General features: G+C 40.5%; 5 protein-coding genes across 12 annotated transcripts; 3 read left to right on the top strand and 2 right to left on the bottom strand.

Moving 5' to 3' along the window:
- Positions 1-5,030: 5,030 nt before the first annotated feature.
- Positions 5,031-13,892, bottom strand: LOC147255857 (troponin C, slow skeletal and cardiac muscles-like). Of its 2 annotated transcripts, none has more exons than XM_086212657.1 (6): positions 13,780-13,892; positions 11,521-11,551; positions 9,436-9,582; positions 8,278-8,392; positions 7,855-7,991; positions 5,031-6,019 (listed from the first exon to the last, which is right to left on the bottom strand). In XM_086212657.1, exons 1-6 carry the CDS (start codon positions 13,801-13,803, stop codon positions 5,988-5,990), a joined length of 486 nt encoding a protein of 161 aa, XP_086068783.1. In that variant the 5' UTR covers positions 13,804-13,892; the 3' UTR covers positions 5,031-5,987. The 2 variants fall into 2 exon arrangements, with proteins under 2 accessions (XP_086068783.1, XP_086068784.1); XM_086212658.1 differs by lacking the exon at positions 13,780-13,892 and adding an exon at positions 11,966-12,023 and having other exon boundaries at positions 9,436-9,550.
- A 5,059-nt stretch (positions 13,893-18,951) lies between these two features.
- On the top strand, positions 18,952-29,460 carry LOC147255856 (death effector domain-containing protein-like). Its single transcript, XM_086213885.1, has 5 exons — positions 18,952-19,269; positions 21,563-22,203; positions 24,391-24,495; positions 24,653-24,790; positions 26,187-29,460. The coding sequence occupies exons 2-5, from the start codon at positions 21,642-21,644 to the stop codon at positions 26,588-26,590; spliced, it is 1,209 nt and encodes a 402-aa protein (XP_086070011.1). The 5' UTR covers positions 18,952-19,269; positions 21,563-21,641; the 3' UTR covers positions 26,591-29,460.
- Positions 29,461-38,525: 9,065 nt separating this feature from the next.
- LOC147255855 (voltage-gated potassium channel subunit beta-2-like) lies at positions 38,526-65,693 on the bottom strand. Its single transcript, XM_086213884.1, has 15 exons — positions 65,567-65,693; positions 59,163-59,503; positions 52,673-52,716; positions 51,369-51,406; positions 50,708-50,787; positions 50,103-50,147; positions 47,038-47,082; positions 45,979-46,022; positions 45,757-45,843; positions 45,348-45,433; positions 45,110-45,230; positions 43,983-44,077; positions 43,064-43,184; positions 42,754-42,842; positions 38,526-42,421 (listed from the first exon to the last, which is right to left on the bottom strand). Exons 1-15 carry the CDS (start codon positions 65,615-65,617, stop codon positions 42,332-42,334), a joined length of 1,377 nt encoding a protein of 458 aa, XP_086070010.1. The 5' UTR covers positions 65,618-65,693; the 3' UTR covers positions 38,526-42,331.
- Positions 65,694-69,614: 3,921 nt separating this feature from the next.
- Positions 69,615-116,950, top strand: LOC147255854 (DENN domain-containing protein 2D-like). 4 transcript variants are annotated; one of them, XM_086213878.1, is made up of 17 exons: positions 69,617-69,814; positions 71,250-71,316; positions 71,440-71,526; positions 71,697-71,756; positions 88,709-88,756; positions 88,926-89,021; positions 101,101-101,276; positions 102,000-102,112; positions 102,227-102,296; positions 103,339-103,416; positions 108,631-108,771; positions 109,802-109,950; positions 111,918-112,089; positions 112,231-112,281; positions 112,436-112,517; positions 112,593-112,838; positions 113,738-116,950. In XM_086213878.1, exons 2-17 carry the CDS (start codon positions 71,253-71,255, stop codon positions 113,803-113,805), a joined length of 1,701 nt encoding a protein of 566 aa, XP_086070004.1. In that variant the 5' UTR covers positions 69,617-69,814; positions 71,250-71,252; the 3' UTR covers positions 113,806-116,950. The 4 variants fall into 4 exon arrangements, with proteins under 4 accessions (XP_086070003.1, XP_086070002.1, XP_086070004.1 ...); XM_086213877.1 differs by having other exon boundaries at positions 69,615-69,814; positions 71,703-71,756; positions 112,436-112,838; XM_086213876.1 differs by having other exon boundaries at positions 69,615-69,814; positions 112,436-112,838.
- A 110-nt stretch (positions 116,951-117,060) lies between these two features.
- Positions 117,061-141,275, top strand: LOC147255853 (serine/threonine-protein kinase 38). 4 transcript variants are annotated; one of them, XM_086213883.1, is made up of 14 exons: positions 117,061-117,125; positions 119,836-119,973; positions 122,194-122,245; positions 124,826-124,948; positions 127,488-127,571; positions 127,659-127,782; positions 129,078-129,232; positions 129,459-129,561; positions 129,953-130,014; positions 133,068-133,185; positions 133,275-133,398; positions 136,258-136,353; positions 137,950-138,044; positions 138,128-141,275. In XM_086213883.1, the coding sequence occupies exons 2-14, from the start codon at positions 119,843-119,845 to the stop codon at positions 138,262-138,264; spliced, it is 1,404 nt and encodes a 467-aa protein (XP_086070009.1). In that variant the 5' UTR covers positions 117,061-117,125; positions 119,836-119,842; the 3' UTR covers positions 138,265-141,275. The 4 variants fall into 4 exon arrangements, with proteins under 4 accessions (XP_086070009.1, XP_086070006.1, XP_086070007.1 ...); XM_086213880.1 differs by having other exon boundaries at positions 129,459-129,570; XM_086213881.1 differs by lacking the exon at positions 117,061-117,125 and adding an exon at positions 117,442-117,568 and having other exon boundaries at positions 129,459-129,570.
- The last annotated feature ends 2,904 nt before the right edge of the window (positions 141,276-144,179 follow it).

Genomic DNA, 144,179 nt, shown 5'->3' with positions numbered 1-144,179 from the left:
CAGGAGAATGGAGTAAGATCTGTTAGACCTCTCAGTGCCCTGTGATTTTTTTCTGTTTGGATGCAAGATGGTGATTCAGTATTGATGCGTGCACCCACAAAACATTGGCCTAAAACATTGTTGTGAGCATTAACATCCCCCTTGTATTCTTATCCACGAATGAGAGCAGAGAAGCTGTCACTAATTATGGAAGTTCCCAAGCACATTAACATGTTATGGTTCTTTGAGATGTCACATCTTCTCAATGGGCGAATCATGTGGCTGACTAAGCACAAGCAGATGGTGCCATGGGCCAGCAATCAATCATCAGTCAGTGCAAATTAGCTTCACTCCTGAGAGGGGTTGGTTGAAGTGGCAAGGGCTACCACCTGCATTGAACTGAAAGCTCAGCATGTACGCCATGTGTCAACCACTAGCAAAGCTGTTAGAAGGCTATGTCTAGCCATTGTTTTACCTGCAGTTGGTCAAGGTCAAGAAAAGGTTTTAGGTACAACTCACATCTCATGAATGGTACTGGAGACATAGCCCATTTGTGAGATTAAGAGAGTGCAGCTCTGATGGTCAAATAAAATGTATTTGTATTGATTATCTCTGTGTGCATTGGATGAACAATACATTTATTTGTTGCCCTTATAAGAAAAAAGAAAACAAATTGCCATCTAAAAGCAGCAGAAAAGGTTTGTTTTGTCAGTACCTATTTCTACCTCAAGTTGAAGCCTATGTTAAATGACAGTGTCACAAGTTGTCTACAGAGGTGTAAAAAGTTCTTGGAAAAAAATGGAAAAGTACAAGTTTGAGTAGGTTAAAAAACTAACCCTGTTTAATTGACACTCCGGCAGAACAATTTGCGCAAGATATTATCTAGAATGTCTAATGAAATCGTTTGTGTGTGGGGGGATAGGTTTATTCATACACTACCATGTGTGACATTAACGTTACTAGCAGTGTTAGCTTGTACATAATGTCAGCTAACGAAATATGAAGGCTAAAATTATATTTTATCAGTAATTATTATATATTTATACTCCAGGCACATGAAATGACATTGGCAGCAAATAACTTTACTTAATTCACTTACCTCAAATTGTTTCGTAAGGTTCTTGAGGGATTTTTTAACAGCCTCTATTTTGTGCAGCTTGGAATGCTCAAGAGGCACTTCATTTGGTAAGTTTTGGCATTTTCCCCATCCGTAAGTAGCCAAACATTGATGAAAGGTATGACCACGGTGACAGTCGTCTTCGACCAAAGGAGCTGTTGGTGTGTTAACGGCTCCCATGTCAACATTACCTGCAGAGGTAGTCATGTTGATCATCCACAACCCACCCTTACCTCTAATCTTTGCGAGAACAGCTTACATTGTTCTTCTAGTCCTCTCAGACATGCATGATTAATTAAGTTGTAACAAGTAACAAGGTGGCAAATGTCAAACTAATGGAGTAAAAGTGTTTTTTTTTTACTTTGAAATGTAGTAGAGTAAAATTAAGTCCTGCTTCAGAAAACAAACTCAAGATTCTCAAAAATACTACTTAAGAAGTGTAACAAAGTACATCTACTTTGTTACTATCCACCTCTGGTTAACTGATATATCAAAAAAGTGACAGAAGTCACTGTCTTATTTCAGCAGAATGTCCGTGGTTAGTTCAAACACTGTGCAGAGCAGCTTATGGTTATTCTTTTTCAGTTGAGTATCATAGACATGTTGTCTTACAAGAATATATTGCAGTGTGCACTTCAGCTAGTCCAAGTCAGTTCAGGTTACATCCCAACTCTCGCTTGGTCTTAAGTTTATTTCAAGCTACGCAAAGATACCTGCTGTTGACTGGTGACATCGCAGATCCTGAGGTGCTGTTCAATACCAACAGCAAAAGTAAAAAGTTAAACAGTTAAAATATTGGAAGATGGATATAATATCCACCCAAAATTAGGATTATGAATGATTAAATTGTGCATATGACAAATACCTTTGGGCGAGAGGCGTGGTACACCCTGGACGGGTCACCAGTCCATCGTAGGGCCAACGTACATAGCCAGACAAACATTCACACTCACAGCCACACCTTGTTACATCCAACATTGTCTATTCCCAGTGTCTCCTCCCCTCCTTGTGTGTGTTCCCTCCTTCCTCCTCAGGGGCGGGTCCCAAACGCTGGCTGCTGCTGGTAGGCACGCCTGAAACTCATCTGCTCATCACACTCCTGCTTATATGCTCCGGTTCTCCATACACTCATCGCCAGATCTTTACAGTCTACCACGCGGTAAATGCATCAGGCCCATTGAGAACTTTTTTGATCTCTTGCTTCCCCGAGCTTTTTGTCACCTGTGTTTCCTGCCTCACGTCCTCACTCTGCTCTCCTGCCTTCCCAGATTCCCCGGCCATGCCAACCAGCAGCCATTCGGACCCGCTCCCTCCCTGACCTCAATCTTCCCTGTGCCTCATCCTGGACCCCCTCCTCCGTCTCTCCCTGCCGTCACCTGTCCCTCTGAACCTCCAGCAGCCCCTCCCCTTCCTCGGCAGCTCACAACTCCTCCAGTTCCTCACTCCCTCCGCCATTAACATCCCTGTGTTTACAAATAAACTGTGATTTTGAGTTAACCAGTGCCTGCCTGCTTGGTCCACCTGCCTCCTGTCGCTACACACTGACGGTCAATTTAGAGTATACATTTAGCCTAGTCACCATTTGTATGTCTTTGGACTGTGGGAGGAAGCCGGAGTGCCCAGAGAGTATCCACGCAGGCACAGGGAGAACATGCAAACTTCACATAGAAAGATCCCGTGCTGGAGCCGGGACTCGAACCCGGAACCTTCTTGCTGTGAGGCAACAGTGCTAGCCACTGCACCACCTCGCTACCCTGGATAGCATAGACTGTCCTGAAAAAAACAAAAAAAACAAGATATAGCACGTAGAGATTGACCATACTGACCAAGATAATTGCTCAAAAGCAAAGGATGTAAAATTACCCCAATCCGCTTACTTTGGGCTTGGGGCCCAAACAAGTAGTAAAGGTTTGCTGGGAAAGCCTGGTAGAAGAACCTGTCAGGTTGATTTTCAACTCCCTCCTCTGGCAGAGCTTTGACCGGGGGGGCAGTGGGGTACATTGAGTCTGAATGGACCATGTTCCACTCTGCCATCGTTGAGGCAGCTGTGCAGTGAAGCAACTCCATGGTGGCAAAGCTCTGAGGGTGGATGATATCCATTATGGGTATCTCAAGGCTCTGGATGTTGTGGGGCTGTCTTGGTTGACACATCTCTGCAACATTGCGTGGACGTCGGGGGCAGTTCCTTTGGAGTGGCAGACCGGGGTGGTGGTCCCCATCTTTAAGAAAGGGGACCAGAGTGTGTGTTCCAACTATCGAGGGATCACACTCCTCCGCCTCCCTGGAAAGGTCTATGCCAGGGTACTGGAGACGAGGGTCAGTGCAATAGTCGAACCTCAGATCGAGGAGGAGCAATGTGGTTTTCATCAGCTGTCTCTTCACCCTTGCTAGGGTGCTGGCAGGGGCATGGGAGTTTGTCCAACCAGTCCACAAGTGCTTTGTGGATTTGGAGAAGGCAATGACTGTGTTCCCAGGAGCACTGGGGGGTACTCCGGGATTATGGGGTGGATGGCCCCTTTCAAAGGGCCATTCAGTCCTTCTCCCAGAGGAGTCAGCATCTGGTTCGCATGGCTGGCAGTACAATGGACTTGTTCCCAGTGAGGGTTGGACTCCGCCAAGGCTGCCCTTTGTCTGTTCTGTTCTGTTTATAACTTTTATGGACACAATTTCTCTGCACAGCCAGGTGGTGGAGGGTGTAGAGTTTGGTGCCGGGAGGATGTCGTCTCTGCTTTTTGCGGATGACGTGGTTGTCTGAGCTCCATAAGGCCACGACCTCCAGTTCGCAGCTGAAAGTGAAGCGGCAGGGATGAGAATCAGCACCTCCAAATCTGAGGCCATGGTCCTTAGCCAGTAAAGGGTGGCCTGTCCACTCCAGGTCAGCGGGGGGGGGGTGGTCCTGCATCAAGAGGAGGAGTTTAAGTATCTTGGGATCTTGTTCACGAGTGAGGGTAGGATGGAGCGGGAGATTGACAGATTGACAAGCGGATTGGGTTTTAAACCAGTCTGCTGTGGTAAAGAGGGAAGCTTTCGATTTACCGGTCAATCTACATTCCAACCCTCACCTATGCTATGGTCATGAGCTTTGGGTAATGACTGGAAGAACAAGATCGCGAATACAAGCGACCGAAATGAGTTTCCTCCACAGGGTGGCTGGGCTCTTCCTTAGAAATAGGGAGAGAAGCTCAGTCATTCAGGAGGGACTCAGAGTAAAGCCGCTGCTGCTCCATGTCGAGAGGAGTCAGTTGAGGTGGTTCGGGCAGGTGGTGAGGATGCCTCCTGGGCGCCTCCCTCAGAATGTTTTCCAGGCATTTCCGAGCAGGAGGGGGCCTTGGGACCAACCCAGGACACACTGGAGGGATTATATTTCTTGGCTGGCCTGGGAACGCCTCGGGATTCCTCCAGAAGAGCTGTTGGAAGCAGCTGGGGAGAGGACAGTCTGGACCTCCTTGCTGAGGCTGCTGCCCCCTTGACCCGGACCAACTGGGTAAGTGGAAGATGACGACGACGACGCTTGGGGCTCTAAGGGTTAAGCTTTTTCCTTGGGGGAGTTGCTATACAGTACAGAGAAAGTATAGAGTGAAAATATTACTTATAGTGCTTTTTCTAACTGTTGTTTAAATATTTCATCATAGCTAATAATGCATCAAAATCCTATTTTATTCTAAACTGAATTAATTTTATAGTGCTACAGATTACCTGCCTGAATATTATACACTACAGACTTGGACAATGTCTTTATGTTATGGACTGAGCTACACAAACTCACCCCATGATCCTTTTGAGTTTATTGGGAATAATGTGAAAAATTTACATTTCCTCACCAATTCTGTTATATCAGTCCAAAAAATTACAAGTTTTTTTAAACTTGTAGAGACCTACCTTGACACCAGTGTAATGTTTCATGGATGAGACAGAAACATTGACAGTAGTATCACTTGAGGTTTATTAATGCAAGAACAAGCAGTGGCATTACAGTCTGTGCAATAATCTATAGTCAGACGGACATTCGCCCTGGTGAAGATACACACTACAAGGGAGGGCAACTCATGCCCCTCAGCCCAACCAATAACTGTTAGGTATTCTGGCCTTCCTGTTTTTAATGCCACTGCGAAGCTTCAGTTGATGGATTGACAGTGGAATCAGAAGAAATTGTCAACTCTTAGATGTTTTAGAGTCACGCTAAAGATCGACGTATTAATTAGTAGTATATTTGTATTCGTATCGCAGTCTTTCAATACTTGATACTAATTTGGCCCACTTTATATTTATATAGTACATTTTAAGTGTACTTTAAGTGTAAAAAAATAAGTAAACATGATGTACACAACTGCCTCTTATAGTTGTATTAAGTAAATTGGATTTTGGACTGAAAGTATACAATTGGATTGAGACATATGCTGCTAAATTACTCGTTACAATTGTAGCTCACATCCTAGTTTGTTAAAGGATACTTTGACATTTACCTCCCCATCCAAAAACAAACCAAGCCTATTTTTTTTTGCAGAAACTCACTTTACGAACAATAGTTGATATAAAAGTGAAACACTTTAATTTTTGAGTTTTTAATTACTAAAAAAATATACTCAAAAAGTAAACAAAAATAATGTCACAGTAACCAGTTTCTAGAGAAGTGAGATTTACAGTTTCCCAATCTGCAGTCTTGTACAAATAGCTGTTGGGTTTTAATTTTATCTATTAATGTAATATATAGTGTCATAAATTTATTACTACATTATACTACAGACCAAATATGCAATTCTGCAAAGTCGTTTATTGAAAATAGTCACATATGACAATTTGATTCACTATCAGAAATAAAGCAATTTGCTATCAATCAGACTCCTATTCGGAAAGTAAGGATGTTGCATTGTGAGGGCTCCAGCTGAATCCTTTATTCAACACCTTTCATGAACTCCAGGAACTCTGCCAGAGAGAAAATATGCAGTTAAATGCTTCGACAAGACATTGAAAAAAGCATTTTTCCTTTAGTGAGTCATGGTACAGGCTAAATGACTGCAGTTAGTCACAGGTATTTATCTACCATAGTTCTGATTGGCAGTGAAGGGAAATGAGTTGTAAATTTTAAAATGTAAATTTTAACCTTATTTCCACCACAGTGCTATGACATGTTTTCCTGCCGACAGACATGGCACCTGTCCAGCATAGTGCTGGTAAACCAGAGCAAACATTAGCATGACATTTCATGATGTCAAATAATATGCTCCAAGGTTTAAGATACAAACACATTGTATTTTCTGATTGTATAGCAATACATAATGTATCCTCAAGTGTCTTTGATACCCCTTTCACACTGAAAAACACGTGTCAACGCGAGTTTTTGGACCCACGTTTGCTCGGCATTAGGGCACATTCAAGCTTCCAGAAGACCCAGGTCTGAACTCCCGCTGTGAGGGCTGTGTGCCTGTGTTTTTCTCTCTTGTACATCATCGCACTGACAGCGTCACCATTTCACACAAACGTGCGCCGGAACACTGAGAGGTAAACAAACAACAACGTGGACGTCTCCACGTCAAACGTTAGCGTTGCCGTTGCATGCATTGCGATGTTGTCTCTTTTGCAAAGCATACAAACTCGGCACAGATTGGAAAATGTCAGAGCGCTAAAGCAGCAAAGGGGCATGGAGTTTTTGGCTCGTCTGGAAGGGAGCCGAAGAAGCAGGCGAAGCCTGACAGGCGGCACAGTGACAAAATCAGAATGCGACAGGAAGGTCGCGTGAAACCTGAGACGACGCGGGTTGCCTTTTTCACACCGCAGGCCAAGCTGAGCCACTAAATACCCCGGTCACTTGGCGAGTCGGTCGACGCAGGTCGAAATGCCGAGTCGACCCTTTCAGAGTGCCGAAAAACCTGTGTTGACCTGTGTTTTTGGTGCAGTGTGAAAGGGGCTTGACAGACACATAGGTTTAAAACTCCCAAATGAACACTGTGTCTATATAAGTTGCATTTGGCTTGACATTAATGTGGGAATGTCAGCAAGAGGTTGGAGCTGAGATGAGTTTCTCATTTCTGTCGAAACACTACCAACACTTAAATAGTGACCATAAATGGTTTACAGCAGAAAGCAATACCCCTTTAGAAGTTAGATGTAAGGGGATATTTGAAAAGAAAAGCATTAATTACCAAGCAAGGCTTGCAGTCATGCAATGCAGAAAAGCAAAGTGTGTCTTTAATACAAGAGCTTTATGTACTGTTACCAAGTAACTCTAATGTCTCTATAGCGATCACGGAACTAAAACTATATAGATATATTTATACGTATATATATGTACAGTAATATAACAGTATAAGAGTAATATAATATATAAATAAACTTAACTTTTTCTGTTTCATATTCATAATGGATCTTGCACTATTGGTAGTGGAAATTTGTGGGGACAAATTCACAAAGAATTTTACAATGCAATATAACCCCAGCAGCTAACTTTTACTTTTAGAAACGTCAGCTTTTGAAGTTTGGTTCTGTCTTTGTGGAAATAATGACAAGAAAATGCTCACAATTCATTTTTTCAGTTTCATATTCAGAAAAATGTATTTATCCCCGTGAGGGGTAATTAAGGAGTAGCAATGTATTTTGTTCTGTAGTTTGGATAACTATACCTTAACTAGCTACCTAACTTACCTAAGTTATCCTGCAAACCAAGATAGGTTTGCAAATCCAACTTTTGACATAATTGCAAGCAAAATTCAATTATTGAGTGTTTTATGAAGAGAGTGTTACTATTAGGTTGATTTCTGTACCATCATAGTCAATCTTGCCATCGTTGTTTTTGTCTCCATCTTTCATCAGCTCTTCAATGTCATCTTCTGTGATGGCCTCTCCAGTAGACTCCAGCATGGCCTTCAGCTCCTCTAAGTCTATGTAACCATCCCCATTCCTAAACACAAGATTAAGAAATTCAATCTTAAACTCGTGTGAAACATTTCACCCTTTTCACCCGTCCAACTAAGGTGGAAAAAAAGTTGGACACTAAACTGTTCTCAGAGTACCGTGCCGTACTTGTTTGTCATACTGATTTTTTGCTATTAGTCAAAGTCAACGTAATGCTTCAATTGACAACTAAATAACCATATTTAACACAATCATTCAGTCTGCTACTAGTACTCTGTGTTAATTTCTTTACATTGTGCAGCATGTTTGGATAAATTCAAAGACAAACCTACTTGTCAAACATCCGGAAAAGTTCTGCCAATTCCTCTTCTGATTTTCCTTTGCTCTCCTCCTTCATGCAGCGGACCATCATAACTAAGAATTCATCAAAGTCTACTGTGCCACTGCCTGTGACATACAAAAATGTAATATGTTAGGTGATGTAATGCCCCTCTAGTTACTTATATTTTATTGAAGTCATTTAAGACTTTGCTATCAGTCTCGTGAATTGATGTAGCATCTAGTTGTAACTTGTCATTAACTGTAGTGTTGTGTCCTGAGTGAAATATTCATATTCAAAACTACATCATTTGGTTTCAATGGGGCACCAATACCTTCAAACTAAACATATGTGGTGTGCTTTTTCTGCATTCTGGAAATGACACAATGGTGAAAAAGTATTGAGTTTAAGGCATCTACTTGGGATATAGGCTAAATCCCCTTACTGGGTTAAATATTTGCTTTCAGGGTCAAGCTATCATTTTGCAAATTATGGCACAGGTTTCACTGTTGCCTGTTCTGTTGTAACTATTTTGGCTAGAAAATGGTTATTGGTTGGATAAATTATTCATGATGTCATGCAGTAAATTATTCTTTTCATAATTTGATTCATTTGGCCTGATAACATTTGTAAATACATAAGAGCTGCATGATAATATTATTTATATACATTCAGTTTAAATGAGGGCTAACCTGAAGTAGCAATCTATGCAGTGGCCTGCTCCATTGTGGCTGCTGCAGCCAAATTGAGATTGATTTGTTGTTTAAAGCATCATATATGCCCTTTGAAATTATAAATTTCACCACCACAATCTGATCCATTTCATCTAATAACATTTAGAAAGTCTTGAAGAGCTACGCTACTAAGTTGTTTATCCATAGTCAAGATATCAGAGGGTTAACTGAAGGTTGCCAGCTCAGTCAGCAAAAGCGTCTTTGCTGCGCAGAAATGTTGGCACATACAAAAAAATAATCCTTGTAATGTGAAATGCAGGGATATTCCTGGCAGTGATGTTGATGACATTATGAGAACTAGATGGCAAGGGCTAGAATCCTTGTTCATTTTGTCTATTCTTAAATTATAGACAGTAAATTGCACAATTCTTTAAACAACTTGGAACTGTTCCTGATCTATGGGCATCGATATCACTGGCTTAACAGTGCTAACATACCATCTTCATCCACCTCATCAATCATCTCCTGCAGCTCTTCAGGAGTGGGATTTTGCCCCAGCATCCTCATCACCTTCCCCAACTCCTTGGTGCTGATGCAGCCATCCTCTGCATCCTGGATGAAGATATCAAAGGCAGCCTTGAACTCTAGAAGAGACATACGGACCGTTACTGTCTGACAATGTGATTAGTGGTTAAGTTACTCACTCATACAAACAGAAATGCATGTCCTAACTTTAATGTCGTAATTCTACATGACACTCAAATAATGCATCCACAACTATGACAAAAAGGCACATTCTCAAAAGCTACTACAGTGGTCCCTCGCTATAACGTAGTTTACCTTTAGCAGCCTCGCAGTTTCACTGATTTTTTTTAGTGCAATTTTGAATGCTTTTTTTTTTTTACAGCGCATTGTGTTCTGCGTCCTGATTGGCTGTAGACCATTGTCAATCAATCAGAATGCGTTCAGTTTGCCAAATTTACATAAATCTTTGATCGCTAGCAGTGTGACTCTGAAGTGCTGTACTGTATGCTTGCGATTTGTCTCCCCAAGAAACCCCATAAATGTCAACTAAATGTTGTGCACCGTACAAGCACCCCCTCTGCACCCCTCATCTCTTCCCCATTTCTCATAGCAATAGCATTTTCCTGAGCAAGTGTTTTTTAGAGGCTAACCTAACCAGACTTAAGCACTGATACATCATAAAACATCATTTTTGTTTAAGAAATGACTTTCCTTTTAACAGGGTGTATTATCAGTATTGATACAGGATATGTCAAACTATTGACATGTAATTTAGACGTATGCTTCCCCCGGGGACTGTCAAACTGTCCGTGAGCAACATACTGAACCCCTAATTGCTCCTGATGAATAGGTTGGCTCTTTGCATGGCAGCCTCCGCCATCAGTGTGTGAGTGTGTGTGAGCCAACATTGCTAAGCGCTTTGAGAACTGCTTTGGTAGAGAGGCAATGGGATATTACCTGCATTCTATCATCTACAAGAAAATGACAGACTGGAACAATCTTACATGTGGATTTCTTTCATCCTTCCCACTTGAAGAAAAATAATACATGAGTTTGTACGCGTCAAAAAATGGTACACATTTTGTTTTAACCACCACATACATTAATCAGATCACCAGATTAAACTGGGACAAAATTACTTGTGATCATTTTTACACATTCCCCCATGATCTACTGCAGAAATCATATTCCATCACAGGTAAATGAATACCACTTTTCTTGCTAACAAAAAAAAAAACAAAACAAAACACTAATAAAAGCTGTAGGGGAACTTGGGACTTATAGTGCCCATAAAACTACAAGTAGTCACTGACATTTTTGAGCAACAAATTAAGGGTTAGGGTCCTGTCAAGAATTATTTTTCCAAAACTCTTTGTATTTCAATCACATTTGAAGAATATAGGGATATCCACCTTTCCTGCCTCAATGCATATTCATATGTACAGTATAACGGACCCATATCCCAAAGTAAATTTTTCAAAAAAAGCTCATTATTTTGGTTTATCTCGTGAATTATAAACTATCTGAATAAAATTAAATATTTTTAATGAGTGTGGTATGGTGTGAAGATACAACTTTGATTAATGTTCATCTGACAAAAAAAAAGCAAGAATCAATTTGAGGGTATTTGTAGAACCGCTAGAGGGCGTTAAAAGACCATGCATGGGCCCTGCAATCTAGAAACACTTGGTTAGACCAAGAATGAATTCAAAATGACAGCCAGAATCTTTAACAGATTCCCTAATATTCCCTCGTAAAAGTGCTGTGAATGAATGTTGAGGAAAGTGCAATTTCCCTGGCGGAACGTCATAAAGGGATTAATAAAGTAGTCTGTCTGTCTGTCTGTCTGTCTGTCTGTCAGTCTAACCCATATACACAAGAAGCAACAGTGTATGCATATTTTATTTTTTTCATTTTTGAATTGTGAGGGAAAATTGTGGAAGTCAATAATGCAATTCAGTAGCAGAACGTCTTCTTTATATACTATCGCAGTAGTTGTTCTGGTCCGTTATTGTATAAATGTACTATATCAGCAATAACTGCAGGACTTTCCTCACCATTTTTTTGCTCCTCTGTCAAATTCTCAACCTGAAGAACAAAAGACACAGAACACAGAGACATTTACATGATGTTTTGACAAGTAGATTGGATTTTAAACTCCATGGCTGTACTAAACGAATTATTGTATTTATTTTATGATTAACAAAACATAAGGCCCTAATTATTCATGCTACATGTACTTTGTAACCATTCTTAGCTGCTCAGCTCCACTGACATGCTATTGATTGTTGAATTGATAACAATGTATGGAGTCAATCAATCTGCCTCTCTAAAGTATTATTTTGGTTCCATTATGTATGCATTGTCAAAGATGTATTTCTGTTTAATGTCAGATATAAAATAGACTCTTGAAGTGAGTCCCAAATCGTATACTGCAATCGCATTCCATACTGCATACTTAAAAGTTTCAAATTGACTATACTAAGCATACTATGTACTCACTCGGGCAGTACACCAGTTTCGAGGGTGCAGTGCTGTCCCAAATCGGACACTGCCGCGCAGAGCACTCACCGGAAATGACGACATGATGTCTTCTTCTACGCCGATATGTGATCGGCTCACACCGCATCAGCATCAGCTAATTACCGCCACCTTTGGCCTGCGCTTGTTTGTCAATTGTTGAAGCAGTAAAACAGCAAACTGAACGCTCATCGCGCACGTTGTTACGCCACAATCGGCCGCCATTTTTATCGATGAAATAAGTGCGGCGAGTGTCCACAGTCGCATACTCAAAACCTTGATCGGTTTGAGTAGGTCATCCGGGTACTTTTCATACTCAATGTTTGCATACTATCCATATTTTTTTCCATTTTGAGTTGAGTAGACTCAAAATTTTAAGTATGTAGTATGGAAGTATGCGATTTGGGACACACCTTTAGTTAGGACTGTTTTTGTAGACCTTTCCACGTGTGGAGGGTATCCATAGACCTTTAAAAATCTACTTGATCAAATGAAATTATTTTTAAAAGTACTGTTGGTTTATTTCATGCCTTTTGTAGGGTGTAATGTTCTAATTTACCAGAAGATGGCAGTATAATCAAAATCCCACAGCTGTGTGTGTGAGAAAACTTTCTATGGCAGAGCTTTTCTGGCTACAAAAGTTTGATTTATGTTGCAAAAGGCTTTTAGCTTGGCAGCTAACTTTAAGACATATGCACACTATTAAAAATTATGTGGCTATAGCCTTGTGCATTAGTTATCTTTTTTTGCCTGTAGGTTAAACTGAACCAGTTATTTTTGTGGAATTTAATTTAATTGACAGGAGATCCTTTGATCACCCTGTGATTCTCTTAGTGCACAATGACTGCAATGCACTGCAGTCATTGTTATGGAATTTTTATTCTTTTTTGGGGGTGGGTGGGGGTGTCTGTTCTTATTCTGTCCGGCTGATCTTTGTTCTACTGTCAGTCAGTATGCCCAACTCCAGCAGTATAATACATATATACAAACAGTATAATATACAAGTAATGCGTTTTTTTTTTTTTAAAGAAAATGATTGGTTAACACAGGAGATTGTGCATTAATTCAGAGATAATCTCAAACCACTACAATTTGGTTACAGTCCAGATTTGGAGCCCATCCACATGTAGGCTCCATCGTAATTATTTGAATATTTTCACATTTCTTTCAGAAAGCTAACTGTTATACTGTATATTTTCTGTAATAGTCTCAGAGAAGAAAACAATTCTTCTTACAAAAAAATTAAATCAAATGTTTTTAACCACGGAATATTCACTCCTCCTGTTTCCTAATACTTCAATTATCAGCCAAAAATACATGGCCACAGTGTCCTACACATAATTTGAAATGAAATGTTCATATCACCTTGACCTCTTGAAATATATATTACTTACATCAATGAATAAATATTCTTCATCTCAAAATGGCAATTTTGCTACAGTCCTTCTGTTCTGCATGTTGTGTAAGTTCTGTTCTTCAGAGTAATACCAAAACAATTGGATCAATCTTTGATATTCACAGCAAATTGTTGCTTCAAGGTTAATCGCTACTGCAGGACAGTCACGATTGATTATCATATAGTGTTGGGTGTTCTTGTCCTACCATTGATGAACTCTACAGTAACTCTGCTCCTCTAGTTCAAAGTCAACAACTGTCATTATAGCCCCAAATTTGATCAAATGGATCACAGTTAGCAGATGCCTGCCTGATCATTTTATATGAGGTTTTTTGTATAATTGCATATTTCAGAAATTGTCATCAGAGAGAGGAATGTACTTGGCCTTATCTGTACTCACCGCTGCTTTATATACATCATCCATGGCTGCTGGGCTGTCCCTGCCTCTGATACACTGCTGTACTCAGATAGAGGACAAAGACTAACAGCTGCAGTGCTTTAGCCTTTACTGTCAGAGGAGTGTGACATAAAAAAGCCCTTGACCCATCCCACAAAATTCAAGAGCAAGAGGGGGAGTGGTAATAGACCAAAGAAGAGAAAAAAGAAAGAGAGGGAGATCTATAAATGGGAAACAACAGAAGCCACCTGACAATAGTGGAACACTGACTGAAGCGCCACTCTAAGTGTAGACAAGCTGGAATTACAAACTGTCTCTGTGTTCAGCTGAGGATGTACTTAGACATGACCTCATTCTCATCTGACTAGTACTTTACATGGTATACTTTTATTGTCAGACTTCATCTACGGTATACTGCCCTTTCAAAAACAAATATGGTATTTTAAATCTGGTCAAACTTAGGTAAGATACAAGCTGTGTAACTATATACAATACTGTGATATGTGTGAAACTTCAAGCTAGAGACAGTCAAATTAAAAGAGCAATGCTAAGTTAAAGATAACATGATGCAGCATGCTGAGAATTGATTTGGCCATAACTAAAATTAGTAATGCAGTCAAATTTTTAAAAAAACAAAGCAAAAGTTGGATAGTAAATGTCTAAAATGATGTTTATCAGAGTCTGTTATGTTATGTCTGATATGTACTCTGTCTAGATTAGTACAGTATTTTGACTCTGATTTGTGGTTATTTCAGGTGCAGAAGTACAGGGAAGCAGAAGTTTTTGTCTATGGTCCTCACCTCTGGAACAGCCTGCCACAGAAGCAGAGGGTGTCAAAGTCACACAGCATTTTCTTAATCCATTCATCTATCATCGTTTGCTGTACTACAGGGTTCTACTGTACCTTTTATTAACTGCGCTGTCATTTTCCTGGATTGGAGTTCATTATACTGTGTTGCCTTACTTTACTTTTTGAGCCCATTGTATTGTAATTTTGTAGAAAAGCTCTAACTGATTGAAACTGATGAGAACCATTGATGGAAACGTTCTGTTGATGGACACTTAGCTTAATCTTGTGCATTCCCTCAAGATTGCTAAATTGCATCATATAAATCTTTTGTAACAGCTGTGAAAACAAATTTCACATTTTTATCAGGTGGGGGGGCTCTCTGGCAAAGAGGTGTCTCAGAGAATATGTATTTATGCTGATGTTGATATTGCAGATGACATATTCGCTACTATTTGTTTCAGTAACAAGCATTTTGATGAGAAGCCATTCAATTTTGTTCAATAATTGTAACTCAGATTCAGTTTGTTCAGACTGTAACATTTACTGGTGTAATATGAGCTTGTCAGAGCTCTCTGCTGGGCAAACCATGCACTCCACTCTTAATAAATCACTTTAACATGTCGTTTGCCTGTCTGTACGTATTTTTTTACGTTTTTTCTAATCCCTTGACAGCTAACCATGCCAATATGTCTGTAATAAGCTAATAGCAGCAGTAATGGACTCATTATTCCATCTTACATGATCCTCATGGGACAAAGTAAAGACTCTAAGATAAGAATTACATTACAAAGAATGTTTGTTAAGGTCAATCATATCGATTTCCCCATAAACACATAAGCCCTCCATATTGCAACAATCTGAAGAGTAGCGACCCTGGTCAGATTGAAGGTGAGGTGTTCATGTACTATGAAATGTTTAGTTTACATATCTACACATCATTTTCTTTTTTGTGTCATGGATATAGAGTTGAGTTAGATGCCTTGGTGATAATAGAGACACAGTTATGGCTATTTTGAATGTCTTGTGCCCTTGACTAGAAATAGTAGTCCTTTAGCAATGGGGAGGGAGGGAGGGACTATGGTGATAAATCTCCTTTGTAAGGCTAACACTATGCAGGACGGACAACTAACACCTGTCAATGTGCAGCAGCTGTAGAGTAAGATCAGAGGTCATGCTTCTGATTTTAGCTCTGGTAGCTATGATAGAGAGTGACACTTTTGCTAATCTATTTTCAAAATGTATTGACAAAAGTCAGTACAAACAGTAGGAGCTCACATGTTAATATTGTTTCGGGTAAGAACTGATTCAAATGACATCAAACAATTTTACCAATAAGCAGGTCAGATATTTATTGTCATAGAAATCAGATTGCTTCTGTAACTTGCTGTTGTTAGCTAAAATGACCATGTGTATAAGGTTCATTCATAGTTTAGTATGTTTTTAAAAAATAAAAGCCTGCTTTCACCAAACCTTTTCATGACTCATGATCAGTTTTAGCACTATTAATATGCTTAATTTTGTTTCATAGATGTCCATGTAATACTTTCTGAGAAAAGAATAGAATTATTAATTCCTCTCACAAATCAAAACATCTGCAATTGAAAACATCACATAGATCTGGAAATGTTTTTGAAACTATGGATATAAGTCAGAATTTCTACATGTGACATTTCCTCACCCAGTTGTTTTTGGACTCTTGTTTTGAGGCCTTGATTTGGGCTATTTGGTGCAAACCTTTTCCAACCTCAAATGTGTGTGTTTCAGATATTTAGGAAAACAATTTTTTTGTGCTTGAATCTGACCAAACCCTAAGCATAGTGGATACATCATGAAGATAATCATTTTCCCTTTTTGGGTACTTAAAGTGGGTACTGTAAAAGCACAACAGAACTTTAAAGAACTCGATGAGGTGTAGTTTTAGGACTCGTCTCTGAATTGTCACTCTCTTTTCTTATGCATACTCAATCACTTCTTAGCTGTCAAATACCCAGGGGCGTTACTGAGTTTCAGCTGTCTCTTCCTGATCACTTTATTTTCATGGCTGGCCTAACATATTGCTACTGTTGTTTTAAAAATGTCTCCCCTTCTGCTTAGTTTTAGCTTGCTGCTATTACATGCACGTCTCCTCCTCATCTCCCCGGCGCCTTGTCTCCAGAGGATCATCAGTCCCATCTCATCATCTGCTACTAGTCCCATTGATAACTATCTACTACCACTGTCACCTGTATCTCCACTCCATCACAGCTGCTCTGGGATCAGATGTCTTTGTGAAGTCTACTCGCTAAACACAATACTTTCTTTTTTTTATCTGTATAATAAAGATGATCCTTTTCCTTCTGTGTTCTCTCCTTATTGAAAAATCTCCAACTGACTCAACATCATGAAGAAGGATGAACAAAAAAAACATGCTGTACTGAAGTCAGCTATAGTCTCATGAACCCCCATTGTAAACTCCCTCGATAATCTAGTCTCATTTTGAGGAACCCATTGATAAGCATAGTGCCACCTAGTGAGTTGAGGATCTCACTTTGGTCAGACAGACCCAAAAATTTATAGATAGGGCCCATAGTCTTCCTAGTAACTCATCACCACCAGCAAATGAACTTGCGCTTTGCCTCCAGCTGCAGGTGCTTAAGTATGTTAATGAGGCATGCTCTGGTGCAACAAGGGTGTAAGGTTATTTCGGGACACCAGAAAACATTTGCGCCATGGATCAAAAAGAGGCTGGTCTTTGGTTAATGATGTTATGGGTGAAGTGCTATTTAAAGGTTGCATCAATCAGACAAGTAAACGCACCAGCATATGGGTTCCCAGAGTGCATACACACTGCACTGTAAACGACTGTGAGCTACACAGTATGATGGAGCTGCACAACCAATGCTGCCTCAGGAAGTCCCTGAGGGACCCTAGCCTGTTACTCTCACTGCCTTCAGGGAAGACCCTCACAAGTCAGACTAGCAGGCTGAGGAATAGTTTCTTTCCTCAGGCCACTAGACTTTTAAATACATGACCTAACTTACACCCTTGCACACATTTACACATATGTGGAATATTTGACTTTTGCAGTTCATTGATTTAGCATGTGACTCTCTTAATTTGATAGTGCTGTAAATTTTTGAATTGTCTTTTATACCTAGTGGGTTTTTTTTTTAACAGAATGTTTTATGCACTTGAGTTTTACCCAACAAAAGTTACGCTTGTACATCAGAAAGACAAAAAACTTCTTGAATCGTCAATCTTGAAAAAAGTCGGCATGATGTTTAAGCAAATAGATGAGAAGCTATTTCTCAGTAGACAATCAAAAAAAAACCTTTGGTCGTGAGTTAATGAACCGAATAAGGTAATGATGTCAAATCAAACAACGTTAAAGTGATCACTATCATGGCCCTGCGAACAAGACTGTTGCTTTGAATGGCATTTGCAGACAATTGCTCCTTAGACTAGTGCTGCAGTGCAGTTTTACTGCAACAAATTGCAATTGAGAGTATTTTGAGCAGTTATGTTGTAAAGTTTGGGGTGAATCTTTTTTATTCATCTTGACACATCTTGTATGCAACATTAATGGGTTTGCAACAAATACACTACAGCAGCCGGAGAAAAAATGTGAACACAATTTGAATTTATGCACCTGCAGTGTTGTTTTAAAAAAAACATACAGTAAATGTTGTGTTGTGTTTGCTATAGACAAAAAAAATCATTTTACATGTTATATTGTTTGATGTAGGTGCTGACTGTCTTTTGCACTGTTTTCTCTGTATCTGCTGTAGAAACAAAATGTCAGCCGACACGTTTTTCGGTTATTATTTTTATAATGTGGTTGAAAAAAATGTCTAATTTTACTTAGCAACTCATAAATAGCAACTTTCTCCGTGACATCAAATTAATACGGGTAATCCATCCAGCCATCCATCCATTGTCTTCCGCTTATTCCTATTAAGGGTCGCGGAGGGGCTGGAGCCTATCCCAGCGTCAACGGACGAGAGGCGGGGTTCACTATACACAGATCGCCAATCCATCGCAGGGGCAACACAGAGAGACAAACAACCATTCACACTCACAGTCACACCTACGGTCAATTTAGAGTATCAATCAGCCTAGTCCCCTCTTGATGTCTTTGGATGGTGGGAAGAAGCCAGAGTACCAGAGAGAACCCACACAGGCAGAACATGCAAACTCCACACAGAAAGATCCCATGCCGGACTCGAAGCCTGAACCCTCTTACTGTTAGGCGACAGTGCTAACCGCTGCACGGTGGTGCAATACGAGTAATAGTTTTCTACAAATTCAATTTTCACTCGGCCTGTCCCCCTCCGATATACACGGTGGCGCTAACACACCAATAAACTGGACAACGTCCTACCTAAATAATACGAACAAGAAGAACCCGGAACTGAACTCTCACGTAAACTGGAAGTTCTTTCATTTTAGCTGAGGAAAGAAAAATGTCCTGTTAAATTCCCCGTGGTGTCTGTTTGAGCACCCAAAACATAAGGCGGTTTCCTCTATTCTGGTCAGAAAGACGCACTGCTACAGATCAAGAGACTTGATGTATAGGTATTGAATATTCATCGGACAGTTAAACGGAACTGTTCTGTCCTGGAAGAAGCTTTGCTTTGCCAGAGGACGCTGGGATGCTAACTTATCGTTAGCTGCTACTAACTTAAATAGTATCGGACTCGCCAGGAATATCTAAAAGACGGGAGGTAATGTGACCTTTCATAATGAAACACTTCGCTCTGCTATCAACTTGACGCTGATTCTTAATCATTCGTGTGGCTAACGTAGCATTGACGTCGCCAGGCAGTGTTGACAAATGTTAGCGAATAGTCACAACAAACGAAAAGGCAGCTCTTGAAGGGACGACGTAACTGAATGTACACTTAATCAACCCTGGTAAACCACTGGCTTTCATTATCGCAACTCCCCGTTTTGACTCTGAACGTGTCGGTATTTAGTACCACATCCCAATGCTATTAATTACTTTGTGGGTGGTTATCGTTAGCCTGCTAGCTAACTTCTCTGTGAACACATTACCTTGTCACCGTTAATGATCTGTGTTGCTTATTGCTAGTACTCGTACAATGAGTGCTGGTGTGCTGCCGTCCATGGAAATCCTATAAATTATATAATTGGCATTTTATGTTGAATGCCTTGTCGTTGTGCCTTAGATGGCTAATGTAGCTTTAGGTTGTGTTGGCTTCAAAATTAACATTCACATGGTTACACACATACACACACACACAAACATATAGTTGCTGATCTTTCGGACATAAATGTGTATTACAGGGTACTACCCAAAAAGAGGAGTTTTAACCTGTAATGTAAGGAGCAGGGTCATGTGGTGCTCTTTTCAGGCTGCTTTTAATCCTGTAATCCATTGCAATTGTCCACACTAGGCTGGAAGAAAATATCTTCATACCCCCCATAGCATGAAGACAAACACCACACTGATACACCGAAATGTACCATTAGGTGTCACACATGGCTTAGCTGATGTTCAAGCAGTGGAAAAGGAGTGACCCAATGCAAGTGGTATTGATATAACTCTATTGCTTCTCTATATGCTCAAACAGTAAATAAAAGCTGACAGACATGAACACACATGTGGTCCCAAATGGGATTTTGTCACATCATCAGTGGCTTCTATTCTGATATGATGCAGTATTTTCACTATTTTCTTTTTAGCTCACCTGCCAAATGTATTTTGGATAAAACATTTGACTCACCAAAGTATATATATATATATATTATACAGTGTGTATATATGTATGTGTATATATATACACATTATATTATATACATACATATATATTATATACATTTTCCTGGATGCATGGCCATTATGGAGATGCATTATGCAGATTCTTATCAACTCAAAATATATGATATGTTGTAGGTAAATTTGTCATGTTTGGCCAAGTAAAAGATGTTCAAACAGAAATGCTTCAGAAGCAGAAAATGCATAGAAGCGGCTAGAACGTACAGAGAGGGCCCGAGTCAGCACCAAAGTGTGCAGTATATGGGGAATCTGATGATTATTGATGGTGAACCCAGCTGGTGACAGCTCTACAGTTCTGCCATGTATTTCATAATCATGACATCGTAGATTAGCTCGGCTTTTCTTCAAGCCTTCGCAACATCACTGAACATCTTAAAAGTGACAAAGCCTTGGAGGTATACGGCTAAGAAAAGGACCATCATCTCAGAATGTGGGAAACCGCAGCTTAATCTGTGTGCATGCACTTACAATTCAATGTTAGCCCACTGTTGTTCTTACTAGTATTTCTTATCAGTAATCAGTCAAAGCAGATTGTAAGTAAATAATATTTTATATTTAGTAATATGTATTTTTCAGTTAAGTCAAGTAAGATTTCAGTTCAAATCAGTGGAATGTTTTGTAACAGTTGACATTTTACACAAAACTTAAAAAAAAAAACAATTTAGTGTATCTGAAATCTTTTCATATCTTGAAACACACATAAGGCAAACAGCTACAGTGTTTTATCATTCACAGAATTTGATCGTAGTATTTTTATTGTTGGCTTGAATAGCATCTGCATTCGTGGTGGTGCAAAAATCTAAGCGAGGCGAATCTACTATTTGTAGAATAGTAGACTCTGCTTCTGTGGGGTTTAAGTATGAAATCAAATCAGCTTGCTGTAGTGAGTGACTCTGACCTCAAACACAATTTGAAGAAAACACATAGATTTGCTAAGCTACAAATAAATAAATAAGATCTCAATCAGCAAGCAATAATTAAAAAGATGTTTTTAAAAAAACTTGCAGTTGTTAGCTTTGTCATGACATGCCTGACAGTTCAGTTTTCTTTGTAACAAGTTTATGTGCTCAAATTAATGTCAGAACTTGTTAAAAAAATACATAGTTGTTGAGTGCTTCTATAGTAAGCTCTAGGGAAGCCTGTATGTGTTTAATGATAACAAACTCTAACTCTGTCTAAAATAATTGTTCTCGTGATCTCCCACCCTCTGTACCCAGCTTATCCATCAGTTGGAGCCGAGGAAGACAGCAGAGGTCTCAGGGATTTGAGCATCCCTTATTACCATTTCGTCCTGAGATGACATCACAGCAGCCTCAAGTCCCTAATGCTGTTATTGCTCCCCAGTCTGCCCAGAACTCAGTTCAGCAGGCCCAGCCTCACATTCACGCCAATCAGTTTGAATCAAGTCAGAGCGGTGCAGCAGCTGGGCGTCTGGACAACAGGGTACTGACAGGGAGGCCTGGGTGCTCTGGTGTGGCAGCAGCCAGTGGGGAGGTGGCCAATCGGAACCTTTCTGCCCTCTGTCCCAACTCCAGCCTATCCAGAAGAGAAAAGGGATTGGAGCCATGGCCAGAGGAAGCAGTAGACAACTCTCATGGGTTGTACTCGCTACACCGCATGTTTGATATTGTTGGAGCCCAGCTAACACATCGCGATGTGAGAGTACTGTCATTTCTATTTGTTGATGTGATCGATGAGTATGAGCGTGGTGGCATCAGAAGTGGAAGGGATTTCCTGCTGGCTCTAGAGCGTCAGGGTCGCTGTGATGAGACCAACTTTCGACATGTACTTCAACTTCTGAGGATTATCACCCGCCATGACCTGTTGCCTTATGTAACACTTCGGAAACGTCAGGCCGGTGAGTATTAAAGTATCATCAGTATTTTCAAATCATGTTCAAACATCCCACCTAGTAACCCAAAATTTGTTCTAAAGTTCTTCATGTTACAAATGTTTCATCGACATGATCCATCTATTTTATGGGGCACAAAACAGCTGGATAAACTTTTAAATTGAAATCATGAAAATGCTATGCCTATTTAGGACTGTGGACTGTAATATGATATTCATATTGAGTAAGTTAACAATATTTTTATGCAACATTTTAAAATTCTTTTAAGTCTGAAAATTTCTTAAAATCCTGTGGTCAAGGGTTTGATCCCGACTTTTGAAATCCATTGAGTATTAAGAAAAATCTAAGAATTATGTGAAGTTTCATGGCCACAGAACAGGTTCAGCCACAGAACAGGTTCAAACTTTGTGGCGTGTTCAGTTACAGTTGGACGCTTGTCTGTACAATGGTGGCATGTTGGTATGTGCAAGAGAAACATGCAGAAATGATCACAGCAGCCATTAAAGGGAAAACAGGAGGAGTTTTTAGGAACGATGGGGCCACTGTCACTGTTTGTTTACTAGAGTTAACTAAAATTTGTGTAATGGGATGATAATGATATGTAACATGAAAGGGTTTGCCTCAAAATAAATGACAATAGACAGATGTGTATATTTATGCTTTAGATATATCATTTGTCATTACTTTGTAATTCCATCCATCCATTCATTTTCTACCATTTATCTTGTTAAGGGTCGGGGGGGGGGCTGGAGCCTATCCCAGCTGCCTTTGGGCAACAAGCGGGGTACAATCTGGACAGGTCACTAGTCCATCACAGGGCCAACACATAGAGACAGACAACCATTCACACTCACAGTCACACCTACAGTCAATTTAGAGTATCAATCAGCCTCGTCCCCTCTTGATGTCTTTGGACTGTGGGAGGAAGCTGGAGTACCAGAGAGAACCCACACAGGAACAGGGAGAACATGCAAAGAGAAAGGTCCCGTGCTCAAGCCGGGGCTCAAACTGGTAACTTTCTTGCTTTGAGGCCACAGTGCTAACCACTGCACGCAAGTCAGAAAATGGCAACCAAATATTGGTGTAATTGCGCAGTCTGGTATGGATTCATTACCCATCGGCTGCAACTCCAGCCCACTGGTCAGAGTTCACCTACAAGTGCATGCGAGGTGAGGTTGATTTTTATAAATCTATTTTAGCTGCATGCATGCGTCGGCATACAGGCGACATGTTGTCTGTCTGCAAACCTGCTCACTCAAGCTCTATTTCTTTGAATATATATTATTCAAATATGTGCGCACTTACTTCATTCCAACCCATGTTCACATGGCTCTTCCCTGTTGGGTCAGCAGTCAACAAAGAAGAAACCTGAAGTGGCATTCACAGCATGTTCATAGAAAAAGGTCATCAAAAGGGACATAGTTTGTTAGTGATAGAGGCTTCATAAGTGTTACTGAAACAGGATGAAGCGCTTAATTCCAACATACTTGAGTGTTTATAATGATAAATACCTTAGACACCGTTCATTTGCAGAGAGAGAAAGATAAGTGGCACATTATTGCTTGCACCGGCCCTCACTAATCATATTACACTGTGGAGATGAACCCTTTGTATTTTAGGCATCAGAAGAGAAACAGAGGAAGGGACAATGAAGGAAAGACAGAAACCCTGTATGCTAATCATAAACAGCTGCTAACCCTCCATCTCACACAGACACACACAGACACACACACACACACCATCATCATCATCATGCAGATCTTCAGTTATCAGTGAATATTGCAAACGTTCTGATTCATGTAGATAATAAAGCCCTCCTTTTTTTAATCCTGATGCAACCCTTTAAATAATGTGAATGCTTGTATATAAAATGATTCTCTTCATTAAACAGCTACAACCTTAGCCAATCATATAATTTTCCTTTTCTTGGTTTGGTTTGGTTGAATATTTAAACTTCAATCATATTTATGAATTAAAGAAAAAAAAATCCTGAAAATGCCAGATTTTACTATTTATTTATTTATTTTATTTTATTTGTTTGCATAATGCTCCTGCGTTCTCTGAAAACCCCCACAAAGGTCTTAACAATTTCTGGAAACTAAATGTCAGGGGGATTGTTTTATTAGGGATCATCCCAGTCTGGGTTGTGTCATTGATTAGAAACAACATTTATTTGCTGCATGTCATTTTCAGTGTGCCCAGACCCAGTTGACAAGTACCTGGAAGAGACATCCGTGCGCTACATTTCACCAAGAGGAGCAGTGCAGAGAAGAGACACTGCACCTCACAGAAGGACAGGTGTGTGTGTGTGTGTGTGTGTGTGTGTGTGTGTGCGTGTGTGTGTGTGTGCGCGCGTGCGCGCACACTCTGCTTTGTTACTTTAATGAACAAATAAGATGAATGATGTGCAAGCAGTGCAACAACCATTAATATCAAAACAAATGTCATCCTTTAGGTCCCCAGTCAGTTATTTGCTGTTCCCCGTCAGGACCCCATGTTGGCCCGTCCCGAACAAAGCCAACTCCGCCTATACCCAATCGTAAAAGGAAGAAAAGTCATTCTTCAGCGGACTGCAGAGAGAAGCAAACATGTGGTAAAAAGAAATACAGCATAAGATTGATCAAAATATATTTTTTTTCAATCTTATCTCAATATTTATTCAGTCTTAGATCACGGATGTATCTACAGAGGATACAGACTCCAGCTTAGTAAGAGCCTACTTTTTTCAGGAACAGATATTTCCTGAGCCAAGATTTCTTTGGCATATATACAGTTTAGACAATTTCAAGTTAATTATACTTGTCTTGCGCCAAATCACACAAAACGTTATCTCATGACTCTGTATGAGCAGGTCCAGCACCACACTTCTTTATTTAATTTACACCCAACAGTTCTCCATGAGCAAGCACATCTTGCAACAGGGGCAATGAAAAGCTTCCTTTTAACAGGTAGAAACACTGAGCAGACTGAGGCTCATTGGATAACTCACTATCTAACTGGGATTTTCTAAGTACACTGATTAATTTTGCTCTAGACAAGGCAAGGCAAGGCAAGGCAATTTTATTTGTATAGCCCGTTTTCACAAATAGTTTGTCTCAAAGGGCTTCACATGGCATCATAACAACATCCTCTGCCCTTAGACCCTCACATCGACTGAGGAAAAACTCCATAGAAAACCCTTTTAACAGGGAAAAATCTGAGAAACCTCAAGGTGAGCAACAGAGGAGGGATCCCTCACCCAGGACGGACAGACGTGCAGTAGATGTTGTTACAGACAAGAAAACAGCAAAATAACAAGGGAGGAAGGAGTGTGAGAGCATTGCTCCTACTAAAACTGTTTAAAAAATTCTCAGCAGGCTGCCTGGTTGGTGACACTTTTTCAAAAGGAACAAAACACCAACATTCGTGAGGATAATTGAAAGTGTTTTGACTGAAAGTCAGCAAGTGCTGCTTCCATAAATAAAGTCTGACTTAAATGAACTGCTGTTTATCCCACTTCATTTAACAAATTGAACCAGATATTCATAACAAAACATCTTGTGCCATTTTTTATATCAAATAATGTTATGTTACATTAATTAAACAAAACATTTATTGTCATTTGTGACAAGAAGGCATCCAATATTGCAGACAATTTTTCTTTTTTTTTTTTTCTTTTGTACTGTTGGATGGACAAAAGAAGTCATTTGAAAATGACACTTTGGGCTCTGGAAAATAGTGATGAGCATTTTTCTTTTTTTAATTTTACAAACGTAATTATGCATAGTGTAAATGGCAAAATAATCTGTAGAGTAATTGATGAAACTAATCATCCATTGCAGTCACAGAGTAAGTGATCAGACTAATAAAGAGGAGATTGGCAGATTGATTTAAATTTTAGGGGTTGGCAGGTTGTGATATTCTGAGAAGAGAGAATGAACAGACTTCTTTTTGGGGACTCTCCTACAATGCTGCATATCTAACTATTAACCTTTGCTTCCCTCCCTCAGATATCCGTCTGCGGGTTCGTGCTGAATACTGCCAGCATGAATCTGCTCTTCAGGGCAACGTGTTCTCTAACAAGCAGGAAGCTGTGGAGCGGCAGTTTGAGCGGTTCAACCAGGCTAACACTATCCTCAAATCCCGAGATTTGGGCTCCATCATCTGTGACATCAAGTTCTCTGAGCTCACTTACTTGGATGCTTTCTGGAGGGACTATATCAATGGATCATTGCTAGAGGCACTTAAAGGGGTCTTCATCACAGATTCCCTTAAACAGGCTGTAGGCCACGAGGCTATAAAACTGTTGGTCAATGTAGACGAGGAGGACTACCAAGCTGGTAGACGCAGACTGCTCCGTAATTTGGTCACCGGTGGAGGTCCACCTGGAAGTAGCAAAGACTGTACATCTTAGACACACTCTCCATGTGATAACATATGGGAGGAACACTGCCGTGTCTCTCTGTGGGGAGTGTGATGTGGTAGTGTCATATGTGGTGCCTGAAGTGTGCCTGAAAGGAACTTACAAACTTGCAACCCACTGATTCCTTTAGAGCTATGATTAGAGGAGATCTAGTTGGCGCCCCGAAGCATAGCATGCAAGGTGAAAGGAAACTGTCAGCAAAAAGAAATGGGCAGTGCATACAAATTGACACACTGAAATATGAAATTGCTCATTTCTGTCAAGGGGGCAAATCTGATCTCATTTGTGCATTCAATTTAAAGGCTAATTTCTTGTTTCAGGTATGCTAGCTCACATTTTTCCTTTTAACTCCTGTTCAATAGTGGGTTTATTTTGAATACAGAAAGTATTCTTAACACTGATAACTTACTCCAAGAGAGGATGTACCTTATGCAGATAATTTAAATTTTTTTTAGGTACATTACAGATTGATTGAAGTAACCCATTGCAAAAGTGTTCTGTAAGTTCTAGAAAGCACAGACTGTAGTAGACGCACTTTTTTTTTTTTTTTCAATTCCATTTTTGAAATTTCTTTCTTCTTTCAAGCATTCAAATAACTTTTTTTTACTGGCTCATATTTGGTCATTGTTGACATTATCATGTCCTGAATTTTTTTGTCACAAATTCTCATGGCTCCTCACCAGCTGCTAATTTGACATTTCAGTAATCCAGTCACTGCCAATGTTTATAACCTTGCAGATCTCTCTGTTGAATTGTTGAACTGTTTTTAACTTTTATTCGGTTTACAGTTGAGTCATACTGTGTCATTTACTGGTGTCTGGTGTTTGTTTGGATGGGAGACAAGTGGCTGTTTCATTGTCAGTCTGTACCTCTGGACCTCTACTCGCCCTTGAAACTCCACTCATTATATAATAAGGAATGGTTTTTTTTTGTCTTTTTAATTTGAAATGACACTCAATAACAAATGAACAGTTTGTTGTCCAAGGTAGTAAGGTTCCAGACATATTAAAATAATCCACCGGCTTGTTCTTGTGAAGTTGAAGATACTTTACTACCCATTTGCAGTTGATTTTGAAAGTAAATCCTTAGCAGCCTTCACTGTGAATATGTCATTCCTCCACAAGTGGGATTCATTGCAATCATTTCCTCATCGAAACATTTAAGTAGGCATTCATTGACCAAGCTGATGATTCTTGTAGTCAGGTTTTTAAACTGACAAAAAAGAAATACAAGTATAAGGAATAATATCCCTGTATAATTATGTGTGAAGCAACACAATAGTAATACAATATTTGGTTGATAATTTGGCATCGATCATATGGGTTGAGACAGGTACCATGTTTTAGTGCCACCTGAATTCCCTTTGGTTTGAAATTTTAATTTAGTACATGATAAAATCTTTTTGTTATTCATGGATTAATGAGGATTAAAAGGATGAGGTTTGACGCGTCCCCGTAAACAGCACATGTTGATTTGATCATTTCAACACTTTTATTTAGCTTTACTTCCTTAAACTAATTCTGGGAATGCGCTTGGTCAACCACAAATCTTCATACCGGTGGCTTCATAGAGGATGCAGGATATTTTTTTATCACACTACCGTAGATGCAGTAATGTGTTGGGTACATAATGAATGCATACATTTGCTGAAATCAAATCCAAGATTAATGATTTCTTGTACTCAGTCCCCCGTGATGTCCGAAAGGCTTGGGACATCATCAGCATATCTGGAATGATGGTTGTTTTTGTTTCATTTTTTAAGGAAAAGACTCATGATGTCAGCAAACCACAGAAGGTATACGTCGTATTAAATGTTCCTGACACACCCACCCAAAAGTCCTGTGAGTGCAGCCACCTGGAGCTTTTGTAGTCCCTCATTTATTAGCTGTTGAAAGTAAATGATGAATGATAGTGAATGATAAATATTTAGTATGTCTTCCCACATCTGCTCAGAACAGTGGCATTTGATGTCAATTGCTATGTGCAAAATTTATCAGTGTGGAGTAACATGTATGGTTACTGGGCTGGAGCTGACACAAATGTCAAGAAGACCCCATGGTCTTGGATCTAAAATTTCCATGCGTGACTAAAAAGGTTGTCAAATGTGGAAAAATTATTTCTGGTCTACCAGGACTGGTATGTATCTTTGTTGGACACAAAGTTGAATAATGCAGTTTTCTGATCAGATTAGATCCATTATTTATATCTTGTAACTAAAGTAGACTAGGGACTGAAGGTCATCACTATTTCAACCTCTGATGACAATGTTTTTTCATTTCCTTCAGTTTCCTGTTATTCAATGCGTATAGCAAAATGGTTGACATCAACAAACTAGAAGTCAGCTTGGAAGTTTACACTAGTTGTATTGAATGTTTACTCACAATTTGAAAGCAATTCCTCCCCTACAAGTACATGCTGCAATATTTAGGTTTTTTTGCCAATTTTTGTCATCGGATGCCTCTCTTAAACGTTCAGCTGAAATCTCGCATTTCGCTTATATTAAAATTTCAACATTTATGATAATATGGTATTATCTTCCTGCCAAATAAGTGGTCTTTGCTGTCATGCGATTGATGCCCCCATATTCGAGTATGGAATTCATGATTGGAAAGCCACTACAATTGTGAATTATATCGTCTGCAAACGTTTTCTATTTTTACCGCATTGGATTTCCCTGTAAAGGATGCAAGTCAGTATGTATTTAATAGGTCAGTGTATTTTACGTTAACTGTATGTTATGTTAGTTATTAAATGCAGGTCGTCTTTTACGCAAAATGCTAAATTGCATGTAACATGTTCTAATCCCCAGAAATGTCATAAAAACTCATTACTAACATTATGTAAATAACTTTATTGGATGTCAGGTTTACTTTAAACATTTTCCTTTCATTCATAAAACAGACAAATAGGACTATTAATAAATGAAGTCAATGGGTTTATGTTGGTCTCAGTACTAATCACAATGTTTTTGTCATGACATCACAAATATAAAAATGTGTCACTCATATATATACACACACACATATACATACATATATGTGTGTGTGGTTGTGTGTGCAATGCAGCCGCAGTGCACTATTTGATGAACTCTGTGATTACTGTTATCCTCTTCTATACCAAATATGCCTTTAACTCAACTGACCTATCTTGAACCAGGTAGCTCTTCACTCAAACGCAACCCGAGTAAAACCACATCACAAATATGTCAACACAGCCTCCATATGGCTCCATGTCAGCTTCTCTGGCATAGCACATACTTTCTAGTCTTCCAAATACACACCTGAACAAAATATTAAGTCAGTGGGAAAATTACAAGTATTTTTATTTCAAGGTGGTGGATTGCAACCAGGTTATAAGTAGAGCTTCAAAATAAAAAACAGAAGAAACAAGAGCAAAAAACTAAAAACATAAAGTAAGCATTATATTGAAAACTGCATTAAACTCAAGTAGGCTGGTTGGCTGATCAAAATTTAAGACCATAAACCCAAAAAACTCAAAGTATCAAAAAAGAAGTCAATATTTAGTCACCCCTCCTTCTTGTAGATCACTTTAAAATTTTGTTTAGGCATACTTGATGCAAGTGTTTCCAGGAGGCTGGTGGGAAAGTTGCTCCATGTGGTGAAGAGGGCTTCGTGAAGTGCATGCACAGTCTGGAACTGATGATCTTTTTTGCAAACTTCCCTTGCCTTCCTTCCCAAATGTTCTCAATGGGATTTAGATCAGGGGGACGCATGCAATGGTCCAAAAGAGCAACATTATTCTCCTGGAAGAAGTCCTTCGTCAGGTGGGCATTGTTGACTGCAGTGTTGTCCTGTTGAAAGACCCAGCCATCACTGCACAGACAAGAGCCCTCTGTCAAGCAGGATGCCTACTGCAACATCTTCATGTGGCCAGTTGCCATTTGGCACCCCTGCATAACCTGAAGCTCCAATGTTACATTGAAGGAAAAACTCCCTAGATCATGATGGAGCCTCTTCCACTGTGCCATGTAGAAAACCAGTGGGAGCTTCTTGTCAACATTGTAACATTGAAAGCCATATGGACCATCTATCTATCCATTTTCAACTTGTTAAGGGTTGTGAGGGGGCTGGAGCCTATCCCAGCAGGGCCATTGCAGGGCCATTGCAGGGCCAACACATATAAACAGAAGACAACCATTCACACTCACAGCCATGCCCTAGGTCAGTTTAGAGTATCCAATTAACCTGATCCCCTCTTGCATGTCTTTGGACTCTGGGGGGAAGCTGGAGTACCATGAGAACCTATGCAGGCACAGGGAGAACATGCAAATTCCACACAGATAGACCTTGTGCTTGAGCCGGAGCTCGAAGCCGGAACCTTCTTGCTGTGAGGCGAAAGTGCTGACCACTGCACCACCGTGCTGTCCGCCACCAGGACCATCCAGGTTACTTACTTCTCATCAGAGAATAAAACTTTCTTCCACTTTTCAATGTCCCATGTTTGCTGCTCTCTTGCTCCTTGTTTTAACCTAGTTAGATCACTATGGTAACTGATGCAGCAAACTTAACCTGGTCCAGGGCAGGTTATGTTTGGAGTTTTACCTTAAATTGGCTTTAAGAAGCACTGCCCTTTCACTAATTACCTCGTTTGAAAATGGCATCACCATTTTTAATAATCTGGTGGACCTTGGTGCAAATTATTGTGCAAGGTTCTCTTTGGAGGGAGAGAGTATAGACTGGAGTGAGCACTATCTTTTCCTGACGTCATTCTCGATGAATGCGTTATTTATGCAAACTGCTCAAGCCATATGTCAGTAACTCCTCAAAAAGGAGCTATGCGCTAATAGTAGAACAAACTTTGTGCATATCATTGTGTTTTTTATGCCACAGAAACCTACATGATTCAGTTGGTGATGCAGAAAGTCTGAGTAAGAATATCTGCGCTATTCACAAAGTTGTACTTGCTCTCACGGAACTACTGAATATGTTTTTAGTGTTCCCTTGCCATTTGCCCACAATGTATATAAAGGAGATCTTCTATAAAATCACAGGTAACATACATTTGTAGTTTACTATATTAATAATCAGTACGAAGTATACTTGCATGTGAAATATAATGTATAACTGTAATTCCTTCATAGGATTCCCTAGGGTGATAGGTGCAATTGATTGCACCCATATTCCCATGAGTGGAGCCTTAGGGGAACATGAGGGCAAGCTCATTAGCAGAAAGTAATTTCCTAGTATCAATGTTCAGGTAAACTACCTGGTGCTCTTTTTTGTAAGGTAATTGGTGGCACATAGCATGCAGGTACAGGAAAGCTTTTTAATATGGCTGCACATTAAACTTTGCACAATTGTATATATTATAATAACTACACACAGACTGTGTGTATACATATAATTATCCCTTTAAAAGCCTTAACTGGTACCTTTTCCTTGTTTTAGTGCTTTCATTGTGAAATTAACCTCATTGCCTTTGTAAATGACTTGTGACCACCAACTGATGGTCCCAAGTGTGGAGACCAAATGGCCTGGCTCAGTTCACTACTCCTGCATTTTCATCACTGGGTCATCAGTTTGAGCAAGGTATGGCAAATACATACAGTTAATACTAGTGCTTGTTTAATTGTTGCACTGTTCAAGGAATTTCCTCTCCTTTTATTAATAGGGCACTATGATGGGCTTCTGCTGGGGAACAGAGGATACTCATGTACAAGGTTCTTGACGACCCCCTATCCTGACCCACAGACACCACCACAGAGGCGCTTTAATGTGGCCCTCAGCAAATGCCAGGTGGGGATTGAGCTTATCTTTGGGATCAGCAAGTCTTGTTTTAACTGTCCCTCCTCAGGGTGTCTCCTGAGCAGGCCTGCCAGATCATAACAGCTCCACAACATCACCACCATCCGAAAGGAGAGAGCCCCTTATGTGCTATTGCAGCCTATTCCAGTGTCAACGGGCGAGAGGCAGGGTTCACCCTGGACAGGTCGCCAGTCCATCGCAGGGCCAACATACATAAACAAACAACCATTCACACTTACGGTCAATTTAGAGTATTCAATTAGCGTTGTCCCCTATTGCATGTCTTTGGATGGTGGGAAGAAGCCGGAGTACCCAGAGAAAACCCACGCAGGCATGGGGAGAACATGCAAACTCCACACAGAAAGATCCCGGGCCCGAGTCGGGACTTGAACCCGGAACTTTCTTGTTGTGAGGCGACAGTGTTAACCACTGCACCGCCATGCAACCCTTATCATTGGTTTCCACCTGAAATAATTTAAGAGAACTGCATGAAGTGGATTCAACACATCAGCAAATATTGGTGAGAGCACATGACACCTTGCTTTGACATTTACCTCTGTGTGGGGGTCAACAAGGATTTGTGCTGGCAGCTCTGGCAAAACCATAGTATCTCCGTCGACTGTAATTTAGATAAAGTCTTTTAACACCCGATGGCCAACACAAATATGCATTTAGTACTTGAACACCAAACAACTTACACATAACCAGGACCAACAAATGTTGCTGGAAGCTGACAGCACCAGGTTCAGATGAGACACCCCCCTTCAATCCCCTCTATTATCGGTCGACCTTCAGTGTTAGAGGGCCAGCTCCTCTGAAACTGTGAAGTTTGTTGATGCTGGCCCCCCTCTTTTCTTCCTCCTCTCAATTTTTTTCTGTTTGCTTCAGGTAATATTAACTTTTTTTTTCCATTTTACACGGCATATCATCCATGCACAAAATATGATTAAGGCACAGCAATTACATACCACTTTGGAGGATGTTTTTATGTCCTGTTTTGCTGCCAAGTTCTTTTAACACTGCTGGTACCACAGCTATGACAACACCAATTAGAAAGTTGATTAGTCATTTTAGTATATTTACCATTGTTTTGATATATCATCTTGCAAAGGTTGTGTTAGGGTTACTTGTGGGATGGGAGTTCCTTGAAATATATTAAACTGTATTTCAAATTGTAAAAAGAAACTAATAAAAAAAACTAACAACTAATGAAGACATCCATCCATCTTCTTCCGCTTATCCTGTTAAGGGTCGCTAGGGGGGAGCCTATTCCAGTGGCTTTTGGCGAGAGGCCTGGACAGGTCGCCAGTCCATCACAGGGCCAACATATATAGACAGACAACCACTAACACTCACACCTACGGTCAATTTAGAGTATCAATCAGCCTAGTCCCCAATTGCATGTCTTTGGACAGTGGGAAGAAGCCAGAATACCCAGAGAGAACCCACACAGGCAGAACATGAAGACTCCACACAGAAAGATCCCATGCCCGAGCCGGGACTCGAACCTGGAACCTTCTTGCTATGAGGCGACAGTGCTAACCACTGCACCACCACGCCACCTGCCCATTGGGTCATAAAATCTTATTCATTAAACACAAACAAATGTAAGTATGACAAATGAGAGGATTCCAAAAGCGTATGTTTTATGTTTTTATTTGTAGTTTCATAGCTCCCAATATTATTGAATCTGTGGACAGCAGTAACCCGTCTCCATAATTGTAATGTATGGAAGATGCTACCATTGCAGCAAGACTAGTACCTTTCCTCAAGAGGAAAGCAAGTTTATTCTCAGAAAAAAAACAAGTTTTTTTAAGGATTGCACAGCATATGCTTAGTCTGATTTTCTTGCAATTTAATTTAGGACTGCAGCACTTCTCTGGATGTATTCATCATCAATCATTCAATCATTTTACAAGTACATTACTTTACTTTGGGATTGCATTTCAGTAGTCACAGGTGCCATAATATAGATTGCTGATCTCATTCAGTGCTGAAGTGGTTTTGTTGTTGTGTGGTAGCATTGATGGCAGAACCCAAATGCAGAGAGGAGCCAACAAAATAAAACAGGAACTGAACAGAGTGAACAAAAACCCAGGTTGTAACACAAACTAGAGAAACACTAGTGAAAAACAAGAAACACCTTAACGACCAAACAAATGGTCAGAATACAAACCATAGAATACAGAACTAGAATTTTTTAACAAAACTAGACCAAACTAGGTCCTGATGGGACTGTAAACAGTCTTTTTCATTTTCATTGCCATTAGCTACATATGTGATACATAACTACACTAGCTGGAATGTCAATGCATTTTCACACAGTTTTTGCACCCACTTCTCTACCCATATAAACTATGTTTACGTAAATGCCTTCCCTAGACTTCATAAGTCTGTATATTGTATATTGTTCATCACTTTGTTTTTATATTGCTTTTATATTGTTTTTATATTTATATATTTTCTCTTCATTGGAAAGCCTGCACCTTACCTTTTCGTTATACTAGTTACAATGACAATTAAGTGAATCTGAATCTGGAGATTATCTTATAATGCACCCTTTCATAAGTTGGCACAAAAATTTTTGTTTTAGAGAAGTAAAATCACTTAAAATCTGCGTGTATAAATGAGAAGCAGAGGTTTGACTTTCCAATTGAAAATTGCTTGACACTGAGAGGATAGATTTTACATTTAATACTGTCTGGAAAAAATAGCAGTTGATCCCCCAGTTTCCTTCATGCATCAAGTGCAGCCAAGCTGAGCCAAATTATGTTTTAGAATAGGTTCACTGAAGAGGTTGTTTACAACTGTTTTATTTGAGTTTAACAAGTAGCAAGACGGCTAGCGGAGTTCTTCCTGCACACCAGGGTGTTTAGAGCACACAGATGTGGTCAAACAGCTCCTCAGAGATGCAAAGGAGAACAATCTGGCCAATGCCTATGGCTCAATGCCCCACAAACTCATCCATGAAACTCTGGAGAGGCACCATGTTCCAACCCTGGTAAGAGAACTCATCCAGGAGAGTCTCTGCAGGATCAGTAACATCAGAATGGCACAAACTAGAGGTGGGAATCATCACAGGCTGCACTTTCAAAGTGATCCTGTTTGCTCTGGCGAGTTGTGAACGCAACCCACCTCAGCTCCTCCCCTAGCTCCTCCCCTTGACCCCAGGTGCAGTATAAAATGCCCAGCATGGTACATTTCAGTCCCTGGCGGGTTGCCCCCATGGGTGGTGGTGGTGACTAAATACCATGGTATTTATTTAACGGCAAGCTTTCTTTTAACCGATCTCTGCCTTTTCATTTTATAGGATCCCCTGCTGCTGTTCTATTCTGTGCCGTTCTGTTCTGTTTTGTTGTAGTTAGATTTATTTTGATTTCTTTCTTTTTTCTTTTTTTGTGGACTAGTGTTTTCTTTTGGCCCCTCTGTTTCATGCTTTGAGAGCTCTGACTTTGGCCATTTTTGCTTTCTGGTAGTTTGTGATTTGTTGTTATGGTCCAGATTTAAGTTCGTATATTAAGTGCTTTTCTGTTAGGTTGTTGAGATTGTCTATCAGTTGGGTTGTTGGTTTTGTTAACTTTCATCTGCTTTTCTGTCAGGGAGTTCTTTTTATTCTTTTCTTTAATTTTCAGTGTGGCCTGGGTCTCGTCAGGTGGGAGGCTAGGCACCATGGTGAGGACCTCACTCTCGTTGCATGCAAGTCGGCACTGGGCAACACCTTTAGTGCATGTTATGTAGTGATTTGTGTGTTGCACCCCAGGCCAGTGGGAAGGGTCACATTCCTAGTAGTCTACCTCCCACTGAGGCCCCAGGCCACTGATTTTAGTTTTCTGTTACCGAGCTCCTCCAGGGGCTCCGTCAAGATAACCGCCGCTTTAAGCGGTATTTTTCGGATGGCGACTGGCCAGTTTGACGACCTGCTACCTAGGATAGAATTTCACCAATGGACACCAATTTATTCAACTGGTACTTGTAATTTTGACACAAAGTGTCATATAGCACCAGGTTTCCACACATAGCCACAATCAACTTGTACGCCATCTTGTCAGTCACAGTCAGTCAGTCACAGTCAGCCGTGATGTCGGGACATCCTTAACGCTGATTGGCTCTTGTAGCGAATTTTTCGCCAAAATTCAATATTTTCAACTTGCGCAAATGGCAAATATTTTGCCTCGCAGATTCGCGCCACCAGACTGAAAATTCACATCATTCATGGGTTTGCATTGACTTTGAATAGAAACTGTTCGCACGAATGTACGAATTCGCGTTCGGTGTAAACACACAGTTAGGTTGAACTTCGCTTTATTATTTAAATAAATTATTTATGTTACTTACTGCCTCTGCCTCCTTAGTCTCTCGACCCTGTGCCCTTGTGTTTTGCATTACACTGGTTTAATTTCTGTACTTTACTTCCTAGGGTGTAAGTCCCCAGGTGACGTTGTCGGTACCTCTTTAGTTATCTTTGGTCCCCCCCCCCCCCCTCCCGAATACCGTAGCCTATTGCACCTCCCCCTCGCCACATGTGCAAGAGACTCTGTGAGTCATCAGACCTGAAAGTCTCTGGAGCAGGGGTAGCAGGCAGAACTGGAAGGAAATGGAAAGCAGAGGCTGTAGTGGAACAGGTGGAGGCACTGTTATGCCATCGAGTCCTGGTGGGAACAGTGGCCAAAGGAAGGGCAGGGCTGGAACCATCACAACCCCCCGGTTTGACAAGGCTCGGGGGAAGGAGCAGAGCTGGTCCAGAAGGAGGTGAGAGCAGTTTCAGAGGAGGAGAGGACCAGCAGGGCAGTAGGAATGAGACAACCATGGGTTTGAGGCAAGATGGGAGCAAGTTGTGGAGAAGAAGATCACGTGGGCTGACATCTGGCAGGCTGAGCCATACCACATAATGTCCCAAGTCCAGGCATTCTACGATATCCTTCCCAGCCCATCCAACCTGCACTGCTGAGGCTTGGCCAACACACCAGCATGCCCCCTCTGCCAGAGGAAGGGGACACTGGACCATATATTGAGTTGCTGCCCAAAAGCTCTGGGGGAAGGCTGATATAAATTGTGACATGACCAGGGCCCTCGTGTATCAACGCAGTTTACGCAAGAAAAACTTGTGTATGCCAGGATCGACGCTCACGTTCAGATGCATCAACACGAAATGTTCGTCGATTCTTGCGCTGTTTCACGTCAACTCCGGAGGTGCCGTAGAAGTTGGTGGAAAGCCGATCCTTGCGTTAACTGCACTTTGGTCTGTTGGCGACACCCTGTGGTGGTGTTTGGTAACTGACATTATTTGGTAACCGCACATACATCAGGCACAAAAAAGCCTTCCAGCGGGAGATGGCGGACCGTTCAGGGGTGAGTCAGTCGACCCTCGACCGGGCTATGCCCTGGTTGGTGGACCTGATCATTGAATAATATTTTATTAAATATTAAAGTACAATTTGCAGCAATAGCCAGATTCTCTAATGTATTCAGAGCCACTGATAGCACTCCTGTTTCCATAAAAGTGCCGTCCCATGAGGAACACGCTTACGTTCATCGTAAGGGTTTCCACTCCATCAATGTGCAGATCGTTGATGCGCAGAGGCTGGAAGGATGGACGCCGATCCCGGCTGGGCAGCTGTCTTCACACGCCAGAATTTCATTTCCACAATGTGAAAGGGTAAGAAGCGATTACACAATTCATGAAGCCAGATTAATTTATTTTGCCACGAAACATCCCAGAAAATTTATCAGTTGGTCGAGCCGCTCATTGTCCTTCTTATTCCCCTAATATTGTCCTCCTGCGAGTACAGGACCGCCCATGTGAGGACGGGCAGGCCCAAATGCCGTTGGTCCTGGGGGATGACTGAGCCGGCAGGTGTGCTGCACATCGGCGGCATGGCTGACGGATCAATTTCTATTAAACATATAGGTTTATTTAAGTGGCTGATTCTGTGTATTTGTTGCCTTTACACCTGTGGCAAAGCATGTGGAAATGTTGCGTAAGAAATGGAGTTGCCACGTACCCTCCAAGCACTGGGTGGCAGTGACAATGCCCCCCCCCCCACAGAGGTGCTGCCCATGACTGCCGCCACCCACTGCTCAAATTCCGTCAGGTGCCCCTCTCCCTGACCCCCACCTGTCTGGCCCGCACTCCTCTGGAGGGCAGCTGTACGCCACTTGACCTCCACCTTGAGGTCCTGTTCGTGTCATTTTCCATATTGTTATTTAAATTTAAGCCAATTCATTATTGTAGTTATTGCATTTAGTGATTGCACAGTGTTGAATTTAGTCCTACGTTAGCTTGCATTGTTTAGGAAGTTAGAATTGCAGACATGCATTAGAAACAGAGGAAATCTTTCAGAGCGCTAGCAGTGGTGCAAGCTGATGACGTAGTGATGCTCACACAGGTTTAGGAAGGAAAACTGTGCTTTGTATCACTTTGATGTTCAGTAAAGAAGGAGCGAACACTTTTCTACCGTCGTCATAAAACTTCAAACACGTAGCGACTAATTCTTTCCATCATTAGAAGAGGTTATGATGTATGAACATGATGATAAACAACACTGGTGATGAGAAGGGAACTTTAGCCAATAACCGGTCTGACCACTTTTTTTTCCATCTCCGTGGGGGTGCGTTGTTCTGAACCCACCGTGTTCACCCTCTCACTTCTTATCCCACTCACAACGTTTATTGTTTATCCTGACACCACTGGACAGGCCGCCAAACAAAATCTGCTGTCTCTCCTCCACCTCCCCGACCTGCACCTCCAGCTCGCACGCCGTGAACCTCCTTTTCTTCGACATTATTTTGCACGCGCGGACAGCGGAGACCCTGTTTAAATGAATTTGCGTATTTATAGGTGGGCGCAACAGGGGCGGACCCGGTCCTCCGACATCTGCGCTCAATTCCACGCTGATTGGGATGTATCAAGGAAACGTGCGTGGATTCCGGCGCTCGCACAAATTGATACATCCGGATTTTTTTGTGCGTACGCAACATACGTGATTCTTGCAACCGCAGTTTTTTAGTATGAGATCCACGCAAGTATTGATACATGAGGCCCCAGGTGCTTAAGGTCATTGCAGAGTGCATATGCAGTGTCATCATAAGTTCTCAAGGGTCCAAACCTGTGAAGAAAACCACTTACTTCATCAGAGCTGGGGAGAAACCAACATCACCATCTAGAGCAACATCAGGGCTTCTCAACACTGCACAGGACTGGCAGCTGTCAGTGGATATTGACAGCCAACTCAAGCTCCCGCAGCATGTTGCTAAGACCACCCTCAGGTCTGACATCGTCCTGGAGTCAGAGGCAATGAAGGACATTGTCATGCTGGCGCTCACAGCGCCATGGTGTATGGAAGAGGCATGTGAGCACAAGAAGGGTAAGTATAGCCTAGTCTAGTCAGTGACTGCCACAGAAAAAGCTGAAGGCAAAGTGTTTGCCCGTGGAAGTTGGGTGGAGAGGGTTTGCAGGACAGTCTCTCTGCAGAGCTTACACTGCACTCGGCTTCACAGGTGAGAGGAGGAGAAAGGCCATCTACAACAGCACAGAGGCAGCAGAGAAAGCCTCTAGGTGGCTCTGGTTAAAAAGGGCAGATCCATGGTCGAGCACTGCTAGGACACAGGCTGAGGTCTGATCAACCTAAGCTGGGTCACCTGAGTGAGGGTGTCTGATGTTCGAAAGACTTGAAAAACCCAATGACCTCAGGTAATATCACTGATAAAGGGCCTTAGCTTTGCATCAGGAGATGTATCAATACAACAAAAAGGGGTTGCTTTGCTTTATTTGTGCTCGGATTTTTCTTGATCAGAAATAAAAACTTTAGTTATTGACATCTAAATGAGTTTCAGAATTGACATCACAGTGTGAATGACCATGTACACAATTTTGATATACTGAATTTCTCATCAGCCTGTGAATAGTGCCCTGTTATGCATCTACAAAGTCTTTTAATCACAGTAAATGATCCATGAAGTTCTTGGCAAACCCTGATGCTTCTTTTCAACTCAAGCGTCTATAATAAAGCTGGCCTACCCCAGACAGTCCCAATTGACATTAAAATACAAATTTAAATATTATTTTAGTTTGAAAAGCTGAAAATTCCTGAAAAAGCAAGTTGTCAAATTTCTTGAAGCTAGGGATCACTCTTACCTTCCCAGTCAAGTGCAACAAGAACCTTACAGGAAAGAATGTATGGGTTTGAACTGTTTGAGGACCCGTGGAGGGACATTATGTCACCTATGATTTTATGCTACAATGCATCGTCACCTGAATTACAAGGTGGTGATGACAAAGGGGATGAAAAGGTCCGGGGTTTCCCATGAGGCAAGGGTATTGAATGAAAGTGTCCTGAAGCAGTTGTTTGAAAGGCACTTTTTGCTGTTGGGTATCATTGAAAAGGAGATAATTGGAATTCACGCCAGTGGCTGCTCACCCCTGTCCTTATGTCCATATGTGTCCACAATGTTGGTTTTAAATGCAACAATTTCCATGCAGTTCTTGCTGAGATGTACTATATCATTTTGCAGTCAGATGGTAACCAAATGTATGAGACGTGGAAAGCATATAAATGTCTGGAGATGTTAGTCCATACCTTTCTTGGTTTTTCTGGTTTCAACTGAACTTCTTTTTGTAATATGTTTCCTGTGTTTGATTTAATCATCTAACAGAAGTGCTTGTCCCTCACTTCAGTTTTCGTTTATTATACAAGGTGCAAACATAAAGTTGTTAATCTCATAGATTTATGTTAGAAACATTTCTTCTTCTTCTTATTATTATTATTATTATGCATCTTCTTGGAATGTTTGTTTAAAGTAAACTTGACTAAAGATTTTCACAATTGAATATGGAATTTGTCTGAATTAATTTTTACTCAAATATATTATTAGAAGCGCTCTTATGGGAAATGTGGATCCATGGGATGCTTATCAAATAATATAGGCAAATCTGTTGATGATGACGCGATGGTGTCACTTCCTATGGGACAATTTTGGCTTAAACTATGTAGGTGCTGATGAATTATTTTAAAACTTTTTTTTATCTAAAAATGTAATTTACAAAAAACCCTTACTAAAATTAGTAAATATACCCAAAATAAGAGAACAATAAAACTATGAAATGCATGGACTGTGATTTAAATGAGAACACATTTAGAAAGACTGACTGAAAGTGAAATGATCAACATATCAAAATGAACCTACATCATAACACTGCAATGCTTTTGTTTGGAATTACAGTTGTTGAGCAACACGTGTTTTCTTACAAGTGAAAACATTTTTGAGTTACACACTTGTATTAATACAGAAATCTAGTGAAGAACAGTGCTCTGCTGTTTTAAGTTCCACCTTGTGGAAGTGAATTGCATTCTGAGATTAGGATGTCATAATTCTGAGAAAAAACTCATAATTAAAAGACAATACCCTGGAAATATTGATCAGTATCTCATTATAATGAGACAATGATAATGAGAGTCTTGCAATTATGAGATCAGGCCTATCCACCCATCATCATTTTCTACCGCTTATCCTGTTAAGGGTTGCGGGGCGGCTGGAGCGTATCTCAGCAGCCTTTGGGCGAGAGGCAGGGTACACCCTGGATGGGTCAGAGATCAGGCCCGTATTCAAAAAACATTTGATCTTACCAAATAAAGTTAAAAAAACAACTTGTTAAATGTTTCCTCTCCAGGCCTCAGCAAGGTTTGGTATGGCAAGTTTGAATGCAGTGTGCTTTTGTACCACTTTAATCAATGAATAACTAGTTTCTTTAGTGCATCAGTGGCTCAGCTGAATTTTAGCTGAGGTCAAACTTTTATAGAAAAGTGACAATAGGTGCAACTGTGATCAACAATGTCAAACAACTAGATGATGACGATGATGAGAAATGAATGATGAAATGTTTGCAAGGTTTTTAGGATTTCAGATCATTCTTTGTTGTAAATAGAAGTGTGCACTTGGCTGTATTGAACTGTCAACAACACCTCAGTTTCTAGCATGTCAGGTCCTTTTTACTGTAGGGCTTGTGTCCCAAGATGCAATCCACCTCAGAAACAATGGACAGGGATAATTTTGGAAGAACCTGTGGCAGGAAAAGAAAGAATATACTTTCTCAGATACTATTTTTACAAGAGAAAAAACAGGTTTTATTATGGACACAACAGTCATGTTTATATGGCTGTGTCACAAAAGCACAATTGTGAGAACAAACTGGGAAACTTAGGTTCTCATGGGAACCCGATATTGTGTTTAACAGGACTTCACAGTTCAGTTGAACTCACAACATTATGCAACATATCATGAACATTTTGTGTGTGTATGTATATATGTTTATATATATATATGTGTGTATATATGTGTGTATGTATATATATATGTGTGTGTGTGTGTATATACACATAAAATAAGCCTGACCTGTATTGCTCTGATGTTTTCTATCAGCTGCTCAGTTTTGGAAGCTCCCAACAGGACAGAATTCACACCTTCGTTCCTCAGGCACCAGGCTGCAGGAATGTGTAAAGAAAAAGAGGGGTCTCTCAAGACCACAGAGGCCAGTGTAATATGTATGTGTAGTAATTGTATAATTCCATATATTTTACTTTGTTTTACGTGTTACCAAATTCATTTATATAATTAGCATAAAAATAACATTAAAATATGCAGCAATATGGAATGAAGCACTGGTATATAAGGATATCACTGATGCAAAGAAATACATTTTTACCAATAGCCAGTTGAGGTAGAGTGCAGCCCAATCGCTCAGCAACTGCCAGTAGCTCTTTCAGCTTCACTTGCTGTCGGTGCCCCTCCTCACTCAGGATCTGGTCCTTCATCCACTGATATCCCTGCAGCAGACAACAGAAATCAGAGATACCAAAATGCAAGACAGATTCTAGTAGCTCTGAACACAAAAGGCAACTTCTCTAGTTTGAACTGCACAATAAGACTTTGTCAAAACTTTCATCATCTTCTTATTACCTTCCACCCTGGACCCCCTATGGTTCACATATTGCCACAGCTATCAACAGATGATGCCACAGCCCACATACTCCAAACAAACTTTGCCCACTTGGGCACCAGGAAGGGGGCTTATATTATTGCTCTTTGTCAACCAAAGCACAGTAGCAGTAGCCAGTATGTGTGGATCATGTCAGGGCCTATCACTCTCTAGCTTTTCATAATAGACACTGTGTTGGATGTATGCCCTTGTAATGGTAATTGGATCTTGTTCTGGGCAATCACTGTGGTCTACTATTATCCACTAGCCGCTGACCATAAGTGTTAACTTTGAGATTTACATATTCAACAAGATAAACTTGTTAAAAAATTCCCCTTTTATGATGTTTGAAATATGAATACCATTTGCTAGAGGTGAGAAAGGTAACTTTAGTCTATATACATCACAGAGTTCAACATCACCAGAACTACGGTTCAGAGAGAATCCCTCACATATCAAACATCAGCTGCTTTATTTATCATCTTTGTGTGATTAGGATATGATTTTTAAAAACCATTGTTGTAAGAATTCATCAAGGTCGTGGGTCAAGATGAGGATTAATTTGATGAAACTGAGACTAGTTCACAGGAGGGATGTGACACAATGGAATAACAAAATAGAATTGTGGGAATGATAATAGTGTTACCTTAAGTGAGGCACGTGAATAAGGTGGGATGCCACTGTCATACTTCCCTGAGATAATCCCACAGGCCAGTGGAGACCAAGTCACAGCTCCAATGCCTGCAGACACAAACAAGCCTTGAAACTGACCAAATCACACTTCATTTATGTACCTGTTCCTTGTAAAATTGCCATTTTACAATCTGGGGGAATGGGAGGCCAAGAGTAACTTAAGTGCTTCTTCTCTTTTCCAGTCTGCATACTCGCTATTTTCCTCACTGTCCTCTCCTCACATCTAATTTCAGATGTTGAAATTAGACAAATGAGAAGAGGCTCAGAAAGGCCATGAAAACAAAACAATCTCAAGACTATCATTACATACTCCCTTTAAAATTGGCTGAAATCCATCCATACATCCATTTTCTACCACTTATCCTGTTAAGGATCATGGGGGCCCTATGCCAGCAGCCTTCAGGTGAGAGGCGGGGTTCACCCTGGACAGGTCACCAGTCCATCACAGGGCCAACACATAGAGACAGACAACCATTCACTCTCACAGTCACACCTACGGTCAATTTAGAGTATCAATCAGCCTCGTCCTCTCTTGATGTCTTTGGACTGTGGGAGGAAGCTGGAGTACCAGAGAGAACCCACGCAGGAACAGGGAGAACATGGAGACTCCACACAGAAAGATCCTGTGCTGGAGCTGGGGCTTGAACCCGGAACCTTCTTGCTGTGAGGCGACAGTGCTGACCACTGCACCACCGTGCAGCCCAATGTACTTAAATGTTATCTTGAATTTGTAATTAAAATTTCCAACAGGGACCAGCCATCAGCAATGACTCGAGGGGTAGGGATGGCCCATAGGTTCACTCCCTAAACTGACAGGATAAACATGGGTTGGGAAAGAGAAGAAACTGTGCTTGCAACTCCTTCAGTCGTCCTCAGTAGAGCTGCTCGGTGGCATCTGATCAGATTGGGGTTTTACTGAGCATCTTCCAGGTATGACTTTGCAATTTATGAGTGTGATCAGAATATTCCTGTAAAATAGAGGTCTCAGTGAACTGCCCTTTAATGAATAAAGACAATAAATCCTTTTACAATGCAATTAGTGAGTATTCATCATCATTATTATCAATGGCTGCTGTTTACCTATCTTATGGAAGAGTTGAGGGAGTTGCACTTCAACTTTCTCTCTCTGGAACATGTGGTACTCAGCTTGTTCACAGATGGGTGGGATTTGGTTGAACTGTCGAGCCACAGAGTATGCCTCCTGCAGAAAAGTATATTATCATTATTATTATGATTATACTATAACTGCTTCATGAAAAACATGGTCAGACCAAATAGGCAGAAATCAATGCATACAAAGAATCATGAGTAAACCAACCATGATCTCCATGTAGCTCCATCGAGATGTTCCCCAATACATTGCCATCCCCTGGTTGATCACATGAGTCATTGCCCTCACTGTCTCTACAGCCGAAAGAAACAAAAAATATCATTTGGATAAACAAAATCCCACTCCAAATATAATTGTACCAACAAACGTGATTATTGTTTGGACAGACATGTTGGACCAGGCCAAACTATAGATAGTAGTGTCACCTACTTAATAGGAGAAAATTCCATGGAAACATTGTAAGGTGCTTTGAGTTTAAGATTAAAAAAAAGACCAAGCACATCTATTGAAGGTTAAGAGCAGAAAGAATGCTCCAATCAACACAATAACGCCAACAAATGGAAGTGACGGAGTACAAATACATTTCAGGCTCATTTGCTCTCTTATGTATGCCCACCTTCTATAGGTGTGTTGGGATCTGGGCGATTGGCGAAAACTACATCCACGTACTCCAGCTGAAGTCTTTCTAGAGATGCTCTTAGACCTATTTTCAAAGTATAAATGCATTATGTGATATGACACATGGCATACATAGCATTCAAAAGTTACATGGCTGCAAAAATCAATTCATTTTTGTTTTCACAAACTGCTTACAACCTTATCTTATAAAAAATCTTACCTTCAATTATGTGTTTCCTAGATAGTCCTCTTTCCATTTCTGCCCTGAAAAAACAAATTTCATTACTCGAGGCATTAACTCTAGAAAATCTAAAAGTCAATGAATATTTTACACATTTTATTTTCTTCATTTTTCTTAGAACATATGGTTTATTATAGTATTATGAAAAAAAAATGACAGGACCAACAGTATAAACTAATCCTCACAGAATTTGAATGTTTTTTTATATAATATGGTATTATATCAGTAATTATAATGTTTATAAAGAATTGCCTGAGAGGAATCAAGTTAATCACTCTCCAAGGAACTCTCGTCTTTACAAGGAATTAGTTTCAAGTTTTGAAACCCCGTGTCTTGGGGGTTTCTGGGTGCTCTGGTGGCCTGGTCCTGACCTGCCTGCTATCCTGGACCGGGGGTGTGATGTCCTGGCCCCCCACATCAGCTACAGTCAGCTACACACAGCATCCAAGACAAACCGTAGCACACACATGCGGTGCACAACTGATCCATAATCACACACTCAGACATTCATTTTAAAATGATATCAAACCAAATGGTAAGCCTGCACTGGAAATTCTGCAACCAATTTTTTTCTTTTTTCCTGTTGTTATTGTTGTTACTTGTTTTTTGTTTTTGTTTTTTGTTTGTTTGTTTTTGTTTTTTGTGCCCCCCCCCTTGTCTTCCCTATCCTGTCCCTGTTCTCTCTTCCTGTCCACTCCTGAGCCTCAGTCTGGTAGCTTTAACAATGAACCAACACCATTCCTAATCAAATTAAACACAAATGGCGATAGGAGGAGTTTATCAGATTCCTCCTATGCAGAGTAAAACTGCTTCAGTACAACAAGGCACCAGGAACATTGATGCTGCTTGCCTCAGCTGCTGAACAGGACAGGTTAAAAAAAAAAAAAAAAAAAAGGAATTAGTTTCAACAGCCTATGTTGATCCTGGCTCATTTGAATGAACCTCCCACCTTTTTCACTTCTTTTCATGCTCACAATATTTTTCATACTTTGGTTTGAAAAAGAGAACAAAGGAAAGAAAAAGGCAATATATACATACTTTCCTCCCCAGAAGATTTTGGTGGTGATGACTAAACTGGAACGCCTATGGGTAAAAGACATAAAAAGGTCTGGACAGTTTGTACTGAAACTGGGTTGTATTGACCCAAATGCAATCACACTTAACAGTTGTTTAATTGGCAATGACGTTTATTCCAACAGATTCAGAGAAAGGGACAGACAGGAGCATGGCCGAGGTTCAGGTGTAGGTCAGTACTGGGAAATCCAGAGATGTCGGGGCAGACAGGGGCAGTTACCGGGATGGAGGTAGAGAGAGGTGGTTGAAGCAAGCATGGTCAAAGCCGGGAAGTCAGTCCAAAAGATTTTGCTGGAGAGTCTGGCATGAATGTGAAACAATCTGGCAGAGAACAAAGGGAGAGGGAGACATACAATGTGGGGACAGGTGCAGGTGGTCGAGACTGATTGGCAGAGGAAGTTGGCTGAGAGAGTGAGAGGGTGACCGAGAAATCAGTGGTGAAAAACTGCAAACCATGACAGTTCAAACTCATGGGTGGGGTGGGTGCATCAGCGACCGTAAACTCTGCTGGTGAAAATACCTCCCAAGGAGTGGCTGCCAGTGGCTGGAAGGCATCAAGCCTTCATAGTCTGGACTGATGAATCCTAGCATACATCCTATTTCAGAGGTGGCTGAACTATCCAGTGGTAACATTCTTTGAAAGGTTTAGCTTTATTCTTAATTACTGTCCTTGTTCCAGGAATATAAAATCAGACACACCCTCCTGTCAGTTCACTGACAATGCCCCTTCTGAGCCCAAGGAGCTACTAACACTGGAAAGGCAAGTCAAGTCATAAAATTCTTTAAAGTAAGAACATGAACATACAGACTGATAAGATGTCAGCCTGCCATATCCTTTCCAGAAAGACAAATTTCAAGCATGCCACAATGCCTTGGTTTGTAAATAGAAATCACAAGTCTGAGCTACAGAGGCAAGCAAAGAAACTGAAGGGGACAAGTGTACTTAAAAGAGCATCTCACAAAAAAAGATTATTAAAAATTTAAGACAGACATGGATCTATAGGAAACAAAACAAGATTCAAATGACATGGGTACAAGACTGCAAGATGATGCTATGACTAAATGAGAAAAAGCCAAAGTAGTCTTGTTAAGAGATCTAAAGGACCCCTATATATATATATATATTCATGACAAGAAAATCAATTCAAAAGCCATTGTTGGTCATGACATTTGATGCCTTCCTGGGCCAGAGGAAAAACACAGGTGGATTTGGGCAGTGTTGGAAAGTTCATTTTCTACATGAACTAGTTCAAAGTTCAGTTCACAGATTTTAAAATGAACTAGTTCAGTTCAAAGATCATAATTCAAAATTTTGAACTAAGTTCACAGTTCTAAAAATGAACTCATTCAGTTCTTTTTTCCCATGTTGCTTTGAGCTCTTATTTTTTATAATTATTGCTACAGCCCATGTAGTACCACAGACAGCAATTATTTTATCAGTTCTAACAATGAAACAATGTGTCAGATTGTATCTTCATTTTCAATTTTGTATCCTTCTACATCCTTTATCTACTTGCACACACCTTGAAAGGCTACCCGGGTGCTTCAGTTCAATATGCCGTTTCAGGTTTGCGGTGGATGTGACTGAAGTGCGCATTTTCTTTTTGAAACCTGGCAGGCAAAGTTTGCACAGACATGTAAGATTTTTCCCATCTTCCTCGACTTTGTCATAAAACTCGTTTAAATGACCATACGACGCATCCTTGCTGGTTTGTTGAGTCGAGTTTTGTCTTGTCCGTGGGCTACAACTACATGCCGCCCCTGTCACCTCCTCCATGCTGCTTTCTGTTTTGATGACGCGTGCGGCGGCGCGACACTGGTGGCTGGCGTTGCCAGATTGGGTGTTTTTCAGTTATATATTAAAAGGTGTTTACGGAGTTTTTTCAGCCGGATTTTTACCTGAAATCTGGTACCCCACTGAACGAAGATGAACGAGAGAGCGAACCGTTCACAGACACCAGATGGAACGAGTTCACAGTAGCGTTCACTAGGCAGCAGTGCTGTACGTTCATTTCATGTTCCTCCAAAATATGAACGCGTTCATGCATGAACGCTGCAGGCACAACACTGGATTTGGGACAAAGTGATGTAAGTGAAAGACTCTGCGGTGTTGGACTTCACAATCCAAGATGGACGCAAATTTATTGCATTACTGTTTTTTTTAGTCGATATTTTTGTCAAAGTGAATTACAATTGCACATTTTGTCAACAGTAGTGAAATTAACTACACACCACCTCCTGGTGACTATGTGAAAGTGTCCTTGGGCAAGATACTGAGCCCTTAATTGCTCTTGATGGCTCTGCGACAGACTGGCGACTCATCCAGAATGTCGCCCTCTCGCCAAGTGTCAGCTCGGATAGGCTCCAGCCACCTCTACCCCTCGCCCCCCGCAACCCTTAATAGTCTAAGCTGTATAGGAAATGGATGGATGGAAAATGGATGGATGGATGGATGGATGGTCATGGTAAGAAGTAAGGATTAGTTTAGGAAGGCTCCAGGTGTAGTCTGAGCAGATGTCTTTATTCACCTCTGAAAGTTGGCCAGTGACAAAGAATTTATCAGCAGCTATAAGAGAGGCACTATCTAAGTAGCCTACATATCTGCAAATCTGATCACTCTTGGCCACTGAATAACATAAGAATGTAAGGCCAAAATGGAGAAAGGATGAGAGTTGTTCCAACATTCGGTTAGCTCAACTTCAATAGTATTTTAACTTCACATGAGGTCAGACTAATTGGTCTGAAGTGAGAAGAATGCCATTACAAGCAGAAAATACGAGAGCGATAGTTAGTTACATACTGTAACTCCAGCTTGCATGAATACATGGGCAGCCCTCTGGTATAGCTGGGGCTCCTTCATGCTACAGTGACTGAATATAGAAGAACAAAGTGATATTACAAGACAATTCAGTTCAATTGCTTTTAAGGTGCTTACACATTATCCCCTTAACTGAATCTTCTTATATGCTTCTTCTGGGTCTATGTGAACAAGTATGGCCCACACAAGATACACAATAGGAAAACTGTACCTCCATCCTTTCTTCTTTATAATCTTTCCCAAAACCATTTCAGCCCTGTAAAAGATTAGCAGAGAGAGAGAGAGAGAGAGAGAGAGAGAGAGAGAGAGAGAGAGAGAGAGAGAGAGAGAGAGACATGATTTTACTCAGTTACAGACAGTTCCCTGTGTCCTTGGGGTTTCTGGGTGCCCCGGTGGCTTGGTCCTGACCTGCCTGCTATCCTGGACCGGGGGTATGTTCTGGTCCCCCACATCAGCTACAGTCAGCTACCCACAGCATCCAAAGACAAACCGTAGCATACACATACACACACATACACATACACACACATACACACACGCGGTGCACAATTGATACATAATCACAACACCCAGAAATTTATTTTAAATTATATTAAACCAAATGGTAAATTTGCGCTGAAATTTCTGCAACCAATGTTTTTCTTTTTTTCTGTTGTTATTGTGGTTACTGTTGTTTTTGGGTTTTTTTTGCTATTGTTTTTGTTTTTGTCAAAGACACAGTAAGTAATTGAGAATTAAAACTTAAGTTAGGGATGAAAAAATGACTTCAGTCTAAAGATTTGAGTTCTTGAATGTATTCATTTGGGCTATACTTACATTCCATCATTATACACTTCAGCTGTGTCGAAGAGATTGATTCCATTCTCATATGCCACAGTCATCAGTTCCTCTGCCACCTTCAACAGCAAATTTGAGATGATAAAATAATTTTTTCATTGTATTTTCTTTATACCTGATATCTCAGAAGTCAGGATTTACTGAACAGTTGAAGTTTTCCTCAAAATCCAGTTAATATTATATTATACACATTTGATGTCTTTTAAACAATCAAATAAAAGTACATTAGGACAACAAGTGTAAAGTTAACGCAAACACAATGCAAATGTAAAGCTGTACTGGATTAAATACAAAGTTCTCCAACATCTTCATGATGGGCTTTTTAGAGATTTAAAGATTAGATAGCAACCTAACAAACACAAAGAAACCAGATTCTTGTAATTGAGTAATATAATGCTGGTATGGTGGATTTTTTTTTTTTACACTGTCAATGCACTTTGTGTGGTGGACAATATTGGCATGTTGAAAATTTGTTAAGCTTAGACTGATTTAGTATTCGTCAAGGAAGCTGAAACATGACAAAAATATACTATTTCAACATGTTTCACTTTGAATGCTCAATAAAAAAATAAGAAATCTTAATTTTGGTTTGTATGTTTATTCCAGTTATTTTATTTTCCAAGTTTTGTATTTTTCTTACCTCATCTGTTATCTGGCATCCAAAGGTAACCCATGTGCCTGTACAGAAAGTTAAAAAAAAAGAAAAAAGTGGTTATACTTTGTGTGTGTGTGTGTGTGCGTGTGTGTGCAACAAGTGGCCAAAAAGAATGCACATTCATGAGGGCAATGCATTTAATCCCTTTATACCCCATCGGGGGGGGGGGGGGGGCAGTAAGTTTTTGCTTGTCTTCTGTATTGCATAATTGTTAAGTTTTTTCATCCACTGGTTTGAATATATTTGAGAATGCTTCATGCAATATAATGTCTTTACAAGCCTGGGCCAAGCCTGACTGCTAGTTTTACTGTTGTTTTAAGTTGTTTTAGGAGGTGATCTCAAAATAAACTGTGATATAACAAATAATCATTACATTTGATAAAAAAGGCCTCTATTTTCTGGAAATCATGAAATGATTTATCATAGCCAACATTGTCTATAGAATAGATGGGATAATATGGATAAGCTGCCTGGAGACCACAAATACACATGCAAAGATGGAGTAATATGTTGCGGTCCTGGGTAAATCCAGGTGCACTCTGGATCATTAAATGGAGCAAACTCTCCTATTGCATATGGTGATCGCAGTCAATGTAGAACTGACTTGAATTCTACATAGATAGTAAATTGTAAATGGTTTATAAGATTAAGTGTTAACTAATGAGCCATGAGAAGGGTTACAAATGGAAAGTGTGTTATTCTCTTTTTTAGACATTTAGCATTTTTTATTAGTGTTGTGTCAGTAAGAATACTTCATTGTAAAAGTTTATTTTTCACTTTTATGTTTTAACTTTTTGATTTTATTTATTTGGGGACCATTGCCAATATAAAGTCTTTTTGATTTTCTCCTCTTCCAGTTCCCCACATTGTCATATTGTCTTTCACACATTGAATATTTTCTAGCTTCCCAGTTTTCTCACAAAGCCTTTTGTATTTTTACTATTGTCTTCTTTTGTCCTCTTTTGGTCTTTTCAGGTTATCTACCTGTCAAGGGAATACAGATGTAATACAGATGTATTCTACTAACTCTGGCTAAATTGTAAATGTATTAATACTGATCAATATACACTATTTATCTGTATTTATCCATCCAGATCTTTGTTTGTCATTTCTGTTTTGCCACCAAAATGCTGTCATGTATGAATTTCTAAATTTACCATCCAATTTTCACTGTGTAAAAAAAAAAAAAAAAAAAAAAAAATATATATATATATATATATATATATATATATATATATATATATATATATATATATATATATATATATATATAAAGATAAGATACTCACCTAATCCAAGACAGGACACCCTAAGGCCTGATTTCCCCAGATTTCTGTTGACAAACAGTAGAAGCTGAGTGAGAACTGTTCTTTATGAGCTACCGCAAACAGTGGGCATAAATGATTTATGATTTAAGTAGAGTATACTTAATGTAGATACAAGGTCATGCTAAAAAAGGTCAAAAGTGATCGCAAATCCTTCAGCATTCAGCCTCCAGGGGAAGTCTCTCAGCCAAGAGTATCATAGGATATCTGCAAGCTGTCTTTATGGCACAGACAAAAAAAAATCTTGACCACAGTCCCAAAAATAAATCTTCTCTTTAAAACCATTAATCAGGCATATCCTCCATTTAGGACTGATGATGATCTGTGTCCATTCATTTGGTGAAGCAGCTGGATAGTATAGTTTAACTGACTTGAACACTGGAGGTCAGAGGTTTGAATTCTGCCCATGTCAAGGGGTCATCCGGTAAGGGTTCTTAGGTAAGACCCCTAATGCTACACCGTGTCAGGGCATGAGTGACAAATAATAGAGTCATACTGGCTCGAATGTCTCCCGGGTCAACAGGGTCTGCGTCAGTTGTTAGGGAACTAGAGAAATCTGATGAGAAATGGGATACTGGGATGAGACACACGCGGACATGGAAAACATGGAATTGTTGGAATGCTACTATACAAGCAATCCCAGAGAGAGGGGATCATGCAGAGAATGTGGGACCTATGCGTACTTGTGTTATAGCCCAGTGTTCCAACATTCGTAACTAAAAATTACTGACACAACTAGAGATTAATGAGATGCAACAACTATGCTACAGCAAGGGGGGGCCAGGATGATTGGTTGGGGGGCTGCCGTTATCACCCCCATAAAATGAGATTGGGTGCCAAGCCCCAAAAGATAAGAACAGCTTCAATACAAGAGCTATACAAACATCCTCAGTAGAAGAGCTGCTGACCTAAGAAGGAAGATCGTAAACCAACTAAACTCCAACAAGCTGACGACAGTATGGCAACAGTAGTCCTGGAGATACAAGCTAGCCATGGACATAGAGCATAAGAAACAATACCCTGGATGGAAGAGAAGGATAGATAAAATAAAATAGGATAGATAAATAAAGGTAACACGGAGAAGTTAGCCAGCTAGCAGGTATAATGAAGGTGTGCCCCAGAAATACACCAAGCTATCCATGTTATCCAGCTATCAATGCTTACAGGTCTGGCCACCCAACTGAAGAACTACACCAAGGAGATAGAGGGCAGGAGAATAGCCGAAGTGTACTCTCAGTGGCAGGGCAATAACAACAAAACCAGGCCCACCAAGGACTGAGATGGAAAAGTACTGGAAGGGCATATGGGAGAGAGTAGCATCGCACTACACTTATGCAAAATGACTAGTTGGCCTGAGAACTGACCACAGAATAAGAACCAGTAACCATCTTAATGGCAGGCATCTATGACAGAGTGTCAAAGATGAGAAGCTGGGCAGTACCGGCCCTGATATGTTCCTCACATACTGGCTGAAGAAGCTAATTGCACTCCATGAATGCCTTGCAGCATACATGAACCACCTGCTAAGGGATTGATGCAGCCAGAGTGGCTAACCTCGGGCAGGACAGTCCTGTTCATGAGGGGGCCCCCCCAGAAGGGCACCATCCCATCCAACTACTGACCAATAACCTGCCTCTCCACAACATGGAAGCTCCTGTCCGGTATCACAGCAGCTAAGACAAGTAAGCACATGGGTCAATACATGAACTGGACTCAGGAGAGGACTAGGCACTAACACTTGCTAGGAGCCAAGGATGAGCTAGTATTTGACAGGGCAGTTGCCTTAGACTGAAAGCACAGACAGACCAACCTGTGTACTTATACTTACACTGTGTACTTACTTGTATGACTCAATGCCACACACATGGATACTAGAATGTCTGTAACTGTACAACATCCACAGTAAACTGAGAGCCTTTATCAGAAACTCAGTGGGAGTGTGGAAAACAACCCTAGAGGCAAACTCAAAGCCAATAGCCCAAGTTAACATCAAGTGCGGCATATACCAAGGAGATGCACTGTCACCGCTACTGTTGTGGATAGGACTGAACCCCTCAGTCAGATCATCACAAAGAGAGGTTACAGATACTGATTCTGAAGTGGGGCAACAATCAGCCACCTGCTCTACATCAAGCTGTATGCCAGGAATGAGCACACCACCAGGAACGACAGCAACAACATTCAGATTGGACATGTGGCTGGATGATATCAAGGAGAGGTCGACCTACCAGAAGGTAGACCTAAATCATAGCATTAAAGTCCTTTTCATTCTTTTCACCCCTTCGGCTAGAAAAAAAACAAGTCTGTCAAAAAAATCAAACAAAATTAGAAAAAAAGAGCAAGAACAAATCCACTGCCCTGAATCCATCCTCTCCACCTCTCACCCAAATGACTGTGTTTTTCTGTTTGGACTTTTAACAGGGCTAGGTCATTTAGGCAATCCCATCCATGACTCTGCTGCTTCCCTAAACTGAAAAAGAAAACCTAAGCCCATCCTTGGTAAAATGAATTAACTTAGTTGAATGCACAAATAGAAGACGGCTGAGAGCTCTTTCAATATCCTGAGAAATTGTCTGCTTGAATATGAATGCAACAAAGACAAAAAATGTACTCTGATCACATTACCAAAAACAGCCACAAATCTAAGGTCCTCTTTTAACACAAAATGTACACTTGTAGTGGATTTTTTTTTTTTTAGCAAAGCTGCATCACTACAAATTTGAACACATGTAATACAGTTTTATGAATGCACACATGAACATGAATACATATTAATGTAATATGCACAGGTGGTCAACTTCAGATTTGATCATTCACTTTCTATAAACTTCATCTGCACAACTTCCTAAACATATTTGACATGGTTTTGTTTTCATTTACAGGTTTTATCTGTATGCATGGACTGCCTGATGCACACAAATCAGTTTACCTTTATGAATGTTAAGTTCTGAGTCACTGTCTCGAGCCAGTTTCATAAATGCATGCTGCATCTGAGTGCAGCTGGAAGACTGTGACATGCATAATTTTTGGTGGATTGAAAAGCCAAGGTGGTAAATTATTTATTTTTATTTTTACTTTTCCCATTAAAATTTAATGCAATTTTTTTTTTTATTACCAAAAGCATAGCAGACTCAGTTTTCCACCAACAGCAAAGACAAGGCAGAAAGCAAGACAGCAAAAAAAGTCAAAAAGTGAAATGAACACATTCATACCTCATCCATGCATATCAGGGACTCTGTGCCAATACATTTAACTGTAAATCATTCCTGTTACACTTTAAATGATTTTTAAATGTTAAAGACAACTTTTTAGATCTTGAAGTTAAGCTGTACATAAAATATCAATATTTTGGTTGTAAAGATGTATTTATTTGTAAAACATTTTTACATTTATAAGTTTATTTTCTACCATTTATGATCCACTTTCTTGATTTTGTTCTCTCTTTCATATTGGGACAAGCAGAGAGCAGCCTAAGGGCCTGACCACACAAAGTATGAGGATCTATGCTTGCCATGTACCAGATGCAGTGGACAGCATTACTGAGGGAATCCCATGCTTGCAGATCTTGACAATCTTGCCAGAGCACAGTGCGTTCTCGTTGTATACCCAAAAGTTCCAGTATCCATTCAAGTTTTGAGAAATGTCTGAGATGTTTCAGACTTCTCATTGGCCTCAAAAGCAAGTTCAGCATAGCTGGTCAAACATGACTGTCAGCCTGGCAATCATTCTGTTTCCATTGAAAAAAATGTGTCTGAATAGGATAAATGGAATTCCTTTGAATGTTGTTCCGGATCATACTTGATAAGGAATTTCATCTGGTATCCTTTTTTTAAACTTTCTTGGTCTCATCCTTGTAATTTGTCTGTAATGATAAGAGCTGATCTGACCCAGGCCTTGACCTGAGGCTGGGAGTGAACCTGTGGCATCTTCCATTTAAGTTCTTTTATAATTGTAAATCCATTGTTAGAATACTTACTGATAGTAACACTTGTGACATGAGTGTTATCCTGATGCATAGCTGTGTTTAGACTGTGTGAAGGTCACATTGTGCCGGATGTTCCAACCAGGTGTTACTGGTAGTGTCCAACATTACTAGCGCGACTGTATACAAAGGGTGGAACAGAGATGTTCTGGGGGAGCTGACTCAACCTCATCTCACAGCAAACCTTGTACATCTGTTATGGACATCCATGAAAGTGTCCAGTGTGAGCCATCTCAGAGTCTCCAGTCTGTTTCTTGTGTCTGACGAATTTGTTCATCACACACAATTCCTCTACAGTACTGTAAAGGCTTCATATTAACCTGCAGGTCAGATTTTTTTGCATTGTAATGTTAGCATTTAAGGCACCGCTGTGAATTTTTTTTTGGGTTACTTCATAAGCTGCTGTGTAAATTGTTTCTAGTTTTACTTTTTCATTATCACAGCTTGTGGTAGTATAGTAACAACTCATACAGTTGCAGTGTCTGCCCCAGCTCTCAGACGCAGCTGAACTTTTGTTGCCAATAACATCAAATGATGCATTAGTCAGAGGTGATGGTGGATATCGTGGTGTTATGAATATAATAATGTTTATTTCTATTATTATTATGTGTATACCACACCACTTATTGCTTTATAAATGTTCAAATCAAATACCATTAATATTTTAGATGCATTGATGGCTAAGTGCTTCAAGCACCTGCACCTTTAAAACATAAAAAGAAGAATTGGTCAAAGGGATTAAAACTCATCTATACATTGTCAACCACTTATCCTTTTTGCAGTGTCACCGAGGGCTGGGGCCTTTTCTAGTTGTCATCAGGTAAGGGGCATGGTATACTCTGGACAGGTCACCAGTCCATCACAGGGACACATATGAAGACAGACAACCAATCACACTCAAATTCACATCCACAGAATCTCCATTTACCTAAAAAAGATGTTACCTTAACCTGGGAGAAAGCTGGATTACCCAGAGAGAACCGATGCAGACACAAGGGAAAGACTCAAATTCCAGCCAGCTGATGGATTTGAACCCAAATCCTTCTTGTTGTGTGACAACAGTGCTCCATTGCTACCTGGATTTAAATGCAATTCTTAATTATCCCTTTAAATGTTACTTATTTAGATTAAATCAGATGTTGTTAAATTGCTGTCATATTTAAGAATGGTTGAATTTTATTTCTTGGCTCTTTTTGTAGTTGATTTAATATTTGACCATACAATAAAATGCATTCATTTTTACTCACTTTGATTTCCTTCACTCTTTTTGAACAGTTTAACAGCCCCTTTCACATCTCTTCTAGGAAATTTTCCTCACCACATCTTCCCCACATTTTTGCTGCACACCAGTGCAATTCAGTGACCCGTCCATATTTCTAACAGCAACGACATCTGAGGAAAGTTCTCTCAAACAGCTTCACTCTGTAGCAGACAAAGTCTCTCAGGTAATTCCTCTTCAATAGGTTTGCAGACAGAAAAAGTTCCCTCAGGCCATCATGCACCCAATCAACATCCTCCAATTGCTCAGTGTTCACTGAAAGCAAAACACCACCCACCATTTCTTTCCTCCCTGTTTATAGTGATTGAAGAGAAACAATTTGAACTGTAGTCTCTATACAGACACATCTGTAGGGCTTTGTAAAAATGTCCCTTTGACTCACACTCCAATGATTCCCACAGACTCAACATCCTTAAATATCCTGTCAGTTTGTGTGAGCATTGTCATCTCCTTTAGATCAACTTTTCGACTGACTTGAGTCACTTTCTTGTTATTACAGACAGATACAAAAGTAACAGTTATGCTAAATCTTGAGCTGTCATATAATTTCTTCAAAAAGTTGAAGACAGTATCATCCTCATTTGGTGAATTAAAAAGAGCACTAAATATTAATTAGTATGTTGTATACAATTATTATTCACTTTTTCCTTTATCCATCCATCCATTATCCTGTTAAGGGTCGCAGGGGGCAGCCTATTCCAGCGGCTTTCGGGATATACCCTGGACAGGTTGCCAGTCCATCACAGGGCCAACACATAGAGACAGACAACCATTCACACTCACAGTCACACCTATGGTCAATTTAGAGTATCAATCAGCCTTGTCCCCTCTTGATGTCTTTGGACTGTGGGAGGAAGCCGGAGTACCAGAGAGAACCCACACAGGCACAGGGAGAACATGCAAACTCCACATGGAAAGATTCCATCCCCGAGCTGGGACTCGAACCCGGAACTTTCTTGCTGTGATGCGACAGTGCGAACCACTGCGAAACACCATGCCGCCTACTTTTTCCTTTAAGTATCCCAAAAAATAATTTTCATTCGTAATTGTGTTTTGTGATGTGTTTTGAGATGTGTGCGTGCTTTTTGTGCCTGTACACTTTTAAACTGACCTTCTGGTTAATACATTTTTTAATGAAATTGAAAATGGTTGTAGACATGCTATGTACATTAACCGCTCTGGCCTTAGCTTACCTGTAAATCATTCCAGTGGCATAAGATATGCTCTCCCTCAATGAAACATGGTTCATCTTAAGGAAGTCCTCAAGGTTTTTGAGCTGAGCAGCTGCACGAACCTCTCTCAGGCGTTGTAACTCCGCCAGCTGGCGACTGCGTCGCTGCTTTTCTTCCTGCTCCATTGCCTGCTCTGACCAGAAGCAGCTCAAACCACTGCGCATGCTCTCACTCACAGATGACAGAGACAATATCCTGCTTCCAGACCCACCACTTCCACTACTGATGCTACTACTTCGACATATCACACTGCTGTCTCGACTCCCAGGCGGTACCCCTCCACAGCCCCCAGGCTTGGGCATCTAGAAATTGACAACAAAGCAAAATCTTGTGTCACAACAAACAGAAGTGAAGAGGAAGATTGACTGAACACCACCCATTCCTCTTTTATCTGAATTTGTGAATGAGGTGGTCAATTGTAAGTGGTACTAAGGACACGCAATAGGATAATGGCAATTTAGGGCTCAAAAATGCCTTCCCATTAATTGCTGGAGCATACTCAGTTTGAGGTTGATGTGAACAGACCATCCACCAAATTATCCTAAAATGTGAGTTGTTAATATCCTTTTAAACATGATTGCCAGTGACAAGAACTACCATATACATGTATTTAAAGAAGAAGAAGTTACTGATAGCCATTAGGCTTCACTTCTTGTCTGTAAGACTAGACTGAAGGTTAAAACAAATTTACAAATATGTAAATAAGAACATTTCATGTTCCTGACTGAATAATTGGTTTCCCAATCGCAAACCAAAATTAATCTTGAAACATTATTATTTTCATTATTATATAAATACATATACAGCTTCCAGCACAAAACTCTATAAGTGTGTACTAAAAAAAACAACCTGTGGCTATAAGATCAGAGGAAAATTAAAAGATAACATGTCCTACAATTCTACAATTTAATTTAGCATACGCTTTTGTCCAAAGCAACGTACAACACAAGCAAGAATTTAGACCTAATTAAGGAAAAAAAAAAGATTGTTAAAAATGATTGTTACAAAAAAAAATGATTGTTACAATTCACATTATCACAGGGTTCACTCTTTCCTCCACCCATGTACAAATAATGTTAGCTTGTGTACAGTATATACAATTGCATATGCAGTACATCCATCCATCCATTTTCTACCACTTATCCTGTTAAGGGTCGAGGAGGGGCTGGAGCCTATCCCAGCAGCCTTCAGGTGAGATGTGGGGTTCACCCTGGACGGGTAGCCAGTCCATCGCAGGGCCAACACATAGAGATAGACAACCATTCACATTCACAGCCATACCTCCTGTCAATATGGGTCAGAGTTAGACAATGTTTTTTTTCTCTCGTTTTTCAATCTCCAAAGGGAAAGAGGTTCCCTTCGCTTCCAGACTGTCATGTCCTTTCATTTACCAAGGGTGGATCAACTCATGAGGAGACTTTGGAGAAAAATGCATTCCCATGTCTAATTGTAATTCTACCACCAGTCAAAAGTGTAGACATTAATTGATTGTAACAAAATAAGAAGAACACAACGTTTTTCAAGTCTTATCACAACACTTTCTGCCATTCAAAATAAGGTTTCGCCCCATAGCCACCACCACCCTGTGTTTGTGTCCATACTGCAACTCAAAAACTCTATCCATCCATCCATCCATCCATCCATTTTCTTCCGCTTATCCTGTCAAGGGTTGCAGGGGGCCTGGAGCCTATCCCAGTGGCTTTCAGGCAAGAGGCGGGGTTCACCAGTCCACCAGTTCACGGGTCGCCAGTCCATCACAGGGCCAAGACATATAGACAGACAACCATTCACACTCACAGTCACACCTATGGTCAATTTAGAGTATCAATCAGCCTAGCCCCCATTTGCAAGTCTTTGGACTGTGGGAGGAAGCTGGAGTACCAGGAGAGAACCCATGCAGGCACAGGGAGAACATGCAAACTCAAAATGTCCATAAAGGCATCATAAACAATGGCAGTAGGCAGTTGGTAAACAGGCTAGGACATACTATGGAACACCATGGAAAATGGTGACACGCTTATGACAGAAACAAGACCACCTTTTTCAGACAGGGAAGGAGACAATCACTGTGTCCAAGAACTTAAAGCAAACAGAGGAGGAAAACAAGTAGCACAATCAACTTAGGTGTAATACCTCAGGGCAAGTCTTGCAATCACACAGGACACTAGACAGTACAAGGGACAAAGGTTACTTTGGTTCCTAGAGTTTCTAAAAGTAGCAAGGGGGCCAGAGCCCTCAACTATCAGGCTCCCCTTCAGTGGAATAGTCTCCCAGTTTCAGTCCAGGATGCAGACACGCTCTCTCATTTAAGAACAGACTTAAGACTTTCCTTTTTGATAAAGCTTATGGTCAGGACTGGCTTAGGCCAGCCCTTAGATATGCTGCTATAGGCTTAGACTGCTGGGGGATCTACCATGTTGCACTGGGCTTCTGTTCTCTCCTCTCTGTCCTGCTATACTCATATGTGTAACTAACTTGTCTACTTCTCTGGAGTCTTTGTGCTTCCCCTCTTCCCAGATCCCTGAGCAATGCAGCTGCTGGAGGAGGCCACAGACCTGAAGAGGCTCAAGCTGCCCCCCTTAGCATTACCTGTTCACGTCCCTGTCTGTCCATCAGTCTCTTCCCCTTCCTCTCCCTCTTTATCGCTGTCCTTCTCTTTCCTTCTGTGTATTTGTCTTTTCTCCATTATCTGTCTTTGTCTCTTCCCCACTCTCCTGCTCTCTTTCCCCCCAACTGATCAAAGCTTATGGCTGTTGAGCCTGGATCTGCTCGATGTTCCTAGTTAAAAGGAAGGTTTGAAGGATGTGCTTGCTCAAGGAGAACTGCTGGGTGTAAATTCTTTGAAGGAGTGTGGTGCCAGACCTACTCTACTTGTAAAGTGTAATGAGATAACTTTTGTTGTGATTTAGTGCTATACAAATAAAATTGACTTAACTGGACTTGATAGACATTCCATAAAAGTTAGCAAAACCTAGGAATTTTTGGACATTCCTCCTGTAGCAAGGAATTGGCTAGTAAATGACAGATACTCATAGTGGGCACTGGGGGTGTTACAAGCAGTTTTACACTCATTAATCTCCCATATTCTCACAGGAAGTTAAAAATTGTGCAGATCAAGCTTATTACCAAAACTTTCACATCTTTCAACAAGTTGGAAGCCAAGGAAATCAAAGAGAGGTGGGAAAGGTTGGTTTTCAATACCTGTTTTCCTCAGTGATGTCACTGAGGCCAGGACAGTCAATGCAGGATCTGATTTTTTTTCTGTCCACAAAGAAGAAGCCACCAGGAGACAAGAGGGATAAATGATACCTGCTTTCAAGTTCTGGACAATGTAAGCCTTCATGGCCTGTTTCAATGCCAGAACGAGGGTGCAGTCATCCCTGAGGAAGTGCTGAGCAAGGCAGTGAGGAGGCAAAGACGTTGCTTTGGACTTGATAAGAACCTCCAAGATTCATAAAGCAGCTGGGGACCATGACCATTATAGATATGAAGTCATGGATGGTCGATTATTTCCTGCAGTTCAAACAGGACATAATTTAACTTAATTATTTCTCCTGAAGGCAACAGAGAGAAAGTTTTAATAAAATTTTCTCTCTGAGAACTACAAAAAAAAAATCTGGACATAATTTTTGACTCTGAGCTCAATTTTATTCAACACATTAAAAATGTTACAAGGATAGGTTTTTAATCATAAAAATATAGCCAGAGTCTGCCTGTTTTTCTCCCAGGCTAAGAGTTGCTGATGCATACTTTTTTTCTCCAGTAGTTTCGACTATTGTAATGCCCTGCTTTATGATCTTCCCAAAAAGACAATTTCCAAACTTCAACTACTTCAGAACTCAGCCACACATGTTTTGACGAAGATCATAGGACAGCCCTCATTACAACAGTTTTAAAATCACTGCATTGGCCCGCCATGCCCTCGGGACCCAGAGGACTGGGTGGATCTGCAACATGTGTGGAGTTTACCCTTGACTATCTGGGTTGCGGAGGTCTCTGTGGAAGCATACCCTATGGCCATAGGCTGTGACACCTCTTGGTGTAGACAGCTCCTGAAGATGTTTTTTTTTTTCATCACAAAGAGCCAGCTGATTCCAGACATTCTCTGCAGCTAGTGCGTGAAACTCAATGGCAAATGACTAGGAGAAATCACCTGGAAGATTTGGGTTATGACTTGGTGAAATGTTCAAGTGAGTTACAGTCTCAGTCTTTCTTCTCCAATCAGCTGTGTACCATGCTTTAGCTCACCCAGTCAAGTGAGAGATGAGGAAGATGAATTTTGCATGGTCAGTGACATCAAGGTTGTGTCTGCATTTTCTCCATCAAGAGGTTCACTTGGTTACCAAATTCTGTCAGTAACTCCTCCTAATTCTGAGCCATCTCCCTCACCTTGTGACAGATTGCAGAAACCTGCTCCTCTTGGTGATGACTCTTCAAGCCTTGCCCTGCACCGCAGTCCAGAGTGGGTCTGCATCTGCGTAATCCATTGTCCTATCCATCCATCCATCCATTGTTTTCCGCTTATTCCTTTTAAGAGTCGCGGGGGGGCTGGAGCCTATCCCAGCGTCAACGGGCGAGAGGTGGGGTTCACCCTGGACAGGTCACCAGTCCATCGCAGGGCCAACATATAGAGACAAACAACCATTCACACTCACATTCATGCCTACGGTCAATTTGGAGCAGGTGTCTCAAATTGGTCCAGTAAAGGGCTGTGTGGTTGCAGGTTTTCATTCCAACCCAGCAAAAGCAACACCTGATTCTACTTAAATCAATTAAGCTGTGTTCACACAGCTAATTTGTTGGATCAGGTGTTGCTTTTGCTGGGTTGGAATGAAAACCTGCAGGCACACAGCCCTTTACTGGACCAGTTTGAGACCCCTGATTTAGAGAGTCCAATTAGCCTAGTCCCCAATTGCATGTCTTTGGATGGTGGGAAGAAGCTGGAGTACCCAGAGAGAACCCACGCAGGCACAGGGAGAACATGCAGACTCCACACAGAAAGATCCCATGCCCGAGCCGGGACTCAAACCCGGAACCTTCTTGCTGGGAGGCGACAGTGCTAACCACTGCACCACCATGCAGCCCCCATTGTCCTGTCATATTTATAAATCAAGCTTGAATCTCAAAGCAGCTCTCACAAAGGTTTATTCCAGGCAGGGTACTGTACACAGGTAAAGCAGTCCAACAGGGCAGGAGGCAGAGTCTATTAACACTCAGGAAAAATGCTGGAATGTTAACCATGAGACAAAACAGTCTGAAACAAACTAATGAAGAAAGCCACCCACACAGGCGTAATACATGATGGCGGGGCTGTCAAGCACACATAAGGGAAACTTGATAAAGATAAACAAAATAAAGCAGGCAACCCTGAAAATCATGAAAATTAAGTGGAACCATGTAGAACTCCACCCTCTATAATTCACACAAATTTAACACAGTTTGTTTGGGTTTTTTTCTTTTGGCAGTTGCATGAATGTAAAACATGTTTTGCTGTGTTGTTTATCCAGTCATTTTACTGTTAGGTCATGTCTTAGTGAACAGAAAATGCAAAAAAAGAAAAAAAAACATCACAGAGGACCGTGCTTTGGAATCATAATATTTGGATGTAATGCTCAACAGTAGATACCCAGAGTCAGCATTTATAATGAATGTATACATGTTTAACAAATTCTTTATGATGCAATATAATATATTTATGAGGAGATAGACTAAAAAAAACTGCATTAGTTTTACTATTGTTATTCATTGGCTCTACTATTGATACCCACAGAATGAGTTGCAGTTCTTCACAAAATGTCAATAAATACTCATAATCATTTCATAAAGTTATAAATTATTATGTTTATAAATGTTAAATTGTATTTTCTTTTCCAGAATACACACCCTGTGAGATAATCGTGTCAAGTTAGCCTATTAGAATATGCAGTGAAAATAAAATGCAGAAAATCAAACTAAATCATTTTAGCATAAATATTCAAATTAGACTACAGGTGGCTTTTTCAGGATATTCCTAGTGACCATTCTGTAAATTACAAGCTGATCACCAGGCTCAAATAATTCATGTCAGATTACTTTACAATCCAAGTCATTCAATAATTTAAGGCCATCTTTCCCAGGGATGATGATGTAACATCATCACTACTTTGTTTGAGATGGAACAGAAGAACAGCAGCATCTCAAGAAAAAGAGGAACAAGAGAAAGACATATCTCAGAATCATTCTATATTTTGATCTTGGATTACAACAATCTTCACTTTACATGTTGTCATGGAGGTAAAACCACTTAATGCACCACAAATGGACAGCATATCTATATAAACCATATATTATCAATTAATTCATCACAAATACATCTAGCTACTCACCCGAGCAGTCGGAGTGCGGCCAATGTAGGGGTTCTGTACTACACTACTCATGGATGAAACAGATGATGGCCTGATGTAGCAGTATGTATTTTTACACAGTCCAAAGCCAAACTAAACAGCTCCTTGGTTGCTCTGAGTGTAGTAGGCAGAGGACTTAATATGGCTTCCACACCCTCCTACTAGGTCACAAGACACACAAAGAGTCCTATCAGGGACCATGCCTGTACTGCAGAGGGCTGAAAAAAATTCTCACAGGTAAATTATTCATATTGGTACTACAACCAGCATGGGTACTAAAAGCTTGCGATTGTGTGCAACATCTGAAAGCATGCAAAAAGCCTGTCATTTTGCTTGTTCCAAAAGTGATGTGATCCTTTGTCGTAAAAAAATATAGCTTTCCTCTTTGCACAAATACAGTCATCTGGGCATTTGTAATGACAGAAATTACATAGAAAATGAACTCACACTGTTTAAAAATAATTGAATGATTACTTTATTGTATCAGGTAATATGAGGTGGCTGTTCAGGAGACATCTGCAAACACAGTGAGCCAATTACCAAGTGAGAGAGGGAAAGGACGGAAACAGAGGAAAACAGGAGATGAAGTTTCGTAGGGGAACAAGTAATTAGGGTGTGAGAAAAGCAAACATTAAGACAATCTAGGTGGAGAGGAGTGGAAAGATAGGTAAATGATTTTTGAAGTTAAGGTTTGGATTTAGGAGTGAGGAAGAGACAGAAGATGGAGGAGTTTCAAAAAGGGAGGAAGAGATGGAAAGGCTTGTGAAGAAAGCAGAGGAGAGACTAACTTTGAATATGTGCTGAGAGGAAAGAAAAGAGTAGAAGAAAAAAGGAAGACAAATCCAATGCGTGAGTCTTTTTCATCTTAAAGTTATGATCAGAAAAAATGTAAGTTTTCATATTTTTCACTTCCAGTTGAGGCCATTTCCAGGGATAAATGAGATGGCCTCAAACTGTCCTGAAAAAAAAAGAACTCCTCACTGCTAGAGAAGAAATTGCTGGAAGGAAGCATGTGGTAGTCAACAGCCCTCCTTAGATCAGCAGAGCAGCTACAACTGGGATAACTTGGAAGTAGGATACCATGGTCTGTGTGAAAACTCAAATATGACTGGCTACTGGGTGTCATCTGGGAGCATATTAATACCTGATAACCAGACACCTACTTAGAAGTTATCAAGTGGCCCGTTCACTTTCAAAATGAGAGTCCCAGATGCCATTCCAGCAGGCAATAGCCTCGGTGGAAATTTTGAACCCTCACTTTTGTGAGTGGCGGCACGGTGGTGCAGTGGTTAGCACTGTCGCCTCAAAGCAAGAAGGTTCCAGGTTCGAGCAGTGTCAGGGAGAAAACATGGAAATGTAAGAAAGAAGCCAACTAAAAATGTATGAATGTTCAAGATGAGAATCGAAAATAAAACATGAACAGACATTTTTTCTTTACATTTACAGACATTATTGTTCAATAGATCCAAAAATCACCAGAATCTCTCATTTTATATAAACTCTATTGATATTTCAACTGCCAAGGGCATCCATTCATCCATTTTCTACTGCTTATCCTGTTAAGGATCATGGGGGCCCTATGCCAGCAGTCTTCAGACGAGAGGCGGGGTTCACCCTGGACAGGTCGCCAGTCCATCACAGGGCCAACACATAGAGACAGACAACCATTCACACTCACAGTCACACCTATGGTCAATTTAGAGAATCAATCAGCCTCGTCCCCATTTGCACGTTTTTGGACTGTGGGAGGAAGCTGGAGTACCAGAGAGAACCCACACAGGCACAGGGAGAACATGGAGACTCCACACAGAAAGATCCTGTGCTGGAGCTGGGGCTTGAACCCGGAACCTTCTTGCTGTGAGGCGACAGTGCTGACCACTGCACCACCGTGCAGCCCAATGTACTTAAATGTTATCTTGAATTTGTAATTAAAATTTCCAACAGGGACCAGCCATCAGCAATGACTCGAGGGGTAGGGATGGCCCATAGGTTCACTCCCTAAACTGACAGGATAAACATGGGTTGGGAAAGAGAAGAAACTGTGCTTGCAACTCCTTCAGTCGTCCTCAGTAGAGCTGCTCGGTGGCATCTGATCAGATTGGGGTTTTACTGAGCATCTTCCAGGTATGACTTTGCAATTTATGAGTGTGATCAGAATATTCCTGTAAAATAGAGGTCTCAGTGAACTGCCCTTTAATGAATAAAGACAATAAATCCTTTTACAATGCAATTAGTGAGTATTCATCATCATTATTATCAATGGCTGCTGTTTACCTATCTTATGGAAGAGTTGAGGGAGTTGCACTTCAACTTTCTCTCTCTGGAACATGTGGTACTCAGCTTGTTCACAGATGGGTGGGATTTGGTTGAACTGTCGAGCCACAGAGTATGCCTCCTGCAGAAAAGTATATTATCATTATTATTATGATTATACTATAACTGCTTCATGAAAAACATGGTCAGACCAAATAGGCAGAAATCAATGCATACAAAGAATCATGAGTAAACCAACCATGATCTCCATGTAGCTCTATCGAGATGTTCCCCAATACATTGCCATTCCCTGGTTGATCACATGAGTCATTGCCCTCACTGTCTCTACAGCCGAAAGAAACAAAAAATATCATTTGGATAAACAAAATCCCACTCCAAATATAATTGTACCAACAAACGTGATTATTGTTTGGACAGACATGTTGGACCAGGCCAAACTATAGATAGTAGTGTCACCTACTTAATAGGAGAAAATTCCATGGAAACATTGTGAAGTGCTTTGAGTTTAAGATTAAAAAAAAGACCAAGCACATCTATTGAAGGTTAAGAGCAGAGAGAATGCTCCAATCAACACAATAACGCCAACAAATGGAAGTGACGGAGTACAAATACATTTCAGGCTCATTTGCTCTCTTATGTATGCCCACCTTCTATAGGTGTGTTGGGATCTGGGCGATTGGCGAAAACTACATCCACGTACTCCAGCTGAAGTCTTTCTAGAGATGCTCTTAGGCCTATTTTCAAAGTATAAATGCATTATGTGATATGGAGGGGTCACCAGTCCATCACAAGGCCAACACATAGAGACAGACAACCATTCACTCTCACAGCCACACCTACGGTCAATTTAGAGTATCAATCAACCTCGTCCCCTCTTGATGTCTTTGGACTGTGGGAGGAAGCCGGAGTACCAGAGAGAACCCACACAGGAACAGGGAGAACATGGAGACTCCACACCGAAAGACATGCTGTGAGGCGACAGTGCTGGGCCGCGGTGGAGAAGTCACATTTGGCATACAATTTTTTACCATACCATAAATATTATCCCTGATATTTACTAGAATGACACTCAGGGTCAGAGACAGGTCGAAATAGATCTGCAGTGCCTAGCCTTGAAAAAAGCAAGCACCTTGCTCCTGTCAGATTTCAAGCAGGCAGATTAAGTTCAAGTTTAAAAGTTAAAACATAAAACCATATTAGAAGATATACCTCTAACTGCAAACATTTACGCTCAAGGCTATATTGATGATTTAAATTCCTGACATGCCAGAGTGAAGTGACCAATCTCCTTTTCAGCTGATTTATTTTATATGTGTCGTATTCACGTTTGTTGTTGTATTTGATGATTTTATTCAATGATCTGAGAAGCTGTTAAGACCTTATAAATATAAATGTATGAGGATTCTGAAATTAGACTTACAAGTGAAAAACATCACATTGTAGTTTTGGTTTAATTTCAAATCCAACTGTTGATTTAAAAACATGTGACTGATAAGAGAGGCAGACTCAGGATTGCAGAATACAATAACAATTAGTTTTAATTGTTATGCTTCCACCACATGGACTAACTCAATTAAATAGATGAACAGGTTTAACAGCACAACACACCCAAGCACACACACACACACACACACACACACACACACACACACACACACACAGGCGTATCCACTCTCCACTCCCACAACGCGTCACTGCATCAGTGTACTTTGGTTTTACATTGAAAGAGGAAATCCCTGACTGAAGTCTAACAAGTGCACTTCCTCATACAACTGCACTTGCTGCCTTGTTATTACGAATAACAGAAACTGCACCTGCATATGCTGCGGGACAACTGCTATATGTTGATGAAGAAATTTAGTCAAACTGGTGCCAGAATCATCACATTAGCTTTGGATTCAGCTGATTCTTCACTTCAATTGCCCAGGGAAACAAACAGACAAAATCTCACAGGAGGTGAGTTGGTTTCTCCCACTGGCTTTGAGCTAGAAAGTTAAGGCTGTGTTTGCTATCTGTTATTGATTGATATGAGATTCCTGGATAAATATATCTATTACTGATTAAGATAATACTGGATTATTGGATTTTACTCGGAAACTGTTTGAGACACTGGATCTTTCTGACAATGTCATGACAGGAATATACAGTAGAGCTCATATGTGACGTCACTTTCACTCACTCTTCCTGTTTGTTTGTGTGTGTGTCATCACTGCCATCACTGTACTTAGCTAATTAGCAGTTAGCCAGTCTGTTTGGGTCTAACCACCCTGATACACGCCGATATGAGTCTTTTTGTCTGGGTCTGGAAATGATGGTAAATGTTTCCCAAAACGGTGGTGTGTACAAAGTACAAATCCAAATATAATTTCAAGTATCAGAAGGAAAATGAAAAGCCCGTCACTGCCTCTGTTTGTGTTGTGTTGATTAATAAGCCAGTCTGGTTGAAAATGAGTTTTAAATTTTCAAGTCTTCAATAAAGTCAAGAATATTAAGGATAGTAGTAGGCTCTTTATGTAAGCTATTATGTAGACAGGGGTGGAACAGATAATACAACAACCTTAATTTATTTAGTTGAGTTGAGTAGATAAGCTGAAGAAAGAGACTGCAATCATGCCATAAATGTATGTTTGTGATGAAGTCTGAAGAAAGCACATCTGGGTGGGGTCATTGGAGGCCATCTGTTCTATAAAGTGAATGATACCCCAGAAAGAAGAACAAGTTTGAACATGTTTAAAAGCACCCAATGGCCACTTGTCTTCAATGACATTTACATATTTTGGCGTCATAATGTTTTTTCAAGACCTGGACAAGATTTAAAATGGCAACACTAGGATATCGTTGCATTTACTAGTACTGCTCATTGTACATAAGCATTATCATTGTGATAATAGTCTATCAAATCATTCAGTTTTGTTATGGTTGCATACTGTGGGAAGTACGTTGCCAATGGTTGTACAATGGGTAATTTACTATTTTGCTGGGAGTTATCCAATCGGGCATCCTCATTTCACAGTTTGTGGAGACAGGGGGATTCAAATACAGTGACTCAACAGCAGGATGGCCGGATTTACATTTTTGAAACGTTAAAAAGCAAAATTCAGGAATCCAAGAATCAGATAAGCAAAATACTGAAAAAAAAACTGACCATTAAAAGAGGAACAAACTAGCCAAAAAGAACAGAGAATATGACAAAGACAAAGAAAGTCAACATGGAACCACAATGGAAAATAACAAGATGGGTGTCCAAGGACAAGGAAGCTGCTAATAAGTTGAATGAACTAAGTGAAACTTGACATGCAAGTAGAAGTCCACCTTGTAAATATATCATATCAATGTTTAAACGATCACTTAGTTTTAAATTTGATTACTTCTTTGTTCCCTTTTCTTTTAGGATATGGAGCAGCAGCTGTCTCCAAACTCAAGGAGGAGCTTCAACTTCTCGTCTCTGCGTATAAAAAGTGAGGAAGTAGATCTTTAGCTACTGACCATACTGGTGACGCATGTACATATATCATAGTCATCTAATCTTTAGAAAAGAAGACAAAATCTCTTTAATCACCTCAATTTGAATTATTTTGCAGAAAGACACAACAGTTGTGAAGAGAGTGGATTTACAAGACGACGAGGTCTTTTGTCTTTTTCATCAGTCCGAACATCGTCAAGAAAGGGTAAACCATCACTCTACTTCTTTTAAATCTACCAAGGCAAAAATTTAAATTAAAAATATTGATATATTATAAAATTATATTGTTCCTTAATAAAGATCCCAACTGGTCACTGCTTGCAATGCAAACTTCATATACCTGAGGGTAATTTTTTTTTTACCTTTTATTCTTAGACACAGTCCCAGATGAAGATGGTTCCTCACTGCAAATTAGTCCTCAGGACCACAACACAGGTATGCTAGACGATACTGTAACATGATCATACATCAAGTGTGTACAAAATGGAGCTCAGTTCTGTGGTCTGCTTTGCTATCATGTTTCTATTTTGGCATTGTTTTTGATAAATTTTATTGAAATTAAATTGTGCTTAATTTTAAGTTGGAAGCAGCAGTCATCCAGTTACAGTTCCTGGAGAGGTGGGGCTTCTCAACTAATTTTACTGGGTTGGGGATGGGTTGTTTTTCAGAAGGGAGAGAGAGGCCCTGTGCAAACCTGGAATAAATCTGTTTGGATGTGATCTCATAACATGTTACTAACTCTCCCAAGAGAGCTTACACTTGCTTTTATATCTACTCTGACCAGTTGTGATCAGATTACTATTACTTCTGTTTCATTGTTGTTGTCATCCATGTAAAACTGTGAGCATCTTTAGCTGTGACAGTTTGTATTTATTACAAGTAGCGCAGGCCTATATGTCATTCAAACAGTGGGAAGGAACATGTTTATCTTTTACTCAGTTGACTGACATTTTTTTAATATTTTAGAAATTACTGTCTTGTTTTGGATGATCTGTCTGGTATATATACATGTTTGAGCAAAGGTAGAGAGATCAGCTGATGGGCAAACTATAGGTTAGCCTCAAATAAGTTAGCTAAGCTGGTGATGCTTTCGCTGTGTTTGTTAGTGGGATATGAAAAGCAGAACAGAAAGAAATCAAAATGATCCAGACCAAGTCTGTTTCACTGTGTGTTCATGACAAACCAAAATGATGAGTCTGTCCATCCATCCATCCATTTTCTTCCGCTTATCCTGTTCAAGGTCGCGGGGGGGCTGAAGCCTATCCCAGCGGCTTTCGGGCGAAAGGCGGGGTTCACCCTGGACAGGTCACCAGTCCATCACAGGGCCAACACATAGAGACAAACAACCATTCACACTAACATTCATACCGCCGGTCAATTTTAGAGTATCCAGCTAGCCTAGTCCCCATTTGCATGTCTTTGGACTGTAGGAGGAAGCTGGAGTACCAGAGAGAACCCACACAGGAACAGGGAGAACATGCAGACTCCTCAAAGAAAGATTCCATCCCTGAGCTGGGACTCAAATCCGGAACCTTCTTGCTGTTAGGCGACAGTGCTAACCACTGCATCACTATGCCACTCTGATGTGTCTGTAATATCTCTTAATGAGCTTTTCATATGATCAGATGCATTGATAGTGTGCCGCTGCTCATAGTCCCTCTTAAATAGAGGGCATTAGCTATTTAGGTGGTCTTTCAATCTGGCCAAGTATGCATTTGTGTTTACATCACACAATAATGAAAAAATGTGACCACATGTGGCCCAGACAACCTCTAAAGATGTCACTAAAAGACTTTTTTTATCATATAGTACAAGCACAAAAAATGCATGATTAGTTATCTTGTTAGGCATTGTTTGTATATATGTTTTTGAATGATTTTAGAGTTGAGATTGGTCAGTTTTCTCAGATTAATTGAGTGAGGAAATGTACGAATAAAGTGAGGCAAAAATTCTCATCTATTTTGGTCTGAACACACCATGAGGGTAGCCTGGACCTAAATTTAGCTCTCTGATGTTAAACAGGTTCCATGGTAAAAGTCTATCTTGGCCTGCTGCTTTTGTTGTTTGCTGTGGTGAATAAAACAACTATATCATGGTTTATTTTAAGTTATTGACCTGTTGATTACGTCGGGGCTGGAATAAACCACACGGAATTTATGTTAAGACAGTTGCAAGTTAGAATTTGATATGATCATGCTGCTTAATTCTGTGAGTGCTGACTTTAACCCAGAAACACACACAGGCTGCGCGGACGTGAATGCCTCTTAGGGGCAGCCGCTGGGGTGCGCACACATTTGCAGAAATCAGTCTGTGTAGAGCACGCGGCTGGTGGGTGAACGCCAGACAGGATGCCTTGTTATACGCAGGAATGGAACCCGTAGCGTACTGCTGCTGTAATCGTGAGCTTTCTGACAAAATCAGCTGAGAGGGCTACATTTACAGGAGTTTATCTGCAATGAGTGAAACGGTCACGAGGAGAGGAAAACGACACCGTCTGGCGGACTTGAGGAGCCGATGGAGTGAGTTGGGTGGCTGACACATTCGAGCCTTTTCAGCATTCAACTAACTTAGAATAAAATATAAAAAGTAACGCCCCACTTGGATAAACGCAATGAATTCCATTACGTTTGTATATCAGCACCGACTGTAGCTTAACTTCTGCTTGAATCGGGCACTGTTTATTGACAGGTGGTTTACTGGTTTACTCAGCACCACTTTTTGTGTGAACACCTCTCTCTCTCTCGCTCTCTCTTTATTCATGTATATATATATATATGTATATATATTTGGCTGTTGATGTTACAAATACGACATGTGTGACTCAGGCTGACAGGGAGTTTTGCTGTGCAGTGTCTTAGTTGTCATTAGTTGAATAACTAAAACTTTAATATCTATAATATCCTCTTTCGCAATAAGTCAGTAAACTTTTGTTATCAATATTTTCAAAGCGTTTTTATAACGTTTAGGTCTCAGAAATGGACATAACAAGCCTGTCATTTTTGTTAATAATAGTAGGCCTCCCTTCATTTTTGAAGTCCTCCACTCTTTACTCAGCAAACCCAGGTGAGGTCCTTCATGGCTGACTACACATTCATCCTGGAATGTAGGTGCTTGTTGAAGGGGAAAGGCTCACTGCTGAAATAACACCTATTAGAACCTGCTGTAATTTGGATATAAATTGAAAGATTCAATTCGAAATGTAAGGGCTTGGGATTTTCTAGGAATGTATGGTGAGGATTCAGGCATCAATTTGTAAGAAGCTGTAAGTGGGCTTGAATAACTGCACCATTCCTTTCTTATAGAACGGACAGCCTGGTGTTGTAACATGTTCAAGAGCCCCAGGGCATGAGGCAGTTAAACAGGACTGTTTACACCCACATCTTTGCACCAAAGCCGTAGTACAACTGAGCTGTATATTTAAGAAATACTCTCTGTATATAACAAAAGCAACTTCTTTTTAGGTCAAACCATGCTAATATAGTTTGAAATGTTCTTTGGAAGCTAGTTGAGTACAAAGTGTTGCAACTGCAACGTGTTGGCTCCCACTGCTATTGACAGTGTAAACACTGTTAGCAACAGACACGGACTTCAGGCTTTAGTAAAGATTGAAACTGAAACCTGGAAAATGTGAAGGGGAATGTCTTTTTTTTGGCTCTTGCAAGAGGTTGTCTTTGAAATGTGTTGATGAAGTTATTCTGTATGGAATACTCTCTATTTTTGACATTGCAAAAAGCAGCTGTGGTAAACTCAGTATCGACACCCTGAACAAACTCTCCCCCTCTCTTCCTGTCCTAGTGTGAGCATGAGACCTTTTGTTTACCATTACTGAAGGAGATTGAAATCCTTTCTCTTCTCCATAGTGATCTGATTACTAAACTGGTTTGACTCCACAAATGTGTGTCAACTCAATGACAACAATTATATATACAACCTCAGTATTTTCTTACATAGACTGTGTGTGTGCATGTGCAGGTCTGTGGGTGTGTATATATGTATGTGTGTGTGTGTGTGTGTGTGTATATATATATATATATATATATATATATATATAAATATATATATCTATCTCCCTGTTGTGAGCCACCTATCCGTCCTTACACTGTAATTTCAGCCATCAGCATCAAACGTGCAGTGTGGTCCCGCTGCGAAGTGGTCCAGCCAATAACAACAAAATTTCTTAACTCTCATTTTCTTGTCACCTCTAATACTTAAAGGAAAAACAAAACAAAATAATGAAAATAAAATTTAAAAATTTTAATATCCTTTTAAACTTAACTGAGTTTTAACAATTCTACAATTTCATTTAGCAGACGCTTTTGTCCAAAGCGACGTACAACACAAGCAAGAATTCAGACTTAAGGAGAAACCCATAGGAAGCGCAAAAGTGCTTCAGTTGTGATTTGGTCACAGGTATTGCCATCTAGTGGCAGAAGAAGTGTCGCCCCCCCTCCCCTTTTTTTTTTTTTTTTGGACAAACATACAACATCACACAACACAGTTAGTGCTACATAATCACTAAGTGCTGGGTTTTGGACCCTCTGACTTATTCTACCCCACAGGACAAAGAGGAGAAGAGTCAGGTTAAGTGCCTAGATGCTCTCTGAACAATTGAGTCTTCAATTGTCTCTTAAAAGTAGAAAGGGACTCAGCAGAACGCACAGAGTTCGGTAGTTCGTTCCACCATTTGGGAACAACAGAAGAGAAGAGTCTGGCTAGAGATTTGGAGCAGCGCTGGGCTGGAAGCACCAGGCGTCTTTCGCATGCAGAGCGTAGTGGGCAAGAAGGAGAGTAGACCTGGATCAGGGATTCCAGGTAGGCTGGAGCCGTTCTTGTGATTGTTTTGTAAGCCAAGAGAAGTGCCTTGAATTTGATCCTGGCTGCCACTGGAAGCCAGTGAAGAGAAACTAGCAGCGGGATGACATGTGCCCTTTTGGGCTGGTTGAAGACCAGACGTGCTGCTGCATTCTGGATCATCTGCAGAGGCTTGAATGAGCATGCAGGGAGGCCTGCCAGAAGAGAGTTGCAGTAGTCAATGCGTGAGATGACAAGAGCCTGAACCAGAAGCTGTGTGGTCTTTTGGGTCAGGAAGGGTCTGATCTTCCTGATGTTGTAGAGGGCATAACGGCAAGACAGAGAAACTGAGGCCACATGAACCTTAAAGGTCAGCTGGTCATCAATCATGACACCCAGGTTTCTGGCTGAGTTTGTGGGCACAAGTAGGCTCGAGTCAAGTTGGACTCTGACTTGAGGCTGAACAGATGGACAAGCTGGACAGACCATAAGTTCAGTCTTAGACAGATTCAGTTGAAGGTGGCGTTCCTTCATCCATGTGGAGATATCAGCCAGACACGCTGATATACGATCTGAGACCGTTCTGTCATCAGGTGGAAAAGAGAGGAAAAGCTGAGTGTCGTCAGCATAACAATGGTAGGAGAAGCCATGGGAGCGGATCACTGCACCAAGTGAGGTGGTGTACAGAGAGAAGAGGGGACCAAGCACTGACCCCTGAGGAACCTCAGTCGATAGGCCATGTGACCTAGACAGAATCTGATGGTTCACCGTGTCGAAGGCAGCAGACAGGTCCAGCAGAAGTAGGACAGAGGACTGACCAGCAGCTCGAGCTAGTCTCAGTGACTCAGTGACTGACAGGAGTGCAGTCTCAGTGGAGTGGTCACACCTGAAGCCAGACTGAAAAGAGTCAAGTAGGTTGTTGTTCCGCAGATGTTCAGAGACCTGGTTAAATACTGAGCGCTGCAGTATTTTTACAGGAATGGCAGAAGTGATACTGGCCTGTAGTTTTCAACCTTGGCGGGGTTGAGATTAGGCTTTTTGAGCAGTGGGGTGACACGGGCCTGCTTAAAAGTAGCAGGAAAAATGCCAGTTTCCAGGGAGGAATTGACAATGTGTGTGACTGCAGGTTTGATAGTGGGCAAAATGGTCTGCAGGATGCTGGTGGGTATTGGATCGAGAGGACAAGTTGTAGGTTTTGAGCTCAGGAGAAGTCTGGAGACCTCATCTTCGCTCAGAGGAGCAAAGGAGAAGAGTGAAGCAGCAGTGGCAGGTTGGTGCTGGCTGGACTGGTCAGGCTCAGAGAACTGGTTGCTGATTGCAGCAACCTTTTCAGTTAAAAAAGGAGGCAAACATGTCTAAAGTCAGTGCAGTGGAAGGCTGAGCAACTGGAGGAGAAAGCAAGGAGTTAAACGCCATAAACAGTTTTCTGGAATCAGAAGTGGCACAGATCTTGTTCTGATAGAAGGCTTTCTTAGCGGACTGTAAGCATGAGGTGAAGGAAGCAAGTTTCTGTTTGTATAAGGACAAGTCAGTGGGTTTACATTTACGCCACTTTCTTTCTGCTGCCCTGAGTCCAGCTCTTTGTTCTCTCAGAACTTCAGAGAGCCATGGACTTGGTTGTTTTTTTTGGGCTGGTTTGGACACCAGGGGGCAGAGTTTGTCCAGAGAGGATGCCAGAGAGGAACAGAGTGTTTTTGTAGCCTCATGAACAGAAAGTGAGGAGAAGTGCGAGTGGTCAGGCATGACGGAGTTCACCTCATCAGACAGCTGTGCTGCTGTGAGGGACTTCAGGTTTCTGCGGAAGGAAACCGTCTGTGTGGGTGTCTGCAATTGCGGAAGGCGCCGCAAATTTGACCAAGAAATGGTCTGACAGGTGGAGTGGGGTAACTGTCACATCTGTTATGGAGCAGTTACGAGTCAGCACCAAGTCAAGGACTTCAACAGCTTTGTGGGTGGGAGGAGAAGGAGCTAGTACGAGTGCAAAGGAGGAGATGAGTGCCAGGAAGTCGTTTGCCAGAGTTCTGTCAAGGTGAATGTTCATGTCTCCCATGACAATCAGTGGTGTGCCATCATCAGGGATGTCAGAGAGTAACATGTCCATCTCAGAGACAAAGCCATCCAGATTACCCCCTGGTGGGCGGTACACAACCAGAACATATGCTTTGATGGGAGCAGTGACACTTAAAGCATGATATTCAAATGTTGTCTCGCTGTTCGACGGGCGTAGTGCAGAAAAAGACCAGTTCTCAGGAATGAGCATGCCAGCACCGCCTCCTCGTCCAGTAGAGCGAGGGGTGTGGCTTAGTGTGGCGGACTCAGAGAGTGCGGCTGGGGTAGCTGTGTTTTCTGGGCGGATCCATGTCTCAGTCAGGGCTAGGACCTGAATGTCTGAGAGTTTCATCAGTGAACTGATGAATTCTGTCTTATTGACTGCGGACTGACAGTTCCAAGGACCAAACGTGACCAAGTGTGGGCTGGGACCACTTTCTGGGAGTGTGGACAGGTTTTGCGGATTGCGTTTGCGGTAGACTGTGTGTTTTTTCCTATTGCCAATAATGACCGGGATGTGTGTGAGGCACATTGTGCGTTAGACTTAAGTCAGACAGGCGGCAGCGGTAGTCGGGATAAACGGATACTCCTTTAACATTTAAAACATTCCTCTGTATATTTTATTTTTATATAATTACATTTTCACCTTCCACAAAAAACATTGTCGTTGTCACAAAAATCATACTATTTTGAAAATTAGTCGGTGGCCCACTTGCGATACCTTCGCGGCTCACAGGTTGGGAATCCCTGGCCTAGACTAATACTTACAGATTGTACCAAGGAAGAGTCAGGAAATAAAAGTTAACTGATGCAGATGTCAGACACCTCAAGATTTTAAGCACAAAATACAGAAGGAAGACCACTGCTGATCTTCAGGCAGAGATTAATGCTTCGAGATCAAAGTCTGAAAAAGTCTCCAGCATGACCATAAGCAGACAACAAACTGAAAAAGGCTTAAAAGGAAGAATAGCTGCTAAGAAGCCATTATTTAGGCCTGCAAACATCCAGAAATGCCTCGGGTTTGCCAGGGAGCACAAACACTAGACTGTTGATGACTGAAAGGTGCTGTTGACAGACAAGTCAAGCTTGACCCTCTTTGGTCAGTGTTGTTGTGTTTATGTTTGCAAAAATGCTGGAGAACATTTGTAATGTATTGCAGTGTGATAAAAGTAAATGGATCTCTGCTTGCAATTCTTAAACCATTAACCTAAAGTTATTTGCAACCATGAAAACAACAAATTTGGGCTTGTAGTCAACATTTGTGTTATAAGCAGCATCTACATGTGATATTCATTCATTTGTCTCAGTAACCAGTTTTCCTTTTTTTCTCATGTTAACTTCAGACATGGTCCTCAGCATACATACTTTACATTTACTGGAATTTCCCAGATTACCCTGTTGCTTACTGTAAATACTTCAAAAATATAGACCAGTTGATGGTTTTAAATTTACCTCCATTCAGCCTCAGGCAATTGTTGGATTTTTTTGGGGGGGGGAGGTTGATTTTTTTAAGGTGGAAGAAGACATTTTAAGTACAATTTACTTTTGGGTTCACATTAGAAAATCTGAAGTTTAATTGGTCAAAATTGAGATGCTGCAAGGATTTCACAGGCACATCTTTTATGAAAGTGAAAACTGTTTCACTCATCTAATGTTGTACACTACAAAGGACTACATTAAAACTCAAGCTTTACTTAATTGATATGTTTCAACCAAAAAACATATATAACATTGATAAAGTAGGTAAACAATGTACACACCTGATCAAAATCTTAAGACCAGTTAAAAAAAAATTGCATGAATTTGCATTTTGCACTGTTGGTTCTTTGGAAGGTTCTAAGTCAAGCTTCAAAATGCAAAATGAAGAAATGGAAACAAGAGACCAAAAGTTGTGAGCAGGCAATTTATTGAAAACAACAATTTAGATCTCTTGATGGCAAAGGCAAAAAAGCTCACTGTCGTTGAACGTGGTAGGATTGTTGAGCTGCATAAACAAGGCCCCTTACAATGTGCCATCGCTGCTGAGGTTGGACACAGTAAGACAGTCATTTTGCAATTCTAAAAAGATCCTGAGGGTTGTGGAACAAAACAATCAAGAGGATCCGAATGGCTGTCCGTCAAGACACAGGACGATACTCCTTCCAAATTAAGGCCGTTACTGGTGCTGACTGCAGTAACCATTAGATGCCATCTGCGAAGAAAGAGCTTCAAGAACAAAAAAAAAAACGACTTCAAAGGCCACGTCTCCTTCAACGCCACAAAAATGCCTGTTTGGCTTCCAATGTTACTGGCATGACAAGGAGATGCCACCTGAGATGTTTTCTACGCGGCACAGTAGAGGGGGCGCCATCATGATCTGGGGTGCTTTTTTCCTTCAATGGGCCCTTGTCTGTGTGGTGATGACTGGATTTTCAGCAGAACAACACTACAATTCACACTGCCCGTCTGTCTAAGAATTTTTTTTCCAGGAGAATCACATCACTCTTTTGGACCATCCTGCATGTTCCCCTGATCTAAATCTAGTTGAGAATACTTGGGGATGGATGGGAAGGGAAGCTTACAAAAATGGACATCGGTTCCAGACAGTGGATGCCCTTCGCGAAGCCATCCTCACCACTTGGAGATTCCCATCAGCCTTTTGGAAACACTTGCATCAAGCGTGCCAAAACGAATTTTTGAAGTGATCAACAATAACGGTGGAGCTACTCATGACTGAGTCAGTTTTTGACTCTTTAATTTCTGTTTTAAGAGGTTTTGCGTTTTTTTTTCAGCTGTGGTCTTAAACTTTTGATCAACTCATTAACAGCCAATTTCAGTTAAATTGTTGTTTTCAATAAATTGCCTGCTCAAAACTTTTGGTCTCTTGTTCCCATTCCTTATTTTTGCATTTTGAAGCTCTACAGTACTTAGAATCTTCTTGAGAACCAACAGTTCAACATGTAAAGTCTTGCAATTTTTTAACTGGTCTTAAGATTTTGATCAGGAGTGTATCATCACAACATCTACAGCAGTGGCAAGTTGAAGCGCTTAACTGCTACAAACTTCGCTGTCCATCCTGAAGAAATCCCCAGGTCCGTGACACTGCAGCATCCAGGAAGACACATAGTAACGGCAGCCTGGATGACACCTTGTAGCATTATCCAAGAGGACACATATGCCTATGTGCTATGAGCCTCCAGGCACCCGCAGCCAGGTAGCGTGTCGTCCTGAATCCAACGATGTATTTTGGAGAGCGGTGGGACTTGTAGTTTAGGAGATGGAAGCCTAAGTGTAACACAAAGTGAGTGCAGAGATAAAAGCTGTGCCTTTAAGAGCCCCTCCCCCACTGCTGTCTGCCACCTGTGTCACAGTGGAGAGGAGGATTTTTTGACAATTTTTGTGTGGAAAAGGCTGGAAAGTCAAAAGTAGAATCTAATACCATCTTTTTGTAGGGATTTTTGCCAGAAATTCAATGGTGTGTTTTTTGAAAGTTTGGGAGTTTTAGTTTAGACATGACAACCGTGTGTTTGAGAGAATGTAGTTGAGAGGAGACAGCTTCCACATTGGTTTCCATTGTTGGTGAAAAATGTCTCCCCAACTTTGAGGGCTTATAAAATCAAAACTGTTTGAGTTAAATCAAAGTTATTAATAACTTTTGATCAGCACAGGCTACTGAGTTGTGTAAAATTTTGGAATCAATACCATTGACCATTAGGAGGAGATAGCATTTGTTCGGGGGCCGAAATTATCCACAATTAGATGTTTGCGTCCATTTTGTGGCCTTCCTGTTGGATTAAAAATAAAGTAAAGTAAAATTTTATGGTTTGTAGGTCTTGATGAGACGAATAAATTGGTGTTGGTCCCATGTCTGTGTCAAAATGTCTAAATTTTTTGCTGGACCAGATGTGCATGTCAAATTTGGTGAGTTTTTGAGTGTGTTTAGGGGGTCAAATTAAGCATTAAAGTGGTGGAATAGTAAAGCAAACACGATAGGGTCTTTGCCCTTAAGTACCTTCAGGTAAGGCTCCAACCTCATAGGCCCTGCATGTCTGCATTATGAAATTAAGGAGTAATGTGTAAATTCTTACCCACCTCCGTCCCTACACACCCCACCCAACCCAACTGTTTCCTCACTAGAATGGTGAACCAGCCTTGCAAAGTCAGCTATCCTACAGTATGACTAGAGGCCTTAAACATGTTTTGTGAATTGCTAAGAAACTCTAGTCAGTGAGATGGGTGTGAGCTTGTGTCTGTTTCTAAAGGGTCTGCTGATGGTTTTGGTCAGTGCAGAAAAGAACCTCCTAACTGCGGCGCACCTGGGCCCTTTAACAATGTTCTTCTTGAATGAGGCGACAATGCAGTTTTTAACAGCTAAAATGTCCATCAGTGCTACCACAGCCTGTGCACTGCCCCATTGATCTAGAAGGTCTTAAAAAATTGCCTTGTTCAGATTTATTAAGGTCTTCTCAGTCACTTCGAAGACCATCTCATTAAGGCTGTTGGCCATATCTTGCAGCATTTGCCCAGTCAATGCTCTGTCTACCTTTCAAAGTGTTATCGAGACAAGCTTAAAAATTAAGATGTGTATGGTCACCCCCTTCAGTCCATCAAATGTGTGAACCTTTGGGGTGCTTCACCCTTTGAGGTTGATGATAGCATGTTCTCTGTAAAAGGGACCTCTTCCAATGTTGGGTTTGCTGCACGTTGACATGGGGCAAACAGTTTCTTTTGAATGGATGTAAGCAGTTGCACAATCAGGCACTGAGCCCTGAATTTCAGCCATTACTTAATCAGCTGTTGGAAGATTAATACCCCGCACCAGACGTCAGTATACGTGCCAGCATGTGAAGAAAGGACAACCCTTGTATCACCGACGACGTGTCTGTAAACCTGGTCTGTTAGTTCTTTGGTCACACTCAGAACTTCCTCATCTTCAAATTCTTCCAAACTGGAGAAAACTCACTGCTGGTTTAAATCGGTTTGATAATCTCTGCTTCTCCTGAGGATTTGACAGTCCAGCGTATCAGTGACAGACTTCACTGATGCCTCACTGTCTTCCTGGACCTCGACTGTTCCTCGGTTGACTCTACTCTTAAACCTTTTTGCCTGGCGATGAATTGCTGCTCTAGCAAAGCATTCTGCAAAGTAGCTTTTTAGGGTGTGGCCCAGTATCTTTACCAACTGCTGCTTCTTTTTCTTGGACACAGTGCTCCCCACACGCACCTCCTCACAGCTCTCTTCCTCTTCCTCTTCGTCTGAAATGACTTGAGCGACTTCCTCCACGACAGTCTCTATCTCTTCTGCAGATTGAGAACTCAGCCCATCATCCATCATGTTTTGGATGTATAACTTGAAGAATTCAGCAAGCTGCTTCCTGATGATCTCTCGATCCGTGGACGCTACATGGCTGTCTTCTGGGGTCAATGCCTGTCCAGTTGGGGTTCGAACAAAGAATCTGCATTTGCTGGCTCACCCTTGTGCTGTAGCTCCTCTCTCAAGTCATGTTGAGAGACTAGCTGTGACTTTTTCTGTCTGGGTACAGAGGCAAACATGTTTCTTTGCCTTAGCTATATATTTTTTTAGCATGGCATTAGTGTGACCGAGCACACGGTTCAGCCTGCAGGTGGAGGGGATGCATTTGCCTGGCCCCTCGGCGGCAGCAGCACTCACACTGTCTTTGACCTCCTGAACAATCTTTCCTCCCCCCAGGTCCCCCACAGCTTATCATGTCTATCAGGGTCCTTTCCACCATCTCCACTATGTGTTTATGCAAATAGAAGATCTCATTCAAGATGATAAGCTTGACAGACTGGATCAACTTGGGCAGGACTGTGCACCTTGATGACTGGGTTTAAATCTCATGAAACTTATTATTTTCAAAAAATAAAACATCCCCTTATATGCATATTATAACGGTGTCTTTGGACTGTGGAAGGAAGCTGGAGTGCCTGGAGAGAACCCACCATAGCTGACTGTTGCGGTCAACATCCACACGAATATTGAAGTCACCTACAATACTGACTTTATTTGATTTGGGAACTAAACTAGATATGAACTCTAAGAATTAAGATAAGAATTCAGATTAAGGACTTGGGGGTGGAAAACACAAGCGAATACAAGCAGCTGTAGATTTTTCCATGCTGGATGAGACAAACTGTGAATCAGATTTGTGGTTACTGATACAATTCAATGATGAGATTGGTTCATTTAGAACGATATGATCCGAAATGATTCAGTGACTTGAAATCAATTCAGTAACTTCTTAGCCAAAAATTCAACCATTGTGACTGTGAAATAAATACCTGGATACCGGACAGTGCAGGTGAGGTTTCCTGTTGTTTCTTACAGAGAATAGGCATAAATTAATTATGGATATAAACAAACAACAATTAATGGCAAATGCATTCAGGTTTTACTTGAATACAACCAACACTTCAGGTTGAATTAACAGGAGGTTAAACTTTTCTGCTCTCATTTTCGATATTCAATACATTTGCAATAAAACAGTGATTGCAACCGACATTTCAACAACAGGTTTACCGGCTGCTTCTGCTTTTGCTTTTCAACTTAAAAATAATACAATATTTAATATCAAAAGTAAAGTGCAACCAACATCTCTTCAGGTTGATTTTAACTCATCCAGGGTGAACCCTGCCTCTCACCCAAAGGCTGCTGGGATAGGCTCCAGCCCCCTCATGATCCTAAACAGGATAAGCGGTAGAAAATGGATGGATGGATGGGTGGATGGATGGATGGATAGTCCACTCTAACAGTAAATAAATTCTATCATCTCATTTACAATAGGGTTGCATTTAAAAATAAAATGGGCATCATAATGGCATCTTAGAGTATTCCTCTTTTGAGTCTTTAATTTAGATTTGCATGTGTATTTTTGCTCCAAAGTGGTACTTCACAGTTGCCATGATCTCAATATAGGAATAAGTATTTGTTCAGGTTAATGCACATAACTATAGTTGGTATGTAATTGCTTTCAAAGTCTAGAAGAGCTACGCTCAACAATGTATCTGAACACCTCATGTGTTGCTGCGGCTGGACATATGGAAGTTCCAGCTAAGGGAGCGGCTCATTGGTTTATTCAGTTTCAAGAGGAATAAAAATAGATGTTAGGAGCTATAAATAGTCATCAGGCTTTGCTGATAAAGTCTGGAAGCCTAAACTGAGGACAGAAAGTTTGTTATTATCTTGATACAAATTTGTGAGTAAGAATATTTCATGGTTGTAACCCATCATCATGAGGTCTCTTGCTCGAAGTCGGGTTGCGTCATGCGTAGAGCCAATCAGGTTCACCAGGGTTTTCCATTTGGGTTGATCTAGGGTTAATTGCTCAGCTTCTGCCATTGACAGGGCCAGTTTTTGCAGGTCCCCTGTTAACGTCCATCCATCTGGTACGGGGTTTTCTGCGTGGGTGACTCGATCTGGCTGCTTTTGGATCAAAATCAAGGATTGCGTGCATGGGATGTTCAGGGGGTAGCCTTTTTACATTGCCAAACCAGCACATCAGACGTTGTGCTGTCAGGCAGGAGGCTGGGGATTGTTGTGTATGTTCCTGGAGTGTGGTATTGTGAACTCGGTGATGCCATTTTATACCCTCAGTTGTGCAAAGTGCTCTGGTGCCAAAACCATCGGTTCTACATCTGTCTTTTTTCCATATCTGTTTTTGTCTCTGCCACTGCCACTGCCTCTGCCACTGCCCACTTTCCTGTCCAGTCTATGTCAGTCTTATAGTTGGAGCTTTGTCAACCCTTGTTAGTCAATGTCAGTCTTTCCCTGTCTCATGTTCTCTCCGTCATGTTCCTAGTTTCCCCCACGCTCCAGAGTAAGTTTCGGTTTTGGTTGCTACTTTGTATTTGCTCCTCAGTTGGTACTTTGAGTCCTTTGTTGTACGTTGTCTTTTTGATTATTAAATACCCCTTACTTGTTGAACAGTCCTTGCTTCCGTCTGCATTTGGGTCTTATTCCTCACCCTCGTAACATGACAGCTGGAGTGTGTCAAGTCCCGTGTAAAACACCTCACCTAATAAACAGAGATTGTGGCATATGGCTTACTATTAATAGATAATAAGTAAGGTTTTTGCTTCCACCACTAATTTACTTGTACTTCAGGCAACCCCCAGAAAGATATCTGTGTAAAGAGAAGAGTCAAGAGTCTGTCTTTTTATATTTTTCTCTTTATTTTTCTGACATTTGTAATTGTGAAATGTTTTTTTTTTTTTTTTTGTATTAAAGTCACTCCTGAGCTACTCTTGTGCTAAAGTATTTGCTTGCTTGTACGAGCTATATTGGGTAAAATATTGAGAAATCTATCACCAAACCTAGAAGTGGGCTTTACTGTCCATTTGCTGTCCACAAGCTGAAGCATCAAGTGAGCCTTTTCCTAGTGGTATTTAGTTATTGTTTTAAAGATGAGATTTCACAAATATTCCTTTAGAAAGTTACAGCTCAAGTATGAAAATTCCCTCTTCAGAGACTGAAGTAAACTAATGACTCAACAGACTGTCAGTGCTGCAGCCTACTCTAAAGGCGTGTTCACACCAAACGTGGCGCTATACGTGTAAAGTCTATGTAGAGAGGTGATTAGATGCGAATTCACATGTATACTCACTGGGCGATGTGAATTACGCAAATAACGCAACGCAAATTGCGCGTCTACGCGCAAGTTTAATATTTTCACAAATTTGCGCGACGTTATGTAGAGAGAGCCTATCAGTGTTGAGATTCCCCTGGCGTCAGTGAAGTCACGTCAACGGTCCTGACGCTTGCAGTTGGTGTCTATCCGGGATATCCTGGCACTGATCCTCGCCAACAGGTCATCGAACTGGGCCCTCGTCAGCCTGAAGTACTGCTGGAAATGGCAGTCGTCCAGGCACAGTTGCCGGAGAAAACGGTGAAATTCACCCAGCTGTGTGCTCCTCCGGCTTATGCAATGGATCCAGATACAGCTGCGTTTTTTTTCCGCTGTATCTGGGAATTCCACAACCAATACAATCCATCAACGGTTGTTCCATCAGCCATGGTTGATGATGACTCGAATAAAAACATAAAAACATAAAAACAATTCTCGCAAATAAAGTGACAAAAATTTGCATCGTGTTTGGTGTGAACACGCCTCCAGGATTAATAGAGAAGATCCATGTTGTGTTGTTAGGCAACAGGAAAATATTCATAGAAATGTCTTCAGTATACTTGAATTTCCAATAAATACAATACCAAAAAAGTTTTAAAATGTTAAATGCTACAGATACAACTGCATGTATTCATCACAGGAAGATAGATTGTGCAATATCATAACTGGATTTTATAAATGTGCATATTGTGTGCTGTGCACAATTTGCACACAAGCCATTAAAGTTTGGTCCAGTAGTACTTTCAAAGCTACTCATCTGTGTTTGACTTTGATTTTTCAACTCAACACTTTATGATCATTGTTTTCAAAAAGCTGCCATCTAAATCACCAGTCTACAGGCTCAACTGTTAAACTGAAACACTGCTGGAAGTTAGATTCCATACCAAGGGCTATCTGCTGCTAAAGATAACAGCTTTTTTTTTTTTTTTTACAAATATTGATTGGCTCATTAATCTTAATGATTGCCATTTTTTAATTATCATCATTGGCTGAACATGGAGGAAAATTTTCCATGTAAACTATACAAGTTCACAAATTTTTGTTCTCTCAAGGCTGCTGTCAGTAGGTAAAAGGTATTAACTTCAATAAATCTATATTTGTGGCAATTGAACAGTCATTAATGCAGTAATGCTACATTAGTTGTTAAATTATCAGATGCTAAAAACTACAACGTGATATCAGGATAGATAGCAGCTGCTGGCCTCAATGCTCTCGGGCATTGAAGCCCCATATTGGTCGACCACTCATGACTAATGACACTTAGTCACCAGCCTTATGGGTAAAGGCAGCTACATTAGGTGCTGTGGCAACCAGATTAATGCTAATATTAGCATAAATCAGATTTGAGTGATGTAAGACCATTATTATTAATATTCCATTATTCTATATATAGAAGAAACTTCCATTATTACAACCTAAAAATTAAAGAGGTAGGAATTTCATGTATGCACATTGTTCCAGCGTGTTGTAGTAAATGTTTCTGTACAATTTACTCAACTTTATTTAAAATCAATGATAACTTTGAATTCTGGTCATAGCCTGATGACAAGTGGCAAAAGCAATCTGTTTTATCCTGGGTCCATGGACATGCAAACCAACTTATTATGTTTTAATATAATACTTGAAACTTGCACATTGGTACAGTATTATTGTTTTCTGCATTTTTGATACCAAGGAAGCTTACATTTTGAGCTTATAGATGAGAGGTTTTGAACTTAAAGATGAGATGAACCCTGCAGCTCTGAGTTTATCTATTGTATCAATTTCCCATGAATGTCCTTCTTGTTACCTTTCACACCACCATTTGGTTGGAATTGCAAATTGATGCAAACATCATGTAAAATACACAAGCTAGCAGAATTTAGTAAAGCTGTTTCTTAAAAGAGAAGATGCTGTTTACTCACCCCATTTCTTGGTTTTCTAGGTGAACAGCCCAGAGGTAACCTTATCTCAGCTGTTGCGGGGAAACAGGGTAAGTTCTGAATCACCAACCTACAAGAATTATTTCAGCATGAATAACTGCCAGCACTTGTGTGGATGAGCATAACCTACTGCATGTACTTGCAGGGGAATGATGAGGAATATCATATTGCTGCTTTGAATTTTGTAGTTCACACCTGCTGGTGTTGTTTCCCCTATAGGGAGCATCCCTTCAGGTGAAGATGAAAGTGGACGACAAGGGGCCCTCAAGAGGATTAGTGCCATGTGGTCTTCCTTCCGCAGGGGCAAAAGAGATAGTAAGTGATACATGATATTGAGCTGCTGAATGAACTTTGTAATTTGCGATAACAGTTTCTAAATGTTGTGCATTGTAGCCAGCTTTGGACCTTGACATCTATACCATCCATCTCCATCCATATCATCTAAATAATCTTTGTCATTTTGTATATTTTCTTTTCATTTTCTTTGTTTACATCTGTGCTCTGAACAAAACAACTTGTACAGAGCATGAGGGCACACGGCATAGAAAAGGATTGATTTGCAAAAAGTAAAACAGCCTGTCATTAAAGTGAGACCAGCTGGACCAGAGGGGCGTACTATGAAGTAAGTTCAACGTAGCGAGGCTTTCTTCCAATAAATTGGCTTGACAAACCCTGAACTCGCAATCAGAGATAACTGGTAGCATGAAATTCAGGCTTTCTGCTTCAGGCTCTATGCGTGTACCCATAAAAAGGGGCGTTTAATGCGTCATTTGACTCTTTGGAAATGGATAGATTGTGTGCCGCCTACTTTAGTCAAGAAAAACAAGTGACTATAATGGAGGGTTATGAACTATATCGGACAATTATGACAGCAAAAGGCAACATAGTTGCTGCAAATAAGGTTAGAGAGGAATGCCTACAGAAAATTGTCAGTCATGTAAATTCATAAGTTTATATATTTATTATACCACTCAATACACTCTCTGTGCCTCCCACATCCAAAGCTCTTAATTTTTAAACTTGTTGCACCAGATTTAAACATTATATTCAAGAAAAACATTTAGGTCTGACTATGTTCCCTTATAAAGGATAAGTGGGAACACTTTAGTTTTTGGCCAAATCAAAGTGAAATTAATTTTATAGATTGAATATTATCTGTGATGAATACCAATAGTCTATCAATTTTCTTTTTTTTTCAAAGTATTGTCTACATAAGTGGTTATATGGCTCCAGCGGTTTGGAATAAATAATGTATTCCCTCAGCTGAGAATCTGTAGCATTCACAGGGAATGAAAGAAAAAGGCAGTAGGTCACTTCAGTCTTGAAATACTCTCTCCCTTTGAAGAGAACCTTGTACAATATTTGAGGTCCACCAGATTATTCAAAAATGATGATGCCATTTTCAAAAGAGGTGGTTAGTGAAAGGGCAGTGTTTTTATCGCCGATTTAAGCTGAAACTCGGAACATAACCTGCCCCCGAACCAGGTTAAGTTTGTTGCATCAGTTACCATGTTGATCTAGCCAGGTTAAAGAGAGCCACCTTCATTACATTGAAAACCTTGGCTTTAGGCTCAACATACCTTGCTCGCCCACTAATCTCACTTCACACTACAACACTTAGGTCAGTCCACCTTCATTAAGCCTGGTAGCCTAGTTTAAAGATGTTGCTAGTTGCCTTTGAGGCTTATTCCTTATCTTTAGCAGCTGCCCACAGGAATGTGGCTTGGTTATTAAACTCTTCCATTCACAGCATATTTTCAGGAAGAAATGCCTGAAAAGACATACCCATAGTAAATGTGTAATTACTTCACTTTACTAAAGGTTATATGTATGTTCTTGGTGTCCTTGGACATCTAGGGACTTCAGAGAATGTGTTCCAAGTGTCAGAAGTGTTGTATCTGTCATTAAGCCTGAGTAAATTGGAATAAACCAGAGGAAAAATTCCGTTTTTTTTTTACTCTCGCCAAAAAAAAATTTTTTTGACAGAGGAAAACACTATGCTCGCAATTACTTCATGCGCCCAGACACCACTGATTAGCTTCATCCACTCCTTGACCACAAATTTACCAAAGTTGATAGAATTTGGGCTAACATTGAAGCCTACATCAAAGGTTTTGTAAGGATACACCCAGGCGAGAACTCAGTTCTCAAATTGTGCCAAATTGTGCCAAAGGGATTATTTTCTACCTCTGATGAAAACTGGCTCCAGATTACAATAAATTTTAATTTTAGTTGTCTACTACTAACTATTGGAGCTTTTGGCTTTTGTTCAGCGGTCTGCCTTTGTCTGTGGGGCGCTGCGTGTAAAAGACGGCGAGAGCGCATAGTTTGCGCAGGTTTTACGCTCGAAGTTTTACGTAGCTGGGATTTGTAGTTCTTGGAATAGTAGGTGTCGATCGATTCAGTAGCTTCTCCCCTTTCCAAAGACTACAAACACTGCCATAAAGAAGAAGTCTACGCGACACTATTCAACTTTGATTCTGCAGTGGTCGCAAAATTTAAATGTCCAGATTTCGCACCGAAACAGATGAAAATCACCATAAAAAGGTAACATTTGCACTAAAACAGACACCCGACCCTGTTTTGTGAGCTTTAGAGTCCAAACTTTGATCGGGAATTGAAAGTAAACATTGCCGTCAAATTTCAGTACATTTTTACAGCGCCCAATTACGCACAGCGTTTTTTCAGCCCGGCGGCGGGCCGATCGGGCCATAAGGGTTAAGGAGTTTTAGCAAGTACTTCTCAATAAATATCCAAAACTGGAAACATCCTAGTCTGTGTATATTTGGTACATCACCTAGTGACCCATAGATGCTTTATTTTCTAGCAGCAGCATGGTGCTGGAGCTTCTGAAAAGGTCACACAGGTGTTGTCTTTCTCAGCTACGCAAATGAATGCAGCAGAAATGCTGCTTTTCTGTTGTCTGTATTTCCTGTCCACAAAACCACAAGCAGACCTTGAGCTGCATCTGACCTTGCCATGACCATTGTATATATTTTTCAATACATACAGTACTTTCAGCACAAAAGAAAAACAACTATCATTCAATTTTAACAATTTTGGCATTGAGTTGATACCAAAGTATTGGTTCTTTTGACGACTCTACTGCCATTGTTCTGAACTGCCTGAATATGCTGAAGGTGAAATTACCTCTCAAGTTAAACAAGTGATTTGTGTGGCTTTCCAAAATCATGTTCTTGTGTTGACTTGTTTTGTTAATCTAGCGTGCATCTTTTCTTTACGGCAATGCACCTTACCCCCCCCCCCCAATCCTTCAGTGGTGTCTCCAGTTCCTTCGTTTAAGCGTTGGCCATTAAGGCTTACTGACGAGCAACACTCATTAACAATGATTAATTGGTTTACCAACACTATTAATAGGCAGAATGAAAAAGGGATTATGCTTTAAGTGTTCCTTCTTGTGCATATGTGCACTAAAATGCCTAAACAAAAATTCCCACTGCACATGTGTTTCATCTACATGTAAGAAAATCAGGAGGCACTTGTAACAGAAGCCAGTTCAGCGTAGTTTGGTCAAGGGTTGTACCAGCAGTTTCATTTGGTCGTTAATGTTAGTTTGGTCAGGCTGTGCCAGCAGGCTAAAACATACAGTGGGACACAAGGCTGACAGCTCCTTGCTGGGATGCTTTTAGACAAAAGTGAGGAATGTAGCAGAGAACACATGAGCAGGCTGGCAGCCTGTGAATGAGGCAAGATGAGTCAGGGCTGTTGGTTTGGGAGAGAATAATGGTGAAAGGCAGTAGAGTGCAGTCAAAGTAAGAGATGGGAACCAATGTTTCAGAGGGGCTTTTTTTGAAGTTGCACTGTAAACCAGTTAGTTAGTCAGATTCTATCAAAAGATAGGGTATGTGAAAAAAAATGTAACCTACACAATTGCCGGAGTAACAAATACAGCATAACTTCGCTTGGAGTCCAAGAAAATTAAAAAATGAGCACAAGTTGCAATTGTCTGAAGAAAAAGCTGAAAAAAGATGCACATTGTTAACATAGCAATAACACACACTATATAATATCATACTTGCTACTACAGATGCTGTAGATGCATTTTTGGAATATTGCATAGAGCAGATAATCATCACAAATAAATGTCACAGATATTTTAAGTTTCAATCAAATTGTATTAGTAAACTCCTCAAAGTCTTTACAATCTGTGCATAATGCAGCATCCTCTGTACTTCTGGCCTTAATAAAGGTGAGATAAAACCTGGAAGAAAAAAAACCCTGTAGGTGGGGGAAAGAGGCAGAAACCTCAAAGGGAGTCACAGAGGAGATGGGCAGATATGCCATTGATGTTACAGGGACACAGAAGATCAACAGAATCCCAGACCATATAACAAGATGACAATTCATGATTACAAAAATGGTTTGATACAAAGAGATTATAATTCAATTTCAGACACCAGCTACTGGAGAGGACAGATCCAAAGATAGAAAGGGAGTGAGAAAGATAGACAGAGAAGGCAGAGAAAGTTGGCCAGCTTGAGGCAATGTTGGAGTTGTAACAGTTATTATTTGCATTTACCAAAAGTTAAACTGAACAGATGACTGTTAAGGTTTGATTAAAAGGCCTTAAAAGATCATGTCTGAGCAGAAGAATTACTAAAGTAATAACAACATTTGATGTACAGCTCTTATCATCATAGTTGTGTCATGGTAAGATTTTGCAGGTTTTGCCTGTACAGAAATTATTACCTGTTCACCGGCTGATATTGCGTACTGCTCAAACAGTCAGTGACACATTTCTGTTTGTGCACAGATGAAATAAAACAATGTATAACATGGTAATCTACATGACCTTTGAACAGTGACAGATTAGCAGTTTGCCCTTGATTCCAGTCTGGGCAATGCTAGGCTAATCAGATATGAGATTATATCCACTTTTTGTTATTACTCTCATAGTAGATAAGATATTCCTACAACATTGAATTGTCACTTGTCTTTCAGCAAAGGTGTTTTATTTATATATGTATGTATAATAATTCAGTTATACACTGTATAACCTGACAAGTTAACTCAAATTATTTGGGGAAACTGATTGCACCAATTGATTTAAGTTTTGAAACTATTTTAGTTTATCTTATTATGTGATTAGAGTCTAAAGTGCCCAAAGAAATTATGATAAGGTAACTCAAATGCATATGTTTATTAACTCATTTTATTTAGTTTGTTGCACATTGATCCATTAATTATGTTCGACTAAAATACTGTATTTATTCATACTTATTTAAAAGAGTTACATGTTCGTATTCAAATTAAGTCAAATTAACTTGAATGGTTCTTATTTAAACAACATAAAACCCTAAGAGTTACTCAATTTGACAGGGGAAACTGGGGAAACAGCAAACTGTATGAGTAGTATTCACACAACAACAAATTTGGACTTTTTCCATTCAGCTTTTAGTAACTGACAACTGTAGCTTCAAACATAAATTAAGGCGACAAATGTCTTTATCAAATAACTAAAATTGGTCTTTTAAACCTGTCACTTTCAAGGTACTTACATATTTATTTTTCAATATGCTAAATGCTAATAAAACATTTTTATGTACATCAATAAAGCTGAATACTGTACAAAGTGAGAATCATTTCAATATTTTTGAAGCAAACGCTTTAAGTTGTCATTAACTATCATCTATAGCCATCAAAATTTTAAGATAGATTTTGATTGATTATTTTACTTGTGCACAATATTCTGATGTATTGACATACATTGACAGGAAATGCAAATATAGCTAAACTACAAGAATGTTTATAACAACAATTATCCATGCATACAGTAAGAATGCAACATTTGAGTTCATAATGTAAATGTAAAACAGTTTGCACAAAGATATGTGGCTTTTTAACTGCTTTGCCCAAACCTCAAAGTCAAAATGGCAAGCACTCATCTCACAACTCAAAAGGATTGACAAAAAAAGGACATCAGAACATCGTCGGGTGAAGTGGCCCCAAACTAGCAAGGAGAAGGAGTGGCTCCAGTTTGATGAAGACGCTGATACCATCTTGGAGGCAACTTTCAAAGGGCAACCTGAATGATGCCTCAAGATGATGAGCACAATCATCATCAGCCTAGCTGCAGAGAGGTTTGGACTTTAGGAAAAGCGAGCAACGAAGCCCCCGTATACCATGAACAACAGAGCTAGTAAGATTCATCAGCTCAGGCAGGAACTGAAGACCTTGAGGCAGCAGTTCAAGGTTGCGCATGAAGAGGAGAGGGGACCTCTTGCGGAACTATGCAGCATAATCCACAAGAAGCTGATGTCTTTGAGGAGAGCTGGGTGGCACAGGAGGAGAAAGGAGAGGTCCAGGAGGAGAGCTGCCTTTCTAGCAAATCCATTTGGATTCACAAAACAGCTGCTAGGACAGAAGCGCAGCGATCAACTCTCCTGCTCCAAAGCTGAGGTTTACCACCACCTCAAGCAAACCTACAGCAATGATAGCAGAGAGCAAGACCTAGGCCAGTGTCTGCAGTTTTGGGTGGAGTTGCTTCCTCTCATCGGGTAGCTTCAGCAAAACTACTTGAATGAACTCAAAAAAGCTACTACATTTCACAGGATAGCTCAGATGCAGAGCATAGATTCGCCCAAACAAACACACCAATGAATCAGTCCATGAGTGATGAGTCATTACAACCTGATGCTCAAGCACAATGAACACCTGGTGTGGTGAGAAAGCAACTCCTGCAGGTACCTTCTCTTTATCCATATCAGCAACCAGAGCAACTGCGCCTTCATAAAACTCCATTTCATCCTGAAATGTCACGCAGTTTGCAAAATCATTGATCAATAATATCCGTGTCAAAGACAAAAGTGAGAATACCTTTATTTTTAAACTTCATTCATTGACCTTTTTAAAAAAAAAATACAAAGGGCAAATTATTGTAATCCGAAAGTATAACATACCTTGCATGTTTTGAAAATGCCTGAAGAATCCTCTTTGAGGTAAATGGGTAGGCCAGCCAGGGCTGCTGTTCTTGTTGCATGAATGTCATTTTTGTCCTTAAAGGATAAAAAAAAAAAAAACATGACAATGGGAACTATCATGCTAACAGTGGAGTCAAAGTATTTTTAAGTACCGTACCTGTTTCTTATACGCCAACAAAAGCTGGTCCATCTTTTTACCAACCCGTCCAGTTTTCTTCTTTTTGTAAAGTCCAATCAGCTGATGAGCATATTTATCCAAGGCAGATGCTGATTGGTAATCAGGTGAAATTTGCAGTAGAGCTGAGGAGAATTAGCAAAAAAGGATAAGATTCTTGATGAGCACTACCTGTTAAATAGTTGTACTTACCGGTCTCATAGTGCTGGCCATCTTTCATTCAAAGTTCTGACACAGGAGAAGTTGTGATGATCTCTTCACGCCGGATGGCAAAGGTGTCCTTCATGGTAAAAATGTTAAATGGACTCAATTTTATGAAAAAAAAAATTCTACCTTAGCGGTACACAAAGCACTTTACAGTGTCACCTCATTCACCCATTCATACAAACACACTAATGGTGAAGGCTGCCATGCAAGGCACCAACCTTCTCATCAGGAGCAATTATGGGTTCAGTATCTTGCTCAAGGACACTTCCACATGGTCACTGGGTCGAGGATCAAACCAGAAACCCTTAGGTTGTTAGACGGCCACTCTGCCCCTGAGCCATACCGCCCAACATGTCCATCATTTGCTGATTAATAAGGGGGATGTCTCTTTCAGCAGAGGTCTTCTGGAAGTCCTCTACCATCTCAGCCCTCTTAGTCTCCAGAGACTCCTTTGTTTCTCCAATAGGAGAACAGGGGAGGAGGTTGACCTCACCTCTCCTACGTCTTTTAACATTGGCCCTTGGTGCAGTTATTTCTGGGTTTGTTCTGCTGCGCTTCCTAGAATTTACAGCTACATCTTTGATGCCAGCTTTAGCTAACTTCTTTCTTTGTTTCCTATTTTATGTCTCAGACTATTCTTTCATCCATCCCACCCAGTGTTAGTCTTCTCCTTCAGACAGGGATGTTGCAGCCTTTCCAATTTGTGTGCTACAAGGATATGCCTTCAGTCAATAGATTTCTTCCCCCATTGTCTCGAGTATGTCGTGTTTTTGATCACTAGGGAGTCTGATTACTGTCCCATCTTTGTCATATGCTGCATTACCTCCTCTTAGTACATGTTCTACCTCATAAGAAAGTGTTGGAACAATAAAAACATCTGGCCACTGACTATTGTGGTGTATCTGTGTTATCCGTGCTATCAGTCAGAATGATTGTGTCATCAGTGCTAGTTGAAATCTGGTCCAACTCAACTAATCTGACAACTTTGACAGATGCTCAGGTGTTCTGGTTCAACAAAATTACACAATGCATTATCAAAGTCTGGGTTGTGAAACTGAAGCCGAAAGTCAAAAGTCAGCTTTAGCCTAGTTCTGATCTCATCAGTGAGGGCTTGTACACTACTTGGGCGAGATGGCAAAATAAGTCTTTCAGTGTTATCGGTATCAAGGATGACCCTTAGCTTCAAACTCTGTGTTGCCTCCATCTGAGGTAGTAGTTCCTGTAACATACAGGATTCAAATATTCTAGTTATTTCAACACATATTGAGTTGTCATGTAATGTGACATATGTTTTACCTTTACATTGACTGAAGGGCTGGGGAGATCCGCTGATGTTTCAGTTTGCTTCTTTAGTCAGACACTGGGATGAAATGTTTTGTTGTTAGAATAAGTTAATTTGCAATCTTTTAACCAAAATGTGGCATGTGGTCAGAGAGCTGGGAGAGAGATTTTACACTATGACCCTTCGGTTGATGCTCCACCATTTTGTATGACCTCAAGTGTTCAACTTACCAAGTATCATGGTCTTTCAACATAAAATAAATGCTGTTTCTGATGAGTAGTACATTTCAAATCTCTTTGAACTCTGGCAATGCAGCATAAGCACCAGTACATACAAAGTGCCAATTACAAAGTTTTTGCCATCAATTGATACTTGTTTTTTTCCATATACAGTGTTGCTGTCGGCAATACCTGGGATAAATGATTGTGTATCTGCAGGTAATCATGCAATGTACAAAGACTCAATTTTGGATGTCAGTACAGGTGGTTTGAAAAACTTTGATGACGACAAGTAAAAAGCTATCATGCTTTGATGTCGCTCTGACAAAGCTTTTAACAAGTGTGAGACATGGCAAGTTGAAAGACATCCTTTACGTCCATTAGAACTTCCCAAAATGTGTCTCTTTCTGGGACTTTTGAACCAATGAGAGAGGCAACAGTCTAAGCAGGGCATGATTTTCATGTCCATTGCCACCAATTGTCACACGACTGGCAAAATTTGTGGGTATTGGATGAGGGCAATCAACTTTGTCGGAATGTTGGTATGGAAAGTGCAATATTGCTCTGTTTAAGTATATTAGAGTAAATATCTTATAGAAATTAAACCTTTTAAGCAGTGCGCCAACTCCACTGGCACAACACCTTCAAACAGGTCATGCAGGAGGTCAGGTGGGAAGCCTGTGACAGGGTGGAAGTAGGAGAGATGGTCAGAAAGAACACAACTGTTTTTAACACCATAATTTTCCTCACTGCCATCTATCTGAAACTGATTTACAAGATTATCATGAAAATCTTTTTGTTCTCATCACATTATGTCCTGTTGCAGCATTTTTTGTTTGCATTTCTGTTTGTGGGGCATGACAAAGCCTGCAGAAATGTGTAGACCTGAAGCTGTCATTGAAACCTGCAAGCCCATGGGCAGCAAGTTTATCTGCCACAACAGAATAGATGGTGCTTTTAAGACATTCACCAAGGGTATCAATATAGACATCTACTTCTTCAAGAATTTTTAGATCATTTAAGATTGGTGACAACATTTTCTTATACCCAAACAGACGTACGTCATAAGTATTGTACAAGAGAGAACTGGAAGGTTTGCCATTGTCCAATAAACTGCAAGAACTGTATGTATTTTCTTTGAGGTACCAAGTGGGTTTGTGATCTCAAAATCATACACATAAAGTAATATTGACAGTTTTATTCAGTCTTGTGACAGTAGAACATTTTCTTGGTGTTAGGATCCTTCACAAAATGACATGAAATGTCCAGGTATCTGTGTGGGTGCTTGTTTAACTTCTTAGCACATCTGGGGGTTTTTTTTCAGCAAAGATTGCAAAGATGTAAGAATTGGCACAAACATGTAGGTGTGTTTTGATGATTCAATTAAATATTCCACAGGCTTGACATATGGAAAGTTTGCTTCATAGTATGATTTTTCTCATCTTAGCTGTTGACAATTGTCCTTAAGATGTGACACATTTATGTAAAAATTTCTATCAGAAACTGCCTGACAATTCTCACCGACCAGTTCGTCGGTATACAGACAGCTGTGGACAGTTCTGCTTTTTTAGTACATCAACAACTGATTTTCTAAGCAGAGGTTCTGATAACAAAAACAGATGATCAATATGCTCAATGATATCCCGTGTTGCTCTCTGGGACACATGGAGAATGCTCTGCATTTTAAAGAAAAAGCCAGCCAGATTGTACTGCAACTGCCTCAGTTCTACTGATACCGCAAGTGGATGCCACTTGGTTTTCATGTCATGACTCTAGTGATTCAAGCTGCATTTCATCTTTTTGGTTTGTCCGGGTTGTGGGGGCATCAGCCTCAGCAAGGAAGCCCAGACTGTCCACCAGCTCTTCCAGGGGAATCCCGAGGCGTTCCCAGGCCAGCCGAGAGATATTATCCCTCCAGCGTGTCCTGAGTCGGCCTCGAGGCCTCCTCCCAGTTGGGCATGCCTGGAATGCCTCCCGAAGAAGGTGTCCAGGAGGCATCCTCAGTAGATGCCCGAACCACCTCAACTGACTCCTCTAAACATGGAGGAGCAGTGGCTCTACTCTGAGCACCTCCTGAATGACTGAGTTTCTCACTCTATCTCACCCCACCCCATATTCCTGGAGTACCCCCCGCAGGGTGCCCCTGGGAACACGGTCGTAAGCCTTCTCCAGATCCACAAAACACATGTGGACTGGTTGAGCAAAGTCCCATACCCCCTTCAGCACCCCAGTGAGGGTGAAGAGCTGATCCACAGTTCCATGGCTGGGACAAAAACCACTCTGCTCCTCCTCAACCTGAGGTTCGACTATCGACCTGACCCTCCTCTCAAGTACCCTGTCGTAGACCTTTCCAGGTAGGCTGAGGAGTGTGATCCCCCGATAGTTGGAACACACCCTCTGGTCCCTTCTTAAAGATGGGGACCACCACCCATCCATCTTCCATGAGGAGTCTATTGAACCGTTCTTTGTCTGGTACTTCAACAGTTTTATCCAAATAAGCCGCGGACTGTTATATTTGAAAATTTACAGGGAGGCTTGTCCACTTACTCTAAATGAATTACTATTTTCACACATGCTGTGTATACATTTGGACAAGAAAAGGTTCAGTTAAAAATTCTTAAACTTTATTTTATCATCAAGTTTTGTGCTATGTAGCTTTGAAAAAATAGCTTCCTTAACTATTTTACCAAAATAAGCTACCAACCACTATGTTATAAATTCTTACAGGCGGACTTCAAACAAAGCCAGACGGGAGCTGTGCTAGCAAACCCCATGTGCTAGCTTGTTAACTCTTTGTGCTAACGAGCACAATTTTTCTTCATATCAGCAAAATAGTAAAATAAATTCACCTGCAATTTCTGTATAAGCATTTACAATAGTTAAAGAAAAAAACATTTATTTACCTTGTAATTTTCACGGTGTAGTCGCTAAAATTCTTCTGTGTTGAATCTTGTCTCTAATGCCGGGCAAGTCTGGGCAACACACCTTAGCACCGTGTGCAAAGCTCACCAATGATGTCAGAAATTGGAGGGGTTTTATTTCTTTGGTCTGAATCAGCGATCACAGCTTACACAGTTTAAAGCAACAATACTCAAAATGAAAGATAAACATATGTGTACTTTTTGAAAGTGTGTTAGCAAATCAAAATTTTCACTTTGGATCTACGTAACTCAGTTTAAAGTTTAAAAGTTTCTCTAACAATTAAGCTGAAGTGAGTACAAATAACTAACTTCTTTTAGTAAGAAGCACCATTGGGATTTACAGTGTAGCTCAATTGGCTCCACTAGAGTGTAGTGAGTTAGGGTTGAAATCCTTGTCTGAACTAAACTCTCTTCTTACCTTAACCTCACTCAAAGCACTTTACGGCATTTGACTCATTCATAAACTGATGCTGGAGGCTACCGTGGTTATTATGGGATTCAAGGTTTTGCTTGAGGATACTTTAACATTTTGTCTGGAGAAACAGAGTTTAAAAAATAACCTTCTGATTGCATTACTATCTCCTGAAACATGCTACATCTGGACTTCAGTTGTAAAATTGTCTGCTAGTAATTATTTAAATTTTATCTAGGAGTGAAAGACCAAGAACCGTCAGCACCACTGGGCCTGATGGGGGCGGATAACACTTCCAGGCAGTACCGTTATGTCAGTGGTCAGTACTTCTTTGAGTATCTGGTGGTGGTCAGCCTCAAAAAGACCAAGGATGGCAGCAGCTATGAACCACAGATCACCTACCAGTTCCCCAAGGTCAGTTTGATTAAACTTGAGAACAAAACCTGGTTTGGCTCAGTGGTCTGCAATACACTGCGGGAAACCCTGGTCGTAGTAGTTATTGTTTGCTTTGTATTACTTATGGATATCATTTGTAGAAACAGATTTTCTTTGTGTTTTCAATTACATTAAGCTTTTGGAGCCTTACCTGTCTAAGCTTACATCAGTCTTTTTTTTTTCCATTTTCAGTCATCCAAATCTAAACTACCATCTTTTAAATCTACTAGTGGTTGGCTGGCAACATAGAAATATGAATATGTCGCAAGCCTGGTGGTATTTTAACTGATTGAGTAGATGTTTGTGTATTCAGAATGTTTATTACCTAGTCACAGAGAGAGGCTGTTTGTGTGTCTAATATATTTTGATGATTCAATGATTATTACTTGGTTGCAGAGAGCATTACAATACCCAGTAATGTGACAACATGTACAGTAACGTACAACATGACAATAACATGTGCTGCCTGCCTTTTGTTGTGACACTGTTTTGTGTACAAATTACTTTACTATCAACCTGCCTCAGTCAAAAGAATTTGCAGGAATATGAAATGTTTTTGAAATGACACAGGGTAACTGAGTTACAATTTCTACAAGTTTTTTGAGATCATTGTTGCCAGTGCATTTCAAACTGTGTGTGTGTGGGTGTGTGTGTGTGTGTGTGGTTGGGTGGGTGGTTGTGCCTGCACGTGCATGCTTTTAGAGAGATGGGATGGCCAGATTTCAGAAGGAGGAGGAGGAACGGACACTCAAAGCAATCACTCTCTTTTGTTTCCCAGAGGGCATAAACTGGGCTCCTTTGACAGAATACCACAGGTACAACTGAACCTATGTCAGATTTTTTAACCACTTGATAAACCTTGGTCATTTGTCCATGGCTCACTTCATTCTGTTCAACTCTTGCTGTGGCTTTTTTGTGTCTGTTTGCAGTGAGACATTTTCTTTTGTGTTGACTGAGATAGACGGCAGCAGAAGAAACGGTTACTGCAGGAGGCTACTAGTGAGTATTTTGTTCATACACACATCTATGATATTTTTAAAGTTTCTAATTTGTTAAAATATCTTTTTTTTTGCTCCTTCTCACGGAATGGTGAAATACTAAACTATAATTGTATTGCAGCTCAAAGTGGTTGATAATGAAGAAAAAAAAACATTAACAGCATGTTAAAAAAACAGTAAAATCAGGACCAGAGCCAAAAGTCACAAGCAAATCATTAAAAAGAGTAAAATACATTAAGTTTTTTTTTTTAATGGTGCAAGCGCAAATGCAAAACAAAGTAAAGGCTAATGTAAAGAAATATGTTTTAAGCTTTCTTTTAGAAAACATATTGTGAGCCAGCTTCCTTGATATCTAGGGCTACCGTCTTCCGCAATTTTTGTACATAATTGTCAAACAATAGCCTCTGTACACAATGGAAAGGGAAATGATAGTCTTAAAAGGTTTGATCTAAACAAGTTATCACAAACATTATCACAGTTCCAATAAGATGAAGTTTAGATTGTTTCATAATCACCAAATCTGTAAGCCAGTAAAAATTATGTTTTTTTAAAAATAAAAGAAAACAAACACATTTCATTGCATGATAATCAATCTTAAGAGAGGTTAATAATAAAACAAAAAATACCTAAAATCATTGTTACACTACAAAAGACTGAATTTGTCTTTTATCAAAAATCAAGTTAAAAAAAATGAGAGTACAGATTATGCAAAAAAACATTTATGGAATGGTTTTGACAAGGAATAGAAAAAAAGTGAAACTTTTTTCATGAAGAAAAAATAGAGCTTTTCTTTTTGTTAAATGTTGTTCAGGTATGGACTACTTAGATATGAACTGCTTCTATAATGTACTATAATGTAGAACGTGTAGCTGTAGTCTGAAGCACCTTTTGCTGCCATTGTATATGATGTATTGAGTATGTACACACATATGACTATGAATTAAAATAAACTGAACTGCACTCCTTTTTGAATTGAAGCTTTCACAGGGTTCCCTTTGTTTAAAATTCTGTTGTAAATATGCTTTTCATTCTCTAATCTGCAGCCTGGAGGGAAGGGGGCTCGCCCTCCTGAAGCTTACTGCATCATCAGCAGCCTGGCTTGTTTTGGCCTCTTCTCCAAGGTGATTTGAGCTCATGTTTGCAAAGAAAAAAAAACGTTAATAATTTTTTTTATTGATTTTGCCATTTCAGACATTTTTGACATAATTTCCAACACACAAAGGGACAGACAGTGCATATGCATCCTCCCTATAAATTTGAGTGTAGCAACATCCTGTCCAATAAAACCTAGAAGGAAAGAAAAAACGGTTTTAGCGTGTGATCTCTGTTCCCCACACTTTCCAATTTATCAAGATTCTCGCCAAGGCTGCCCACTGTCTCCTCTATTTTTTTTTTTTATCTCTTGAGCCTTTAGCTAAAAAAAAATACAGCAGTCCACAGATTTCATCCCCATTACAATTAAGTCCACCATTCACATTTATCATTATATGCAGATGATATACTTGACTTTATTTGTGAATTGTCGCAGTCTCTTCCTCATGTCTTCAGGTTGCTCACAGAGTTTAGCAGTATCTCTGGCTTCAAAGTCCATCCATCCATTTTCTTCCACTTATCCTGTTAAGAGTAGCGGGGGGCTGGAGCCTATACCAGCGGCTTTCGGGCGTGAGGCAGGGTTCACCCTGGACAGGTCGCCATCTTTGAAGTCAACTGGCAAGAGTTGTCACTTCTACCTTAGTGACAACAGAGAATCTCATTGTAAATCAATTTAAATATTTCGGAATTGACTTCTTTCCTAATTTGGAAACTACTGTGGAGAAGAATTACATTGTAGATCTAGATAAAATCAGAACCAATTTAGGAAAGTGGATGCTAAAACCTGTAACTTTTGAGGGTAGGATCTCAATTCTAAAAATGATGATACTACCTGTGATTATCTTCACAAGCTCCATGCTTCCTCTGAATCCACCAAAGGGTTACTGGGATAGACGTCATAGTTTGATTGGTGAGTTTATCTACCCTTAGAATTCATTTCTATATCAAAATGCAATGAATTTGCAAAATTCTTTCGTGATAAAGTTCAAGATATTAAAAAAGCTATCATTTCTAACACACAAATGATAGCCCAGCATCCACCTGAACACCTAGAGCTGGCACATTTCACTCCTGTCAGTGACAAAACAGTCGAAGAGATTATTTCAGGTCTGAGTTCATCTACGTGCTGCATTGATGAGTTACCCACTAGATTTCTAAAGACTGTGCTGAGCAGCCTGTTACCAAAAGTTACCCATTTAGTTAACATTTCACTAGAGACTGGAACATTTCCAAGGGCCCTGAAAACTGCGGTCATTAAGCCTCTTTTAAAGAAGAGCACTCTTGATGCCATGGTTCTGAACAACTACCGGCCCATATCAAACCTGCCATTCCTAGGAAAAGTCCTCGAAAAAGTTGTTTATCAACAACTCACTGACTTTCTCCTGTCCAACAATGCTTTTGATACTTTCCAGTCTGGCTTTAGGCCCCACCACAGCACTGAGACAGGTCTGATCAAGGTGATAAATGACATCCGCCTTAACACAGACAAAGGCAAAGTCTCAGTCTTAGTCCTGCTTGACTTGAGTGCTGCCTTTGACACAGTTGACCATGAGATCCTTTTACAGAGGCTAGAGAATTGGCTAGGAATCTCTGGTTCTGCTCTAAACTGGTTCAAGTCCTATCTTGAGGAGAGAACATACTTTGTTGAAATTGGAAATTGCACCTCAGACAAAATGGCCATGACCTGTGGTGTCCCCCAAGGTTCAATCTTGGGGCCCCTCTTGTTCAACCTATACATGCTTCCACTAGGCCAACTAATAAGCAGCCATAATGTGTCCTACCATAACTATGCAGACGACACTCAGATCTATGTGTCTCTGACAGCAGGTGAACATGGACCTGTGGATTCACTCTTCCACTGCATCCAACATATAAGCATGTGGATGCAAAACAACTTTCTCCAGCTAAACTCAGAAAAAACGGAATTAATCGTTTTTGGGCCACAGAAGCAAAGAGAAAGTGTGATCAGTCACCTTGAATCCCTTTCTCTAAAACCAAAACAACAGGTTAGAAATCTGGGGGTAATATTGGACTCAGATCTTAACTTTAACAGCCACATAAAGTCAGTAATATCAGCAGCCTTTTACCATCTAAAAAACATTGCCAAAATCAAAGGTATAGTGTCTAAACCAGACTTGGAGAGACTAATCCATGCATTTGTCTCCAGTAGGTTAGACTACTGTAACGGCCTGCTCACTGGTATCTCTAAACAAGCTGTTAAACAGCTACAATACATTCAGAACGCTACAGCTCGAGTCCTGACTAGAACCAGAAAATACGACCATATTAGTCCAGTGCTCAGATCTCTGCACTGGCTTCCTGTTGCTCAGAGAATAGACTTTTAGACAGCTCTGCTTGTATACAAGTCTCTTCATGGTCAAGCACCAAAGTACATCTCTGACATGTTAGACCCATATGAGCCCTCCAGGTCTCTGAGAACCTCAGGTAGAGGTCTCCTACAGGGGCCCAGAGTCAGGACTAAACATGGTGAAGCTACTTTCCAGTTTTCTGCAGCTAAAATCTGGAACAGTCTTCCAGAAAATGTGAGACAGGCATCAACTGTGACAATGTTTAAGAACAGGCTGAAAACTACTCTGTTCAGTCGTGCATACGACAGCTGAAAGTATTTTATCTGCACTCTTGTCCTTTTCTTCTCCTTTTCTTTAAATTAATGATTCTATTTATGTTTTATGATTTTATCTGCCTTTTTGTGATTTTCAGATTTTTCTGCAACTGTAAAGCACTTTGAGTTGCCATGTGTATGAATTGTGCTCTACAAATAAACTTGCCTTGCCTTGCCTTTATATGGAACCACAAGAAACTTGAGGATCAAAACCCTGCAAAGAGAGAAATCAGCTGGGGGCTGGGGCCTGCTTTGCAGATCACTCAACAGGGAGGGAGGGGTTGTCTCTTTTTGTTTTGGTTGTTGTTAATTTGTTGACATGTCGCTGCCATTTGGATGTTATGCATAAGAGGTTATGTATATCGAATGTGGAGCAATGAATGTGGGTATGAGAGCATGTGTTGTTTTGGCTTATTCAATAATGCCTGTAGACATATAGTTGAATGAATGTTGGGGTGTGTGGGTGGGGAGGTGGGACTCTAAGGCATAAGCAGGTGCATAAAATTGGTAATGGTAAAAACCTGTTTTTCATTTTCGGATATTATGTACCCGGTGCTTTTTATCTCTCCCTTTTTTCCTCTATCTCCTTTTTTTCTCTTTCCTTCAAAAATAGATATTTTGTATTTTCCTTCACCTTATTCTTGGTGGTTCAACATACCAGTGTGCAAACCCTTTATATTTCCAGGATATTCATTATCAATTTTTTTAATCAGTTGGGTTTTTTAAAATCCATACATATATCTATTTTCTACCACTTATCCTGTGAAGAGTTGTGGGGGGCTGGAGCCTATCCCAGCAGCCTTTGGCCGTGAGGGGGGGTTACACCCTGAACGGGTCGCCAGTCCATCACAGGGCCAACACATAGAGACAGACAACCATTCACACTCACAGCCACGACTATGGTCAATTTAGAGTATCAATCAGCCTAGTCCCCTCTTGATGTCTTTGGACTGTGGGAGGAAGCTGGAGTACCAGAGAGAACCCACACAGGAACAGGGAGAACATGCAGACTCCACATAGAACGATCCTGTGCTCAAACCCAGAACCTTTGTGCTGTGAGGCGACAGTGCTAACCACTGTGCCGCCTCAAAGCATGTTGGACTTGGATGTTGGTAATCAGCAATTAGGGGCTCAGTATCTTGCTCAAGGACACTTTAACAAGGTCATCAGGTGAAGTGAGGATTGAACCTGCAACTCTGCGGTTGCTAGACGGTCACACTACCTCTGAGCCATGCTGCCCCTCTTTTTAAAATCCATCCATCTATCCATTTTCTTCCGCTTATCCTTGTTAAGGGTCACTGGGGGGCTGGAGCCTTTCCCATTAGCCTCCAGGCATGAGGCGGGGTTCACCCTGGACAGGTTGCCAGTCCATCGCAGGACCAACATATAGATAGACAACCATTCACAGTCACAGCCACGCCTACAGTCAATTTAGAGGATTCAATTCACATAGTCTCCACTTGCATGTGTTTGGACTGTGAGAGGAAGCTGGAGTACCCAAAGAGAACCCACACAGGGACAGGGAGAACATGCAAACTCCACACAGAAAGATCCTGTGCCCGAGCCGGGACTCAAATCTGGAATCTTCTTGCTGTGAGGTGACAGTGCTAACCACTGCACCACCGTGCCAACCCTTTTGAAAATCCATTGTTTCGAATTTAATTAAATTGGGAAGAGAAATAAGGGGGAAATAAAATCAATGCTTGTAAAAAAAATAAAAAAATAAACAAACTTTTTTTCTAGTCAGGAACAAAGATTCAAGATGAGTGGACAAATTTTTGTTTTATGAGTTCTGATGTAGTTGTTCAAAGACAAAGTTATTACATATTCATCCTAAGTGTTCCAGAGGTAGTGCAAGGCAGCAATGTGAGTTGTAATTTGTTGTCATGAAACTGTAGTAAATTTGGAAATACATGCACAGAGAAGATGTTTTTGTAAAACCACTGGAAGAGTAAACAATGGTAGGATTTTAAAGACCTGTTTCATGGTGGCTATCTGATGCACCATATACAGGCCCTGAAACTAGGGGGCACTCTGAGAGCACATACTACCACTGAGGCAAGCAGCCAAAAAAACAGTTTGACAGATCTATCGCAATTAGATGCATTCGTGCTAAATTTTGTTTGCAAGTTTGGTAAAGTTTGGCCTCATAGTTATTCCAGATGGACAGGCAGACAACCACAACTGAAAACTTAACCCTCTTACCGGAGGTAATTTAGAAGTGAATTCAGAGAACGCAGGCTTCCACTCAGCGCAATAGTTCATTTAAATAAACTTTTATCTGGATGCACACAATCCTAAACCTTTATGAATATGGATAATATTAATATGCCTGAATAGTTCTTAAAAGTTCTGGCTTCATTTTCCTGGCAAATAAATGAAAATATCAAATAATCTTGCAAATTCTACTAAGATCATTCATTCTCAAACTGAATGGCCCAGCCTCTGTCCTTAAAGCCAGTGGACAGAGTACTAACCAGTGGGCATTAATGAATAAGACTGTGGACAATGTTGAAGAAGTTGGGTATCATTTGCATTTATTCGTGGTCTATCTTATGAATGTGCTCTGATGTTTGTGTGTTTGTGTTGTGTCCGTGTGTACGTACCTGTGTACTTGCAGATATTTGACGAGGTTGAGAAGCGACGTCAGATCTCCATGGCGATGATCTACCCATTCATGCAGAAGCTGCGGGAGGCTCCATTCCCAGCTCCGGGAAACACAGTGGAAATTAAAAGCTTCATTCCTGAGTCGGGCACTGAGGTCAGAGCAAAACCCATCACTCAGCTTTTACAGTCCACTTCAGATTTGATAATATTGATATTAAAAGCATATTGACTTGTTTTTCAATTTCACAGTGACCAAGCACCATAAAGATAACTTAATAATCTCTTTTTTTATATTAGCAGCATGAAACTCAATGACCTTAGATTATACAGTAAATGTTGGGCCAACAATATGTCAGCAGCAGTTTATTTAAGAAAACATCTCTTTGATAAAGATCCACAAAAAAAAATGCACCAAAAAAAGTCATCAATTTTCTTTTAACGTAAATGAGAATAATGATATAAAAAATTCACTATTCATTTTGCAGATCATATCGCACTTGCAATATTGTTGGAAATTATTGCAGGTATATATTTTTGTGTCACGTTTCTTGCATTTGGGCTTGAATGTGTCGTCTGCTTTGTGTGATAACTTGCAGGAGAACTACTTTGCATTTTATTGAGGAAGAGAAAGAGAGGAGGGTGCAAAAATACATAGGTTGTATGGGTGGTATCAATGTGTGAAAAATGGGTATTGGTACTGTTTTGAGAACTGGTATGTATCAAAAAATTGATTCATATGACAAAGCTTCGAGCAAGACATAAGTACTCTTACCATGAGCAGGAGTGTGATGTAACCCAGTAACTTCATATCCTCCAAGTGGGTGTGTTCAGAGGGTTTAAGTCTCAACCTGTCCCGCATTGCCTATCATAACCCTCAGAGCAGAAACCTTAAACTTTTCCCATAAGACAGTGTACAATGTTTCAACAGCTCAGACTCGTCTCATGTATTCACCGATGCTGGCTTGTGTTTTTTTTAGTGAGGCCAGCCTTCCAAGTGAAAGAACAAAGACATTGTTCTTCAACCATGTCAAGCATGAATGTGATATGAAAAAAATCCTCCCTTTCTTTTGAGATACAGAAGGCTTTAGGGCGCTTAGAATTGGTCTAGTAACAAATGAAAATAAGGCACATGTCAGGCTATTACCACTGTTGACATGTTTTTGACAGTGGTGACTCTCTACTAGATCATCAGGCTCACCCGGCCCTTGGACTCCTGGCTGGAACACGTCAACTTTGCTGAGCTCTTCAGCTGTCTTGAAGATGAGGAGGTGTTACTGGTGTTTGCTGCTGCTGTGCTGGAGAGACGGATCATTTTCATTGCTGATGAGCTGGGGTACTCTGTGACACACACACATCGCATCCAGATCAATGTCATAGAGAACTAAAGGTCATATTTCAAGCTTGTTAATGCCAACCTCACCATAGAATAGCACATTTGCAGAACACTATGTGTTTCTTCCATGACCGGGATAAAGGTTTACACTGGTCATGTCATGTCTTCCTACAGCTGTTAGTTCATGAATTAGTCAACTACTCATTTTAGTAATTACTACCTTACATTTTCGTTAAGCTCTTTTTTTAACCAAATTAATTTTGGCAGACCATTATGTCATGGTAAGACGTGATAGTAGGTCACAAGTCAAAAAGATTGTGAATCACTTAGTTAACAGAAGATAAATATGCAACTTTTTGGGGGGGGGGGGCATTTTATGCCTTTTTTTAAAGAGACTGTAAAGAGAATTGGAAAACACAGGGAGAGAGAGTAGAGGAATAATTTGCTGGGAGGGACTCACTACTGTACAGACAGAATGGTGATTGAAACTTGCATTTTGTCACCTTCTTAAAATAATTGCTGAAGTCATTTTTTCTTAAATCAACTCCTTATGATGTTTTGTCTGCATTTTTTGTATTTTCTGAAAATCTTAAAAAAAAAGACTTAATTGATTCTTTTAAGAAGGTGACAATGTGCCAATTTTAGTGACAAAGTCATTATGTATTAGAACTACCTGGAACAAAGAATGTGTGCACATTAGCATGTTCAGACCCATGGATATAAACATTTTCAACACACATTTGATTTATTTTGATATCAAACGAGTGAAATTTAAATGATCAGGCCTAACCGATTCCAATGTTAGAGCAGAAAAAAATCACAAATTATCAATATGTGCAACTGCTATGGTGAATTTTTTTGCTGGCCTGAAAAGACGCTCTCTATGTTCACAGTGCACCAATTTTGTAGCAATTTGTCTATGTAAAGGTAGATGGCTAACTTCTTTAAAAAAATTCTGATTTTATTAAAAAATATTTAACATTGCCAGTAGCCATAGCCAGTTAGATAAAAAAAACAAAGGGATTACAAAGTGTCGGTAGTTTTATTGTAGTGTTCATAGTGTTGGTTTTAAAAATATTGTCACTTGCATCCTCTTCACCACCGGCAAGATTGTTACAGCTCTCACAATCTGGATTGTCCACATGCTCTTCATCAGTCCTGATCACAATGCAGCCAAGACTATGAATAAAATGTCACCTTCCATACTTCCTCTTTTAAATAATGTCAAGACACCTCTGATTAATGAGATAATTTTGTTCAGTGTGAAGCAATAAGTCTAACAGCTGTAAAGATAAATACTGTGATGACACACGACGTAACAAGCAAAACCCAGTGGCTTTTGTACCTTTGTCCATTAGAAAGAAGTTCACCTCAGAGAAATGATTGTTTGTAAATGTGATTGGCTGGTCTGGCTACTCAGGTGCATCCCAAATAAAACTGCAGTTGCAGGCTCTTTACACTTTATGTGATTGAATAGACTTTTGCTGTAACGTCTTTGATCCAATGGGAAGTTAGATTTTTTTTGTGCAGGGTGATTACATACAGGTATGTCTGCGTGTCAATCCAATTTGCATCTTGCAAATCGGAAGCACCTACTATCTTCGAACTAAAATATTTTTGAGTTTTGTTTTGTGTCGTGGGACACAGGCGCAAGCCATCAGTATGGTTATTTTGGCCACCATAAAGCAGCATATGTACACAGTATGAAGCCCTTGCTAATTACCAAGCTGATAACTTGTGTTTATTCAATTTTCCTCATACAGTAACGAGCACAAACACAAATCACCCACACGTAAACTTGTTAGTAATATGAGACAAAACTGAGCATGATATTTAGTCTCAATATAAAATTTTGTGGCAAAAACCTTATTGATAATATTATGAAAACTGAAATATATATATTATGATGAGCTAACACCCGGACAGTTTGATTATAATTGGTCTGATATAATCTCTTATGTCTGCAGCACCTTATCCCAAGTTATTCACGCAGTAGCAGCCCTCCTTTATCCCTTCACCTGGCAGCACACCTTTATCTCCATTGTTCCAAAGATCCTGATTGACGTAGTGATGGCACCCACCCCCTACCTTTTGGGCGTCCAGAAATGCCTGTTGGACCTGGTAACTGACCAGAATGATGTGAGTTATTGAAGGGGACATAACAGAACACCTTTAAAAGGAAGCAAAGTTTTATTCAGTCTACACAAAGTACTGGTTGCTGCATTTCAGTGGGATGAGTCTTAGATGCTGGAGTGACCTTCTCTGCTGTCTTTAATATAGCTGCTGTTAGTGGACTTATCTGAGGATAAAAAGGACACCTTCATCATTTCAGTAAGACACTACTCACTCTATTGCATCAACTTAAAAAGTACTAAGAATGGAAATATATATCTTTAAATTAACACATTTTTAAAAATTCACAGCCATTTTTTTTTCAAAGTTAATACATTTCATTTTTCATTTTTTTGAAATGATGCTTTTCTAGATTGGTGATGAGAGCTCTATTCTGCCCCCAAAGCTCCAAACTGAAATATTGCAAGCACTCAGTCACAGAAAAAAAGCATCAAGTAAGTCATCCAGGCTCCCACAGGCATGCACCCTGGTAAATGTAGTCATCACAGTATGTTTGTGTTTTGTTGCAGCTGCAGAGGAGCTGAACCGAGTGGTGTCGGAAGCCTTTCTGCTGTTCTTTGTGAAAACAGTCGGTCATTACATGTCATATGTGAAACTCAGTCCTGCTGGAGACCAAAGTATATTTGAAAAGAGAAGTTTCTACAAAGCCATTGAGTCTAAGACAACTCGGCATTTTGTCAAGAAGTTCATCCAGACACAGATGTTTGACCTGTTTATCCAGGAGGTGGAACAGCAGCAGCCTGGACCCCAGCAAGGTGAGGAGTATTAGAGGTCACATTTGTGTTTAGCTTGTCCTTCCACTGTGGCAGCACATACACGCTCAGAGGCATGGGGGGGATGTCTCACAGTGGGGTGAGAAAAATCATCGACAAGAGTATCTGCACAGACTTTTGAATGTCTTGGGGCAGATTTTAATTTGAAAGCAGCAAGGTATCACAAAAAAAAGACTTATCTAAGTAAAGAACACCTCTAAAGTGAGGATAATTCTCTCTGAGGGACTAATGCATGCTTTTATTCGTAGCAGGTTAGATTACTTTGATGCTCTTCTCTCTAGTCTACCAAAGAATCCAGTCAGTCAGCTGCCATTCATGCAAAGACCGGAAGGGGAGCTCACATTACTCCCATTTTAATTCTTTACTCTGGTTTTCTGTTAGTTTTTTGTGTAGATTTATAAACCCATGTACTAGCTTGCACCTGACAGTATTTCAGAGATGCTTTGGTTTACAAACCATGAAGGCCCCTCAGATCATGTGGTTCTTTTCTTTAGGCTGTTCTACAAAGAAGTAACAAAACATTTCATCAAGCTCCTTTTTTGTATTTATGCTCCAAGATGCTGGAACAGGCTTCCTGAGGAGCTGAGAAGAGCGATTGTACACAGAATCTCCCTAATAGATTATTCAGGCAATTTTATGTACTATTTTGCAGTGTCAACAAAAGTTGTAAAAAAGAATGTGTCTGCCCTGAAAATATAATCATGCTTCACTTCTCCACCACATTTATTCACAATTAGCCTGGTAGTTTTTACAGATGTTGCCAGACATTCCTTTATCATGTAACCTTAAAAAGCAGCCCTCAATTATTTACGAATAAATCCAACCTAAAGGTTTAGCAGCAACCTTTGACACATTTACTGATTCAAACTTTTCTTTTACAGGAATTTTTCACCAAAAGATCATTGAATATCAGGAGAAGAAGAAAAGGGACAAGACAAAGAAAGACTAGCTCTTAACATGGGACTCTGGGTGTATATAAATATAGGAAAAGATGAGAATGATGCACTGTGTGTTTCCATTTGTGAATATTCTCAGTCATCCAGGTCATCGTAATTCTCAAAAATGATCAAACTAGGCAACTGGACTCACCTCTTGTAAGTGAAGATGTTTAGCCTCTCATCCAAGAAGCTCCTTCAGTTCTAAATTTCTGATGGAAAGTATCAGGTATGTAATCACCCAAGGGGGCAGTGGCAAAAAATAAGTGGTCATAAGGCCAAAACAATAGGCTCACATGACCACCTAATGTCCCTATTGTTCTGGCCTTACGACCTCTCGTAAACACCACTGGGTGATTATATACCTGATACTTCCCATCAGAAGTTTAGAACTGAAGAAGCTTCTTGGATGAGAGGGGAAACATCTTCACTTACAAGAGGTGAGTCCAGTTGCCTAGTTTGATCATTTTTGAGGACTGTGTGTTTCCTCATTGTCAGATCTTTGTTGTAATAATATACCAAAGTGTGACTTACTGTAATGCTGTGTTGTCTACTCTATGAAACACTGACACATGGAGATTGAGTTGGTTATGTTGGTTCTCAGTCGGTGGTCACAGACTCTCGCTGATGAGCAGAAAAATAATTCCAAATGAAGACCTTTTTTTTTTTTTTTTTTTTTTTTTAACTCCATGCACCTACAGTCTGCTTGGTGGGCTACCAGTCCCAAATGACTGGTAGCCTTTTGGGATTTTTGGCAGCAATCTAACACTATTCTTTCTTTCATTCTTTTTTTTATTGTGACTGTCTTCCTTGAAAGTAACCTGAAACCTTCTATCTCATTACCAAAATTCAATAGTGTAGCTACTTTGACTTACATCATCTGACCTTCTGCAGTCAGATGTTCCCATTTTCAGACCAGACAGTAGAACTGGAGTGGAGTGAGATGCAGGCTAAAGCAGCCACTCAGTGAATGGCAGTTTTTGGCACCTCTTGATTTGCTGTCACTTTTCAGCCCTCAAGTTTGCCACTTAGTTATAGCCAGATCCATTTTTTAATATCACTTTGTCGCTTAAGTGGATTTGCCACCTTCAATATTGGAAAAATAAGGGACACTTGCCTGGAGACACAAATCAAACAAGGTCCTCGAAATATTGATGTTGAATTTTCATGCACCAGTTTCAAAGTCTTATTTGGTCACAACATGAATGTCAGGAGTCAGTAAGCGTAAAGCAGAGTAGCATGAATTGTATTAATAACTTGCATTCAATAAATCATAGACAAGTGCAAAGTGTTTGGTTTGTTACATTAACTGTTTCAGTGTAGTTGAGAAAAGAAATAGCCACAATAATTTATATGTGAAAAGTAAGTTCTCTTTGCCTCGGTGTTGACAGCAGCAACCATCACTTTGAATGCATAAAATGCATGTTTGGCCTTATTTGTGTGATCTCAGCAGTGCCCTGAGAGAACCCCTTACACTTTGACACAAACTGGCTTGGTCTCAAGGGCAATCTTATTACATTTTTGCTGTTCATGATGGAACAAAATGTTTTTGGCCAAAAGGGTTTTCCCCGCCAACAATGCTAACTATACGATAACTTAGCAATAATGTGTTTTTACAGTGATGTGGTGTCACCAGGAGCTCAGGAAAATGGACATTTATTATTGGTTGAGGCACCTTAGCCAGAGAGAGTGGGCAGTCACTCAATGAAATGATTAATGATGACATTTTAAATTCGAAAGGTCAGTGTTGCATCATAACGTCATGCAAAATCTTCTCTTGCTGTTATTCAGTGCCATATCAGGAGCGTCAATGAGTTTCCTTGTCCAAAAAGCATCGCTACCAGGCACTAGATAATAAACACACTGACAGCAATAAGTGTGCTTAAAATTGACTCAAGAGACCAGATACATGTGAGTGTGTGTATAAGATCAGGAAGTCCTAAATGTCCCCAAGGGACAATTTGCTTTGCCGCAGTTGTCAATACTACCAACAGCACAAGTAATATATTTAATACACTGGTAGTGGATGTCATCATTTGCAGCGACTTAAGTACAACCCCTACTCCTGCTGAGACAAAAGACTGAACATATCAATTTTATTTGGCCCTTTGAGAAAACATATTCTTTGTACCTGATGGGAGGAGTCCAAACTCAGCATGATAATGAGGATTTGCCAGGACCCTTGCACTCTGTATAGCTCTGACTTGGAAAACCTGGTCCTCCAAATCAGTATACATGGCCTTCTTGTGAAGCTTAATTCCCAGTCCCATACTAAGGTTGCCAAATCAGCTGCTCGTGGAAAACATTAACATATCATCAATCGGAAAAGAAAAGATTTCCAGTAGTGACCTGTTAACGTTAACACCAATTACCCTTTAGAAGAACAACCTCTGATTTGCCCTTTTACAAATGGAGAGAGAGAGAGAGAGAGTGTGTGTGTGTGTGTGTGTGTGTGAACGCACGGCAGTGAGAGAGAGCAAAAACCCATGCCTGTGTGTATAGGATCAGGAAGTCCGAAATGTCCCCAAGGGACAATTTGCTTTGCCGCAGTTTTCAATACTACCAACAGCACAAGTAATATATTAAATACACTGGTAGTGCCTGTATGTTATCAGAGACCAACAACGCATCAATATTGGTGGAGTATGGATTTGAACAGTAAATATATGAAACTGATAAAACTGAATATATGAGACCGCACAATCAAAAACCATTAATGTCTGAACATATAGCTGAGCACTATTAGAGAAATAAAGACAGATTGTCGAATCATTTGCAATTGTTCAACATTAATAGTTTGTTTATTAATTATTAAATTATTTTGGAGCATTCAGAAGTTTCAGAAACAGTTGTGATGATTTTCAAGTCTGGATGATACTACTACCACTACGGCAATTGCAGTTAAAAACTAAAATACGACATTATGGCATCTTTTAAAATCAAATATTTGGCTTGTGAAAAGTAAAAGGCGTCAAACAAAGAAGCTTATTAGATGACTTGAGAAATAGAAAACTACACACCATAGCAAACCCACTGTTAAATATTATGGGGTGATTCATTATGTTCATTTCATTCAACGTGGCCACATTCAAAGACACTGCTGTGAGCACTACAATTAGTCGTCCATTCGCCTTCATTTTACTGGACAGTGGCATAGATCCTAGGCACAAATATCTACAAACTTGGGATATCACGTTTGTGTGTGATTGAAGCGAACAAGACAGGAGGTTTCAGGTTCGAGCCACTAGGTGTCACGCTGACCTTAAACAGAAGGTGACGAAATAAACTTAGTCAAGTAGAGGAAGAAACGCCAGACACCGCACCTTCGTCCAAGGTAAGCGAACAAAGACAACTTCTGTATGTAGAATGAAAGGCCGTAATGTTGCTTGTATAACATCTGCCTCAATAAGTGGTATGCGAATAAGCATATGTAAGTGAAATCAATATATCGCGTAATTTCCTTTTTAGAACAATTTAAAACTACCTAACTAATAAATGGCTAACGTTCTCTAGCTAACTATTCCTTTAGCAATGAGAATCGGGTAATTTCATTGTGAAGGTGGTCAAAATGTAAATCCAGTCATTCCGGTTGAAGCTTTCAAAGTAAAACATCCGTCTCCGAATAGTATGGTACATTGTCAATTGCACTCGAACTACTCAAGGAAATTCTGGCTTTTACTCCGTGAAACTTGACGGAGTGTGGTCAGGAACTTTTAAAGCTAACTAGTTTAGCAAATGTTAATGTTAGCAGGTAACAGAATTTGCTTTTTTGAGTAGGTAAGTTAACCGATACTGTGGCAATTCAAAATATGAAATTACGAGTTTACATGTGTTTATTTCACTTTGCCGTCATAGTAAGCATAGCTAACGTTCGATCGCGGTCTGAGAGACTACCGTTGCAGAGCTACAACAACTAACAATTTCGGAAGCTAACGCTACGTGTTGTTGTTCCTGGCTGTCTATGATAAGAGTTGGACAAAACAACCCGTGAACACCCTCAAGAAAATGACGCCATATATACATATGTAATCAATTTCATTACTCTTGGTACAAAATTATAATTGTCTTTTAACGTAAAAGTAATTCTTTGTACTCATCTGAGTTGTGTATGTTTACATCGTGTGTTGATGTGGGTATACTGTCACATGCCATGGGCTTGCACGTCTACCCTGCTGTACTAGAAAGCTTACACTGATGCGTGACATTAATGCCTCTCTATCTAAAATTAAGAAGTAACTTATATCAGTAAGACTGGCTGTGAGCTGAAAACCTTTTCAGGTTTGCTAAACACTTAATTTGCAAATTGGTTTCTTCTTTTTCTTCAAACTTTTTTTACCCAAGGACATAAATATCTCAGAGAAGGTTTTGAAATGTTCTGTCATTGAGATTGTCCAGTGTGATATTTTCAGGCTGCATGTTAGTCGTTTCCTTTTTTTTTTTTTACATTTGATTAAATGTACCTATTTAATGGAAAATTGTAGACATTATTTAGTGTACTTAGAGTAATGCGGCATGGATAGAGTAATCTGTACTGTCTGTGTTATGATTGTCACTAAAGCTCAAAGTTTAAGTTGTTGAGAAAATTCATAAACTCATCTCTATTTATACTGGTGGCATGCTAAAAAGTGATTTCAGATCATAACTTGGTTTCAAGGGTGGTTTCTGCATTCAAATGACTTGATTTCATTCCTGTGGATTATATCTAAAAACTTGTTTTCCGCTAGGTCCATTTCACTAGTTGAAGTATCTTCTGGGAGAGACACTACAACTGCATAAATGCTTGTTTACCAGTGCCAAAAAGTGATTCCCTCTCACAGCTTTAGATTTAAAAGTTATATCCGCCTCAAAGTCACTCAGTTGAATTTCTGTGTGTTTTGTTTTAAAGATTATGGCCCACTCAATCCATTTCAACCCCTGAAATATCTCTAAAGGGGTGATAAAACCCCAAACGTGCCAATTTTCAAAGTGTGAGTCTAGCTCATAACTTCTGGCTGTAACAACATCTACTGCACGTCTGTCCGTCCTGGGTGAGGGATCCCTCCTCTGTCGCTCACCCTGAGGTTTCTCAGATTTTTCCCTGTTAAAAGGGTTTTCTATGGAGTTTTTCCTCAGTCGATGTGAGGGTCTAAGGGCAGAGGATGTTGTTATGATGCCATGTGAAGCCCTTTGAGACAAACTGTTTGTGAAAACGGGCTATACAAATAAAATTGCCTTGCCTTGCCTTGCCTTCTAACTGAACAGTTGTTTCTGCATTCAAAAGACTTGATTTAATTTCTAAAGTTTACTTACTTTTACCTACTTAATTTAACGATTCTTGTCCTTTCACTGCATGAAAGAGGCCAAAATGTGATTTAAAGCCTGTAACTTTTAAGTGAACACTGTCATTTTCTGCTTTTCGAATGCAGGGAGTGGACTGGAAACTTGAAAATATTGCCCCCATGAATGAAAATAAAATTTAAAAAATTTGGAGAAAAAAACAAAGCACTTGAATCCCTTTTTGGGAACTGAAAATTTATGGTTTGTATCATCCTCAGAAGGTTTTTGATCTGTTGAAATGCATTTGGAGAGGGCTGGAACCCTGCAAGACATATTTTGTTATTGATTTGATTTTCTTGCATTATCGTGAAATTTTCACTGTCCAAAACTATATTGGAACTCCTCATGCCCTGAAATCAAATGAACTGACAGTATGACGCCGCAATCAGTGGTTGCATACATTCGATTTCCTGATTGTTTCTTCATAACTGTACTGTCACAATGTTATTATTTTTCTGCTCAAGCAGCAAAGCCAGTGGCTTTCCTTCCTCTTTTTTTGGGTCACTTGTCATCTTATAGTTCCAACTGTTTAGAGCTCAACCGGAAGCTGTAAGGACTGAATCATTCTTCTGTTCATATATTTTTCTGCTGTAGTATAGCATTTTTCTCACTCCAGGTTACATAGCAGAAGTCTTGATTGGACAATTCCCAGTGATGTGGAACAACAGAGGTTATATTGTGCTGTGGACATATTTCCTGCTCATTTCATTCCCTGTACGTCCATCCAGGTAAAGCATGGCAATGACCGGTCAGACCTCATGCTCATCCATGAGTAACCACACCAAGGAGCGGGTCACAATGGCCAAAGTCACCCTGGAGAACTTCTACAGTAACCTTATTGCCCAGCATGAGGAGAGAGAGATGAGGTAACATCCACAGATTCCATCTCTATGTTCATTTCAAGATATTTTCATTTCATTTACTGTGAAGCATAAAAAAACCTTGCCCATTTCTGATTTTGTGTTTTTGTTGTTTTTTTTAACTTGAGACATCCAAAACATATTTTGTATGAATTTGTGTTGTCATCTGTGGGTGTGGGTAGGTTTGAACCACTTTGCCACTTCCTGTTTTGAGAAGTTAGGCTTTTTTTTCTGAAATTACCAGAGTAGTTTAGTGCATAATTTAGGATTCTTGGTTCAATACATTTTTTATTAAACAGGGAGATGGCATTTATGAAATACAGAGTGTAAAAAAAAACAACAGCCCATTGACCAGAATTTTTCTTATTCAAAATTCTAAATCCCGGTTTATTGCCCAGGCTGGTTGTTAAACCTTATTCATCTCCAAGATGAAGCAGACAGCTGACTTTGAACACCTCAATCAGATTAAACTGACCTGACTGGAAGGAATTTTTTTATTCAGATTCAGTGTTGTTTTTGGCAGGCATTTTAGATTTAGTTTTAGTCTTAGTCTTTTGGACTAAATGCTTCTTAGTTTTAGTCACATTTTAGTCATTTCTATCCTTGATAGTTTTAGTCAACGAAAACTCAAAGGTTTTAGTCAAATATCAAAGATACCTATAAATAAAAGATGTGTATGGACTTAATAGGCCAATACAGGTGTTAGAATGAAGCACACTGAAACTGATCTAACTTTCAAAGGTGAGTTTTTTTCCCCTCTTTTTCTTTCTCTACCTTTTACTTCTATTATTTTGTTGCAGATGCAGACAACACACTGGCACACAATATGAGTATTGTATCACAATAAAATAGGATTAAACAAAAAATAAAAGCACACTTGACTTCCATATGAATGACCTCATGTCCTACATATTGGCTTTAGCTGCTACTATTGGTTAAAGCATCCAGGTGTGTTGCTTAGATAGGGAACAGCAGCAGGTCTGAAGACTACCGTGTTTCCCAGTCCCACAAACGTGGGTCAAAGCATTTCACTTGCCACCCGTCCACAAATGGACAGGGGTTTTATTCATAACATGCTAAATGAATAGAAGGGCTGGTTTAAACGAGCCAACGTCAGCGGGGCCCTGGCAGCCCCATTCATTCTAGCTTTAGCATGTAGCACTAGGAAGTGCTCTCTGCACCACAGGGAGGCAGAACCACCACCACGACCACCAAACTTTAGGCTTAATACAAAAAAGAAAATGCATCACAGGGCTGGCCCAACATTGACGAAAGCTATGCTCTAATCATCCCTCTTTCTACGACCACCCGACACCGCTGCTGCTGCCATGGTGTGTGTCTCGTCCGCTGCAGACAGGCCCAGACTTGTCTCTGTGTGTATGTGTGTGCGCGCGGGAGGCTTTTAGTGCGTGTGTACTGATGATGGGGGCGTGGCCATTAGGACCAACAGCTACAGCTGGCTCCATTCTGATGTTTGAGCTCTTGATTGACATTGCACGCATGTTATACTTGGCGGGAAAAAAACGCATGTTTTGAAACTTTGATCATCCACCCTCTAACATTTTAGTCTCGTCTCGTTCTCGTCAGACGAAAATGTATACAATTTCGTCACATTTTAGTCTTTACAGGGCGATGGTGACGTTCGTCTTAGTCTCATTTTCGTCATGGAAAAAAGGGGTCTGACGTCATCATTTTCGTTTTCGTCCAGCGTGACGAAAACAACTGTTCAGATTGAGAGAGGAAGTGAAAACTTTCCTAATTTGTTCAACACCAAAATATTAACCATGTAAGTAGTTAAGTTTGGATCCTTTATCACAGTGATTTCAATCAGATTGCAGCAGCAGCCTACATAGCAGGGTGGGGCTTGTATTTACCAATATTGTTGGGTGTATCACTATTATTTAGTCTTCATTGGAAATAACAAAAAAATATTCAAATGAAAACTCTGGAAACCCAACGACCAATAAATCTAATTGGTGGGGCCAGATGTTCATATTTAATTGTCATCCATGTAAAAAAAAAAATTTGAACGCTGTTAATTGGAATTTGACTAACACCTCTGTGGTTGTTTGGTTTTTTCAAACAAAAGAAAATTCAGAATAGTTTGTCAAAAGACCTGGAATTCAATCCAGGGTTAAGTCAGGAAAAGTTTTGATATCGATTTAATGGGATGTGCTCAGTTGTTAATTCCTATACCAGTGGTCATGGTAATATTGTCTTTTTCAGACAGCAGAAACTAGAGAAAGTGATGGATCAGGAGGGCTTGGCTGATGAAGAGGTGAGTGGAAAATTGTCCACATGACTGTGCTGGAGCAGAAACAGCTAACTAGGTTTGTTGGTATCTACGAACAATGATATAAATGTTGTATCTAGATTTAATGACTAGTTATCATAGATGAATAATCACTTAAAATCAAGGCTATCAGTCTTGTTGAAATTAATATTAATGAGGCTGTGTAATCTAAATAAAAGATGCTAGAGACTAGATTAGCTTGAGCTTGATAGTTGGAAAATAATTATCCTTAGTTCCCCCTTGGCAGCAAAAAAGAAATTAACAAATTGACAGACAGTGAAACTTACTGTACATCAAAAATAACACCAAGTGAGAAAGAATTGAGAGGTATTAGGTTTTTGTGCTCACCGGTGCATTGTTCCAGCCATTAGGGCGTCTTAAGATATACTGTATCTCCAGTGTATCTCAGTGATGGATATTTGCCTGTTGTAAGTTTCCTGTCTGTTTTATGATTCAAAAGTCAGTGTTGAAAGTGGAGCTCTTGTGTTCCCTTCATCTTTTCTGACCTGTAAATCGTGCCGCAGTGTCAGATATTCATAACAAGGAACATGCATTTTGAATTAAACCTTGCAGGCTATTTAGGCTTGCTTTTCACAATGTGATTTATGATCTTTTTTTCAAAAATGTTTTACCGAAGACTGCATCCTGACTCCGTCATATGTGCATGCACACAACCCTCTAACCAACCTCTCCCACCAGTCGGCTTCACACGTTTTACTGCTGCAGACTGCTTGTTTCATAGTGTAACACCTTGCGTTGGCTCCCAGAAATTTTTTTTTCGAGGTCATTTTGCAGGGCTCTGGCAGTGCTCCTCCTGTTCCTCTTTGCACAAGGTGGAGGTAGCGGTCCTGCTGCTGGGTTGTTGCCCTCCTACGGCCTCCTGCACATCTCCTGATGTACTGGCCTGTCACCTGGTAGTGCCTCCATGCTCTGGACACTACGCTGACAGACACAGCAAACCTTCTTGGCACAGCTCGCATTGATGTGCCATCCTGGATGAGCTGCACTGCCTGAGCCACTTGTGTGGGTTGTAGACTCCGTCTCATGCTAGAGTGAAAGTACTGCCAGCATTCAAAAGTGACCAAAACATCAGCCAGAAAGCATAGGAACTGAGAAGTGGTCACCACCTGCACAACCACTCCTTTATTGGGGGTGTCTTGCTAATTGCCTATAATTTCCACCTGTTGTCTGTTCCATTTGCACAACAGCATGTGAAATTGATTGTCAATCAGCGTTGCTTCCTAAGTGGACAGTTTGATTTCACAGAAGTGTGACTGACTTGGATTTACATTGTGTGTTCCCTTTATTGTTTTGTGCAGTGTATTTCTGTTGGTATTGTATAAAATGATTTTAGAATCAGTTGTGTTTTTTTTCATATCCCTACTTCTTGCTACTTATAATTTAATCAAGCTTCTATGGTTTTATTTAACTTATGTCTTAACAATTTTGTCTTATCTTTTATTGTTTGGTGTGCTTAAGTCTCCGAGTCTATAATATTTTACTTATTTATTAGGGCCCGAGTTGAAGGTACTAAGGGGCGAAGACCCGCTCAAAAACTCACTAAATTTAGCATGCACATCCTGGCTGGCAAAAAAAGTGATAATCTTTAAAAAAATAAAAAGAACGCTCTGCTCAATAGCGCCACCTAGGTACAAAAAAGGCTCACCCAGGCCTGTAGAAATGTCCTACAGACATGGGACCAAGTCAAGTCAGTTTCATTTAGATAGCACCAAATCCCAACAAAAGTTATCTCATGACACTTTACAGGTAGAGCAGGTCTGGTACCACACTCCTTCAATGAATTTACACCCAACAATTCTCCATCAGCAAGCACATCCTGTAACAGTGGTGATGAAAATCTTCCTTTAACAGGCAGGAAAAGGAGCAGACCCAGGCTCAATGGGGACGGCCTTCTGCTTTGACCGGTTGGGGGGGAAAGAGAGCAGGAGAGCGGGGCAGAGACAGGGATAGATAGTTAAGGAAGATAGACACACCGACTTGTCTCATCAAGACGGACAAATCATACACTGACACCCCTGACCTAACTCCAGCAGGAAGTTTAGTGTTTGTGTGTGTCCAGCAAACTTAATAGGGTCCTCGCCCCGAAGTACCTTTGGGTTCAGGCCCTAACTAACTAACTCTGCTCAATAGTGCCTTCGGGCTCATTCACAAAAAGGACTGCCACGGCCTGTCAGAATGTCCCACAGACATGGGACCAACACCAATTTATTCGTCTCATCAAGACCTACAAACCATAAAATTTTAACCCCCAAGTAAAATCGAACAGGAAGGCCACAAAATGGATGCAAAGGTCTAATTGTGCACAATTTTGGCCCCGGAACAAACGCTGTCTCCTCCTAGGGTATTAATGGTATTGTTTCCACGCGTCCTAGATTCTTCACCTTTCTTAATTAAAACATAGAAGCACAGCAGAAAATTCCTGATGCCGAAGTATTAGAGTGGTTTTCAGTTACTGCTTTAAACATTTACATTTGCTAATAATTTATAATGTAAAGCTTGTATAACTCAGAATTCTGATGTTAATGGCAGCAACTGTCTTTGCAGAAACGTATTCGACGTTCTCAGCATGCAAGGAAAGAGACAGAATTTCTCCGTCTGAAGCGCACCCGACTGGGCTTGGAAGACTTTGAGTCCCTTAAGGTTATTGGCAGAGGAGCCTTTGGAGAGGTAAACACACTTGCATAAAGATGTCCATAATGAGTCCCATTTGATGTTTTGATCCACGAGTATGTAACGTTACAGAGCTAGAGGCACATCCTCAAACATCTGTAAGCCTCAGATAATGAAATAATGCCTGGTGGAATACCAGTGTCCCCTGGTTTGACAAATTCCCAGTGGTTCAATGATTGTTAGCTTGTGTAGGATATTTGTAGTGCAATATCTGAGAGCACAGAGGAACATTAATATAAAATGGTAGAGATTAACCTGTTAGTCATTTGGATGTAACTGGCTGTTTTGCCTTATGCAGTTTATGTTAACAATGCTGAACTCTAATCTGTCTACCATGGACGGATAATAGTTGACATTTAAAAATATATGCGACAGAACTGGATCCATGTTTACACTCTGCATTCATCTTTCTTTCCAAAAATCTGAAACAACAGACAAGTGGCAAACGCAAAGAAAAATCTGAGTAGATTAATAGTGTAACATCAAGAAATCTGTTACTTGGTTGTCATTAGTAGTAGAGATCAACCAATTTGGATTTTTTTAGGGCCAATGCTAATACTTTTTTTTTAATCACAGGCTGCCGATTTTATTAGGCGATAAATGGGGCCAGTACTGCTTTTGCTCCCTCCCTACTGAAACACAGTAATTACTCATGTTCTGTCCAAGTGGCAGCCAGCCTGAATTAGCATCCCTATCTCTACTGAGTGTTGAAGCGCCCTCAGGCGAGTACTGGGTTCACTGATCTCAATAACCTGTCTCGGGCAATTGATAGGCATGGAAAATGCAAAAGCCACATTTGTAACATTAAACTATGATACGCATTTTCACATTGCTTTGGCCATTTAAGATATTTGATAAGCCTATCTGAAAGGCATGTATACTCGGACAATTTGTGAGTGGCAAAATCATAAGGGATTATCCAGTGTTCCTCTGATCCAGTTGTTCCATGAAAATACACTAAGTCTCAATGCAATAGCAATGTTTTGCAGCTTTGTGCCTTTGCACGTCAAGAACACACAAAAAAAACAAAAAAACGAGAGTTGGGTCTCTTCTCTTGCTTGGCTTCCCTGCAAAAAAAAAAAAAAACCCACACCACTGAACTCACCCACCACTGAACTGGATTAGTACAGTTTTTAGAGCCGTTTGCTGTTGTTATCAGGAAACATTAACAGAATTCTTATTCAGTTAGTACTACCTCTAAAACATCTCCCTCATCGTAAACGTTACCGCTGCTATGGCTGCTCCACCCTGCTCTAGGGGAGAGGGATAGAGAGAGAGACACATGAGACATGCAGCGAAAGCCCTGTGCTCGCTGAATGAAACTCCTAAAAACACCACAGAACTGACAACGTCGAGATTGGATGGCAAATATTTAAGCCAAGTTTGACAGGTAAAAGATGCTTTTAAAGTTTAAAACTTACCATTGTTTTGAAGTTGCTTCACTTTGCACTCTCCAAGCAGGGGAGGAGCAAGGCATTGTCTGCATGTAGACTGTAGTGTCTCCTAGCAACACAGAGATGCCCATGGATGCCAGCAAGATTATATCGGCGAACCCACTCGCATATCAGCCGATGCCAATAGAAGTGAAAAATGCAAAAATCGGCCGATGTATCTGTCGATCCTTAGTTAGTAGCTAAGCAAACATCATTCAGTGCCTTATTTTTGTGCTTCATAGTGTATATTAACAATACCTACTTTCCCATCTGGTTTACTAATGTCTTGAATACATTTGTATGAGCATGAATTCCTCTCATCTCGTTTCATCATCCTCCGCTTATCTGGGTCGTGGGAGCAGTACCCTCAGCCATGAAGCCCAGACCGTCCTCTCCCCAGCCACTTCCACCAGCTCTTCCAAGGGAATCCCAAGGCATTCCCAGGCCAGCCAAAAGATATAATCCCTCCAGCATGTCCTGGGTCTGCCCCGAGCCCCTCCTCCCTCCCTCCCTCTCCTTACCTAAAGCTCATGACCATAGGTGAGGGTTTAAACAATGATTGGCCAGTAAATTGAGAGCTTTGCTTTTTGGCTTAGCTCCCTCTTTACCACAACGGATCAGTTTAGCCACCCAAATCCACTTGTCAATCTCCCGCTCCATCCTACCCTCACTCATGAACAAAATCCGGATACTTAACTGCCCCACCTGAGGCAGGACCTCCCCCCAGACCCAGAGTGAGCATGAATTCAATCATAGAAATTTATGAAACAACCATTAACCTTCTTCAATAAAAGTAGATAAGCTTCAGCCACTGCTGTAAGTGCTGTAGAACATAGACAATGTCAAAGACTAATCACAGTCAAAAGATTTAAAAAAAATTGAAATGCATTACAGCACTACTGCACCTTATAAGTTATAGATATATGAGATATATTCTTCATGTATTTGATCCAAAATCAGATTTGAAACATGAGTAAACATACACACTTATACATTGTAAAATAATTTTTTAAGGATGCTTTCAATTGGGACCTCATTGTCCCAAACTCGAATCCTTAATGCCAGGTTATCATAAGCAGTTTATTTTTATTTAATTTTTTTAGGTGCGTTTGGTACAGAAGAAAGACACCGGCCATGTCTATGCCATGAAGATCCTTCGTAAGGCTGACATGCTAGAGAAAGAGCAGGTGAGGAGGTAGAAGTATATGGAACGCTGGCCTTTTGTCCGTTGGATTCCTTTTAATCTTATGTGTGTGTGTTTTGCTGTTTGTAAGGTTGGTCACATTCGAGCTGAGCGGGACATCCTAGTGGAGGCAGACAGCCTCTGGGTGGTCAAGATGTTTTACAGCTTCCAGGATAAGATGAACCTTTACCTCATCATGGAGTTTCTACCTGGAGGTATGAGCCTCACTTTGTAGTCTGGAACATGTGGAGAACAGATCCACAGGCCTGTATCAGAAGCCAACTCACTTTCTCGCAGCATATAATTGGCTTACCTATATAGATCACATCGTAAGCCATCCTACTCAGTTTGCCCTTTCAGTTAAAAATGTGGATAATATCAGAAAAAACACCTTGGATTTAGTGTTAAACTGTATTGGCTCTCTCTAAACTATGATAAGAGCTAGTGTGTGTGGGGTCTATGCCAGTGAACTGGTATGCACGCTCCCTCAAGTGGTACACAGAGGAATCCCAGAAATATTTTTTTTGAAGATGAAATGAGTAAAAAAAACATTTTAAAAACAAAGAAAATTATCAAAATGGTAAATAATTAGGAATTAAATACCTTAACTTCCCAATTAGTTTTGTCTTCTTGGTTGCGTTAAGTCATATTGTACATGTGCATTTGGAGCTCACAGCCAGTGTGATCCAACTAGTCCTGCTAATATTAGAAACAACTGACAAACAAACAACATCATCAAATGACTCAAGATGGTAAACAGATATGACGCCTGTTATCTCCAATCTGGATTCAGTTGGAGTACAGAAAAGGCAAGGCCCCTCTGTGTGTCTGTGTGTGTGTGGTTCTCAGCAGTGAATCCCTAAAACCAGCGTACCTCAGATGGCACCTTTCAACCAAACACCCAAGACTGTAAGACAAACACAACACACTGAAGCAGTCCAGGTCCTAAATACAAACATGTGCTACAATAGTAGCTCAATAGCAGGTATTCTGGCTGAAGGAAATCATAGATAAGAAAAATCTTATATAAATAAATGAAAAGATGATCCTGGTGGCGTTAAGTGGGAAATAATCCTGGAAGTGATTATCATGACACCATAGCTCCTGGATGAGACGAAACACTCCCAGCTGCAGTGTTGTCCTGAGCATAAACACGCTTTGTTTTTGCTGCTCACCTCCTCAAAATAACCGGAGCCAGTGTTTTCCTAATTTTAGGGGTTGGATACATTCTGATGTGTCTGATTTGCAAACTTCATGGTCGCATAACAGCAGTGCTCAGCTTGTGCAGTGACCCATTGCGTCTTTTGTAGGAGCCTGTACTTAGTGTGTACTTTCACTGAGTGTGGACCCTCATTGACTTCATCCAAGCCGGTTTGCCCCTCTTAGAAAAAATGTTATCCAGCCCTGCTGAACATACTGGCTCCGCTACTGTATTATTAATTATGGTCATTGTGGTGGTACTTGGTTAAAAAAGTTTGAAAAACACTTGTCTCTTCTCTTTTCCCGGTAGGTGACATGATGACTCTCCTGATGAAGAAGGACACTCTGACAGAAGAGGCCACTCAGTTCTACATAGCGGAGACGGTGCTGGCAATCGACTCCATCCACCAGCTGGGCTTCATTCACAGGGACATAAAGCCTGACAATCTGTTGCTGGACTCCAGGGTAACCACCATCCATCATGATGGATTATTGTGTTTGTCTTCTATCCATTTTTTGAGATTTAATTTTGGAAGAGATGCATAGAGAGCAAGAATTGCTTTACATAAATTTACACTGTGTTGTTTTCTGGTTACATTTTTTTCAGGTTAAACCAAGTTATTTATTATTATGTTATATATTGTTGTATCAGTTTCTTCAGCAGTGACAATTGAATGTGTTTTGTTCATAGGGTCACGTGAAGCTGTCTGACTTTGGTCTGTGCACCGGGCTAAAGAGAGCTCACCGTACCGAGTTCTACAAGAACCTGAACCATAGCCTACCCAGTGACCTCAGTAAGCAAAGTCAGGCAACCCTTTCCATTTGATCCCACAGTAACTTGCATGCAACCTTAGCCACTGACACGTGCCAACAGTGATGATTTATTGCATGAAAATGTGTTAGTTTCAGCTTTAATGGCCAAATGTGTTAGTATAGAAGGAATTTGAGGCAGTTTGCTACTGAGACACAGTTCTAAGAAATGTGTGTAGGAAGATGCTCAGCCAGAACAATGACAACAAGTTAAACAAAGAAGACTATACACATGACCTAGCAAGCAAGCTTCACATCCATAATTCAAAGTTCCAATTATATATGCTGACAGTGCAGATGGGACCTGTTTACTGTTGGTGTTAATGCAACAGTAAGATGACCACTTTGTAATCATGAACTGCCGTCTCTTCACAGCCTTTCAGAACATGAACTCCAAGAGGAAAGCAGAAACCTGGAAGAGAAACAGGAGGCAGCTGGTGAGTTGTGAACAGTTTGGAAATGCATTTAGGACTTGCATATGTAATTTCACTGTTTTTAGGTGGTAAACAGAAAAAAAAATTCAAGAGAGAAGGTCATGAAGAGGCAGTGTTGGGAGTAACGCGTTATTAGTTACTGCCAAAAAAGTAACTTTGACAGTAACTAATAATCAAACGCATTATTTTTAAAATTCAATAACTCAGTTATAGTTACTAAACGATCCGTTTATTAGTTTATTTTACGTTATTTTACTTTCTCGGCTGAGCCACTGTGTTTACTTTTGTGTCGGGGGGGCTTGGGGGAAGTGCAAGAGACAGGAGGAGAGTGAGCTGTGCTGTGGGGGCGTGTTTGTTTATAACAGCAAGAACGTGCAAGACATCATGGCGGAACCAAGGGCGAGTTTCTTCACGTGGAAGTACGCTCACTACTTCTTCGTTGAGCAGAAGGAGAAAAATGTTTAAGTTAAATGCAACTTGTGTCTCGGAACTAAAACCCTCTCTGCGGCCGCAAACAGCAACTCTAATCTGTTAAAGCATCCAGGCACGCAGCATGCGGCGCCGACGAAACTTGCTGCTAAAGCTAGCGGGTCAGGGGCCAGCACAGATACCGACACAGATGTCACCTCACTCCGTGCACCTAAGCAACAGCGCCTGAGTTGTTCTTTTCAACGAGGGAGTGCTACTGCTAGCCAGGCTAAAGTTCATCAATCAATCACTTTGAAACATCTTAGTGTTTGTATAAATATAGACCATATTGCTTAGCAGAGTTCACTTCAGTGATGAAAATGCATGTCAAGTAGTACAGAGCTTACAATGTTGACAGTTCTGAACTTTTTTTGTAACTAAATAGTTACTTTTCATAGTAATGCTTTACTTTTTGGTTTTAATAACTGAGTTAGTAACTGAGTTGCTTTTGAATCGCAGTAACTAGTAACCATAACTAATTAATGTTTTTCAGTAACTAGCACAACACTGTGAAGAGGACACTGAGGGGATAGCAAAAAATACTGTTGTGATGAATGTATAACCAGCACGGTGGTGCAGTGGTTAGCACTGTCGCCTCACACCAACAAGGTTCCAGGTTCAAGCCCCAGCTCAAGCACGGGGTCTTTCTGTGTGGACTTTGCATGTTCTCTTTGGGTACTCTGGCTTCCTCCTTCAGTCCATGGACATGCAAGAGGGGACAAGGGGGGACTTAATCGGATACTCTAAATTGACCATAGGTGTGGCTGTGAGAGTGAATTGTCTGTCTGTATATGTTGACCCTGCTCTCGGACTGGCGACTTGTCTAAGGTGACCCTTAACAGGATAAGGAGAAGAAAATGGATTGATAAATGTAAGCGTCGAAACAATTACTACTACGATACAGTTAATAGATGAGTGAAATGCTCCGCCCCGCCGTTGTCTATGGCCCAACCTGTGTGAAAAACTTAAAATATGATGGCCAGAGAATTCATTCTGTAACAGCTGATGGGGTTATTCTTTATCTTTGTATTGCAAGTTCATGTAAACTTGTGAAGCAAATTGTGTGGAAAACTTGCTGTTAGACAAGTATTTCTGTCCTTTCTGCATATTCAGGGATTTTAACCTGACTTCCAGACTAGGCCAACACCAGTCCTACAAGACTGAGCCAATACCAGTCCTCAAAGGCTTGGGGCATTAAATAATTGCTTTTGTTTCTTTTTGTAAAATTTGATTTAAAAAAATAATATTTTCCCTCATCTTCTGAGCCAGAAACCTCCTCTTTTGTAGCACTTACAGATACTGAACTCATTAGTTCCATACACTGAAGATTCTTGTAGAGATTTAGTTTATCATTTATAGAACATTTATACTGAAAACATGGTGAAACCCTTTACTGCTATTGACAGCATTTTCTGTTAAAATTAAATATCCAAAATCTCCTCTGTTAAACTCTTGGCTTTATAGTTCATATAGATATATTCAAAATTTGTAAGCTTTGAGCCCATGATGAGCTTTCTATCTAGAAAATAAAAATTTGAATTTGGGACCTCAGCTTCACTCAGTGTTTACTTCTAGAACTGAATGTAAATTTGCTAATATTTAACCAGATAATACCTCCTTTCAATACTTAAACAAAACACTTCAGATAATATGTATTACAACATACTGGCTGTCTGCTCAATGTATGAACCCCATATAAGCTATAACAGGATTACCGCAGGGTGTTAGAAAGGCCTTTCTTTAGTCATTGGAATTCTAGGCCTTAAAAGTCTCAAATTGTTTTTATAAATGTGACTTTTTGGGTTCCATATGATTTTGAGAGGTCTTTAAAAAGGAATCGAATTAGGAAGTTGCTTTGGTGTCACATTAACGTCTACATTCACATTCCACATCATCCTTCACATCCACATGCAACATTTATATATTCATTATTTTTGTGGGTTGTCAGTTTCTCCCACTCCCCTTAAGCTATATTTAAAAAACATCAACAGTAGATGGAGTGACAGTGTTGGTTCCAAGAGGTTTGGTTGCACAAGAAGATGCTGTCAGACCTGCAAAACATCCAGCTGACAAAATCTCTGGGATGAAATGAGGGAAATGGCTTAAAATGTTGAATCCTACATTGGAGTTAAATTTGTTGACACGGGACAGTGACCATTACGGTGTCACATGACCTTTTTGAAGTTATTGTGTGGTTCATGTAATGGGCTAATAATTATTAAAAAAATCTAGGTAATCTTGTGGAAATCTGTTTTTATAGCAGGTCTCAAGTTTGATGTGTTCAAGGCACTTTATTGCATGGTACATGTACTTTATGAAGCACTTGGTGCCAGCAACCCATCCAAATCCATTGTTGGCAGATGCTATGGAAAGTGGCTCAGTCTCATACACCGATGATGAAAGTATCAGGATCAAAAAAGGATAACCCGGTGGTTCCCCCCCCAGAATTATTCCTATATATCTGATCTTATCTTTGCATCTCTGTCATAAGCATCTCTAGGGGAAGCTTATTGTTGCTAATATACATACTAGATTTTAGTACATTTAGAAAGCTGATGTTTTATTTGGTCTCTTGTCCTCCCTGTTAGGCCTTTTCAACTGTGGGAACTCCAGATTACATTGCTCCAGAAGTCTTCATGCAAACCGGATACAACAAGCTGTGTGACTGGTGGAGCCTGGGTGTCATCATGTATGAGATGCTGATAGGTTAGAGACATCATATGCTTAGATGTACTCGTTCTAGGCCAGGCAAAGTAAAACAAACAATTAGTGTGTTTGTTCGTTTCCATCTGCAGGTTATCCCCCGTTTTGTTCAGAGACACCTCAGGAGACGTACAGGAAAGTGATGAACTGGCGGGAGACACTCACCTTTCCTCCTGAAGTGCCTATATCAGAGAAGGCCAAAGACCTCATCCTCAGGTGGGCATATTTAAGTCTACCAGTACTTCCTGTTCAGGGTGCATCTTGTACAAGGAACATGTGGAGACCAGGTTTTCCATAGCCTCATTACCTGATATTTGCCAGTAACAGACTTTCAGAAGTAACGCAATTCAAAACTGTGTCATATCCAAGCAATGATGTACAAAAGAAACGGTCAAGGAACACATCTTGCTTAAATTAGGCCAAGCACTATTAAATATGCCATTTTATTTCCAAAATAGAGAGATGAAGGTGACAAATTATCAGCATTTGACAGACTGGTGTTACGCTGTCACTGCCACTGCATTGGAAGGTACACATCTGTGAATCGTGGTATAGACAAAGTCTGTGGCTCCAAATGGAGTCAGCATTTCTATATAATTTGGATATCTTTGTACCAGCTGAGAGAATCAGTTCATTCCCGAAAGAAAACCAATCTCACACAATTCCAGAGGGGAGCTGCTTCGTTGCCGGACATCAGAAACTGGTACGAAATGTGCACATCAACCATCCCCAATTTTTTTTTGAGTGTATTCCAGCGAATGGTAATCGGTTTTCAAAACTGCACGTAAGGCACTTTCCAGGTTTAAGAAACTGAAATACACTAAAACAAGATTGTAACAAAAACACAGTCATAGTTTGTCCTTAATTAATGTTGACGTGAATGCTTGTCAGTTACGGGTATTCGGGAATTAAAATTTTTTTTTCTACATTTAGGTACCGGTACCTTGATTTCGGTGCTGGTTCCGGTACGGTACTTTTTGGGTAACAATTTAATTTTTAAAAATTAGGTTAAGTAAGTAAGTAAAATTTTATTGGTATAGCGTTCTTCACAGTACTAATTAATACACAGAGTGCTTTACAATAAAAACAGATAAAACAGAACAGTCAGGTGACTGATATCACCGACACAACAACAAAAACATCAGTAATAAAAGCCATAGCTTTGTGACAGAGGCCGTCCGACATAGGGTGCAAGTGCATTTTTCACCAGCAATAAATAAGAAGACCATACAGCTGTACAAATGAAAAATAATAAAGCCCTGGAGAGGGTGTAACCTCAGGCCTACGTTAAAGAAAATAACATTACAGCGCTAGCCCTGGCCGACTCGATGGATATGCCGAATCACTTGTGTTAGCTTAAAGTTAGCTTACCTGTTGAAGACGTCCCCGACATGGCGGCCGCCCCGTCGTCTGTTTTTCTTGGCTAAGGAGGATTCCTCCGGCGGAAGAGATTTCGAAAGAGGCATATCCATGACAGGTGGACTTGAAGGCTTGAAGGAAGGCTGCAGTCTGCCCTTCATAACATCAAACACTGTGCAACATTCTGCTCTCATATGTATCCCGTGCACGTTTAGGTGCTTCATCAAATTTGACGTGTTGCTGTCTTTTGCCATGACACCCCTTTTGCAGATATTGCATCGTGCTCTAATGGCGTCGATTCTAAGAAAATGCAGCCACACTTTTGACCGCGGGGGCATTTCTTATTACCGTCTCTTGCATCTTTCTCACACACATGCAAGTAACAAAACATACACACGCAAGTAACACGTGTTACCGGACACAAAGTAAAATGTTCATTGGATGGTGAAGTCATGAACCACCCTACTCTGCCCCTCATTGGCAGTTAGGATATCAGGGTAAGCCAATCGGAGAGAGAGTAAGGCGGGGCCTTCCTCTACCATCTGAGACCACTCGTCGCCACCGGCAGTACTATCAGAGTTTCGCTTTTTACCTTGCAAGTACCTAAAATTGGCACCGAAAAACCCTGCCATTTTCGGTACCCGGTAGTACCGAGGCATTTCGGTCGGTGCTATTAAAGTACCGAAGTTCAGTACCCACCCTTAGTTGTGAGCAGGCAATTTATTGAAAACAACAGTGTAACTGAAATAGGCTGTTCATCAACTGATCAAAAGTTTAAGACGACAGCCTTTAAAAGCCAAAATCTGTGCAAAAATTTGAATTCCATGTCATTTCCTGTCAAGTAATCACACTGTAAAGATCTCTTGATGGCAAAGGCAAAAAAGGTCACTGTCTTTGAACGTGGTAGGATTGTTGAGCTGCATAAACAAGGCCCCTTGCAATGTGCCATCGCTGCTGAAGTTGGACGCAGTAAGACAGTCATTTTGCAATTCTAAAAAGATCCTGAGGGTTGTGGAACAAAAAAAATCAAGTGGTAAACCCCAAAAAATCTGGTTTTAAGATGTTGATCAGGAGTGTATAATCCCTCCTGTGTTTCCTGGGTCGGCCCCAAGGGCTCGTCCTGGTCGGACATGCCTGCAAGTTGGCTGAACATGTTTGAACATGGTGTTAGTTTGGACAAACTGTGACTTGCACAGAAGTCCAATAACTGCACACCACTCAGGTTCAGGTTGGGGCTGCCGTTCCTCCCAATCACACCTCTCCAGGTCACGCTGTCATTGCCCACGAGAGCGTTGGAAGTCCCCCAGTAGGACAATGGAGTCCCCAATAGGGGTGCCATCCAGAACCCTTCCCAGGGATTCCAAAAAGGGTGGGTATTCTGAACTGCTGTTCGGCACATAAGCGCAGAAAACAGTCAGGACCTTGGTGCTGCCTGCCTTGGTCTGCTGCCCAAAACCACACTGTACCGGACCCTTCCGGTTCCTCCTGCAGGTGGTGGGTCCATGGGGGACGAGGTAACCTTTTCGGGCTGGGCCCGGCCGGACCCCATGGGCTAAGGCCCGACCACCAGGCGCTCGCCAACGGGCCCCTTTGCCTGGCTCCAGGGCGGGGCCGCAGTAACCCTCCGGGCTGGGTACAGAAAAAACCTAGTTCTTCTTTCCATGAAGGATCTTTTGATTTTTGTATGTATGTTAGTTAATGTGGACTTCTGTGTAGGTTCTGCTGTGAGGAGGAGCATAGGATTGGTGCTGCCGGTGTAGAGGAGATCAAGTCCAATCCTTTCTTTGAGGGTGTGGACTATGACCATATCAGGTGAGACTCTTCATCATACATTCCTGTTCCATAATGATTTACTTTTCTTGTTTTAGTGAGTTTAAATGTTGTGATTGGACTGACTGGTGTTTTTGATGCCGACACTTTGCTTCTTCTGCAATTGAAATGAAAATGTGTTTCAGTCATTTCCTCGTTAATTTATTGATTCCACAAACATGAGCATTCAGTAATTCTAAACTGACATAATATTTAACGTTATAAACTAAGACTACTACTATGTTTCTGACGTCCCTCACCACTCAAAAATAGAATCTATCCATCCATCCATTTTCTACCACTTATCCTGTGAAGGGTCACAGGGGGCTGGAGCCTATCCCAGCTGCCTTTTGTACGAGAGGGGGGAAGCACCCTGGACAGGTCACCAGTCCATCGCAGGGCCAACACATATAGATAGGCAACCATTCACACTCACATTCACACCTACAGTCAATTTAGAGTATCAATCAGCCTCGTCCCCTCTTGACGTCTTTGGACTGTGGGAGGAAGCTGGAGTACCAGAGAGAACCCACACAGGAACAGGGAGAACATGCAAAGTCCGAGCTGGGGCTCGAACCCAGAACCTTCTTGCTTACGGCGACAGTGCTAAGCACTGCACCACCATGTCACCCCTAAAATAAAATATGGCACAAAAACTCAAAATAAATCTTTCTGTATCATCAAAGGAGGGAGAAGGATGTCAGATGTTTCAAAATCAGCAGAAAACTCTGTGAAAGCATTGTGCTTTCAAGATGTGGTCTGGGGTCAATAGTTAGCTGATCCATCCACCCAAGCCCTACAAGATGGTACTCTAGTGAGCCTGGGAATTCTCCTACTCGCTTATTCTTCGGAGTTAAAGGGGCCATATTATGGTAGTCATGTTTACAGTGCTTGTGCTTATACTGTATGTTTGGATCCAAACAGTCTGACAATAACAGAAGTGGCTGGACTCATTTTTGACCATAAATACAGCCCAGCCTAATGTAAGTTAGAAAATATTGAAAACATTAAAGGAAATGGGCATGATTTGGCCCCTTCTGAAGGTGCAAGAAGTAACAAGCGGTACATTTTTTTTTCAATGTACAATTTTTAGTCAATCCCAACATGATAGTCCTTCATGTTATGATTCATATTTCATATTTATTTATTTAAAAACAAAATCGGTAGCACTTGGACACTAATATGTCCTTCACTGGATTCTGGAGCGGAAAAGTCCTCCACGTCAAAATTTTTGTCTTGTCCATTTTTCTGTGGCCAGATCATGATGCATAATACCTTCTGTCTAAAATTATTAAAGCCTTCATATCTGTATCGCACCTCCGTTTCTCAATGGGTCAATTTCTGATATTGTCAACTTGTATGAAGTTTTTCTGTGGGGGACAGCATGGCTTAGCAGCGGCTTTTTGATGGTCTGAGTAATCAGTGTCCTGGTCTAAGATACCGCATTTCTAATTGTCCTTGGAGTAGCAAGTCATTACCTCACCTGGTGGCCCCCACAATTAGTGCATGTGTGTGTGCACAAAGCTCTTTGAGTGGCATTAAGGTGAAAAGGTGCTGAATATAGCGATATTTACCATGTTACACTGGTGTGTTGTGTAGAGAGAGACCTGCTGCCATTCCCATCGAGATCAAAAGCATCGATGACACATCCCACTTTGATGAATTCCCTGATTCAGATATCCTAACACCAACAGGTATGTTGACAGTCTGTCCTTTCATACTCTGTGCTCTCTCCATCGTGATGTGTGGAATGAAGCCATCTCCTCTTGTCATCCAGCTGCTCCGGTGTCTAACCACACGGAGGCCGACCTGAAGAACAAGGACTGGGTGTTCATCAACTACACCTACAAACGCTTCGAAGGCCTGACTGCTCGAGGAGCCATCCCATCCTACATGAAGTCCACAAAGAGATAAACATCTTGCTGCTGGCTATTTAGCCACCACCATAAAAACCTGAATGAGTCCTTGTCCAAGGGCTATTGTCTAAGGATGGACGCAGGGATAAGGAATCTCATTAGATTTCATCCATGGCTTTCCACTGTAGAAAAATGCTGCCTTCATTTCTGCAGGTCTGCTCTTTCTCTGATGCTTCCAAGGGTACCTTTCTACTTCCTGCTCACACACGGCTGAACTAGGATTCAAGTGATTGGAATTTTTTTTCCACTTGCCTTTTACATCAGTGGATACAGTGGGATTTTATTTGAGATACCAGCATCATTTACATTCCCTCTCTAAACCAGCACCAGTCTTCTTTCAAACCAGGACATCCTTTTGATTGACCCTTCTATGTCCAGTTGGCTCAGAGATTGCATTTAGTCATCACTTGGTGTGTATCAAGTGCTCTTCAGGGATTCTGTTCAAATGTGTGTTGTTTCTTACAAGAGCTCACTTCCTTACAGTTGCTGGTTTGTAAAGATGGCACCTAACCAAAGACTAAGTTAACTGAATCATGTTTCTGCTCGATCTCTCTGTCATGTCACCTCAAGTAACTTAAAATTGCTGTTTTATAAAATACCTAAAAGATTTGCTTGCTGAAAAGAGCGAGTATGTAAGAATGATGCATTTTTATAGAACAAATGTGAGATTTGTGTTACATTTTCACACGACCCTCTTGTGTTCCCCTGTCTTAAGTTTTATGTGATGGTTGATCCAACTCTAGTGTAGTTTGACCAACAGCTCATTTGTTTGCATGTTTACGTGGATTTTTTTCCCACTGAAATAGAAACATGTAGCAGGTTGGAATAGGGATTGAATGCATTATCTCAAATTTGATGTTGCAGTTCTACATTTGACTGTTTTAATGCAATTTCCTTGTTACAAATGTAGACCAGAAAACCTTCAGCTCATGAAACATAAAACCGTCCCACTGAAATAAGCATAGTTCTGTTTGAGGCAGGTTGACCCACATAAATCCATCCACAGTTTAAAGCTTACACAAATGCATGTAGAAGCTTGAACTTCGTATGGATTTCTGCATTGGACTGACTCATTTTTATTTGGGGTGTGATAAAATGGCAAACTGAGGAACCTGAGTAAAAATCGGTGGAGAAAAGCCCCTTGTAAAATTTAACCGATTGGCATCTTCCAACCAGACAACATTGTGGAGTAATCTATTACTTGGAATTTCCATGAGTACTATGTACCTTTTTTGAAGAGCTTTTTGTATTTGCATTGGCTTTGTCAGGAATGCTGAATCTGCGGTTTGTACACACATTTCTGCATGCAACTTTGGTCCACTTGTTCCTTTTTCATAGAGGGGAACTTCAGCTGCGTGTATGGCTTTTGTTCTGCTTATTTTTAAACATGGCGATTGCATGTGCTGCATCTGCTCATTGTGTTATATATGTGGGGGTGAAAAAGTGTCCCAAAAAGTGTAGTTCGAAGAACTATGATCATTCATTGTCCTGGGGTGCACATACAAACCAGGGTTACTTCTAATCTCTTTCCTTGATGCAAAACCAGAAGTCAATTCTCAATGTAGGGCGATTTACATACACAGATGAAGTGCTGGGTGACGCAAATGACGTGAACATGTGTCAAACTTCCTGGTGCTGATCTGATCCCAACTCCCTTAAGGAAAAGAAAGTTCACTTGTCATCTTGCAGACACACCTGACACAAAGCACAAATCCTCATTATGTTGTAGTGATTTTGGCTTTTATAGCTATTAATTCAAGGCAAATTTAAAGTTGTTTCACTGAGCTTTTGTGTGCATTTCCAAATGATGTTCCAGACCATGATGTGCGACTGCATTTGGGCTTCTGAAGTATCTGGAACTTCCATCGGTACAAGGCAGGGAAAGGGTTATTTGGGTCATGGTTAATGATTGAAATAAACATGGGTATCTAAACAGAAAAGAACTGCACCTCTTCCCAAGAATAGACACGCAAAGTTCAAGGTTGATTATTTGTGTGCATAAATTTCTCGCAACATTTGGGGATGCATAAGTGAAGTTTTCTCCTGGCAGAGCCCCAACCCCAGGAATTGTACAAATTCCATCCTAGTTATTTTTCCATGTGTTCACTCATCCTCTAATTCAGTAACGTCACAATGCAACAGTGTTCCTCATGTGAACAAGCTCGAGTGTGGAGTGACTGCTCAAAGGTAGAAATGCAGGGCTAAACCTTTCCAGAGACCACGATATCCAAAATGCTGTCATTTGAAATGATTGTAAATTGAGTTGTATGATGTAACAAAGAGAATCCTTTGCCATAATAATTCCAAATGCTGTTTATTTGAATGTGGTCTGGCTGTCCTTATGCATGAGAGATTACTATGGAAGCCGATTTCTAACAGAATAATAGAACACAAATTTAAGTTATTAAATTAATAATAGTGCTTAGCTTTACCTTGAATAGGATTTTAACATAACTCTGGTTTGGTTTTCTTTCTTTTCTTTTTCCCTGGAACAAATTGGCTTCCATGTAACCATTGAATGAAGGTCTTACTTAACTGTATGTAATATCAAAGCTTGTGTATTGAAGCACAGTAAATTGTAACGTAATTTAGAAAAATCTGCAGTGGAGATTTTTTTTAATGGCAGGGGTACATTTTATAGGGAAACTCTCCGATAATGGAGTGATCTGGCTTTCCGTGCTTACGAAGCGGCAGATCATTCAATTTAAAGCAATAGAGAAAATGGCAGGATTTGTTTGTTGATTATGACGCCATGTGGGGGAGGAGATTGTGTGTGTGTGTGACTGTAGCTGATGATGCTCATTTAAAATGATGCAATGCTGAACTGTTTGATCGCGTGCTCCAAGATGTTGTTTTTTTTTATCTCAAACGTGTATGTCTGCTGCTTGTATCACTTGGGAGGGAGAATTAAGGCTCATTGGAATGTGGATGTACATTATTTATACCCCTCTTTGTAGCGTGTGGCTGTTGCATTTTTCTGCTATTTGACAATGAATTACTCTGCACTTACTGTGTTTTTCTTCATGAACATAACTTCATGTCATCTTTGAAAAACGGACTAAAAGAAGTAACCCGTGCAGGGTAAATCGATTTAAATTATCATAAATGTTACCAAACTATTTTTTTTATAGATGATAATTGTAAGAATTTTAACTGGTTAAACTGTCCCAAAAATATATCTGGTATTGATATGAAACCAAACTGCTTAGAAAGAGTACAGTGCCTTTAAAAACTATGCATCGCCTTGTATGTTTCTCCCTTATATTGCCTTTATAAACTGCATCATGATCATATAATTTGGCTTTTTTGACTGAACGTTACAAAAAGACAGAACAGATTTAGAAAACCTGATGTCTAATTACAAATATATGTCATTGTATTAATATTCACCTCCTTTTTAGATTTACCTCCCAATGACTATCGTAAGTATTCTCTTAAATCATTTATCATGTGTTGAATATAACTTAGGAATTTGATATTTGACACACTTTATGTAAGACTATTCTTCAATGAGGAAATCTATTCAGTGATTGGTTCTTATGTCATCACCCCAAACCCTGTGTGGTGAATGAGATTCCGTCCTACGCTTGGCTCTTAGCTGCACTCACAAGTTAGTTAATGAGCATCTCAGGCCCAATTTAAACTCAGATTTTTTTATGCTTAAACCATATTCGGACAGGATTAGTTTGATGTGGGGTCAAATAATTTTACTTTAGGACATCTTTAATAAAAATGACCAATTCGCATGGGACAAAAAATCTCAATAACTTTATTAGATGTGGAAGAAGTAAATTTGTTCACGCCCTGCCGTCACGTTCTCATCCTCTGGTCAGCTCTTATCAGCGTGACTAAACAGTTCAGTTCAGTTCAGTTTACTAAACAGTTGAAGGTTCTAAGTAGCTCATAAATTGTTGATTTGGGGGTAAATCTGAAAAATAAGGGGCATGTTAGTCCTACTTTTTCACAAAGCTTTGCAGCACTAAAACCAGCTCTAAATCTGCGAAAGGTTAAGGGGAGTGAATGGGACTCAAGAGCATTAATATGAAGAGTCCAAATCCCAAAGAATCCCAACAGGGCTGCAGTCATCCTCTCTAACAGGTTAGTATTTGAGAGGTTTTCAGTGGATTTGAGCCGTAAAAAGGAATCGTCTTAATTGTCACTTTTAGATTTAGAGATTTCCAAATGTTTCAACGATTTCCCCCCCTTCTCATAGAAGGAATAACAGGTTTTGTATCCAGTTTGGTTTTCTCATTCGTGTGGAGGTTATATTTTATCAGCCCCACTTAGAATCGAGGTTCCGGGTGAACAGGCTTCTCATATGCACATCCGCTAATTGAAGAGCAAGACACAGCCATATGAAAAGCTGCTGGCAATTCGCTGAACATATATGATGACTCAGGCTAGTATTCTTTGTTTCATGCGTAGTTAGTGACCTTAATATTTGTTCAACGATGTCAACATACCTTTGACAGCAGATCATATGTGACACATCTTGCATCCACGCTCAGGAAGTAATAAGGAGAAAAGATGATGTTGGCTCAATAACTGGCATGAAGTCAAGGCCAAACTTTGCCTACTCCTTCATGGCTACCAGGGCCTGGGCATCAGGTGTTTAGTGAGATGGCTTTAGAACCCCTCCAACATGCCTATTATTCAATCACTGTTACACCCAGGGTTTAGGGAAACCTACATCTAACACAAATGAGAGGGACTCCCCACTCTCCCCACTTCAAAGCAATGCCAGTGCAGATTTCCATGTTCAAAATTTGCTGTTTATTTTTCAAAGGTGTGCTATTTCTAAAATAACAAACAAGGCGGTGGGCTCAGTCCTGCTCTTCACCCTGCTGACACATGACTGCACAACAACCTGCAGCACCAATCACATAGTGAAGTTTGCGGACGACACAACTCTGGTGGCTCTCATCACCAAGGGCGACGAGAGTCACTACAGGAAGGAGGTCAATCTTCTGACCACGTGGTGCAAAAACAACAATCTCCTGCTGAATGTCAGCAAGACCAAGGAGATTGTTGTCGACTTCCGGAGAGGCCACACCCAACACCCGCCACTGACCATCGACGGTGCTGCTTTGGAGAGAGTGAGCAGCACCAAATTCCTGGGGGTGCACATCAGTGAGGACCTCTCCTGGACGACCAACACCACATCACTGGCGAAGAAAGCCCAGCAGCGCCTCTTCTTCCTGCGCAAACTCAAACGGGCAAGTGCTCCACCAGCCATCATGAGCACATTCTACCGAGGCACCATTGAAAGCATCCTTTCCAGTTGCATCACTGTATGGGGTGGGAGCTGTACTGACTACAGCAGGAAAGCCCTGCAACGCATAGTGAACACGGCTGGAGGGATCATTGGTGCCCCACTCCCCTCCCTGCTAAACATATACACCACCCGCTTCAACCGCAAAGCGATCACAATAGCGAATGATTCAAGCCACCCCGCACATGACCTGTTCAGCCTCTTGCCCTCTGGGAGGAGGTATAGGAGCCTCCATTCTTGCACCTCCAGACTCACCAACAGCTTTATCCACCAGGCTGTTAGGCTGCTAAACTCTCTCCCCTCCCGACCCTCAGCTACGTCCACCAGGCTGTCAGGAAGCTACCCCCCCCCTCCCCCCATCACACCCCCACAGAATGAAAGACTGTCTTTTTGCACTAAAACCCCTCCCCTGTCACACACCCCACAGAACGAAAGACTGTTTCTTGCACTATAACCCCCCTTTCCCCCAGAAGGAACTGTCTTTTGCACTAGAACCCCCCCCCCCCCGTCACACACCCCTACAGGATGAAGGACTTTTTTTGCACTACCATGCCACCTGCACATTTTTGCCAACAAATAACTTCTGCTGCTCCTACTGACTCCTTTCTACACTGTAATTGTTTATATCTTTTTATAGGATC

The sequence above is a fragment of the Aulostomus chinensis genome, chromosome 9 (genome assembly GCF_037954235.1).
Source record: "Aulostomus chinensis isolate RoL2024-O1b breed Wild chromosome 9, RoL_Achi_v1.0, whole genome shotgun sequence".
Taxonomy (NCBI): Eukaryota; Metazoa; Chordata; class Actinopteri; order Syngnathiformes; family Aulostomidae; genus Aulostomus; species Aulostomus chinensis.
This window is presented reverse-complemented; position numbering and strand designations above follow the sequence as displayed.

Coding starts and splice junctions, on each gene's coding strand:
- LOC147255857 (XM_086212657.1), bottom strand. CDS start 13,803: ATGGATGATGTATATAAAGCAGCG. Junction 11,552..13,779: donor ATGATGTATATAAAGCAGCG/GTGAGTACAGAT, acceptor TTTGTTCTTCAG/GTTGAGAATTTGACAGAGGA. Junction 7,992..8,277: donor CTTTTCCGGATGTTTGACAA/GTAGGTTTGTCT, acceptor TCTTGTGTTTAG/GAATGGGGATGGTTACATAG.
- LOC147255856 (XM_086213885.1), top strand. CDS start 21,642: ATGACATCACAGCAGCCTCAAGTCCCTAATGCTGTTATTGCTCCCCAG. Junction 22,204..24,390: donor ACTTCGGAAACGTCAGGCCG/GTGAGTATTAAA, acceptor TGTCATTTTCAG/TGTGCCCAGACCCAGTTGAC. Junction 24,791..26,186: donor CAGAGAGAAGCAAACATGTG/GTAAAAAGAAAT, acceptor TCCCTCCCTCAG/ATATCCGTCTGCGGGTTCGT.
- LOC147255855 (XM_086213884.1), bottom strand. CDS start 65,617: ATGAGTAGTGTAGTACAGAACCCCTACATTGGCCGCACTCCGACTGCT. Junction 45,844..45,978: donor TAGGAAACACATAATTGAAG/GTAAGATTTTTT, acceptor CTTTGAAAATAG/GTCTAAGAGCATCTCTAGAA. Junction 42,422..42,753: donor AAAACATCAGAGCAATACAG/GTCAGGCTTATT, acceptor TTCCTGCCACAG/GTTCTTCCAAAATTATCCCT.
- LOC147255854 (XM_086213876.1), top strand. CDS start 71,253: ATGGAGCAGCAGCTGTCTCCAAACTCAAGGAGGAGCTTCAACTTCTCG. Junction 71,527..71,696: donor CCGAACATCGTCAAGAAAGG/GTAAACCATCAC, acceptor TTTTATTCTTAG/ACACAGTCCCAGATGAAGAT. Junction 112,090..112,230: donor TGGTAACTGACCAGAATGAT/GTGAGTTATTGA, acceptor TCTTTAATATAG/CTGCTGTTAGTGGACTTATC.
- LOC147255853 (XM_086213880.1), top strand. CDS start 119,843: ATGGCAATGACCGGTCAGACCTCATGCTCATCCATGAGTAACCACACC. Junction 133,186..133,274: donor CATGTATGAGATGCTGATAG/GTTAGAGACATC, acceptor TTCCATCTGCAG/GTTATCCCCCGTTTTGTTCA. Junction 133,399..136,257: donor GCCAAAGACCTCATCCTCAG/GTGGGCATATTT, acceptor ACTTCTGTGTAG/GTTCTGCTGTGAGGAGGAGC.